The following is a 144,179-nucleotide window of genomic DNA, read 5'->3' as shown; positions in this document are numbered from 1 at the left end:
ACAGGGCTGGTGCAGCTCATGGTGCAATATGGCTGGTGATGCTGCATTTTCATCAGGTTACCTTTCCTGCCAGCTATTATTTTCTACAGCTACAGAAGGACTTCTCTAACTTACCTTTATTATTCATTCTTATATATCCCTAAAACACATCATGCATGCTTCTGCTAATAATGCTTCCCTGGGGTATAATAGTAGCTAATTAATCCATTAACTAATTAATCCAAATCTTTGAAAAAGTTCATTTGAGGTGCCCCATTAAGACTGTCAGTCATATTAGTTACTCTAACCCTATGACTCCCAGGCCTGTTGCTAGTATTTCTGGAAGAAGTAGCATATTTAATTTTTTGAACATGAGTCTCACAATGTTGAGTGGACTGAACCAGGAAAACCTGCTAAGCTTGGACCAGCACTCCAAATGATGTATGTGTTTGTTATGATTCTTAACCTCCTGACCTAAAATAAACAATGAGCCTCACCACAGTTTTTCTGACAATTCCACAGACTTTACTGAATACTTTGAAACATAACTAAATTGCTGTACCTTTATCTAAATTGGTGTAATCAAATCCTGAGGTGATCTAACAATTTTTATAAGCCCAGCCAAACAGTCCCAGTATGTCAGTATGCTCATACTGTATCTGCTACACAACAGTATCTAAGCAAGCTCTAATAAATTATATTATATGCTAGATAGCTGAAAGTTTCTGTCTTCTAGGCTAACCTGTTTTTTTTTTTTGAAAATTAATGAATTTACATTAATTCTTTGATTTGTAGATAAAGTATAGTGCAATCAGTGTCGGTGACCTAATCTCTGTTATGGTCCATATCTGTGCTCATAATAAACACTAAATCTATGAGAGTAAGGAATGTCTGTCTGTAAAAAGAATCATTTGCATTTTGCAATTATTGAAATGTACACAGAAAACCATAATTGCATCTCTTCATATTCTATTATATACTGTTATCCCTCAGTGGATTAGCACTAATATAATTCACAAAGTGTTTCCAGAACTGAAACGTACTAGAAAAGTCAGAAAGCTTGTATTAGGTCTTGAATTCATGAGGGAATCTTAGTGTGTTATGATACCTGGCACTTCATAAGCTTTTGTTTCTTAAGACTAGAACTGCAAATCATTTTGTGAAACAGAAAGATGTTAAGATTTTATAGGTGTTAAAATTTATTTAATAGTGCTCTGAAATATCTTTATGTCTTAACTAGATCTTTATGAATAACCTATTTTTAGCTGAACATAAAGGTCCAGACAAAAGCATAAGACAATCCTCTCTGTTCTTTGCAGCATTAAAAATTTGAAAAAAAAGATGTCTCTCTGAACAGGGGATTTCTGATGGCTTAAGTAATTTTTATTTTTCTTAGAATTGTCCTTTTATTTAAAAAGATATACTAAGCAACATTTCTAGATGAATAATTATAAGTAAAAAATAGGAAAAATGTGATGGAATTTAATGATTTTTCTTTGCAAAAAGGTGTTTTTACATTTTCAAGATTAAAAGTATTCATCAAATATAATTTAAATTCATGAAAGATTTCTAAATTCTTCCTGGATACAACTCTATTCACACAAAACATCCCTACAATTAGATGTTGTTATAAAATGCTTATAATTACAACCAAATCTACTTATTTATTAAATACTATTCATAAAATTAAGCCCTTAGCTTCAGGAAGGTTTTCGCTAGATGAAATGCACAACTTCTTTTTAATAGAATCAGTGAAAAACCATGAAAAGTCTTGTTTTGTCTGCAGTGATTTTTTTCAACAATGAGCTGTCATAGACATTACTCTACAAGTCCTCTGCATTGCTTTTATTTTCTCTAGCTCCATGCATGCTCTTGAAACTTACTCTGACACAAAAACCTGCTTCCATCCTTAGAATCCTTATAACCTTCATTTGGTCCTAACCCATTACATTTAAGTGTAAGACATAATGGTTTTTTTTCCAAAAGATATTTAAAAGGAAGGCTCCTAGGCAGTCGTGATATCGTGCAGCTCTGACCTTGAGTCACAATGTTGGGAAAAGGGCTGAGTCCTGGCTTCTCTTTGCTCAGGAGGGGTCTTAAACCTCAGTCTCTCCATGAGTTTTTGTACCTGCCACACACATCACTGATCCTAGCCCTGACCTGCTGACTTGAACTCCTGCCCTCACCCTGTAATCATCTCATCACTGTGGACGTGCCTGGCTCCTAGATGCTGGCTAAACTGGCTTTCTGTCATGGGACTTGCTCTGCTCACCTCATCCAGCCAGGTCCCTGCCCTGCTATCCTTGCTGCAGGCTCCTGGCTCCTAGCTCTCCATCCATGGCAGAGCACAGCCCCACTCCTGTCTCTCCCTGACAGTAGGGCTCACCTGACAACACCCTGCTTCTCTGTTGCTGCTCTCTATCAATTAACATGACTGTATCAAAAGACATATACTTTGCAGAAATAAGTAGCAATAAAGAAAATGACAAAGAAATTTCTGTTGAGGAGTGGAGCAGCAAAGAGAGCTCTAGACAGTTACTTTGGTTTGTTCAAATGGCTAACCCTCCTGTGGTCAAGATGCCCTTTGCAAGAGTGAGAGATGGTTGCTGTAAAGAGCCTATAGGTTACAACCCTCACAGATACATGTTGCTAAGGGGAATTGAAATACTGGCAGAAAATTACTTGGCATAATGAAAACATTACTTGATTATCATTCATTCAGTAATATTATTTTCATTAAGTAAATGGAGATTTCAAGAGCTTTCATGCCTCAGTCTCTCAGAAAAGAACACTGAAAATCTGACCCTCAGCATGAATGTGAGCTAATAAAAGCTTTCCCAAATTGGAGGTAGGCAGTGGTGCCTACCAAGGTGATGTTTGTCACTGTTTGAATCGACCTTTCTGTGAAGCTTGAAAACCAATTCACATGTAATTGCGAAAACTGCCTTTTGGTAATATCCTATTTTATTGACAAAAGGGGAGGAGGTCAACTCATTTTCATAACAATCTGCTTGAAGAAATCCTTAAGCACTCTATCATCTATAGTTGTTTTGCAATACAGCCTATGAAAGTATTACTGAGCTTAGAACAGACAATAAGAAGGCAGAAATTACAAGTTTTGTATTAGTTTTGCTGTGTTTTTTTAATAACTCTTTTAAGAAGCTGCCTAAAAGCCTAACATTAATGAGCAAAAAAAAAGAAAAGCAGCATAATTTTTTTTTCTGTTCATTGATCTAGTCTAGCTTTGAAATATTGTTTCCTTTAAAATCAAATAGTTCTTCTTGAATCCTTTCACAAATGAAACAAATGGAAAAAGAAAGAAAAATATACAATGCAAAGGAAGGAAGCAGTTTTCAAAATCAGACACTTTTGAAAAGTTCCTCTCTTTTGCAGCAATAGCTACAAACATCAGCAATGGCTAGTGACAATAGGTGATAAGTGGTTGTCAGGAGACTTGGCTTTGGTTCACTACTTACAAATATGGATTCAGTGAATTTATTCTTTTAGCTGATTTTGGATTACCCTAGTTTGAGGCATAGTTTTCACTGATTAGTTAATGCTTGTGAATGAATAATTATCTTGGAAGAATTGCTGCTTATCAATTGTTCCTAAACAGTTCACTGCAAGTTACTTGTAATTTTCTCCCTCAGTTGCATGGATGGCTGTCTATGTCAGATAACAATTTTTTTTGGTCGCTGTTGGAATGCAACAAGCTTTCTGAACTAATGTGCCTGAAAACAGAACCCCACAGCTTTGATTCTGGTTATTGAGGCTGGTTACAGTAGATAGTTCTTTGAGCATACAGAACAGATAAAGGTAAGATAAAGACATAGAATACGCTAGGATATTTGAAATATTTTGGTGACTTCCCTTAGCCCAACACAGAACATCCTTTTTATGGATCTATTTTTAGGAAAATATACTATGAAATTCATAAACATTTATCGGTGGCTATATAATATTTCATTCTCCTTTATCATATTGAAATACCCAGCAAGAATATTTCTCACACAAAAGCTAAACTAGATGTGCATTTTCTTCACCTGCTTTTTTCTGTACCTGAACTGAAAAAACATGCTATTTAGGAAGCTGTTGTGTGATTTCTCCCTCTTATAAGCAGTAAATTACTTTTGAATAGCAGCCAAAGAAGGGCATGGATTGAATACTCTGCTCTTTACATAGTTCCATGCTGTCACCAATTACTCTCTGTTCTTAGCAGCATGAATGTGTACAGTGGCCTTTGTCTCTTATCAAATGTGTTATTGCCAGGTCTCTTCTTTAGGCTTTTAGAGAACATCTTACTGTGCTGTGAAGTATTCCAAGTTAAATATAACCAAAAAAATCACCTATTCTGCCTGTACTGAGTTGTGTTCAGGCAATTGGCAGAACTATCAGACGCATCCTTAGTCCTTAGGGCCTTCCAGGATACTGGGCCCTCTTGAAATCTTGCAGTGGAATTACTTCAACCCATGACTTGTGCCTTCTGCTACTGCTGCTCATTGTTTACTTTGTCCTCCTTTTCTTAGATAGGAGCCTTTCCCTTTCCCTTTCCCTTTCCCTTTCCCTTTCCCTTTCCCTTTCCCTTTCCCTTTCCCTTTCCCTTTCCCTTTCTTTCCTCAGTTTTTGAAAGCACAGTACCTATTTTCATATACTCACTTGCAGATTTGTGCCTGCCTAATTCTTGTCTATATTTTTGGGTTTTGAATTTTGAATGAAATCGTACCCTCTTCAGCACTTCCAAGAACAAGCCCAGCAACTACAAGCAAAATCAACAGTGAAAGAGTTGTTATTTGCAAACATGATTTGCAAGTTTTCTTTTGCTGTATGTCTCTGGTCCAGTGTAACTCCCTCAATAAACGGGTCATGAAGACTCCAGGGACAGTGCTGCAGAAAAGAAATCTGTCTCTGCTCCAAAGTTGAAAAGTTCTTTATTCCTGCTGAGGATCTTGGCATCTATTTTTAATTGCCAGTTTTGTGATTACTCCTTCAATAATTCTACTACCAAAGAGAGTTTTTTTCATTAAAACAGTGTTAACCAATTCAGCTATTTAAAAAATAACCAACACCTCCAAAAATGTTTGTTTTCTTTAATTATAAAGGGCAAAACTCAGAAAACAAGTAAATATTAATAAAAGATGGCAGTCTTGAAAAGGGCAAAAGGGAGATGAATACGTGTGTACTATTGTATAGGGAGAAGCACTTTAAATAGAACTGTTTGCAGACACAGACACAACAGAATATGCATTCTTGCAAATTGTTCTTAGTAAATCCATCTAATCTATTTATTTATCCTCAGATCATGCACATTTAGATCTGAGTTCTGCCAGCTGAGTTAATAATTCTTATCTGAAAGCAATTATGTTGGTCCATAAGTTTTCACCACTGTGTTGTTCCACATCATATCAAACTGCGTGACATCTCATCACATTAGCATAAAATGCATTGTGGTGGTGCGCAGCATGGTGCAGTGGCAGACTAGAAATGATGCAGCATTCCTAGCAGTAGTGAACGAGGAAGTGTCACTGGTATTTAGAAACTTGAGCCTACTGCAGTTTGATTACTCGCTGGAGGATTTGGGTTTTTTGTCTTTCCTTTCTATTTGAAGGGCTTGAACTGGATATTAACTTTTATGACCCAGATTTGGTGCTCAGAAGAAGCACTGTTAGAACCCCAAAAGCCTTCAAACCTACCTTTCAGTTACAAAAATGTGTCAGTTTTGAATTTATTGACCATCTGTCAGACTTCACTCACTATGAGCTAGCCGTCAATGTTTGTTATTTGATGCACTTCTATAATGACTCACTGCAGGAAGCTACCAGCATCTCCATCACAGCAATTAATGAGGTCACTGTCTATCTGCAAACATCTCAGCCTATAATTATTTTAGTTGCTATTAGCTAGTGTGCCAGATCAGATGAAAGCAATGAGTCTATAAATAATATTTGGCACTATTAATAATATTTACGTGTTGCGGAGATATTTGGCTGATTGTATCTATTAGTATTTTTCTTTACTTTTATATAAGATGTCACTTAATCTATCCCCATTTAAAATCACGAGCGGTAAAACAACTGTTTTCATGTAGGTTTTTATGTCCTAGAAAATATGATGAAATTTCCCTAACAATATTTTTAGAACAGTAGTTCCCCAGGAACCCCATGAATATTTCCACTCCATTGTGCAATAGATTTAGTGTACAAGAAGATATAATTCCTGTCCTGAAGAGCTTAAAATCAAAAGAGGCAAAGTTAATTTTGTATGGGGCTGAAAAGAAGGATAAATTTTTCAGCAGAATTGAAGAAGAAGGATTTTTCTATCGTTCAAGTATCATAGCAAGAGGAACCTACTTCAGGGCTTATCTCCAGAAAATTATTTCAAACTGTGCAAAATGTCCCTTCTGAACTCATAGATTTATTTTGGGTCCCTTTTTTTTTTTTGTGGAAGCTAAGACAAAAATGGTCCAGATTCAGAAAGGAGAAAAAACAGTATGGATTCCTGGGTTTTTCCCTACCTAGTGCACTCTTCCTGTGGTAACACAGCAAAGAGGGGATTTATCTAATACACAGGAACTGTCAGGTTCAACTCTCTTCTATTCCAAAGTGATTCAACGCAACCCTACAAAAGTAGAATGATAAAAAGTATTTGTAAGACACATCAGACCACCTTTTTGTCATGATAGATTTGTGTAAATTATCAAAAAAAAAAAATTGAGTAAAACCACAAATAATTTTGCCTGTCCTAAATTCCACACTTGTTGGGCTCACACAAGACTTGCCAATTTACAGTCTTAATTGAATTATTGAGCCTCTATTCAGTATTCAGAAAATAATTTCTGAGGATAACTTTGGCAATATTGTGACCCAGTAAAATACTACAATGGCATAGATGATGTACATAAAAGGAGGCAAAAAAATCTTAAAGATGAAACAAAGGAATGTTTTCATGTTTTGTGTCAAACTGACAGTTTTTTTCATGAATAATCTGATTATTATTTCGCTTATTATTATTAGCATGAAATGCTATCAAACAGAAGTAAATAGATACAAATTATATGTTTTACCACTTTTTTTTTTATGTCATGAAAATAAAATTCCTCTTCAACTCCTTCCTTTAATGATGACCACTATCTTCTGCTCTAATTTATTCTTTTTACCAGAATACTTTGCTGTAACTGTTATTTATTATTAAATTAATTGTCTTTTCTATTAAGATATGATAATCAAATTCCTTTCTTTTCTAAAGACCAGTACAGGTCCACACTAAAACCCAGACCATTTTACTGGGGTTATAATTTCTTTTCTCACCACCATTTCTGTCAATTTACCCTTTCTGTAGTGAAAAACCTTCACTGCGCTGAGTAAACTGTTTGCCCAAGGAGCCTAGTGAGGCCTGGAGTGAAATCCCTGCTAAGATACAGGATACAGCAAGATTTTTGGGCAGAACTGAAAATACGAGCAGAGGTGCTTGCCTATAGACATAGCAGAGATAAAGATGGTGATAGCTGGGCAAACAGCACACTTCCCATGATGTGTGGTAGGAGATTAGGAATAGGAAAAGGGGTGGGGGTAGGAGAGCAGCAGAAACCTTTCAGAGTTTAATGAGAAGAAAAGGAGTGAAAGCTAAGACAACAGTCTTTTGTGCTGGTTACTCAGCGCTGGAGAGACAAGGGTGGAGACCCCAAAAAGATATCACGAAGTTTTTCAAATGACAAGAAAGTGAGGGGGTACTGGCAGTTAGCAAGACTGATGAAAGCAGGAGATGATGATTGTGAAAAGCATCTGAGCAAGTCTTGCTCAAAGATCTCCAGAGGAAGGCCTGGGAAGTTAAATTAATTAATCACAGATTAACTATATTGTCTTTGTAATGTTGTACCTGAGACTTCTAAAATTTGATCCCTCACTTGACAGAAAGTTTTTATGTTGATATTTTGAAGGGCATTTCTTGTACTGCTTGAGGAAATTCTCCATATAGAAGTCATTCTAAGGCTGCAAAGAGCAGTTTATTCTCAGGAATCACTATTTTCAGGTAAGTACTGTACTTACTGATTACTTGGTTGCTTCCACACCTTGATGGGAAGAGTAGTCAAGATTTTCCTTTCTTCCTTATCTTTTGAGATGTAACTTTGGAAAATGGAAGGGAGATATAAATTACTTTTCCTTCAAAAAGGAAAAAATGGAACTGAGAAAACCTGATGGAGATAATGTGTTCTCTTTGTCCTCTTTCTCTGAAATCCTACTTTGGGAGAGGTGGATGAATAACTTCCAGAGAAAAAGTTAAAAAAGAAAGAAGTTAAAATGGAAAAACTGGATGTACATATTTGATTGCTCAAGTGGGTAGAGCTGAGGATTTGAATGGATATTGGTGCTTCAGGATTATAATTCATATGGGTAAACTAGGCAGGATGTAATCTTGTGGTTACTTTTGATGGCTTGGTTGATGCTTCAAAATACAAAAATTCAATGAAACATACCTTGTCCAGAGAATGTTTAACTCTCTTTAACGATTTTTATGTCATTGTCCAAATTTGGGAGAGTGAGACAGATGATCTGGTTTCCAGATACTTTGAAGGTGGCTCAGGCTTATTTTGAAAAAGTCAGGGAAAGGTGTACTTAAGAAAAACCTTAAGGAAAACCTATTAACTGGGAGGGTGGCAGCACGTTTCATTCCACCTTTTTGTACTTAGAAAACCTCCAAACAGTTCTAGTAGATTTTGCATTCTCACTTAGCTAAAATAATTTTAGAAGGTAGCATATATAATACTGAATCAGTCAAAAGCATGTTACAATCTCAAATGCTACTCTTTTTCTTAATTATTTTTATTTAACAGTCTATTTGCTAGTTAAATGCCCTTTGTTTGGGTTCATAATACCATAGAATTTGTATTTTTATTGTAAAGAATAAAATTCTTGTTTCATCAAAATCTTTACTGAGTAGAGCTGTAGGAAAATTGTACAATCTTTTTCTCACATTTGCTATTTTTATTTTTCTTTCAGTTTGGTATTGTTTTCCACCACACAGCTTTGTCTCCTGCAGACTGTCAAATTTGTCAGAATTCCTTATTTGTTGGAAACTTTTCAAGCAGAAGGGTTATTCTTTTACTAGCAGCTCTAAAAATATATCCCCAGAAGGTATGACTTGTGTGATGATAACCTAGGCTGCAAGAAGGGACACAATTGAATAACAGAATACTAAATAAATAAAACTGACTTTTCTTTCATCTGCACAATTCAGCTGGGAGTACTTCCTTTATATGAGCTGTTGAATTTGAGTAGATCCAGTCATTTATTATGACAGGTTGCAATTAGTCAGCATGCTGCTTATGTTTGCTTCAGATTCTGCTTGCTGCAATACTGAAAATGTTTGAACAAAAGAAAGCCGTAAGATCTTTGAGTAACTAACTTAAACACTGGTCTGGCTGGAAATATTAGTTTGTTCAATGTTTACATGAACAACAATTTTCAGGCAAAATGCTCTAAAGCACAGCTTTGCTCTGAGTACTGTCCATTCCATTACTTTATTTATGTAATTTCTGAAGTCTAATTTTATAATAAAAGATTATTTGAGGTGTTTTTAAAAAAAATTATTATATAGCCTGCAATTTCTAGCACAAGGGGAGCCTGAAATGGAAGCTTGCATCTATCTCTACTATTACACAAATAATAACAACATTTAACAGCCTTTTGTCTCTGAGGCATTAAGACAGCAAATTAAGCTGCATTAATGACTAATTAGTGTTTTCAGCATCTTCCCTGTGCATGACTCAAGAAAAAGGTAATTTTCTTGACTTTAAAAAATGCATCCCGCCTAAATATGAATATTTTCTTAAACTCAATATCTTTATATTCTTAACGGGAAAATGTAAAATTTTATTTTAAAATTTGAGAACACATCACATTTAACTTGATAAATTTCCAGCTATGGAAAGTTGCAGTTTCTTTTCCCTGTATGTTAGAAAATCTGTTTTTATGAAAAATATGTTAATATAAATCATACAATGAAAAAAAGGGGGATAAACATTTTTTTTATCTTTGTCCATAGATGGAAACAGGAGATATTGCATTATCTATATCTAGTCTTTATAGGGTCCATGCAGTTTTAAACACCTAGTTTTTCAAGTGATTGTTCTGAACTCCAGCAGGTTAGCTTCTGAGGTTTGTAGCAGGAAGATAAAATTGAAAGAGAAGTTTGATTCAATTTGGTGAAGAAAATATAAAAGCAGAAAGGGGTCTGGAGGATATAATGAAGCCATCTGAATTGTTTGGAAGAGATGGGTGAATAACTTCCAGAGTAAAAAATCCCCATCGCACCATGGGTATTTTTACATGCTTGAATTTCTTAAAAATAATTTCAGTCCACTATCTTCTTGACCATTAAATGAAGGTTTTCCCCCCAGGTTTCAATCATATTAATGAACTTGGAACTAACAAACTACAGAATGCTCCTAATAGTTTTTTAAATTATTAAAAAAAAGAGTTATTATGATGTGAAAGAATCCTTTTTCTTCCTCAGATTCATTGCAGGTTTCTGCCTCTATCCTGCTTGCTCTGGAAATTTGTTCTCAAAGCTTTGTAGCTATTGTTAACAGCTATGGATCACATACAATCACCTAGAGTTTTAGAGATCAAATTTAGATTAAATTTTTCTCAAAAATAAAAAAGAAGCACCTATGGAGTTTATTTAAGCAGAGGGATAGCTCCTGTTGACAGATCAGAAGTCTTCTGAACATATTGCAGGCCAGCAATATTTTTAATAGTGTTTCCAGAAAAAGAATGCACTGCTTTTGCTTTCCTGTGTTGCAGATCAACTTAAGCCATTCATATACTGCAAACAAATGGATAGGAAGGATAGGAAAATATTGTTATATTTAAGCACTAATTTTTACCTAATTCTCAAACTCCTGACAGGAGAAAATGGAACTCTCTCCAGGCTGCAGGTCTGCTGTCATTTTAAAAGAACAAATATTTTTTGCCACTTATTTCCTACATGCCTTTTTAACTCTTGCATAAAGTTTGCATTTTTCTATCTTCCTGAGAGCTTGCTATCACTGTTCCTCAAATAAACAGACATTATAGTTAAAATTATTTTTTAAAACATTCAGTACTCCATCAAATATCAATGGTCAAACTCTGCTCAATTTCAGTGGATAAGTATTCTAACAAATTTCATTATAAATATGAACCTGTGTTTTTTATTTTCTTATTATATAATTTTTAACTTTTCCTCAGTTCCACAGATTCTTCTGTTCTTGCTCTGGGGAGACCATCAAACACTGGAGTTTAAATAAATAACATAATTTTGATGTGTCAGTCTCTAACATGGCTTCAAGAAGAACGGGAGATAAAACATCTGGTATGGCTCTTCTCCTGTTGATAAGGACACTTTGTATAGATGCTGGTTACATCCAGTTTGAATTGCCTAATGCTGAGCAGGATGATGAACCTGAATTTCCCACTTACTACAGAGTTCCATCTACTAGGCTATAAAAGAAAATATACATATAACTTGATCTTTCTAAATAAAATTGGCAACATTTCATGAGCTCTTTCTCCAAATATTTGTGAATGATGGGAATACAGATTGGGTTTGTTCTCTATTAGGAATGAGGCATTTGTAATGGGACTGGAGGGCAGAAAGGAGCAGTTCTGAGATGAGCAGAAGCAAAAACATGAGTTCAGATAGCTTTTCCTTCAAACTGAATTACTTTTAATTTAACATTCTGCAGTAGCAGGATAGGGGTGTTGAACTGAAGTCTTATACTTACCACAGTCTTGCTTATGTTCCACCTTGTGATATTCTCTCTCCTCTTTTTCTCTGCTTCTAAATCCATTGAGATAACAGTGATTTACTGCTGCTCTGACTCATAAAGATGCACTAAGAGTCTAATCCAGGAAGTCAGTAGGATTTTTGCCACAATGAATCAGTATAACCCATGTTGCATAAAATGAGCAGATATAAAGTGCATTTAAGGACATAATATGGGCTTGTACTGTCTCCTGTGATGGTGCATGGAATTCCTCTGAAGAAAGCAGCTACAGTCTTGTTTTTACACTATGTGGAAGAAACATTCCACCTGGAAACTTTATTTTTTCCTTCTGTTTCTACTGCTGATTCTCCATATCTGTTGGACTCTGTGAGGTCAGTATAAGCCACATCATTGCCAGAGTTAGTCTTTTTGAAACCATACAAACTAAGCCTGTGTCGTGGTTTGAGAGGAAATGAGTTTTTGGGAGGTGGTAGTAGTCAAACCAATAGGTGCCCAGATGTGGATATTGGCACCTGGTTTGACCATTGAGGATATGGATCCGCCTCTGAGAACACAGGGGGTTAAAAGCGAGAGCTCCCAACGGGAACGTTCTCTTGGTTCCGGTGAATGGAAGAGTTCAGACCTCCCCTGCCCAGCCTCGGGCTGGGTGGGGGAGGGGAAGGGCCACGCGGCCGGGGGAGGTAGGCCGGAGCCATGGGCCGAAGACGGGAGGTGATGGCTTGGATAAGAGCGAGTTCCCCACAGAGACGGAGGGGTGGAGGAACTCAGAGAAGCAGTGGGCAGCCCCCCCTCCTCGGGAGAGAGAGAGTGAGAGAGAGGTGCCAGTGCTATCTTGAACTTGATAGCACCGGCCGGGCCGAGGAAGAGAAGTGGGGGGGGCAATGGGAACCGTGCCCAATGAAGAGTGTGTAGCAGTGTGGGAGTTCAAGCTGAGCAGAAACTGTGATTTTAACCCTTCTGCGGAAGGTGGAAACCTGGCAAATGCTGATCCTCCGGGAGTCGAAGGAGAGAGAGACGGATGAGAGGAAATATAAAAGGTGAGAGAGCGGTGCAAGTAAAAAACGACGGAGAGAAGCTGAGGAAATCCTAAGTGGAGGAGATGATAGAGTGGCTTTTGGCTGGACTCTTTCTTGTATAGCCATGAGCAGAATCTTTCCTGTAATACAGAGACTGCATTTTAGGAGGAGGCGGCGCCAAAGAAGTGATGGTGAGACCCCTCGGCCCCAGGGGGTGAAATATTGGGGGGGACTGGTGTCCCGAACAGGAGGAGGCGGCGCCAAGGAGTGACGTGAGCGGAGACGACAGGTGATGAGTAATGGTGAGACCCCTCGGCCCCAGGGGGTGAAATATTGGGGGGGACTAGTGTCCCAAAACAATAAAGAGACTGTCGTTCTCTTCTGGAACTGGGCATTCTTGAAAGGGAAACCCTAAAAGCAGCTCTAGTCCATGTGCAGTGGTGAGAGCACTGAACATGGAAGGAAGAAGTCACGACATGCAGTTGTTGAGTGACGGGGATTGGCCTGTGGCACAAGGGGGGGCTCTTCTCTCCTTGATGAAATGAGAGGTGATTGTCGGAAGGGTGGAGATGGACTGTGTTGATTATTTGAAGAGTGTGATGGACTGGATAAAGAACTGAGGTTTTGTGTCATTCTGTGAGAATTGAGTGGGGGGAGGAGGAATGTTTGACAGGTTTCCATTCTGCTCTGTGTGTCCATTTTATAATTGTGTGCTAATAAAGTTTTTTTTTTCCTTTTGTTTGCAAGTGGAGGCCTGCTTTGCTCTGTCTCTGATCACATCTCACAGCAGACACCAGGGGAGGATGGGTTTTCATGGGGGCACTGGCATTGGGCCAGGGTCAAACCATGACAGCCTGTAAATCTGTCTGCCTTTTAAATGTCTGTCTTTTGAGAAGTACCAAATCCCACACAGCTTGCAGAATTTTAGATTGCTGATTTCTTAGGTGTACCATCCTAGATAACTGCACTCCAAAAGACATAGAGAAAGGAAAAACGAAGAGACAACTCAATACAATATAAGGATAGATAATCAGTCAGAACTTGCAAAATGAGGAGCAGATGTAACCCAATTAAACTCAACAGTTTCACAGGTGTTCATAGAAATGACTTTAACATAAACCACACTTCTCTTCAGTGCTCCTTAATTTTTTTTCCTAGAGCTCTTTAAATTTTATATACTTCACCAAACTAAACTAGAAAATGTATACGGCAAAGACAATAGGAGCTTAGTTGGATATAATTGACTTCAAATTCAACATGCTGTTTGATTTTGGAATCATGATGAGTCACATTTATTGAGGGGATGAGGGTTAGGTGATATCGCATATTCATTTGGTTTTGAACTCCTGGCAAAAGGCATCCCCAATTAAAATTGTCATATGCAAGATCTGAAGGTTGCTAGAAAATGCTAGAACTCTACCCCTAATTGGCTTCAACATGTACAATTCATTCTCAGCAGCATGTTCTGGAATTTGTCATTGTCTCACTACCTGAACATTGTGCTATCAGCCAGAAACACAGCATATATGCCATTCATTCTCTTCAAGCTGGTACTTCTCTGACTGCAGTTTTAGGAATTTATTGAAGGGAATAGGCAGAGTGACAATGCAAATATTTTTCATGCATATCTGTTGTTATGGTATTAACTTTAATCCTTTGACTTCCTATCATGTGGCAGAATGAAAAGGTTTTCTTCTGATCAGGTGCTATAACATCTGGAAGACAGAATCCACCTTTTATATTTTATATAATATTTGGATTAATTTCTTTTTCCAGGATATTCTATAACCCATATTCTTCTGTGGCATAGCTCCTTAGATGATGTGTACTTTCTTGGTAAGTTAGACGTTACTAAAGTCCTCCCTTGCATTCAGGGGGAGCTGCACCTGCAAGTTCAGAGAACAGACTGGAAAGTATGCATGATATTACCATCTTGAACTGCCAAATAGAAAAGTTTCGGTAGTTCTTTTATATTATAAAAGAATTTATATGATTTGGCTTTATTTAACCTGCTCTTCAGTATTTTTTCTTTTACCAGTGCAAAATTTACTTCTTAAGAAAATGAGTTCTACCTGCCAGAATTTTTCAAAATACTCAGGAGAGTTTGGTGGCTTGACCTTGGCCGGCAGCCACACACCTGCCCAGTTGCCTTCTCACTCCCCTTCTTCAATAAGGCAGGGAAGAACAAATGGTGAAAGAGCTCATGGGTGTGGTGTGGGCTCCTCCATGGACTGCAAAAGGACATGTGCTTCACCAAGGTCTGCACCACAGGCTGCAGAGGAGTCTCTGCTCGAGTGTCTAGAACATCTTCTCTTTCTTCATTATCACCAGTCTGGGTGTCTGCAGGGCTGAAGCTCTCACATGTTCTCAATTCCAAGAATCAGAGGATCAATTAGGTTGGAAAAGACCTCTGACATCACCAAGTCCTACTTATGACCCAGCACCACCTTGTCAACTACACCATGGCACCATCTGCCATGTTAATCTTTTCTTAAACACCTGCAGGACTCCACCACCTCCCCAAGTAGCCCATTCCAGTGCCTAATCACACTTTCTGTGAAAAAATTCTGCCTAATGTCCAACCTAAACCTCCCTTGGCATAGCTTAAGACTATGTCTATTTGTCTTGTTGCCTGGGAGAAGAGACCAGCCCTCACTGTGCTGCCACCTATTTTCAGGTCCCTGAGCCTCCTTCTCTCTGGGCTAAACAGCCCCAGCTCTGTCAGCTTGTTACTCACAAGACTTACTCTCTAACTTCTCCCTCTCTCGCTGTGCTGCAGTTTTCACCGTTTTATGTTTAACCCAAGGCTCCAGCCCTTGGCTGTGGGACCCTGATGTGGGAGACAGTTGAAACCAGCTGTGCCCGGCATGGGACAGCCCAAACAGTGCTCCTCACAGAGGTCCCTGCAGCTCTCCCCACCCCTTCAGTATTCACGTCCTCCATGCCCTCTGTGATTGTATCCCTCATTAACATTTATATCCTCCTTAATTAATCTGTCTTCCAAGATGAAAAAACCTATTTACCTCATTTTGTCCCAAGAAGAAAGAGGATGATGTTGATAATCCTTGTTTCCTTTCACTGCAGATTTCCCAGGACCCTGCTTTTGCAGTGGGAGCTCAGCAGTGAGCATGGAGAGGTTGGCTGAATGCAGGCTGGGGCTGGTGTGTTCTCCAAATGACATTCAAGGAACCAACCTTTCCCATGAAAAGAAGATGAAGTTTTTAGGTTTTTACTTTGTTCTTGCCAGTAGTCAACCTTCAGTCCTGGGTGTTCTTAGGGCTGATGTTCTCCCATATTCTCACTTCACAGAATCACGGAATCAATTAGCTTGGAAAAGACCTCTGAGATCATTGAGTTCAACTTATAAAGAGTTGGGCTGAATACAAAGTTAAGAGTTCTATTCCCTGTTTTTCTAGGGTAAGGATATCTATCCAAGGTAACTTGACATCTCCATGTTAGTTTTTATCATCTGCAGTAAAAAAACCTGTAATTTAAACATAAGGATACTGTACAAAATAATATTTGATTATTATTTGACTTGAACAATGATTGAAATTTGAGGTTTATGGAGTAATATGCATTTTTATGCATACATTATCACTCTCTGCTTTGAGGAGTTCATGACAGCTGACTTTAAGGTTTAACATTTAACGTTTAAACATCTCCGAATCATGGATGGTTTATAAAAAAAGTTAAAAGCTATTTCACAGCGTGAAACAACAGTGAGTTTCTTATACTTTTTGAAATGTAAAGTAAAACAATTACTCAGTTAAGGAATTAAATTATTTAAGTAGCAAGTCGAATCTGTTACTCTTTCAAGTAATTTTTTAAAATTAATAAAACATTACTTAAGTAAATTTAGTGCTTATGTCTCAAATACAATGTAATAAATTTCACATAAATGAATAAGTCATTATTTAATTTAAGTGTTAATGCTAGATCTTTTGAGAATGAGATAATTTTTGCCCTGAGAGTCTGTGGCTCCTCATGCAGTAGATGTTGAGTCTAGGATGAAAGCAGCCTTATCAGTTGGCTTCCTGAAGTAGTCTGTGTGGCAAGAGAGCAGGGGTTGGTACCATTAATACTTGTAGGGCTTAGTGAAGAAGGAAGAGTTGATGGAAATGATGGATGTCATCAGTCTGCTTCACTGTACTTCCAGTTTTAGGCACAGCACTGTCCTTGCCAGAGCTACGCATCTTGCAGAATTGCCTTTGGGCTCTGTTGTTTAAAATGGGTTCTGTTAGAAAAGTGGTCACACTGCAGTGTAGAAGCACACTGCAGATCACATCCGGAAACTATTATGCTCTTTGACAGTCCCCTGCAATCCATCCACATCCCAGCTGGATCCCAGAAACCTGAGCTTGGGCCAACCTGGGAGGACGTAGATGAGATTCCAGAACTGAAAATGCTTCTGAGATTAGCAGCCTCTTTAATGTATGAGCTGCCTGATGCAAGCCTGGAGAGCTCTGCAAGCCAAAAGAGCAATGTGATATATCATGAACTCCAAGGCAGAATTTTGACTACCTGCTTTTTAAAAAATTCCCTTTCATGCAGCTTTTGATACATCAACTTCCACTTCCAAGTAGGTGATTTTCCAAATTGCTTTTCTACTCCATTGTCCCTCTGTGTTCTACTCCTCTAATGTACTGGCTTCATGCATGGTTACAAATACTTTTTTCTTTCCTCCTACTCTGTAGCTCTAGACATTTCCTCTGGAAGCTCCAGCTTGAGCCGTCAATCTTTGCTCTTTAGCTCTTTCAGAGCAGGCAAGGAGTCTAATCATTATAGAATTTTTTTAAATTCAAAGGCTTCTGTACATGGAGACTGAAGAACAACTACCTTAATTCTAAATACTCTTAATCAAAGCGCTGCAATTAATGTAAAAACCTTTATTTTTATTTTTTTTTTCCTAGTGCCCTGTGTGCAGTCAGTTAATAGCTGAGTTTTACAAGGGATGCTTAAATTATATTTATTACAGTAGGTTTTTAAATTAGATTAATAAATACAATTTAGTAGGATATGATGTGCTAATAATCTCTATGAAAGGCAATTGAGAATTTCCAAAAATTGGTAATTAAACTCAACTTAAATTCACTCTGACTGCTGACATACAAACTGACTATCACAAACCATTGGCACCTCCACTCTGGTTTTGTGTTCCTGTCTACATTTAATTACATAAATGATTGCATTTTATTTCACCTTTCAAAACTCCGTATGTAACAAGGCTACGCTGTATTATGCATGACAAGTGATACAGGGTATTTTCATCTAATCCAACAATACTCATTCATAATTGCTTTTTAATTGTGTAAATGACTTAATAGCATTAGATGACAGTAAAGTTATATTTTCCTGCTGAAAAATACATTATGGGTAAGAAAACGTTCAAGTGAGTGAGAACTTGAGGATCTCTTGACTCTTACTTCTCCTAGGGCTCATAGTGTTGCAATTCTGGTAAAGCAGCAGTGTCAAAGCTCATCAGTTCCTTGGAGACAGAAAGCCAGAAGGAAATTAAATTATTAATTTGTGACTAGTACACTAGGTCTAACAAAAGCCTTCAGCTGTGCTACTTGCTCATTTCCATCTATCTCTAAGTAAGCCAAGTCATGACTGATTCTCACCTTCAGGTGGGTAATTGACAGAGTTTGGTCTTTCCTTTATATGGATTTTATTAGAACTGGGCAGTCCACCAAATCTGGAATATTTACTAAAACTCTTATATCTTACCTTTCAGCACCAAAATAGGCACATTTCCATTGGAAGCTTTAATTTTAGGGCTTCTTTGGAGACCTCAGGCCATGAATGATCCCTTGCTGTGGGCCAGTGTTGCTGTGCAGTGTGCCCTACAGCGTAGAAGCTGCTGAATTTGGGGACCTATAGCTTGACATAGTTCTTTGTGCTTTCATTTTTAAGCTCCTTTGATAAGGAACTTTTCTTGAATGTTATGGACTCCTAGGTGCATAAGGAGACCTTCCTCCAGACCTCAGGAGTTTTATTGTTTTATTAGATAATTGGAATAACTATTTCATCTTACAACCAAATTTTTTTACAGAGCTGTTATATTTTTCCATGCCTGTGTTTAAGATGATGATGTTTGTACTTAACCTTGAAATCAATACATTCTCTTCCCAATTTTTAAATTTCAGCCAGCAAAAATGTCCAGGATTTTTATTATTGATGATTAGAGGCTTGGAGCATCTCTTCTATGAAGACAGGCTGGGAGAATTGGGGTTATTCAAACTGGAGAAGAGAAGGCTCCTGGGAGATCTTGCAGCACCTTTCAGTACCTAAAGAGACTACAAAAGAGCAAAGACTTTTGACAAGATCACATAGTGCTAAGACAAGGGGGAATGGCTTTAGACTGAAAGACAGTGGGTTTAGATTAGAAATTAGGAAGAAATTCAGAATACTGTGAGGGTGATGAGGCACTGGAACAGGTTACCCAGGGAAGTTGTGGATGCCCCACCCCTGTGTTCAAGGCCAGGTTGGATGTGGCTTTGAGTAACTTGGTCTAGTAGAGGGTGTCCCTGACTGTTGGAAAAAGATGATCTTTAAAATTTCTTCCAAAACAAGCCATTCTGTGATTCTATGATTAACTTCAGATATCTTTGCATACGGCAGCATACAGAGGCCTTGATCCAGTGTGCATTTCTTGAATTACTTGAATTAAAAACTCAACAATTCATGTAAACACATTTTGATTTTTGAAAGAATTTCATTAAGGTGTAAAAGTGCTTCATTTCAATGAAATTAAGAATTGTATTTCAAAAAGAAAATTATTTTTCTAAAAATGACTTTGATTCCATTTTTTTTCCTTCCTATGTCATATGTCAATAAATCCCACCTTGAGAACATTATGAATTATGACTAGGGAAAAGATCTCAAAAAATAAACACTTCTTCTGAGTTAGCAACCTCTAGTGCCAATGAGTATTTTTGCATTGAATTTTCTGAAGCAAAAGAACTGAGAACAGTACCAAAAAAGTGAGCAGCCATGGGATAATAATAAAACAGTGCAATATTGCTGGAAATTCCAGCAGAGATTGTGGACAAAAGGAGTCATTTCGAAGGTCAATTGTTGGATAAGGAATGATGTCAGCTTATAGTTTTTCATAATGCAGAGACTTCACATTACCTAAAGAGAATTAAGGATAGAATTGAAATGAAAGTTTAAAAACATAATTATATTTGACCACTAACTCCCAAGATGTTTCAATATTTTGTCCTCATTTTGGCTGTGACTTTATTTAGGAATCTCAAAAATTTTTACTGAATGGAAGTTCCATTTTTAAAAAGGAAGTTTTTATTTCCGACTGCTTTTCATAGTCTGCTGTGTCTTAGATCTGTGACTTGAATGTCCTTTAAATCAGCACAGCATATTGTGGCCAAACACTCACTGTTTTATTATGAATGTATAGCAATTCCTTTGACAAGTTATTGTTATAAATATTATAACATTATTGATATAAATAGATGACATAGATATAGATATAGATATAGATATAGATATAGATATAGATATAGATATGCACATAACATTTTTCTACTCTCTTACTTCCTGAATATGAAAAAAAAGTATGAAGCCTAAATGCTCAACATTCCCTCCCTGAAAACAGCTACCTAATTTTCTGGCAGATGAAGCTTTGGAAAGAAATCCTACCTAGAAGAGAAAAAATAATGAATTCTCTTCCTCCTTACTGTGAATCATTATAAAAACTCATTATCCTATGGGGAAAAAAACCCATAAAATAGTTGGGTGGGCTAATGTTATTGATAAAACTGAATCTGAATGGAAAACAGGTAGAAGAAAGTAGAAGAGCATATGAAGAAAAAATCAGGCAGAGAGAGAACAGAATGGACAGAGGTGAAGTGGAAGTAATCTTAGAATGAGTTGCCATGAACAATTGTACTCCTTACTTCATTCACAGAATCATAAAATGGCTTGGGTTGGAAGGGGCCTTGAAGACTATCGTGTTTCATCTGCCTCAACCTGACAGCAACATCTAGGGCCTGACACTCAGAAGATTGTCTACATTTTGCTTGTCAGCTGCTAAGTAGTATGGCATAGGCCATTATACTCAATCTCATTTTTCTAATGATGGCTCAGGAGATGAAGGAAGTAGGTTAGCATCAGACATGTAAAGGGGTGTTTGGAGACAGGAATTGTTTCATGGTTTAGAGGCACTACTTCTAAGTAAAGTCCTAAAGTAACTTCTTTTCTTGGATAGTAATTTGTGTTAAATCTGTGCTATCAGAAAGCCAGTGGCATGTGGAAAGCGTTATTAACCTTTGTAAAACAAGCCAGAGGAGCTGCTAAAACTGGAAGTATAATGATTATTTTGCACTGACTTATGAAATCAAGGTTAGCACAGTCTTAAGAGAAGTCACAGATCTCATGGTTTCAATTTTGTTAAGTGTATGCTTATCCTTGTACCAGTGAGAAGTTACCATGGACACATTTGTCATGACTTTTTGACCACTTCTCCAGATAATGTGAGGATTTTCTCAATTGTTCTTTGCCATCATGAGAAACTCTAAAGCTTAGCTGTATGAAACACATTAAATCATCTTTTTTGGTACCACTTAGTGAGATCCTTTCTAGAATGAATGGAATCTTTCTGGCTCTACTTTTTCTTCCAGGGTCAAAACCACTCATGCTCTGCTGTCAATTGGTTTGGGTCCAAGCCCTGAGGCACAAAAGCTGGCCATTTCGGAGGCTTGGAAGATACTTGAGGTTAGCACCTTTGGCAATACATTTTTTTAGGAATAACCTGTATTACACTATTAAAAGAAATTTCCAATTTTTTTAATACACTGCTTTTGCAGCTACCAATTTCTTCTCTGGATAGACAAGAGATTACTTATTATGTAATGAATTGTGGGCAAATTTTATCTTCTTTTCTCCTGTGGTAGTGGATAAATACCAACACCAGTGTTGACTGAAATTTTGAAGGACATGTACTCTTTTCCAAATTGGCTGTGAAACCAGAGGCACCACAGAAGATTAGCCAGGGCTCTATCACTGATCCTGCCTCCAGGCAGGATTTACATGTCAGTGTTAAAGCTATAGAAAATATTTCTGAGTAGTAATGTATTACAAAATGGTTTCCTTTGCTGAAGATCTGTACCTATTGAGAAGTTTCAGAAGATTCTAAGAAGAGCAGTGGAATTTTTTTCCTTACTAGTGAAGGAGATCAGCATAGGCAGGCATAAATCAGGAGAAGCTTTAACATAATACATTTTAGAGTAATCAGAGTTTTTCCCTTACTAGGGAATAATCATTTATGATTGGTGGAACCTAAAATTTCTAGGCTATTGTATTCTTTGTCCTGCTTCTATGTTTAAGTATCAAATGCAAAAACTATTTTTAAGAAGAAAATGCATGTTCAAAAGATGTGGTAGAACTACAAAATACCAAGAAGAAGTATGAAATACATACTAGTGAGACCTATAATATGCTCCTATACTCCAGATGCAGCATGGAATATGGATTTTGCTGCATCATCATCTACTATGCCAAGGTATTTTGTTAAGTATTCTGACACATTGAAAGAGTCATTTTATTACTTGCCTTTTTCCATATTTCATGCGTATCATGAAAGTAAAATATGTACTCATAGTAGGTAAGACAACAGTCTGGCATAAAACTTTCTGAATTGTAGTCTGATTTAGAAGTCTTATTTAATATTTTGGTTTAAAAACATTCATTGCTACAATTTGCCTTTAAAAGTGCTCTAAAAGCAGAAGTCACAAATTTGATGTTACATTTCTGGAGTTCTTTAACCTGGCAGAAATCATGTCAAATGAAGATCAGCTCAGATATTTGGCTTCATTTTTTTTGTTTCACCTGTAAAGCTGAAATCTTCTTCTAACACAAGTGTCTTTTTTTCCTGTTGATTGCTGCTTTTATAAAAATTAATGAAATCATTAACTGCAATCTACATAATTTTGATTAAATATTGTCCATTAGTCTTACAAGTGCTCACGTTTTCCTTGTAACAATACTTTGATTTAATAGATCACAATAGCACTATGATGATTACCTAAACATGAGCTTTCATAAGCATACCAATTTATGCTTCAAGACAAACCATGTTGACATGAAAAAGGCAGATGTGTGTTTTATCACCTTTAAAATGTATGTTCCTTGATTTGAAATGGAAAGTATTTCAAAGTATTGTGAAGTTGGAGAAATAATGCATTAGTTCAACTCTGGAGGCTTAAGATTTTTTATTTTTTACCCCACTGCACTTTGTGTAATAAGTAATGGAAAATGCCTTTTAATTTGTGCAGTTGACAAAGTTAAAACTTCTTGATTAATACTCTTTTGCAGAAATCAGGTACTGCTATGAATATGTCTTGGTGTTTGTAATTTCTTTTGCAATAACAATACAGCTGATAAGAATTTTATTTAATAAAGTTAATTGCAGTTGAAGAGTCTGGCTGTTTAATATTCCTTAGGTATCTGTACTGACAAATCTAAAAAATGTGAGAATGTCTGATACTTGACAATGACTTTCAGTGTCAGAATTTATGCAAGCCTTATTCAGGTAAATGGTGCAAGGAATGTATGTATTCATTGTTCTCCAGTTGACATAACATATATATATATATATATATGTTATATATGAATAAGGCCTGTTGGTGGTGGGTACAATAGGCAACTGAATCTCAGTTTTCTTTTTGGCTCTGCTAATAGTTACCAAAATTTTGAAATTACACCCTTTAAAATCCATATAAATCTTACTTCAAAGTATACTGGAAGCATTTCAATATTCTGATTGTATCCCAAGTCAAATTGGAATAATCAGTTAATTGTCCTACCACCTTGATGTAACAGTAATAAGCACTGCACATGCATCAGCTGCAGGATGTACTGACCATATCAATACAAGTTAAACATAACTGTGAACTTTCCTGGGCACACTGAGATCGGCTGGTAAGAAATGGCACCACCAGTCTTAGCTTGCAGAAGAGAAAATGAATGCAGCCTGTCTGCTGAGAACAGTGCTCAGAACACATTAAATGTCATTCTACTTAGTCAGTCAGAATTTATTTGGGAGAGTCATACCAGGATCTAAGTCTAGAATTGTGACAGAGTCTTATTAAAAAAAAAAAAAAAAAAAAAAAAAAAAAAAAAAAAAAAAAAAAAGATAAACTATAGTCTCCCAGTAGCAGGAGATGTTCCACAATACTGTCTATAATTTTTCAAACTATGTGGCCTTGCTTTTCCAATTGTCTTGGACAGATTGCTGGTTGCAGTGGGACTTTATGATTATTAGTGAGAGAAGAAGCATGCAAGTTGTTCTAAAAAGGAAAAGAAAACAGAGAGAGTTGGTCTCTTCTCCCAGGTAATGAGCCATATGACAAGAGGAAATGGCCACAAGTTGCTCCAGGAGAGATTTAGATTTTATTAGGAAAAATTTTTTACTCAGAAGTGTTATCAAGCACTGGAACAGGCTACCCAGGGAAGGGGTGGAGTTGCTATCACTGGAGGTATTTATTTAAAAGACATGTAGATTCAGGGGACGTGGCTTTGTGGTAGACTTGACAGTGTTTGTTTTAAGGTTGGACTTGATGTTAGAGGTCTTTTCCAACCTAAACAATTCTGTTCTTCTATGATTGATGAAATTCAAGAAATCAGGAGGAGAGACTAGGAGAAAGAGGAGAAAAAGGTTAGTCAGAGGATATATATCTGCACTTACACAAGTACATAAATATTTGTATGTGCTAACACACTGCTTCTGAGTACTGGAGGACAGCAGTACTGGTGATGCAAAGGAGATCTCCAACTCAGAAGTTCCCTTGTCTTTAAGCATTTCAGTAGCTTCATTAGCTTCAGAATGTGGGATCTAAAGACCAGATGTTCTCTGTTGAGGATTGACTCCTTCACTGGAGGAGATGACAAATTATTCACAAGTGCATGGAATATTTAAAAAATGGGAAGACATTTTAATGCTCACAGAGACCCTATGCATTCTGTTGAGTTTACATGCTACAGAAAAAGCCAGCTGTGTCTTGTGTACTGGCTTTCTCATACAAGGCAGGAAGAAGGAATCCTTGTGCATGAACCATCAGTGACAAAGTTAATGGAAAATACACATTTCCTCTGAAATTTTTTCTTATCTATTTTATCAAATGGATATGAAATGTCCACTGGGCTCAGCCACTGTAAGATGTTGAAAAACAATTAAAATCAAGGGGAGATTTAAAGCCTGAGGAACTAGCTGAAGGTCTTTGTGCTATCTCCACAAGAAAGTGTAAGACACTTACAGGACTTTAAAGGTTGGCACTTAAAACTATAAATATTCATTAGACTGTTTGTTCCTCTCCCCTCCCTCCACTCTTCTCACTGTCCTTCCCATGGATATCTGAACTCTTTAGGTACTGTTTTGTTTTGTATTCAAGAACTCTTATTTTGTTTTAATCCTACAGTGGTCATGTCCTCCACTAAGTTTATGTTTAGCTTTTTTCTTTCTCTGAGTGTCATTTCATTGATGAGTAAAATTTAGTTAATGGTAGCAGTGAGATACCTTAGCTGATTCAGGGACATATTTCTATTTTGCTAACAATTTTTTTTAAGAGTTTCTTTCTAATATTTAATACAGAGTAATCCACTGTGGGCTGATCAGAACTTTGATCCTGGTCTCATCCCTGATCACTTTGGCATTGATTTAACATTATTTTTGCCTTACTAGGCCAACTAGGATAAAACCTGTCATGTGCATTCATCTTTGTTAAAAGATGAATGAGTAAGACAGGCTTTAAAAGCATTTTAAAGAGCAAGGTGCTGGAACTGCATTCTTAATCTGCATTCCTTCCTGCTGTCTTGTGGGATGTTCTGAAAATGTGCTTTTTAGAGGTCAGATCACTTTTCCTCAGGTTTGTAAAAGGGATGAAAGCCATAAATTAAATGGCCTATGGGATAAGTTCAAGAGCTAGTACATTTCAGGTACAAACACTGTATTCCCTTGAAAAATTATGACTCATCAAAAACAAGAATTATATCTCCTTTCTAGAACTCCACCTACTTTAGCTCTTATCCATTTTTGTATTGGACTTTGCCATTTCTAATAAAATAAAAAAATACCAAAAAACCAACAAACAACAAACCCCAACAGAAATTTTCAACCCTCCCCCTCAAACCCTTTTTTGTTGCATTAGTTCAGGACAGACAAGTACAATCTGCTGAAATAGAAAATTCTTAAAGGAGGTCTTGATTGTGTTATCTACAGGGCCTTTGTGATATACCGTCATCTTTTATTCTACTCTAAATTAGGAGTCGAAGGATCGTTGACATAGTGTGACATATTGTAATTAGCTGTCCAGAGTCATCTCTAAGTGAGAAAAAAAAGAGGAAAGTAATGAATTCCTTTGAAGTGCTGTGAAAAATACACAATAACAGGGAAGAATTCTCAACATGGTCAAGGAAGCTTGTCCAGCATAACAAAAATAGAAGTGCTCATTGAAATACTAGGTCTGAAAATTGCCTGGCTTTGTGGAGAAACTACCTCTTTGTCAGTACTCTTGTTCTCAGGTGAAGAAAAGAGATCCAAAGATATGTGCGTCACACTCCATTTTCTTTATAAGTGTCAGTCGGAGTATCTTTTTCTAAATACATTAAAAATGATCCTGAGTTTTGTTGTCAAAATTAAATTAAGAGAAACAGATATGTAATGTTTTAAATCACTTCTTTGTGGACATTAAGTAATGCTAGACAAACAGTGAGATTATGCTGAATAACATTGTCTTAGCAGCCTGTCACTGCTTTTCCTTCTGCTACACAAGCTGTTTTTCCAGCAGACAGTCTTGTACAATAGATGTACGATGGGGATTTGAGTTACAGTGTAATGTAAGATTGCATTTGGCACTTGGATTAGGGCCCTTACTTCCAATTCTCCTCTGGTTTGCTGTAAAAAACTAATAAGTATGTGTCAGATCCTTTTCTCTTTTGCAGAGGCTTGTGACAGGGATAAACCATAGTCTCCTGTTATTCTTGTTAGCTGAAGGCTCAGCGATCGGATGCTGTAGTGTTTCGCTCATTTATTCAGCACTGCGTACCTTCAGTTGTGAGTTGATTTGAAGTTACTTTAACATTTGTACTCCACAGAGAAGATTAGAACATTTCCATCCTTTGAAGACTTTCTCTTAAGATTTTGAGTATGGCAGGATAGTCATGGCGTTCCAGATCTGGAAGAAAAGAGACTGACTCATTAAACAGAACTTCGTCCAAAAACAGAACCCAGAAACCAGAATCAGGAAACTCATGGTCAGTTATTGCCTGGGATTTGTAACATGTAGATTTTATATTTACATGGTTTTATATTTACATCTTTGATACTGAGCAGACACTGAGTCCATGCCTCTGCATCCCTCTGAATGGGATTTAGAAAACATAAAAATGTTTGGGTTGAATTAGTTTTAGTTATCTCTAGTGCAGAGTCAGCTAGTCTCCTCATCTAGATGAATAGAATAAACTAGGCATTTCTAGGGTGGGATTAATCTCTTCCTAACCTAAACTGAACCAAAATAGAACACATGAATCATGCTACTGAAGTGTTTCTTGTTTCTTTCTCTTCATTAACTGTAGAGGGAATCTAAGCAAATATGTCAGATGATGACATCAAAAGTTTATTGTTGTTCTTCCTTCTAGCTCTCTGGGGGGTTAAACATTGGGTGCCTTCTCAAAGCATGTATAACAGACTGAAGAGGTTGGCCATTGCATAAATGTGACTTCATTTAGAAGAAAAATCTTTTCAGTGTCTTTGTGTCACATTTCATATTAAAGTAATAGCCATGATAACCAACAGTGGACAGTCAGTTGGTTTACATGACTGCAGTGATGGTCATGGTTGGTGACACCAACGTGCCTCCTCCTAATGTGCTTCTGTGCAGCATCATGAAGCAAGAAAGAAATGGACAGAGAAGACAGCAAGACAGTCTCATACCAGGGGAACAGGGATACTTGCAACATGCCTGTGGTATAAGACCTCTTTTCCTCTGCTGACACTTGATATAGGATATACTCAGTTGTGAATGACTTATGATTGTCATGGCTGATGAATTTGAAATCCATCATTGGTTATTTTAATGAATGTTTGCAATTCATCAGCTCCAGATATGCTGATAGAATTCTTTTGCACAACTGAAAACTGGAATTGTTTCATTTCTATTATTTATATTAAGCTTAAAATTGTGTTTCTAACTACTTATGGCATACAGTGAATCAAATTTTCTCCTTGTTGTGTTATGAAAAACTCTTACTTCCTACGAGAAGCAGGTAATGTTTTTAGTGTGAAAATGTGAATAATTAATGTTTGAATGGCATGATGCTAACTGCTTTGGGGTGTCCCACTTGCAGTTAAGAAAGAACTGTTGAGCTAGTTTAACTTCATTGTTTGTGCTATCATCACACACGTCTTTGTTTGCTCTTCTGCTATTATATGTCAGTGGAACATTGCTCTGCTCTCTTTTCCCTGAGTAACTACATACTGAAAGTGCGATAGCATATAACAGTTAGTTTCATGGTGCCAGTACAGCCTCCTGAAGTATTGTTTATTATTTTGTTATTTTTAGGGAACTTAACAGTTTTGACAAAGAAGTCCCTTATGGTATTATCCTTTCCATACCAAGTTTTTTATCAACAGATTTTCAGAGACAGTGGAGAGGATTGCTGATCCATGGTTTTACCTGAAGAAATCTCATGCAAAATAAAGGAAGAAGCATCAGAGATCTTTTAGGAAAAAAATAAAGGACAGAAACCCCTTTCATCCATTGGTTTTGATTTGCTGTTTTGTGTAAGAGTAGCAGCAGTTTGCAGTGATGTGCTCAGCAGTATAAGGTACCTATTGGTAGGTCAGCACTAATGGGTGTAACCCGGTGTCAATCTTTACATCTCCCAGGTTGCAAAGTGACATCTCCCGCTTTATGGCCTGTCTTTGAATATTCTGTTGCTGGTAATGTTTTCTGCTTTTTCAGCCCTGATTCTGGGTTTGGCTAAACTCAGCTGTGGTGACAAGTAGATCAATATCACAAACCGTTACTCATTCTCAGGAGTAATAGTAATCTAAGACTATTCTTACTTAATTTTACAGACACATACCTTTGAGCCTATCACTATTTGACACCAAGCTCTGTTGTAGGGTCAACACAGGCTTGAGAGGTGGGCCTGTGCAAACCTCATAAATTTCAAGGAGTCCAAGTACAGAGTCCTGCACCTGGGTCAGGGAAATCCCAACTACAAGTGTAGGTGGGTTGGGGAACGGATTAAGAGCAGCCCTGAGAAGGACTTGTGAGTGTTGGTTGAAGACAAGATCAACATGAGATGGCAATGAGCACTTGCAATCCTGAAAGCCAACAGTGTCCTGCATGGCATCAAAAAGAAATGAGACCAACAGGCCATGCTATGATTCTATGATTCTGAAGCTTTCCAGAAATTTATCTCCTGCTTTTCTGTACTGTAGAAGCATTCTGTATTCATTGAAATTAGAATTATTTGATTATTCTTCATAATTGTCTGTCCTTTCGCTGATATCCAAACTGCTAATAGTTTTTCCTGTGCACATTGAGGAGAAAGACAAATACATATCAAAATTAAGACTGATTTGTGATGAACACACTGATCATAGGAAAAACTGCACGAACAGAAAGCAGTTGTGTTGCTCTGGCTAGAGGGGGTTTCTTCTTTGTCATACCATGAGCTACTGTTTCTGCTACTCCCCATTGTTTTGCACAGGCTGGTTTCTGAGCCTCTCATGCCATAGAGTCTCCCTTTAACAAAAAGGGAATCTGAGTTCTTTGCATTCACAAATCTGTCAAAATTCATTACCACTGACCCTATGAAACTGCAGCATCTGGGATATTATTTTAAAAAATTGAGAAAGAAGTTTCATAGCAGTTGGCAGTATCCAATCACAAATAAGATTCCATGTCATGCTGCACATTTACATAACATAGAAATCTCTCAGGTAATGCTCATTCATGAGAAATAGGGCTTCTAATGATTGAGCAATTATTGGTGACCCTTTCTTGAATACACCATTCAGATTAGCCTTTCTCAGGACAAAAAAGTACAGTTTTTTAAAATTAAAAAGAAAAAGAAAGTAGTCTCAGAATGGAAAACCATAATGAGTGTCTGTAATTCTTCCAGTGGGAATTATTCATGATTATGTCAACATTTCTTAGACAAATTCTAGTTCTGAGAGAGAAGAATGAGACCCACAGAGCTAGGATTCTAATTCTGATTCTAATTCTAATTCTGTGAGAGAGAGAGAGAGGAGAGTTGCAGAACTAGGAGCAGAAATTTTCCAGCCTATTTTTAAAAAATAAATGTATTGTATTGGTCTGACAATAAAGTTGTGAGATTTGGCCTAGAAGTGATAGACAGATCTTTCTAATATCTAATTATATACAATGACAAATCTACCAGGATAAAACCCAAAAGGAGGTGAGTGAAGCATTAAACACCTAATGTTGAAAATGATGAACCCATTACCTTTCTAAAATACATTGGTTTTATTCTGCTTCAGAATTTAGTGGATGCTTATAATTTTTAGGCTCTTTCTTTGTTAGTCTTCACCCATTTAAATGACAGAGTAAGGAGAGCAGAACTTAATCCTTGTTGGAGTCTCGCTGCCATTCAGAAGTCTTCTTATAATTAAGGATAGTTTTTTAAGAGATGTCATACTCTCAGTGTGAATACTACAAATTCCAGCACTGGCTGCAGTTGTACCTCCTGCGTTAAATACACATAGGTTAAAATACATACCCAGTTCAGGGAGCAAGGATTAGAACCCATAACTCTCCTCCCAGCTTAGTGCACTAATAATAGGCTGAAGTCTGTTACTCCCTCTTTGTAGAACAGCTTCAATAATCAGAGCATAAAATTAATTTCCTCACCACAAGCAATCTGTGAACTTGTGGAAAGGTAAAAGATACCAGTGTGTACTCTACCAAGCCAAAAAGGGTACACCACCAGTCTCACATTTTTAAAAAATCTTTTATGTAGAAAAGAGCTGTGTACTGTGGCTGCCTCTTTCATTTGTATTTTGCTTGTCTTTTGCTTGCATCTGTCTACTTGGTTTTAAATAGCATGACCAAAGCAAGTATTCCAAAATGCAAATTATGAGTAGACAGAAGTGCTCTCCAGACCCTTTCTTGGTTACTGACACTCCAGAAAATGGATTTGATTTGCATATACACTTCTCATGTTTTTTTAAAACCAGATTTTTTTCTGTGCTTACAGGTTATAGTTTTCATATATTCATAAATTGGTTTGAGTAGGAAGGGATCTTAAAGGTCACCTATCCCAACCCTCCTGTCATGGTCAGGGACACCTTCCCCTGGACCAGGTTTCTCATAGCTTCATCCAGCCTGTGTCCCTAAACAATTCCAGGCGTGGGCCATCCACAGCTTCTCTGGGCAACCTGTTCCAGTGACTCATCACCCTCACAGTAAAGAATTTATTCCTAACATCTAAGTCTCTCCTCTTAGTTTATAAATCTTTAACCTTGTTGTATACCTTCATGCTCTTGTAAAAAGATGCCCTCCCTATTTTCTATAAACTCCTTTTAAGTACCAAAAGGTCTCAATGAGGTCTCCCTTGAGTCTTCTCCAGGCTGCATAACCCTAGCTCTCTCAGTATATCTTCACAGGAGACATCCTCTGATCATCTTTGTAGCCCTCCTGTGAAAGGTATGGCATGGCACATCTTTCTTGTGCTGAGGATGCTAGGTCTGGAAAAAGTACTCCAGGTGGGGTCCCATGAGGGTTTGCTGTCTCAGAGTAGAGCAACACAATCACCTCCCTCACCCTGCTGGCCATGGTCTCATGTTCTCTGGGCTGCAAATGCACAATGTTGGCTCATGTCCAGCTTTTCATCCACGAGAATGCTTAAGTCCTTCCCTTCAGGTCTGCTATAAATGACTCCTCAGTACTTCTGTCTGGGCATGCCCTGTCCCACATGCACTTGTTGAACCTCATGAGATTCCCATGGGCATCCTTCTCATCCAGTCCCCCCTGGATGGCAACCCTTCCTTCTGTTGTGTCAACTGCACTGCACAGCTTGATGCCATCTGCAAACCTGCTGAAGGTGCACTAGATCCCACTGTGTGTGTCATTGATGAAGAAATTGAAGAGCACCAATCTGAAGACAGAACCCTGAGGGACGCCACTCATCATCTACCTCCACCTGGACAGAGAGGCATTGACCACAACTGTCTGAATCCATCCATCCATCCATCCATCCATCCATCCATCCATCCATCCATCCATCCAATCTCTTATCCACTTCATAGTCTGCCCCTGTTTGTAACTGTGTTGAAGGCCTTAAAGATGTCTATGTGGATGATATCAGTTGATCTTCCCTTGTCACTCCATCGTAAAAGGCCACCTGCTTGGTCAGGCACAATTTTCCCTTAGCAAAGCCATGCTAGCTTTCTTGGATCATCTTCTTGTCCTGCATATGTTTGCCTTAACCTTGCTTCCATAGGAATCTGTTCCATGATCTTCCCAAGCACAGAGGTAAGGCTTGTAGTTTCCTGGATCTTCCTTTCTCCCCTTCTCACCAATAAGGTGCCTAATTTGTATTTTGAATTTGATTAGCAGGCAACATGAGGAGATGTTCATTATCAAGTTGCCTGCCACTTGCTTTGTGTCATGATGAACCCTTTTTCTCTAATAAGAACAATCCTAGAGGTAGAAGACTCAGAGTATTGATGTTTCAATATGATTCTGTATTTGTTTTTAACACTAAAAAGGTGGTCCTCATTTTGATATTTTTTAAAATTTCACATGAATTTAATTTTTCATTGACTGAAGTTGTAATGATGTTGAGGTTTGTTACATTAATCAGCATAATTGTGATCCTTTTTCTGTTAGCAAAAATCAAATTGTGATAGCTATAATCCCTCCTTCCTGCTATTTCTGTAGGCAAGGGAGGGCTTGTAGTTAGAAGAGAACCAGTGTAACAGTTCTGAGCTTTGTCTCAGTATGGAGTCACTGCTGACATGGTGAAGATAATAAGATTACAGGATGTGATCACTAGTGTGACAGCAACTCATTCAGACAAGATCAGCCTTTTTTACAGCCTAGCTCTCACCCATGCTGCCAGTGGGATAACTGTGATAATGCAGAACTCAGAAAAGGGATGCAGAACACAGATGATGCATGGGACAAGTGATTGGGTGTCCCTTGAACTGTCTGGCCACAGTTGGACATTAATATTGAATGTAGAAAATGTAAACAAAAATTAAATGCATCTATGTAATGTACAGCCACATTTGTACTCGAAGACAGTTTCTAATCAGAACATGAATACTTATTGCACATTATTCATGTTCAGTTCTCAGTCTTAACACCCAGCACTGTAATATGACTGCCTACCTCTGTCATTAGTTTTTCCAAGTTTTATGGCAACCTCATTGCCCTAAGCCTGGCCCTCAATCTTAAAGAAATCAAATAACATGGTGATGTTGATTAGGATCATTCAAGAGAGAGAGGAAAGAAATGTGTGGCTATCAGGAACTTGAAGGACGATGAAAACAGTATTCTGTTCTGAGTCTTACCTCTGTGCCTCTCTAGGTCTGCAGCAGTACTTCACAGAGATAATGTGTGATACAGTTTGATAGTGCCTTTAGTATTTAGTATAGTGCACCCAAGGAGACACAGAAAGAGTCATACAAACAGACACAAGGGCAAGTGCCATAAATCTTAATACGAACTTTTTAAAAATGTCTAGATAAAACTTTTTTAGTGTGTATTAATGATTTTTATTATTTTTTCCACAGGTATTCTTATCAGTAGTGCTAAAACTGATTTTTGGTTTCCAAGTAGTTTAGCACTGTATGAATTGTGTTGGTTTTGTCCATCTCTTCTGGCTCTTCACTCGTCTCAGTTCTTTTAATCTCAGTTTTCCAAAACTGGCAAAAGTACCATCCATCATAATGAAGCTTGAAGGGACTGTGCAAGGGACTAAGCGCTTGATTGGACAAATTTATTTAACACACTTGAAGTGCATTATTATGGTCTGAAAGCAAAGGGATTCCTTCCTCTCAGTTTGCTGATATTTCTTTTTCTCTTTGTGGGCAGAACCAAAAGCCTCTGAATGATGCGCCAATTAAAAAAAAAAAACAAAAAAACAAACCAACAAAGTAACAACCTAAGCAAAGGCTACAGATACTGAGTTCCAAGTCAGTTTGAATAAAACCTTTTCCTTTGTTCTGACCTGTTTCTCAGGAGAATTGAACAGATGGATATCTCCCAAAATAGAGACAAGTACAGAAAGCTCTTATGCAAAGAAAATGATGCAAAGCACATTCTAAGAATTTAAAATGTCTGATAGTGCTGAGAATAGACAATGAAGGGTACAAAGCTAGGCAGAGAAGAAATCACAAATGTAATACAGAAAGATAAACTATAGACAATTCATCAATTAACAGGGTGAAAAGGGATGTGTAAAAAGGCAGGAAAAGAAAAGCAAAAATATTGAGGGACAGGAGCCCTTCTTGATGTGAAAGGAAATGTTTTTTGGGCGACTCATACAGTCTCTGAAAGGCAGAAATCACATAGGTGGTAGACACTGAACAAGGAATGTGAATGGGAGAGTGCAAACCTTGTCTGCAATGACTTGGGACAATGGACACAAGACAAGTAATTCCTGTTATGTATCACAGAAGGGCATGGAGTTTCACTGCCTGGAAGAAGACTGCTCACCAGTGGGACCAGTTGTAGCATGGAGACCAACAAGTGATTAGCTCAATTCATTTTTTTGCTAGTTTAAAATATAATTAAGAGTTTGTTCTTTCATTGTTTTAACTTCTGTTCTAGGATAGTTTTTAGAAGGAAGCACATGGCTGTAAAGAGCAGTGACTGGCCTATAAGATAAAGTTTAAGTAGGATACAGATGCAAATGGGGGTCTTTACTAATCCATTTTGCTGTGGGTCTTTGCTAATCCATTTTAGCACTTCAGCTGAAGCAGAGGTTGTTTTAATCCTCCACAGGCTTCCTTCCACCATAATACCTGATTTTTCCCAAGGTTATGTTTTTATCTCCAAGTTCCTCTGTGAACAGGAGAACTTCATCAAGAGCTTTCAAGTCTCTGGATTCTCATGTTCATGTCTGAGCAACCACATGTTTGTAGTATCCCTTAATTAAATTTTGAATATACATGTATATACACATACATACATACAAACACATTTTGTGCTCTTACAAAAGGCTGGATAAATGCTTTTATATTACCTTGGGTACCTTGATATTATCTTGACATTTACTATTTTCTGTAGTGTCTAACACAGTCTATAAATGCTATCCATACTTCTTTTTCCCTTGAAAATCTTAAGCATGCTTTCTTGGATTCATGAGACAGAGAAGAATGAGAAGAATTTCTTTTTCCTGTGTTTCCTAATTGAACCTTGCGGGATCAATCTTTTTGCATGAGGGAAGGGGGAGGAATGAAGTGATAGGACAAGAGGATAGTATCCATTTTGTTCTAAAACCTTATGAGTCTCTTGGCCTGTTTTGGACAGATTTTAGGAGAACAAAAGGCAACATTTTCACAAACAGCAGAATTTAAGAAAGAGTCTTTGATTAGGCTGTTCCTGAATGAAGCAATACAAGATTTCATCTTCCCTTAAAACACATTTAGCCCAAGGAGAGAGACACTATAACTGTCCTAATCTATAGGAAACTAGTTAATCAAAGATCGTGCATCAATAAGCATCAAAAATACAACTTTTTGATCAAAGTTTCTCTAGCAAAGAAATCTGGTAAGACTGACAAAGATCAGGTTTAGGCCCTATAGATGTAGTAGAAGTTAAAAATTTAAAAGGAAATCAAGACACAAATTCATTAAAGGCCAGGGTTCCTTAGGAAACTACTTGTTGTCTCAATAAAGCAGCTGGTGATGGTTAGATCCTACCACATCACATTCTGCTCTATATTAGGGAAGCTGTGAGAAATTCTATTCTCAAAACTTTGATTATGGGTCATAATCTTTCTGACAGTATTTTAAAAATATCCAACACTGATCTAACTCTCTGCTTACTGAAACTGAAAATTAATATCAGTTTCATGAACTTATTTATTCTTGGTGCTTGTCACTTAGCAATTCACGGCAGGACCGTAGTTTGAATTTTGTCTAGTAGTGAATAATACTAATTTTCATCTTACACACAATTTTTAGATTGCTTTGATAAACTAAGATTTATTCTCAGAAAAAAGGGGGCAGAAGTCTACCTGCTGCCAGGAATCCTATCTCACTGACAGCAGGAAGCCCAAGAAGGGACAGGTCCTACAATGACAGTATTAAATCCATTAGTCTTAGGGAGTGAGACTCCTTCACTAAATGTTGCTCAGTGATACATCCACTCCGCTCACACCTCAGCGTTTCTTGAGCAGACTGATGTGCTTTTTCTATTAAGCACTTGGTCCTTGACTTCTTTGAACATCTGATAAAAATTTCTTGTGTATCTGTGTGTGTGCATGTGTGTGTGTACAGGTGAGTAGGAGGCATAGTGGCGATGCTTCAGCTTGCAGAAAGTGTTTTAATGTCATGAAATTCATGCAAGTTTTCATAACCTATCATATGGCACATGAATGATGAGATTATTTAAGGGTATAAACCTTCTGGCATCGTGACAGATGACTCTTTGGTGGGGAGCAATTCAAAGCTTTCAGGAAGATGGTCCTGGAAGTCTCTCAGATCCCTTCCCAATCCTGCTCCAAAGGGAGCTAGATGATTTGGTAAGTAGTGACTGGATGAATTAACATTTGTGTATTGGAGATGACAGGAGAGCAGGGGATCAGTATCTTCTTTAAGCAGTGCAAGAGCATTTATTGCCTCTTCATAAGTAAAGCAGGGATTGAATGACAAGGCATTGCTTATGCTAATTAGATCCACAAGGCAAAACAGAGATCCTATCCAGATCCATAAAGAAACCCACTACAGACAAAAGCTGTTCCTTTTCTTTGCCTGAACAGTGACTGGGGAGAGTCAGCATAGCCAGGAGGATGCTTAAAGACTAAAAAGATTTGAAGGTCACTGTTTGATCTAATGCACTGACACAGTTTTTCTTACTAAAAGGGATACAACCAACAATCCCATGTTTTTTACAACTGCTTATTCATCATTTCTAGTAAGGGAGGGGTTTTGTTGTTTTTTTAAGGAATAAGTATTTAGGAAATACATAATTTTAATCTAAATAAATAGGTGCACCAAAATCCATTACATGGGTATATTTCTCCTAATTGCTTTAAACTGTAGTTATTGACTAAAAACATTTGTCTTTGGTAACCATTTCAAAATTAAAATAACTTCAATTTCCTTTCAAATGCCTTTCCATTTAATTATCCTCATGAAAAACAGTAAGTAGACTGCCCATACCAAATAGTTTTTTGGAGATAAAAAGAATAAAGCTTTACCTCAAAGGCCAAGTGTAGGATGCATGGAATAATACAAGACCACAGTTTTAAACCCCTTTTAATTTAAGTTAATTAAAATAAAGAAAAAGGAATAAGAAAAAGAATGGAAAGGAAGGTCTCACACATTCAATTCATCACAAAGATTCTGGATACACAAATATTTTCTATTAAAACAATTTTCTTGTGGTTATTTCCAGCAGGTTTATATGTATCCAAGCACTTAAGGAGTTAATCTCTTTCAGCATGTCAAGTTGTTGCTTCCTCATTTATTGTTTGAACAGAAAAATTCCTAGTCTCTCATGAGGCTGGTCTTAGTTATGCTAGATGCTCTCTGAACACAGAACAGTGTCTTCAGTCTCCCTGGTACTGGGAGGAATGGTAGGAATTAATGCTGCCTGGAATAAAAGCTGTTAGTTTCATATGTCAAGACAGTTGTTCTGAAAAAGAAAAAAAAGTGCATCAGAAAGGGGATATTATGGGATAATCCCAACTCTTATGTCAAGTCATAGCCTCATTCAAAAACACACGACCAACAAGTTGCCTCAGGTTAAATATCCAGCTGAGTGGAAGCTAATAAATCCTTAGATTTGGTTTATTATTTTTCTCCCTGAAGTTACTGTTAGTACTTGTCAGAGACAAAAAAAAAAAAAAAAAAAAACCAACCCAAAACCCCCCCAAAAAACCCCCAAAACAACCTGTGCTTTTCAGCCTTGTTGGTAGCCTGCTGATTTTCCATACTCTGCTGTGTTCTCTGGGTTATCTTCTATCCGACTTCAGCAGTTTTGACAGTAGTGTGTGGATCATAGTGTTGACTGCTTTCCATGTGTTTGGTCCTGCTTAAGAACCTGCTGTGCTATCTACAACATTTTGTTTTCTACAGCAGAAATAGAATTACACTTTCCATTAAAATTCTTTGGCTTTAGAAAGATGCGCCTAGAAAGCAACATCAAAAGAACTCTATGGCTGGCCTTCAATTACCAAAGTATGAAAATTCACAGTTAGGGTAAAACCTGTGGAACTCAGTTCATCAGTACTCTCTGTGGGTAGTCTTAAGGCAATGACAAAGTTTAAGTAGGCAACACAGCTTTGATTTTTAGCTGTGCTGTCTACTTTGTTTCAGTCAGCAAAGTAATATTACTTTCATTAAATATTTAATTTGAATTTTCCATGTTTAACTGCAATTTTTTTCAACTTGATAAAAAATCTTGTTCGCTTTGGGCCATTATAGTTGCACTATCATTTTGTGCTAAGTCTGCCTGTTTTTTTTTCTTTTCTCTCTCCCTTCTGCTCCATTTTTTTCTTCTCTGTTATTTTCTATTTTTTCTTATTTGTCTTTTTTCTTCTATGTCTTCCTTTTTTTGTGCTTCTTTTCCTTTCCCTTCCTCCCTTCTTTCCTTTCTGACTTGCCTTCTTTTTTGACTCAGCACTTCTTCTCTCTTTCTCATTCTGTCCCTCATCCTTCATTTGCTGCCCATTCCTCTTAATAGGCCACTGTATGTCCAAACATGGATTGAAATAAAGTATTAAAGAAGTAAATTTCTTAGGAAGGCATGCTCCCTTTTCTGTTCTTCTCTATTTTACATTCTTCTTTACATTCTTCTTACCTCCAATGTCACATGGCTCAGACCTTATTGATAAAGGATGTTTGAAGAAAAAAGAGGTAAAGGAAAGAATACTCAAGAAAACACTTGATGTGAAGTCTGTTGATGCCAACAGTTCTTTTTACGCAAGAAAAATAGATGAGACTGGAGCCCAGCAGCATATTAGGACTAATCTAATTTACTTTTTGGAGCTTGACTTTCTTTCCTCATAACCTGCTAATTTTTTGTCTCCAGCAACATCAGTAATTCACAGAGGAAAGCAGATACAGAGGTGATTTTTATTAGTCATTTCATAAATCTGTGAATGACTGTGCCTGTCAAAGGCTTCTTTTCATTCAGACTAGCAATAATTTCTTCTGCATTAAGTAGTCCATTTGTGTAAGTGGAGGTCATTAAAGCTCCTATGAGAGCCTCATGGATTAGATTTGGATGAGTTTCAGTTGGATATGTTGCTATTCCCCATGTCAGATGTGTAATATTATTTCTAAAAAATGTTTACAGCACTGAAGATAAGCGAAGAAGGATGTTATTGTCATACTTTCTCCAAGGTTTTACATAACTCTGATAAGGATTTACTTTATACACTGTATTTCATATGAATAAGAAAAAAATCCTGCTTATATTTATCTTCACACAGTTTTCAGATAAAATTCTGTGCAATGTTTGCTCAAAGTTCCTTAAAATACTCGGCCTAAGGCTGAAAGAAGAAACAAAAATATTTGGGGTTATTGTATTTTTTTGTACTTCAGGACTGAAAAAACCTCCAGTACCATTTATGTATTTTCAAAGTACCTAGCTTATCACCAATTCTTCAGTTTTTGAGGAATGATATCTTAGATTCTTGGAGATCTTTCCCAGATGGATATTGAGAATTTTGCATGGTAAAAAAAGATCCTAGCTACCTCTCCTGGCATAAGGAAGCTTTGAAGCAACACCAGCCATGATAATCCATTTTTTTTGGGTGTAAATGACAGTAAATTTAACTGACACACAACTGGGAACTAAAATTTTCTTTTTCCTGTGTCTGTAAGCCTCCCAGGAAATTATGGATGGAAAATCTAGAATAAAAACATGTATTCAGATTACTCTAGAGAAAAAGTCATTAGTCTTAAATATTTAATCATACCAATGCTGTTTCATTGTCCTAGAAAGATCATGTATGAAAACATTGTTCATGTTCCTCATAGTTTTGCCTAAAGACAATGTCAGCTCCAAAGATCTTGCCACCTAAGTAAATAAGAGATACACAGAATAGGTAATAAATACTAGCCCAGCCATCTCCTACTCCTATAAAACTGTTCTTTATGGGCTGCTGCAGATGACTTGCTAATTAAGGCTCTCTACACTTCATAGACAGACTCTAGCATAATAATAAACCTTCAAATCTCATAACTTCATTTCATCTACACCCACTGATTTCTCCTTCCCTTTTCTACATTCTCTTCCTCAAAGAGGTGTGGGGATAAAATCCACTTTTATCTGTTCTATTGGAAAATTGAATAACTTAGCAGTCTAAGACCAATTGACTTTCAGTATATCTTAAGCTCATAAACATATTTTAACAAGTCCTTCTTGGCTATTCTTCAGTCTCATTCTGACTGATAAGTGTGCCTTAATATTCTCTTTGGGGCTGAGTCAAATGATTTTAAAATCTACATTTACTGGTGAAACCTGAAGATTTTTTTCAAATTATGGAAGAAACAGTTTGGTGTCCAAGAAAGTGATTCAAAGAGTCCACTTTTAAATGCAAAAGAACAGCTCATAAACCTGCTTTTAAGAGCAACTGACTTACATAAAAGCCCATGCTTCATTTTACAACAAAGATTTCCCTTGGGTTGTGTTGATAATAGTATATGAGCACAACATATTTGTTTAAATTACTTAGTAATATTTAATTATTATTGTTTAAAAGAAATGGTGTCTCAATTGTATTAAAATATCACTCTCCCATACAACTCACAGGCTTGTTTAGGAGTTAAGAGAGGCTGGGTGCCTTTCACAGAAGGAAGGCTGGAGTCAAGCATCCTCTTTCAGGAGAGTAAGGATATTATCTAATGTTCCCATGCTAGTTGCGCCCAGTGTCAGAGAACAGTTCTGGCCTCATTTAGTTGGCTAATGTAAGTATGGCCCATGTGAACTAATCTCTGGTGTCCATGCATACAGAGGTGCATTGTTAGGTGCTGTTATACATTGTTTTTGTTAAAGAAGATACCTAAACTTGCTAAATTCCAAACAATGGAAAAAAACAAGACAATTGTCCTATTCCAAAAGGGACAAACAAGACTTGCATACAAAGACATCACAGTTGTCCAGTTTCTCAAAACAAAACTGGCAGTGGAGCAACTTCTTACTTCTGCCTAATTTCTGCATATCAGTCTGGGGCAGTCACCACCGAGCAAGAAACATGAGTTCTAAATGTCCTCAAGATTGTGTTTCCACTCCATTAAAGATTTATAATTGTGTGTATGGCAAATCTCTGAAGAAATCTGCTGAAGATGAACTATTACAAATGTAGAAATTTTTGTTTGAGTCTGGGAAAAATCCTTAGAGTCTACAGCTTGAAGAAAAGTATAACCCAAGTCTAATAATGGTTGCTAGAATGAGGTTTTTGAATCCCTCGAAAGGGCAGGTGTCCAAACATGACTTGTTCATACCTGATTGTTCCTTACAGTTGTCCTGATCAGCATAACTGTGAGATCTATCTTTGTCTTAGCATGCACTGCAAGCCTAAGTACCTAATTCTATGATCCTGTGGAGATGAATCTTTTAGTTTTCAGTGCATTGTGGTGCTCCCCTCACCTTGGCCAATCTCCTTAGGATCTCCGTAGTCAATGGAGAGAATTAGTTTCAAGGTGCATTATCTTAGTTTGTCTGTATTTGGTAAGAACATTTACACTTCAGAAATGACAATTCTCTTTACTACTTCTAAGGAAAAATCTAGCTTAGATTTAACTATTTAAATTCTGGATATTTTTAGTAATTCCAGTCCCTTTTCCTGAATATGGCTACAGATACCTAAAAATGTGACCTTAAAATGTGAAGAATAAAATCTATTTCCTAAATGTTTTGTGGCTCTTTCGAAGATATAGGCTCTGACCATGCTGGATGAGCTGACACATTGATTTTCTGCAAATATGGTATGCCTTCAGCCTTCAAGAATGGTTTCTTATTTGCTCATAATTACATAACTAAAAGTAGGATTTCCTCTTAGATTTAGTCGCTAAAGTTTAGAAGATCTGAGGTTGTTTTGTGATATGAAAGTTGGCTTTCTAAAACTGTGAAACACTGTACCTTAACTCAGTAATAGTTTGTTGGAAAACACCTGTGATCCTATAATTTTCATCGTATTCTGTGGGGTTTCACCCCCGGATTGGGATGACCCCGAAAGATGGAAAAGTCCCTCCTCCAACCCGTGCCTTCGAAGAAAGACTCAGTAGTCTTCTGTTGTCCGGTCTCAAGGTTGTTTATTGTTGGTTATCTACAAGATTCTTCTCCTGAACTGCTGTGGCCCGTTCAGCAGCTCAGACAAAGGCACACTGCCCTCCCAGGGGTCTGGTGCCATCTTTTATATCATATATTACGTACTACATGTTTATACTTTTTCCCCAATACCTACTATCTATATTGAATGGTGACTTTCTACTCTAGACCAATCTGTGAGTGCCAACATCACCAAAGACATGGAGGTTAGGAAGGAGAAAGAAAGAGGACAGGGCACACCCAAGTCCCTCCATCTTAGATCTCCTGACCCCCATGTACAAAACTTGGACCCCTGCGTACAAGGCTTAAAACCCCCCTGTACAGCACTCAGAAATCCTACCCTTTACTTCGTGACTACTTCTACTACAATATCTAAACTTTTGTGACTTCTTGTTCTTCCTGCAAAGTTGGTAAACTGTTCCATGGGTCAGATTCAAAGCCATAGGGGTCTCTGGCTGCATGCCAGGGTCTCAGATGCTTTTGACCTGGGTCTGGAACGTCCGAGAATGTCTGTGGGACATTCTGAGTTCCGACAGTATTCATTAATGGAGCCTCTGTTGCTTAAATGCACCCTTAATTTACAAAAAGCACATTCTTGTATTTTCTTAACTACCAGATGAGAGAGAAAAAGTTTCTAACTTCCCCATTCCTATTGCCATATACTTTCATGACATTAAAAGCTGCAGATCATGGCAACAGAATAACTTTTAAGGAAAAAAAAAAGAAAAAGAAGGACAGTGACAATATATTTGCAGAGGAGGCTCTTAAAAGCCATCAGTTTAATTTATCACAGCTTAGGACTGTAAACACAAATGTCCTGGTTCTGGCCAGGAAAGGAAAGGGTTGATTTTTGCAGTAGTTGGAATGGGCAAGGCTGCAGCCCTGAGGTTATTCTATACCATCACACATCATTGCTGGGGATGGGGAAAAGGGACTCCCAGGGAAAAAGGAAGTTCCTTTGAGCATGGCCTGAGCCAGAGGAAGTGGTTGGGCATGGTTGGCCATAGTCAGGTCTTGGGCTCTTCAGTGAGAATTTTTGCATGATGTGAATCACACTCTTTTTTTATATAATTCTGTTTTTCTTTTCTGTACAATTCTGTCATTGCTGTTACTGTTTATTTTCTTCTTTCCAGTAAATTGTTCTTATGTCCACCTGTGATCTCTGCCTTTTGTGTCTCCAATTCTCCTGCCACCCATAAGTGGGGAGAGGGGAGCGAGGGAGTGGAAATGTGGTTTCAGCAGGAGCACTAAACTGGAGAATACCATTCCTAAAGCTGGACAACAACGTTTACTTCAAAATCTTGTAATATGAATATTTAGTATAATAACCAAGAGAGGACAAGTATAGCACTAATTAAATGATTAACTGAAATTTCTTATCATTGGTTTTGCCTTCTACTAGTTGAGCTACAGAAAATTGCCTGTAGAAGTATGGAAAAGTGGCAGAAGCACAGCAGGAGTCCCAAAGGTGGAAGCTTTTCCTCTCATTACTACTTTGCCCCATTCCTTACAATTACACTTTGTCCAAGGAGTTGGCATGTAAGCCTATCTGTTTTGATAGCCTTATTTCAAACTTGAGTTACTGGTGATTTTACTAGCCAATTCTCTAAAGCCCTACAGAGTGATAAGACTAATAGGAGAGGATGATGAATGAGTGTAGAGGCAAGACTCCAGTCTAATTATAATTTTTTAAAAAAGACTGTGAAAGGAAAGTAGTTCTTTGCCATCAGGGAAGGAAAGAAATATGAACATCTTTGGATCATGCAGTTCAGATGACTTAAGGCAATTCATAACCACCTACTAAAATAGAATATACTGTCAGCAAACAGAAGAAGTACAAGGTATGGTAACTGAAAACAGGTTTGTCAATGTATCATCCACAATTTAGTAAAATAATAAAATGAATGTGTTAAACTGTATAGTATTCAGAAATATGAGTAAAGCAAAGTTGAGAGCATGCTACTACTGTAAAGTAATCCTGCAAAGAAACTCAGGTCTCCCAAGTGAAGCTGTGTTTACCAGGTTAACTCCCTGCCCTTTAGTTTTTTAAAGAAAGAGATCTGAGAACAAATGCATCTGGGCTGGACACTGTATGCCACAAAGGAAGGGCCTGACATGTCTCTCTCTTTATGGAATCACAGCATTTTCACTGCCTACTGTTACTCCAGTCCTGTCATAATGTTCAATCATCAAATGTCCACGGATCAAGTCATCCCTTCTGAATTAGTTAGATTTGATATAGGTCTTCTGTAGATATAGCTGTTTGTACAGTGAGGGACATCATCAGTTTGACTGTATCAGTGGTTTTTCAAGGGTCGTCCAGAAAATAAACTGATCCCGTTTACCAAGAAGAGACTGTATTCCAATTCAGTTTTAATTAAGACTCTTGGTGCCAGGAAACACTGTGTAGTCAGTTATCTTCTAAATGCAATGAAGCACAAATGAGATATGGTGTTGAACCAAGTAAAAAGACATAAAATATGGGGAGATGCAAGGTCAAATTACCCTTTATAAGAGAAGATGTATTATATTTAAAGAATTATTTTATTTCTAGCACTAAAAATAATATTTATCCACTTAAAGATGCTTCACAATACTGCTTGGGCAAAGAGTACTTAATTTCTCTTGCAAATCTCAGTCTGCAGCATTGCTGTGAGCTTGTAGAGATTTCCCTTTTTCCAAAAAGTCACACACCAGCCCAAGAGACTAGTTCTGTATAGGTTTTTCAAAACACCTGAAACATGAAATAACTAGTCCTGCCTTGGTGATAGACTTAAGGATACCTAATTTAAGTCTAACAGGTTTACAGCTACAATACCTAAGGATAGAAAAAGGTTGTGTATATGTGGGATGCACACATACTAGGAAGGCATCTATCTTGAATACAGTGTCTCTGTAGGTTTTGAATATTAATAGTATGATGTCGATGTCAGCAGCTTAGACTTTGTCTGTATTTTAATATTAGCACTTTATGGTCTGGGCTCGGAGAAAGGAATAGTCCTTGGTAAGTTGCCATGGTAATAAGTAGAGTAGACATGTCTCAGGCAGAGAAATGAAAACAGAGCCAGGGCGTGATTCACCTGACTCACTAGAATAATCTAGAGCCATCCTGGGTACTCCTCCCAGTCTCCAGCTATTGCATCAGAAAGGTATGGGATTCTTATGCATTGTGGCTCTCAGCTCCACATTTAGACCTCAGGTACATTAGACCAACTCAGATAATTTTAAATAACCTATATTTAGGTAAATCATTAATTCTATCAGACTCCTTCACTACTTTTGTCCTACAGATTTAGGTGTGCCTGCTTCTGTATAGCTCAGCTTCTCTTTTCACATGCCTTTCTAAAATGTTGTGTGTCCTCCAGCATTTCCTCTTGCTTTTCAGTTAAAACGCTTGCATTTCTGTGCAGACTGTGAAGATTCTGAACTCTTTTGCACCCACATTAATATGCTGTGACATTATTACTACCAGGCAATGTCTCAGAATTCTGCTATCGATGTAGAAATCAGCCCACCAATTTGGTGCCATTAGGGCAAATCTAGAAAATAAAATAGTATTCCATATAAACATTGCATAACAATGCCTTCATACAGCTGATGAACTTTAAACATGTTTCATGTATGCTTTCTTGGTGATCTTTGGAATTAGGTATAATGTACATGAATTCCTTTTCTCCCTCTTTCAATTCTTGCTACCACCCCTCCTGTTCTATCAGCTGTCAGCATAATTTGTGGAATGTTTCACTGGTTAAGCACACTAACATGAACCCCACACATTTTCATGTCTTTGATAGGAGGAAAGTAAAACATGAGCATTGCTGTACTGAAGAGACCACAGGGAAGAAGAAATCCCCACAACATTTTTATCGTTGTGAATCAAAAAGCAAAAACAGTTATGGATTCTTGTCTTCTTTAATTGCACCTGTAATTCTATTGAGTTTTTCTCATGATTTACAGATGAAATTCAGCCTCTGATGTAGTTACTTAACACATGAGATCTCAGGGAGCTGCTCTAACTGTTTTGATAATGTATGAATGACAGGATTCTATCACTGGCAGCTGCTCTACATGGGCCTTGTTATACATGGATGTGGCATTACATCCATGTCTAACAATTTGTCCTGACAGTCAAAAGTCTTGTCAGATATTGATCTGACATCAGATTCATGTATAACAAGATTTTTGATTGACAGATGAGCAAATGTCCAGAATGAAACCAAAACCTCACTGTTTTTAAAAGCTAACACTGCTAGTCAGTAATCTGGCTTTTCTGTAGTGTTTACCTATGTCTACAATGTCTTGTATCATTAATTTTATATGTAAACCCCCCTTCAAATTAGTAATATTACAAAGAATGGGTTTAGCTTTTTAATGAAATTTTAAATATAAGAACTGATATAAGCTTGTTAACAAATGCTTTAGAAAACCATCCTTGGCAGCTTCAATTTCAGTGCAGACATATGCTATACCGAAACAGCAGGGAGAAAGTGAAAAGGCTGAGGTGATGTGTGTGAGAGAAACGTGTTAGACATGAGGTTTTAGAGCCTGGGTATTATCAATAAAAATCCCCAGCAGAAACCACCAAGGGGATTTTTGAAGTTTATGGAAACTTGACCAGAAGCATCTCATAATTTCTTCTTTTTTATCTCTTACAATATTTATGCTATTCTGAAGAAGCTTTCTGGATTCTAATGATTGGTAAGAGAAAAAGGAGAGAAGAGCAGTGTCAGCTTCACTAAGCTTTTGGCAGGCCTGTTCAAAGGACGTTTTTACAGCCACGAGACAGAGAGGGAATAAGAAAGAACATAAACTAGAGTGAAGAGATTAAGAATTCATCATGGAAACTACCACAACACCCAAATCATTCAAGGTGTATCATCAGTAATAGAGAACTATTCAGGCATTGAAAGCAACCAAAAATAAGGCTTCGATTTTTTTTTGCAGAAATGCTATCTACAGCACAAACATAATTTTGTAGTCACCTTAAAAACTCACTATAGCTAATGCTGTGTGTTTTAGCCACGCTGAAGTCCCTGGTTGTTATTTAGAAAAAAGGGCTAACAAACACTTTTTCAGGTCAACACTAGAGTGCAGGGGAAATGGCTGATGCAATCCATTAAATTAGACTAATTATGATCAGCAGTTTAAGACAAATGGGAGTCTTACTACTGATGTCAATTGGCTGGGGATCAAGCTCTAAGGGATCTCACCTACTTCAAAGGTTGCCTTCCCTCCTTTATTCCAACTGCTTTGAATTAATCTGATGACCCAAGGCATCCACTCCAAGGATACAAAGTACCCGTTAATGTAGCTTAACTCGCTGGTTAAGTCAGCTTTATGGCTCCTTGGTGTTACTCAACTAGTGCAACACATCCAGAACACATAAAGCCTAAAAGCTATAGAGACTGATTTTAAACACATATAAACACATATGCAACATTTCTCCTGTGCTTATCTTCATTTTATTCAGTGTACTAAGCCACTTAAAAAATATTAATTGAACCTTACCATAGTTCTGCATGCATTTTACTTGGAAGGGCTTTATGTCTGCTTTCTGCTTCAATGAGCAATTGTACAAGGACCCAGACAGTTTGCTTGGTTAATTCTGTATTTGCAGTTTTAGTTCTATGACATTGGTTTCCAATTACTGCCACTACTCTAATAAATGGCTAAGTAGACAGAACGACTGGTAAAGACAGATGTCCACAAACACCGGCAAATAGAAATGGATTTGCTTTTGTATGCACGCATTTCCCTTTAAAAATACCAGATTCAGTGTTGGAATCTGAGGAAGTCCAAAGTCAGAATATTATAGAGCTGCAGAGCTTGGAGCAAAACCGAGTTTAAACTACTGAAAGCCACCTTTCAGCTTTACTGACGAGATATGATGCTGTTATGAAACACTAATTTGTTGGTGGTGATATGCATTACATTTGTCTGCCTTAGCTGCATGTGCCCCAGGATAGGGAAAAAGTAGGAAAAAACTCTTTGTCAGTGTGAGGATTTTTATGTGCTGTTTGTGTTTTATTCAGCACAATCCATTATTAATTTCTATATTCCTAAAACCTCCAGCAATGTTGAAACCAACACTTTCAACTGCAGCCTGAGCTGTGGTATCTATTAAGAGAGATCCTTGAAATTCCTACATTTGAAACCACTCTCAAATCAGAGAATCTGCTAAATCTCCAGCCTCTGCATATATATGTGAAAAGGAATATTTTCAAATAAATGCCTTTTTTTTTCCCACTAGGATGAGGGTGGCTTCAGCCTGAGAGCTGGCACTTCAGAAGTTTCCAACTACCATCTAATGTGACTGAGGCTGAATTTCAGATCATAGTTTCAACAAAGAATGAAGCTTTCAGTGTCTGAGAACTTTAGTTACTTGAAATTATTACTTTTAATTAACCATCAAATTTTAATTTATATCATAATATGTTATCAATGCAGTATGTGGAAAAGTATATGTTTTTGTTTTGGATGTGGAGTGTAACTAAAACACATACTAAGCTACCTCAAAAACAAAAATCAGAATTAAAAAAAAAAAAAAAACACAAAAAAACCCCCAAAACCTAAAATGTAAGCCACATTAAAATGAACAGATTTATACAGACCTGTTGAATTACAAATAGAAAAAAAAAAACTTGTATTGCACATCCCAAGCAAGTGTTTTGGAATCTTTCTGCTGCTCCTTGCAGTACTCTGATCTAGCAAGGACAGCAATTGTAGTAACATTTTTTATGTACCTTTTATGCTTTCCAAATCCTGAAATACAAGTAGGTGTATTCCAGAAGGTTGTCACCATCTTACTTTATTTAGAATTTCTTTAGTTCTTCTGTATTGTGGGTTTTTCTCTTTCATTTTCTTGGGTTATAACATCTGTCAGTTCTGTTTTATGGGTTTGTTTGTCTACAGAAAATGGAAAAAGTAATGATTGTGCCAAGGGACCTCTGTATCATTTTATATGACCATGAAGAATGGCCATTCATGACTTGCTTACAATGGAGACAGTGGGTCTGATGCTGATATCAGTTACACTGATGTGAACCAAAAGAAGTTCCTCTGTATTTCACCAGTGTAAAATTAAAATAAGATTAGATGATAAAACTTTTCCAAATCAGAGATGATATAAAAGAAGAGTTTGTGAAAGGTCAAATATTGCTTTTAATAAACATTTTTATATTAGTTCTGAATCTCTATTTTCTCCACTTAAAGTATTCTAGTTTGCCGTAAGGGGAATAACACACTCTCAGCCTTTCACTTTCTTTGGCAATACCAGATTTCTCATGCCTCACTATCTATCTAAGATGCGTAGTTTTCTCACAACAGCTGCACATGCTGTCTTGAGTTATTAACCCCAGTAGGAAGCCTGAGGAGCTGCTGAGTAGCTTCCTCTCCTACAGGGTTTCTACACGGGTTTGTTGGGTTCCTGCATGGAAAGTGGATGGTTTACGAGAAGCCATCCTCTTAATAAGGACTCTTGTAAAGCTTGGTTCAGATACCAAAAAATATCTATGCTTCTCATACTGTTCCAGGCTGTGTTTGGGAAAAGGAAAGAAAATAAAGTTGAGGGCAAAAAATAATGTTAATCAAAATGTCTTCTGTTCTGTCCAGCACAGAGTGGGTTTTCTGTGAAATTTCTCTCTGTGTACTGTATGTCAGTATAACTTCTGTGGCAGTATTACTTCTTTAAATTGGGTCAAAACTTCAGAGAATAAATAATTACTTTTGGGGTATTTAGATCCTATAGTGATAGGTGTTTGCATGAACTGATATGCATGTACAGTATGCAAAATTTGCTAATTGAACTGTACATCTGGCCAGCAAGTTGTGCAGTATATTACCTGTTTTTCAGTAGTTTGAAGCAGAGTACAATGAAAGCATGGGAGTGATAAATTGTCTAATGAGACAATGAAAAATCTTTAAATTGATAAAGAAGCCAAGGAATTAATCTATAAGGTAGCTTAATTTCCTCACTACCTCTACACAAAAAAAAAAAATTTACATTCTTCAGTTTTACAAAGGATCTGGGTTCTTTCCCATTGATGGAAAAGAAAAAAAGAATACTATAGAAATAATGGCTTCCTTGAGTATTTTGCAAGCAGCTGGTGGATGCCAAATTGCTAAAATTTGTTAAATCTATTGCCAAGGTGCTTTATTTTTAACTTTTTAGTCTAGATAGAGGTCAAATAGACCCACAATCAGTCCATAACCAGGTATTGCCAAAACCATAGGTATTTTCCAACATGAATTATATCCCACATTCCAGTGGTATATATAATTAGCATCTTCCTCCAGTGTGTGTGAACCATGTATTTTTCAAATACCTATTCTCCTTAATGAAAGACCCTCCTTTTTTGTATTCCAAGATGCCTTTCCCTCTCCTTCACTCACTATTGCTCATGCAAGGTGCTCAGTTAATGGAATTTATAGGAAAAATTAAAAAAAAAACAAAACAATTTTCTTTCTCAATCCTCTTTTGTCTTTCTATATCAAATCACTTCTAACATATGGATGTTTTTGGAGATGCAAACAAAGTTGTTGAGTGAACACTTCTGGCCATTATCTTCATCCAGATTAAAGAAACCCCAACACCTTTTCTCAGAAATATTTGTGCTGGAATTAATGCTCTTGGCAGTTTAATTCCAAAAAGATAAATATAAGGATCCTGGAATAAAATATATGCAGATATACACCTGTGTATTAAAGTGAGATGTGATAACTTAAAAAAAAAAAAAAAAAAAAAAGATAATAGTCAAATATCTGAAGAAATTTGACCTGCATATTTAATGGATTTTCATTAATCCTTTGCTGTTAAACGATGGCAAAATGTAATTGACAAAATTATGGTCTCATGAAATTCAGTGACTGGCCCATCATTGATTTCAGTGACTTACAATTTTCAAACTGCATGTGTATAGTGACCCTCTGTTCATTTGAATTTAGAAATAGTTTGCTATTTACTTAGTGTTATAATATCTAAATTGGAAATTTCCGTTATTAAAAATAAGAAGCAAAAGTACCTGTTCTATTTTGTTCTTCCCCAAAGCAATGGAGAGACGTCTGGCTTTATTGACTTTTTGATTCTATTTTATGGATTTGTAAGAAGAACAGAAAGAGCCTCTACCTGTCTATTCAGCACTAAAAATTCTTTACTAACTGGCTTGGCTTGGGACATGAGAAGAGTTGGAGAGCCCATAGAAATGACTGGAACTCAATGCAAAAGTCAGCAACTACTACAGATGCAGATGAATCTGCTTTTAACTCCTGAGAAGGGAAGATTCTTTCATATTCGGAATCATCACAAATTAGTTTTAGGTACCCATTCCTATATTGTTTGGTTGTTCCTTATTTAATTCTTTCACTAAAAAACGTATGTATAGGAGTGAAATTTTGCTATATAACACAGGTACTGTACTATTGAAATCTGGGTAAGCATTTGGTAAAAAACTATAATGGGTTAAAGTGATGAGGAATGTCTGATGTTAAGTAAATGTAATGAATTTTTTGATAGAACATATGTATCTAAGTTCCAGTTATATATTATATAATGTCCTGGTCAATCCTTTTCAGGCTTTTAGAATTCTTATAACTCACTGCTGAGATATAAATGTTGCTGACATTAATATATCAATCAGGCTCTGTACCAAATGGAATGATGTTGCTTAATAAAATTATGTCAATTATTATACCTTCCTCTATTTCATGTAAGTCCACTTTAAAAACAGTAGAGAAAGGTCAGCAATAACAGAGGTAGAAAGTAGCATTAATTTTATCAGATTTCTGAAGGAAAATTAGAAAGTTTTGATGGTATACTTTAAGGATTATTACAAATCAATTATTCCTTTGTCTGGAAGGAAATAATGCCTGAAATGTGATTGCTATGTCAATACTAGTCATGAATTAGGTTTGGAAGCATGGAGAAATGCAAATTACTACTACATGCTGAGTATTCATCCTGTAACTAATGAATATTCACTTGACTCTTGTAACCTAGCCTAATTACCCATAAAGCCACAGATAGATTTCACTTGACCCTAAACTTTAAACTGTTAGCTGCTCCTTTGCCTGATAACAAAGTGATAATGCAATTATTTGTGTACCAAAGCAGAAAGAGGTTGACCCCCAGTAAGATGTCTGTGAAGTACATAACGTGGAAAAAAAGTAAGAGTTTTGGAAAAAATCTATTGCATTTTTAAATTATCTGCCTATGGGTTGTAGGAGTCTCTTAAGAATGACACGAAAGTATCAGTTCTAAGGGAAAGGAACAAAAAATTAAATAAAATAACCATAAGGGAAATAGAATAAAAGACCACATTTACTTAGGCTTAAACCAAGATATTGCAGTTTTACTTTCATTCTCTGTGTAAAATAAAATTGCCAAATCAGTGGATATGGCCTGCATAATAAAGGAGTCAAAGTTTATTAAAGGTGGTGTCTTAATTTGATTTTCTGTTTTAACAGTGAGGCAAAAGTCTCACAAGTAAAATGACCAAATGCTGCCAGCCCTAGCTGAGAGATATGCATGATAAATAGAGCCTGTATCATAGGAACCCTTAGGAAAACTGGAAATTGCATCAGTACTTTTTGTATTTTCATATCACATCTGTATTTTCTAAGGAAGGATTTTTTTTCATCTCACTTGAAAAACTAGAATTTGTTTCAGTATCAATACAAGTTCTCTATCTGGCCATATTCCCAGCGACAGTAGACAACAAAAGAATTGCTTCAATCTAGTGTTAAGTTGGTCTTGAAGATATACAATTATACACCTGTTTTTCACTTTGACTTGATTGGAAGAAGTTTTGGGGTTTTTTAAGCTGCAGCTTTGTGTTCTTCAGTAGTAATGCTTGTGGAAATTTTTCCCAACCCCGCCTTCAGTCTATCCCAGCTTGATCTTTTTGTAGGGCTATTTTTCTACACAGGTAATTCCTATGACATGGTCTGAGTCCTAGATTGACTGGGAAGAAAGGTGTCTTACAGCATAAGGAATAAGTGAAACAGCCTGTAAACTCTATGAGGAGATCGTATAACTCCTTTCCTGCTCTAACACAAAAATGTGGGAGAGATCCAGACAGACTTATCTTTTTCTTGTGTATTAAACGTTCTGAAAACTGAAAAAAGTGCACTTTAATACCATGGTAAAAATGAAAAGATCTGTCTTTTTTCCATATGCCATAAATCTTCATCTTGTTTTTATAAGTTGTCCTTGTTTCTATTTGATCTAATGACAGTGATGTGTAATGCAGAGAGTACAAGGCATCTGAAATACATTTGTGGATTCTTACCCCAGTGAGCAAACCTGCTATTTTGTGAGGAGTATGAGTGTAAATAATCATTTTTTGGCTATTTGCACTGTGAGGAATTGAAACAATAAAGCTGGGGCTTAAAAAAAAATTAGTATGACACTGTCAACTTCTCTGTCATGATTAGTATTGCTGGAGCAGGGGGCTGTACACTTGTTCTCTAGAGGAAGGCTAAGGATTCCTGTCTTTCCCATTTTCAAATTTGGAGATGGAGATAAGGTTACAAAGCAAGTATTTATGCTTTCTCTTTTAAAGCTGTGGCTCACAAATTTCATGATTCCAGGCACTGTGGTGAAACTGCAGTATAGACTGCATGAAGTATCAGAAAGCAAAACCTAGTAAAGCTTCTGGATTTGTACCAGAAGCTTCTCATGAACAGTAAGAGGAAGATAAAATAAACCCCAATGTGGCAAAGCGGAGAGAGTGGTCACCCATATTTGGGAGGCGTGTATCAGTTCTTACCTCACAGAAAGACTGGCTTGTCCAGGAAACCCTTGATTTCACAACAGCTCTGTACAAACCTTGGCTATAGACCAGGGTTAATTAGAACTGACAGGAGATGACTTCATTACAAAATAAAGTATTTCCCTTTCTGCCCAATTTAAGACCTCTTCTACATATGAAAAAGTGGTTTAATTTTGACTTTTTTTCCGGAAAGCACATATAAATGGTCATGCTGGAAAACATAAAACATAAGAGAATTCACTTAAACCAATAAATTTAAATAATACTGCATCTGTTCCTTAAAAAAAAGAAAAAAACAAATATAGAAATATAAGAGTCAGGATTAAAGGACATCTGGTTCCTGATAGGAATATTTTAGGAAACAATGGTACTAAATACTATGGGTCACTTTCAATGTCTGAGCCTTCAAGGAAAATTGCATTAATGTAAAAGTAATTGTTATCATTTATGTCACTCTCCTTTAAAATTGAGTATATGGGAAATTATTTTAAAAGCAGAAAAGTTTTCAGACTAACTGCTGCTGACGTTGAAGAGATGCTTGTAGAGAGAGGTACTTTTGTGTTTAGTAGATTAGTTTGGTTTCAAAAAAGACACTCTGACCTGCGGCTAAAATATCTGTGAATCCTTCTTGTAGATGACAAGATGACTCCTGAAATTATTTCTTTTGTAGTGTCTTCACAAAGTGATACTATTCTCTCTGCAGACAAACAAGAAAAAGGAAAGAAAAAAAGAAAAAAAAAAACAAGTAATGCTTCAAGGCCAAAGAATTCACCTTTTTCCCGAAGTAACAAAATCCTCTCTGGTTAGTCTATATAGACTTATGAGCTTAAAGACAGAATTTTTAGGGAAGGGTACTAGGAAGACTTATTTTTTCTTATTCCAAATAGAAGAGAAAAGATACCTTTTTCATGATTGATGATGCCAACAGGCTGTTTGATATTCAATTTGGAGAACATAACCTATCAAAGATGACAGAGGACTCTGTGTCTCTCTAGATTGCTTTGCACACCATGTGAATAAATACTACTGGTTACTTCTGGACACTGTTGTAAGACAGAAGAAAGGTAAGGATTCTATAATTTCACCAGCCTCTCTTTAATCAGAATTCTATAGGGTTACCCTAATAAAACCCACAAGATGATGAGTTATGAATTAAGATAGAAATTAGCTAATATAACCTGCTATTATGCTGCAGTAATTTCCTAGTATGTGTGACCTCAGTCTGGATGGGACATTATAAAAAAGAAAAATGGTGAGACTGGGAATAAAAATGATTTACATTGACTCTATTCCATTCTTATGCAAGTCTGCTTAGAATTATTTCAGAACTGTGGAGCATCTGGATAGGTCAACATACTGCATGGCCAATTTGTATGGGTAGGAAATAGTGAAAGCAGCATATATTGTGTCATTTTTTGCCCTTTAGCACATTTGCAAAGCATTAGAGTTACTAACACCTGCAATTTCCTTCTTTTTATGAAAATCAAAGTAACTTAAATATATAAAATTAAAACAGGAGATAAATTTTAAAATTGGAAGGTGATTGTATGTTTTGGCCAAGAACATTGTATACTAGGTATAGTATAAAAAGCTTTCTACTCTGATGATCCATCACTGTTTTATTAACACACAAATTTTCTCCAAAATGTCATAAATATCATGTCACATATAAATCACAAGTAGGTAAAGAATTTTTCTGAAATAAAAGAAAAAAGAAAAATTTGCTGAAAATATTTTGCTTTTTTTTTTCTTGTTTGAAAAATCAAAGTAAAACATTTAATTTCATGTTGTATTCATACTATTTTGTTTGTGTCTAAGATCATAGGGGCGTGGATGTGTTTTGGGTAGATGAAACTTACTTGGCTTCTGGGTTGAGCTGTCACTGAAATTCATCTACTTGAAATGTACAAAGCACAAGGTGCTCTGTGTTTCACTGCCCTGTCTTTCAATATATTCAGTCCTAAATCTCATGATCTGCCAAAAGTCAGTTTTAAATGATTTTATTTGGTTTTAATCTGTTCTCATTATGAAGAATTCTTTCCGTCTTATTAAATATTTGGCAGAAGTTACTGGATTAAATGACTGGTTGATTTTTGGGGCAGTGGGGGGGCATGACAACTGCTATTAGAAAAGCATAAATTCTTTTTTTTTAAGTTCAAGTGAAGACACAGATTTAGCAATGAAGAACATCTGGGTAGGATTCTTTTTATTTCTGTAAGCACATTAAATGTTTTAATATTGACCATATTTTTTTTAATACTTATAAGAAAGATTAGATCTAAATGTGAGTTCTGTAGGTACAGGGAAGGCATCCAGAGAAACCTTTGCAGGTTGCCAAGTAGGCCCATGAGAAGCTCATGAAAGTTGGTAAGGCCAAGTGCAAGGTCCTGCACCTGGGCTGGGGCAATCCCCAGTGCCCGTAAATGGTGGGAGATGCATGTATGGAAAGCAGCCCTGAAAAAAAGGACATGGAGATACTGGTGGGTGAAAAGCTGTCCATGAGCTGGCCATGCAGCGCAGAAAGCCAAACATATCTTGGTCTGCATCAAAAGAGTGACCAGTAAGTGATTCTTCCCCTTTAATTCCATGAGACCCTACGTGAAGCACTGCTTCCAGCTCAGGGGTCCTCAGCACAGGAAAGATGTGGATCTGCTGCAACCAGTCAAGAGAGAGAGAGCGTGAAAATGATTGTGGGCTTGAGCACCTCTTCTATGAAGACATGCTGAGAGAGTTGGGGTTGTTCAGCCTGGAGAAGAGCAGGTTCCAGGGAGACTTTCCAGTACTTAAAAGGTCTTACAATAAAGCTTGAGAGAGACCTTTTTTACCAGGACCTGTAGTGACAGGACAGTGGCCAATGGTTTCAACTGAAAGAGAGCAGATTCAGAGTAGGTGTGAAAAAGAAATATTTGATGATGAAGGTGGTGAGATACTGGAAGAGGTCTCTCAGAGAATTTGTAGATGTCCAATCCCTGGAAGTGTTCAAGGTCAGGATGATATAGGAAAAATTTAATTGTTGCAGCCATTATTTTTATTCCCTATACTGTATGGATGTGTCTGTGATGCTGTATTGAGCATAGTTCTAGAATTCAGGATCTAGCTCCTGATCTTTAATTTCTGAAGTCAACCAAACTACTTGTTAGACACCCAATCACTTTGTCACCTCAACTCAAATGGCTACCCTTTTATTTCCAGAACTTCTTTTGAGGTAAAAAACCCAGTTTTATTCAGTTAATGCATATATACTCTGGAATACCTCTTCCTCTACCTGTAGCAGTTTCGTTGAGTAGTGCTTTCTGCATTTTATCTATACTATACACTTCAATTTCATTATTTATTTACTTCTGCAGCCTTTCACATCTTTTACCAAAATCTAAAGAAAAAGTCTGTCCTCCTCATCTACTTCTAACTGCTGTCTTTTGGCCCAGCTATCTGACTTTTGTTGGTGCACTAAAAATAATTGAGTACATTTGGCAATTCTAAAATCCCATATTCCATCTCCCTCCTTACAAACTCTTCAACAGGCATTCACTGCATTATCTAATTTTAAGAAGACCTGACTAAACAGCAATAAAGGCAGTTTCTGACTGGACTGCCAAATCAGCCAGATATTCTCACATGATGAAACTAAGTGTTTACTTGGCTCAGCCACTGTTGCCAATTATTTTCTTCTGTCGAGGCTATTGGAGGGAATAATTTGCGGAGTACTGAGCCACAGAAAGAAAAAGAATGAGCCAGATCAAAAATAAGGATTTGATAAATTTCCGCTTTAACTTGTCTTCCTTGGGACAAAGTGGGATTCAGAGTTTAGAGTTAGATATAGGAATTCTTCCCTCATAGGATCTAGAGTGAGTTGAGCAACTCAGCATTGAATCCAGGAAACCTCTAGGCTGCCTGAGGAGCTACCTTGATATAAGCATAGGAATCAGTGATGACAGGTGTATCTCTAACAACCTGACCACCTCTGAAGTTTGCTGGCTGACTGAAAGCTCACTGGAAGATGCCTCCAGCCACTTATGATCCCTGACACTGTACCCTGCCTAGAAGGTAAGTTGCTTACTTAGAGCTCCTCTTCAAAGAATGAGACAAGATTCTCTCTGGTAGCAATGAAAAAGGTGCTACAATTGCCTAATTTGGTGGGATTGTCTAACAGACATTTATAAACTGGGAATTCTCAGGGTACAGAGAGTGGATTTTTGAGCCGGAAGGAGGCAGATTCACATCTCTCTGCCTTCCCTAAAGACTTTTATATAGAGTTAATGTAAAAAGATCCCCTCCCTGTCATATAGAACTGGTTTCAAGATGTATAGAGGTAGAAATAGAAATGTATGGTGAAAAATCCCAACCTGCTGGGTTCTTGTCTGGTGGGTTAAAATGTCTTCTAGTTGTACCATGTAAATATAAACATAGAGACTACATTTGGGGTGGCCGAAACCAAAAACAAGTTATCACAAAGTTCTAAAATTCTCAGTGAACAAAATATTCTTAGCCTAGTCATATCTAGTTTCACCTAACCATTAGCTTAATGCTGATAAAATTATGGGCAAATTGCTTGCTACTGTACTACTTGGGAGAAAGGCAACTATTCTGGGGACGTCTGCCTTACAGTTAATGGCTGCTTTGCTTTGGAGACACTGCTTGAGGAATGCCTGGCAGTGAAATTCAATGGGTTACATTCAGAAATGTGCAATATACAGGGAATCATCCAGGAAAAATAAGTGCTTCTAAGGAGAAGTTCAAAGAGCTCTCCTGAGTTAGATGTCTAAATCAGGTCTGTTGTACTGTATGCTAAACGACTGTTTCTCTCTCATCATCTATAAAAGGAAATAGGCATAAATTCCTAAACTGCAGCATGCTTAATGTAATAGGAAGATCCAGGTCATCATATTTATTCAAACAGTTATTAATTTATCATATCACTGTTCAGTCAAGATATGTATATTTCTTTGTAATACTAACTGCAATTAACATATACTATCCATGTCACATACCTGGTTACTTGAAATTCATTGAGGTGATGAAAGGTACATTTAAAATTTTTTAAAAAATGATAAATAGTAGAAAATATTTAAAATTTAAAAAAAAAGTTGGAAAATAATAGGTTAAAATTCACTAGATTACTGGAATTTGCAAAGGTGCTTACTAAGTCCTGTTTACCATGTCCTTAAGGAAGGGATAATATGCGCTGAAAGAAAAAGCAAAAATAATTTTATACTTTTTCTTTCTATTCCAAACCAACTTTTTTTGATAGTACAAGATATTCTTGTTGACTTTGATATAAACTTTGAAACTCTTAAATAACTGCAACATCAGTAGTAGATTAGTGAAAAGTCCAAAACGAGTCTTTTTAATTTCTTTTTTTTCTGTTTATCTACATTTGCATCCAGCAACAACTGAGAAAGCCATCTAATCTAACAGGAAACAAGCCACAACAAGGACAGAAGCTATTCCTAGCAGAACAGTATCTCCTCTTCTCACTACAGTTTAAAAATTCTCCTCAATATATAGCAGAGAAAACAGGGCTCCTGAATTGGTACATACAGAGGGAGGCAACCTGAATTTGACACAACTAAGAAGAATATCCAAAGGTGAATATCAGCAATACGCAAGTGCTCTTTGCTCCTAGGGTTTCTAAGCTGCTGGTTTTGGGTAATAGCAAACAGACTAATGGGTGTTTTACAAGTGACAGCTTGCTTGTAGTCTCAGATGGGTTTGATCAGCTGAGTTGACTACAAGGCAAGGACACTGCTGCTAATCTGACCCCAGTAACTGAAGTGCATTGGGATGAAAGGCAATGGGTTACTTAGGCTCCACATTATGCAGCTGTTCAGATATTGTCACAGGTCCCATTTCTCCATTCACTTTTATTTCACGTCCTGTGAAAATTAGAGCTTGAGGTTCCCAGGCCAGTGAAGGGTAGTATATTGAAAGTGGGGATCTGTAGGGTTTTTTGAGCCATCAAAGTACTGGGAACAGCTCAGATGAACATCCAGACCAGGGAATTCAGAACTGTCATGTCCCCGTATACACATAGACTACACCTTATCCTGATCACCAGTGTGGTTTGTGGTCTGTTTCACTCACAAGTCAAAAACTGGGCAACCTAAGCCTAGAGTGTAGATTTTTCCAGGCAGGTTTTCAAAGCTTTGGTTTTATAGGTTGTCTTAGAACTTCATTACTTATTTGATGTTATATGGAAGGCAGTAGAAGGGAAACTTCTACAGCTTGGTCAAGCCTGTGAGATTGTAACTCTTGAAGTCCAAGGCCTACAGGCACTCACTTATCTGTAGGTGCTGCTGCTAATAGACCAGACTCATAAACAAGGCTTGGTAGGGTTCCCAAGTCAAAACCCATGGCTTATTTGGACAAGTGGCACCCACACAGTATAATCTGAATGAGCATTGAGTGCATTCTTTCAACATTTCCACTGAAAAATGCCAGTGTAACGCTTCATAGAACAGATGTTGAAAAATGTAAAATATTCTATGTAATATATCTTTATCTCCTTGTAATAAATTTAGTTGATATTATCAGAACTGCGCTGCGTAAAACACAGTAGCTGTGGAAATAAAAGCATGACTTTGAAAATCTCCAGTGCAAGTTTTTTCAGGGAAATAAAGTGATTACCAAACAGAAATATGTGCTCATTATTCTAATCCAATTACCTTTCAACAGTTGGAACAATGATTCTTTCTGTCACTGATTTCCAGATTTTAACTTTATTTTAAATTCAGTAAAATCCATAAGACTTCCTTCATCACTGGTGCTTTTGGCTTTGGGACAGATGATAACAAAAATTATAATAGAAGTTTTTGAAAGTCTTACAGGATATGAACAGTGTTGGCTGTGTCATTGGTCGAATAGTGAGATATGCTTTCTTCTTCTAAAGCACCAAAATGCCCCTAACTTATATCAATGTTACAAAAAATTACCTGCAGCAGGCTAGCTTTTCCTAACAAGAATAGATAACCCTTTTCCATTTTGAATAGTCTTTTTAATGTTATATACTTACTCCAGGAGGAACTTATATAGGTGGTTGTATAAATGCACATATATTTAAATTAAACATCACAATAAAAAGTCACATCATTACCACAGGAGAAAAAAATTTCAGATATGTAATACTGCAATAGCATTATGCAGTTTTAAAGCAGAAAGCAAACAAATATATATATATATAAATATGTATATGTATGCATATATTACAAATATAATGCAATATATTATAATACAACCTGCAGGTATGTAGTGTAATAGTTTCTATAAAATATCACTTGAGTTCTTTTGAATCTCAAAACTGTTGAAAATTGCAAACTTAAATGAACATTACTTCTACTGAGCTCTTCATAGGAAGCAGAAGACCCTGATTAATTTACTTATTGATACATCTTACATTCTAATATCTCTCGATGCATTTTGTGAAATAAGGGATATTTTGGAATAGCTACATTTCTTGACTGAAAAACGTCCTCTTCTAGCTTTTATGACTTCAGCCATAACTAGAAAGTCATCAGCCAAATAAACAATACAATCAACCTTTATGTTGTTATAAATAGCTTCAGCAATTTTGCTCCACTTTGAGTAGGAGCAAATGTTTGTTATCTCAGGACATGGAAATGGAATTACTCAGTGTGTGTTACTAAGTATTTTGAATTACATATATTGAATTGTAGCCTAAAGTCTGTTAACTGAAGATGTGAAACTCTTAAGAGGGTTTTCCCTGGGGAGAAATGTATCCCTAGGTGAATCAGATATACATTTATCATAAATATTAATATTCATCTTCAGATGCAGATTCAAAATTTTTCTCGATATCTCAAACTGCCTTCCCATGAGTATGATACTGTCACTGAGTTTATTTCTTGAATTTTCTTCTCTCTTGATGTATTCGTTGTTTTATTCCAAAATAGTTTTCTTATGGAAATGCAAATAAAGGGTTTATTTGAACAAAGCAAACCTTCTTCTCCACTAAAAACAATCCTTAACATAGAAATTAGAAAGAAATGGATTTTTTCCCATATTACCCAAAAGTTTAATCAAGTATAAAAATTACATGCCTTGCAAATGAAAGTGGAGTGTTTCCTGTAGGTTGTGTGTTAATTGAACAGTGCAGTAGACAAAAGAAAACATCACTAATTACAGCAGCAATTATAAAGTTATGCTATTGTATAGAGTTATCTGGCAGATAGTGACATAAATTTAGGTCCAAGGCTAATGAATTAGCACTTTTGTTTTATTTTGAGGAAACAGTGCAAAGAATCTCTTATTTTTAATTTGGTGCTTGTGGGGTGAAGTTTATGACAGAGTTACTCTGCTTGAAGCCAAAGTGCTAATAGAGTGCTCAAAGTCTAGGGTTTTTGTAAGCTTGTGCAGGACATCAGCAGAAAAGGAGAATTTTAGCCCAAATGCTATTTGTCTAGAGAGCCACAGTCTAGAAACACCACTAAATGAGATGGCTGGTTGGTGTTATGGTAAAGTTTTTGGTACTATGAAGTCAGTGGAGAGCTACAATTCACAAACTACTTCAGGTGTTCATGTTCATTAATTGTTAGTTATTTATTATTAAATGAGTAATTGCCAAGGAGTACAATGGTTTGTCATTCAAAACACATTCCAGAAGATCCTTGCAGGATATAGTGCCTATATTTCATTCATTCTTTATTTTGAAAAATGTGCTTCTGTGTTCTCCAGACATTTTAGCAGTCTTTTATAAGTAATTTCTTCTCTAGTCCAGACAGATCTACTGCTTTTATTACCAGTTAAAATTTACAGCAATGGCTTTGCAATATTTTTCTACTTGAACTCAGCAGACCACATCATGTCTTCGTTACATTTTTCTGACCCTGAGATTTTTGTTTCTTTAACTCCGTGGGAGATGTGATGTGAAAATCTGCAGAGCTGTGTGCAATTTGGTTCTATTTGTCATGACTTACAGTATTATCTTTATTGAAATGATATCTTGGCTTCTTCATCAAGAAGCACAATTTTTCTTCATTGACTTCAAGTCCTTCATTCAGATTTACATCTGTTATGTTTTTTCTTCTAGTTGTCTGCATGCAATTCAGCCAGTCAAAAATTCTACTACTGTTAGATCCATTCAAAAATTCTGCAGAGCATTAGTCAGCTTTTGGTCTTCTATTTTTACACAAGCAAAATCCTTATACTGAAGGAATCCATAAATCAGCAAACATTTGAGAAAGATGGCAAGATGGTTCATTGGGAAATTTTCAGTTGGAAAAAAAGCATTGTTTTTAATGCTCAGGTGTTTTGGAGAGAGTGAATAGCCTAGAAATATCTGCTTTAAAATAATATTTAAAACCATTGTTAATTTTTACCTTCTTAATTTTTAACCACTGTCTTTTCAGATTTTGAATTGGCTATGAATGATTCACCATAAACTATTGCTACTTTCAACTCTGGTGTTCTGTAAATAATCACTCTTGTGATCAGCATTATGCTACTTTGGATCTGAAAGGTGTTATGGGGCTTTGTATACATAGTGCTTCAAATATGGAAATATGTAAGCAGACATACTGTGCTTAGTAATATTAAGAGGATTTTCATTATATTGTATATGGATTTGGGACATTATTCCTCTCAAATGACAAGCTATTCTAGCTCTCTGTTTGCACTCAGTTTCTGTCTGTGACCAGAGGATAATGTTTACTGTGTTCTACACACAATTCAGTAGCCTGTTCTCACAAATAATTATGTACATAGATTTAGAGCTTTACTAAGAAAATGGCTCACAAAAAGTTACTCACATGTAAGTGTTTGTAGGAATAATTTATAGGAGAGACTGAGGCAGTGTAAAAATGGTCTTTTGATAATGGAAACAATACTAGAAGAAACTATAAGCTGGCTTTAGCATTTTGGATTCAACTGTCTAAAAACTAATCATGGGGAAGATTGCTTCTTAGCATTTGCCATGTTCTATCTGCTCTACTGAGACAGCTAGTAGGTGTTATTTTGCTTCTCCATGCTAGCCAACAAATCTAACTGCTTATGATTCTTTTTCTATTATGTGGTGTTAACCATATTTCTATAAAGTTTTCACAGTACCAAAAGTGATTTTGCACACCTTTTGCCATTTGCACCATGCTAGAAAACAAGTGTTCACTTGGAGACAGAAGGAGATGTTGTGTTGTAACTTTGCTATATATTTCCCCGGTTTCTCAATTTTTTCTTTCTTGCTTTTTTTTTTTAATTAAAATTCAGATGAAAGTCTTTTCAACTAAAATATAACCTTTTGAAGTCATTCATTATTCCCCAGCAAAGTAGGAAAGTGTGAATATGATAAAAGCTCTCCAAAATGAAAGATAAAAAAGTATTCAGTTTGAAATTATAGAGCAGAATGTCTCTTTTGCATAGAGAATGTAGTTTCCTCATACACTGTATATTTGGTATGTATAACCATTATGACATATTTACTTTTCTTATATGGTCTAGTCTGGTAATGTCTTTCTCTTTTGCAGAAGTCAGTGAGCATCAAGGTTAAGCAGTCTTTAAATGCTGCTTCTTTCTCAAAATATTACTGTGAAAGAGTAAGCTTGAAAAATGAATTTGGGATCATGGCAAATAACATCACACTTATATCAAAGTATACCAATAATATCAGAGACAAACACATTGAATATGTGAGTTTATTCAGCTTAATAATGTTTATAATGCTGTGTGTGTCTCATAATGGCCTTTATACTGGTTCTGAGAGTGCCTCATTTGCTACATGATATTCTTCATCACACCATATAAATTTTGACACATCTCAAGCTTCAGGAAAACATAGACACTTTAAAGAATGTCTTTAAAACTTCTACGTTTAAGTTTACTTAGGTACTTACTTCTTTTCAAAGATACTTTCTGATGATGTCTTTTAAAGCCTACTTAGAGAACTCAGCTGTGGAAAAAAGAAGAAAACGCATGCTCTGAAGATACGGCCTTTTCAACCATCAAAGATGCCTTTCACCAAATTACTTCTTAAGAAAAGTGTTCTCCTTTTGAAATGAGGAATGGACGCAGTCCTCCTGGACTATCTAAAGGAATTTTTGTCAGTGCGTGTGTTGCCTGTTCTTTCACAACTTATCTGGTGTCTGTCAAGCTCTTTTGCAGATCAAAGTACTCCTTAACTGTCAGATGCTGATATCTGTGAGAATGATACACTCAATCTGTTGCTGTCTTATCTCTTGGTGTGTGCCCACATTCCACCTTTCTACACACAACCTAGCTTAACCAAAAAGTACAGGTCTCAGAAACAAATGAAGATGTCTGGAACAAGGTCTTAAAGACAGAACTTTCCTCAGATTATAAGTACTAGTTTAGTCTAGTCATCTGCATCTGTAGTAATTTAACTGAATAAGGCCAGTATGTGGGTCAAGCATTTCCTCTCAGAGCTAAGCAGTTAAAACTGGAACCGTCAGTGTGTAAGCTGTAACTGCTTAACCTTCTGCACATTTAGATTATATTTACATCTAGTTTTAAATAGCTTGTATCAGGATTACTTAAAGACAAGTTCTCCTTTTATCTTTATTTCTAGCTGAACTCAACAACAGCAGCTCAGCAGTTAACATATACTGTAGCATAATGCAAAATTTAAAATCTCCATGACCCAGTTGCTAAGTACAACTAAGTAGGAAGGTGTGATTTAATCTCAGATATGCCCTGCATGCAGTCCTAGGACAATGTAGGAGTGGGGACAGTGCTTCCTGTGAGAAATATGGATGACTACTGTCAGAGAGCAGTAAGTCTATTAGTTCTGGTTTTGCCATATCCTGGGGCTCAGTTGTTTCAGCTGACTCCAGCTGTTTACCCCAGCATGTGGAACATCATGTTCTGGCTTCAATAGATTCATACTTTGACCTCTGAATACATTTCTGCCTCAGGTGCTCTTTCTTGCAGAATTCTGGATTCTCTATCATGTCTGCAAGTCTCAGAGGACTGTCTGCAGACCATGGCTTTGTCTGGTCTTTGTAGCTCTCTTGCGAGACGTATTCTGATAACTGATCAAGAGTTAAACCTCAGTCTTACATTAATTTCTCCTTTAGGCTGTTTTGTTCCAGATTGCAATCATGATCTAATATTATCAAGGATTCAGTTTATCCCTGGATTGCTACATTAGCTCTTCACACACGAGCACTTCTATGTTTTCAGGTTTTTTGTGCTCTCTGCTTGTAAATGCATTGCTGATGTGTTTCATTTTTATGTAATGAGCAGCACTTCTCAAATCTCTGTATTAAATCTCTGCAGTTTGTCTACTCTGCCTGAGCCTCATCTACCTGAATTAACTGCAAAATACTATGAAGTTAAGTGATTCAAGACCAGCTGTTGCCAGCATTTTCCTCTGTCTTCTTTTCTCAGGGTAACCATGGCTTGCAGAAACCAAATGATTTGGTACCTTTTAAATCTTTCTGTTTCATCGCCCCTTTCAGAAATGTCAATTTTAACCCAGCTTTTAACTACTCCATCAGAGACCAAGTGATCTTAGAAAGATCTATTGTTTCTATGCCACAAGTAAATTGATCTTTGTAGCACTATTGTTTTATCATTGCAGGGTCCTGGTTCTCTAAGATCACCATGATATTTTATGAAATTTTTTTCATTAGGATTTTCTCCTGAGAAGCTGAGGAGACTCAGGAAAGAAATGTAAACAATAACCATGTGCTGCTATGGAATGCAATAGGTGGATCTTTGATTAGTCCATGTTAGGTGTTTCTACTTAATAACCAATCAAAGATCCAGCTGTGTCAGACTCTCTGGTCAGTCACGAGCCTTTGCTATTCATTCCATTCTATTCCTTTCCAGCCTTCTGATGAATCCTTTCTCTCTATTCTTTTAGTATAGTTTTAGTATAGCATTTTTAATATAATATATATCATAATATAATAAATCAGCCTTCTGAAAAATCGAGTCCATATTATCATCTCTTCCCTCGTCCTGAGACCTCTCAAACACAGTCACACCCTAACAATCCAAAACTGAAACTTTGTGCCCCTGCAATGTTTCACAAACACAACCCCCCCCTTTATTTGTATGAAAAATGGATAGGGAGAGAGGAGGATGTGTTAGGATATTTCAATGGCTCCCAGCTGAATGTGCTCTCAGGGCAGGCTTGGATGGCACCATTATTCCTGGGCATCACTGACACCCAAGGTCTTGCTGTGAGCCTCTGTGAAACATAACAACAGCACTTTCTAGTGATGATTTTATTCTGGTTTTGCTGTGACTTTGAGCATCAGAAATACTCTATTAAAATGCAAGGATGATGCTTTTATAATACCGTATCTGTGACAAACCTATAACTTCTACAACACTCAGCTTCCTGCATTCTGTATAATTTCTTCTTTTCCATATGAGATTTACCTTTCATAAGATTTTTTTCTCTGGGGATGCTTTCGTGACTGATTTGGTCAGGGTCATGCTGTAGCAGCTCTTCGGCAATTCTTTTAACAGTTGGCAGTGATTTGCTTTGTTCTTTTTTATCCCATGAGGTAAATACTTGTTTCATTTGAGTTCCTCCTTTCTTAGAATAATGACAGATTCATATATCTTTCATCTTCTAATTTTATAATTCTTCTTTATATGACTCTTTTCTTTCTCTGGACATGAGACTTGCCTAGTGTGAAGCAAAATATTATTTGACCTGAGCTTTATTTTTCTCCATTCTCAAACCATCCCACGCTGCCAGTGAACTGCAGATGGAAGAGGTCATCCTTTCAAGCTTGAGTTTGTATTCTGTGTGTTATGAAGCTGTCTTTCAGACAATGGAGTTCTTTTTCCCTCCTCTATTTCGCGTTACCTAAGTAATTAAACTTATCTGTTACTCTACCATTCAGCAGTCTCAAGAGTTCTTCTGGTAATGGCATGTACTTGTCAAATTCCTCTTTAAGTGGCAGATAGCCATTGCTGTTCCAGGATTAGATGATCTTGTCAAAGTTTTTCTTCCTCAATTAGTCTGGAATTTAAAAGTTTTTAGAAGTTTCAGGTAATAGGTTTTTAGGTGGCAACAATTATAACTGTTCTGTTGGGATATGTAGGCTAGAGAATAGGGTAAAAACTGATGAATTTGCAGACTCTGATCTACTCCCCATAAAATGGTAGCTTCTGCTAGCACACCCATGTTGTTCACTGTGAATGACATACAAAGGAAAACTGAAAACAGACTTTCCATTCAGAATTTGTTTCCAATGGAAGAAAACATTGCCTCTAAAAAAAAACCAAAAAAAACACCAAACCTGAATGTCTCAATTGTTTTTTCTGCTGGAAAGAGAGTGAAAAATGAATATGTTTTGTCTACATTTTGCATGCATCTTTTGTCACAATGTCCCATTGTAACATAAGGTTGTGTCCTTTTATTGTTACTATGCTGTAATTGCTATGAATAAACCAGTCCTGAAGAGTGCCTACTGAATTGGTCTGTGGAGGTACGAGAGATACGAAAATGCCTAATCTGTGCATGGGTACTTGTATTGATATCTGAACTAATTGCTGCTTCACATGTGGCACTAGAACAGTATTAAACTCCTTTTTTTCTCTTTTTGATGAACCTGTAATCCATTTTTATTTGATGCCTTAAAAGTGATCAAGGGGTGAGTAACTGACAGAGACTTGACCACTGGTGGGCCTGCACACTACTATTGAGTCTTGTGCTTTATTGTGGAATGTTTTGAATCAAAGTTTTGGACATAGATTCCTAAAATGGTTCTGAACATTATTATCAACACCATAAATGAGGAGAACACAAAGGTTTTTAAAAGACAGCCAGCTAATTTTTATCTCCAGCAACATCTACAAATATTAGCTAAGTCTGATACTTTTCTGCTTGTGGTGCTTTTTTGTTATGTTGAACTTGATGATATTATTTTGGATTGAAAATTAACATGAAGATCTAAAGATGAGAAAACCTACTTGGTGTAGCTGTGTCACTGAAATGATGATTATTTGATAATATAGACAAAAAAAGACTTCCATTCATTGGGTTAACAAAATCCACACAGCCTGTGTGACTGGAGGATGATGACAAGGAAATAATTGCATCTAATATTTACACCATAGGACACAAGCTGCTAGGTGTCATTCATATAGCAATAGTAACTTAAATGATTTTGAGTAGATGAATAAGATAATCAGCTGAATAAAAATGCATGATAGATGCTTGAAAATGAATTGTTAAGTGACTGGAAACCATTATTTTGATTTAAGCCATTGCAGAAATTACTGTATTGCCTGAGGCTTGTCACTACCATAAAGAGTTATATATATGATGCATTATGCCATGGACCTAATATTAAATGAAGTTTGTGGTTAAAAGTTTTTGAGTATGTTGGGATATTTCATCTTAAAGGAGGTAGTATTTCAAACAGTCAACATAAATGATAGCTGAGCAGTCTACCTGAAACAGTAGAGAGAAGGTTTTGGGTCCCAGAAGCAAGAGACAATAATCAGACCTTTTCTAATTACTATAATTACAAAACCAGCACCACTTTGAGGAGGAAGTTGGACTAGGGGATGTACAAAGGTCCCTTCCAGCCACTTCCTATGAATAATAGGCTGGTAGATCTATAACTAGTTTTGTAATCCACTAATTGTGAACATGAGATCCACCTGTAAAGTGTATTTCTGTGATAGATACCCTAACTAAACTGTTTCTGTAGTGTATGTAAAGATGGATTCAATTTTTCTCATTCTAATCTAGGTTTAAATTAGTTGTGATGAACTGCCTCCTAAAAGTATTATATTCATAATGTCCCAATGAAGAGGTGTAAATAGATAAGTGTCTTTTGTCAGGAGAAACCATTCTGCCACATTTGTGATTAATAAACAAAGACAAGATATTTGTCATAATTTTCCAGTGGATGGAATTTATTTCACAAATAAGCAAAGAGAGCTGTCATGCCTGTTACTGTAAGCCAGTGCAGGATAGGCAGAGCTATGACTTCCTTCATCAAAAAAGCCAGTTGGTAGAAGGGCAGGAGAAAGGAAAACATGGTCCTGTGATTAAATCACTGAGAACATTCTCAATAAATATGTTTGGCTCCAAAATGTGACCTGCAAAATGTGACACAATGTCTCATGTCCTTTAGTAACAGTCTCAGACACATTTTTGTTCATAGAGTTTTACTTTACTTTTCATAAATTTTGCCTGGCCTCTCTCCTGTGACTTTTAACTTGTTAAGGATGGGACAGGTGATCCCAAGGGTGTGTGTTCAGACAGAGCCTTGCATCACAGAGCCTCAAGCTGCAGGTGTAATGCAAATGTAAATTAATAACTAATGGGACACAAATACCTCTTGTGAGCATGGAGATCCAGGAAGTACAGGCTCAGCTGTGGGACTGTGCATAAACTGCATAACTGAGAACTTAATTAATAAAAAATAATAAGGGACAATTCATGCTGTGTTTTGTAGATCATCATGCTATTTTCAAAACTAACTGATGAAGCTGGAGAAAAGCTTTAATCTAGATCTGGAAAATTTTTGCAGTATGGAAGTTCATTGTGAAAAAATTAGAGATCTGTGCAACTGAATCATTAGGTAATACAGCTGAAGGAACAATACATTTTGATGTGAATGCTAGCAAAATAACCATTTTGGGTGTTCATAATGTTGATCCTCATACTTCATGGATGCACAGAATATTTTAGTTTTGAAGGGACCTTTGTACATCCTCTAGTCCAACTTCCTCCTCAAAGTGGTGCTGGTTTTGTAATTATATCAGGTTGCTCAGGACCTGCTCAAGAGCCCTAGATGAACATTAAAAAACATCCCACAGCATCTTGTTTCATTCCTGTGCTTAAGCATTCTTAAAATGAAATTTGTTTATCTTGTATTTAGTGAGAACTCTTTTGCTTCCATGTAGGATCATGGTCTCTTTTCTTTCATGATGCATGTCTGTGAAGGGTGTGCCACAACCTCTTCTGTAGCTCACCATTATGTAGTTAAAGAGAGCAATTAGATCTTCCCTAAGTCTTTTCTATTTAAGTCTAGACAAACTCAGATTTCTCAGCTTTTGCTGACATATCATGTGCTCCTGTTCCCCAGGCATTCTAGTGCTGCTTTGTTGTATTGTCTTCATTTGGTCAATACCTCTTTTAAAACAAAAGGCTTGACAAAAGATAAAGCCAGATGTGGACTACAGGTGCTAAATAGATAGCAACAATTACTTCCCTTGACCTTCTGACAACTCAACCTACTATTAGGTGGCATTTAATCCCTATAAAGATGTTTTTCATGACTTGTTTAATCCTAAATAATAGCCTTCATTTTTAAAAATTATTAATAAGTATAAATAATCATGATAATGAAAAATACAAGAGGAATACAAGAGGAAGAATATGTATAACAAAAGTCCTTTGACTGACATTTCAGAAATCACAGTATTCTCCAATGATTAGAGTATAACTCTTAATGAGGTGAAGAGTAGGACATTCTTGCTGGTATAGACCAAATATTTTGTTCTTCCTTGCCTTCCAGGAGAGAAGGGGTTCCTGATTTCTTACTGTAATGTTTCCTTGATAATTATTATTTCCTGAGGAATTTATACTGATTCGTGGAAAGGTCAAACTAGAAAATTCCCTTTCCCTGCAAAGGTCTAAAATAATACAGAGCCACATGGTAGACTTTGTCCTGAAAGAAAAGTAGTATATATGAATGATTCATGCCTTCCAGCAAAAGAAGTTATAAATATCCTGTAATTCTTTGCAAAATAATAAAAACATGGGTCCATTATAAATAGACAATTAGACATTACTTTAGACCTTCTTTCTCTTTTTCTTTAGTACCGTGTAGAGGGACACAGATCGTGCCCTCCAAAATAGCCATTCATTTTTCAAAGAATGTAGATTTGATCTGACACATTTTTTTTCCCTTATATTTCACCTTAATACATAACATATGTCGTTTGGTGCTTTTGGCTGGCACAATCTCTTATGAAAAACATATAAAAGTGAGAAAGCTTATGTGTCGCAAAACAGTATTTGAAAGAATACAATGAAGACCAGAATACCCAGTGAGAGCACCTTACTGTGGAGGATTTATCAAGATATCTCTTGATGATACAAGTGATCAGGCGGAGGAAGGATTATTACTGAACCTTTGTCTGATCATTTCCTCCTCCTCTGGGATCTTTTGTATGTGTCCCTTGCTTTGCTGAGCTATGTTTTTCTTGATTCCTCTTGATGCAGTGCTCTCTTCTCTTCCTTTTGGAAAAGAATGGGAAAAAAGAGCTCACAGAGCACGAAAGACATGGCTGGCAAGGGTTCAAAGCCAACATAGAACAATAAAAAAGGGTTGAGGAAGCATTGCTTCATAGACCTAGAATTTCATCTTGTCTGGCTGGATTTTAAAGAACTCGCCCAAAAAGGTACAATTGTAGTGAAACCTGCTCATTCTCAGCAGAAATGGAAATACTGTAATAAAAGTTTCTCATTTTTAGTTTAAAAATATAGCTTGTTTTATAATCCTGGTGATTGTGGTCCTATTATATAGGCTTTTTGGCAAATAATTCCTTGGTTATTTTCAAAGGTGTTCAAGATGATATTTTTGGTCAAATATGGATTAGAGAAGAACAAAGCTGAACTATTTGAATATAATCCACATACACACCATTTACTCATTTTATTTTTTACAAAGAAAGAAGTAAGGACACTTTACATGCAAAATTACCATGGGATTTGTAGATTTACCACATAACAACTATGCACCACAGAAAATATGATTAGTCAATAGAATGTGATTACATTTCATGTAACTCAGAAAAAGAGTCTCATACAGGATCAGATGAGCTTTGAGATCGAGAACAAGAAGTTCTTGTTCTTTTAATCCAACAAGTGTCTCAGAGTTAAAGTGACAATTAAGTATTGAGAAAAACACACAGGGCTAAATTCAGCATAATCACTCCTGGAATTATTTTCATCTAAAGTATCTTGTAAAGGATAAAAAGATGATGAAAAATATCAACAATACATGTAATTGTACATAGATATTTTATAAAGGAAGTCTCTTTGGGCCCATCACCTACATTCAGATAGTACTCATTTTTGTTTTTGCTGCATAGAGCTCATGACAGAAAAAAATTGTCAAAAATAAAAAAAGAATCCTTTGCCAAATGAGATCAGAAGAGAGAATTAGCGAAGTAACAGGATAAACTTAGCCTGGTATGCTATATAAATTGGGCTATTAACGTAAATGGTACTTCATTAATTACTCCATTTTCATCATGACATCTCTATTTGTCTGGGCAGTGTGAGGCTGGATTTTTCATGACAGTCAGTAGACGTCACCTGATATAATGACTTGTCTGAATAGAACATAGTAGAATATAAATTAAATTGTCTTTTAAGTTCTGGATTATCCATCTAAGACCAGTGCCAATTACCAAATCGTGAACATACATGCAGACCTGTGGGTAAAAAAGCATAATGCAGCCATATGTAATAGAAAACAGAAATATGACTGCTGTAGAAACGGTGCACATTTGGGCAGATCGCACTATAATTCTGATCTCTCAGATTCTATAACTGGAAAATGTTGTGGGAGTAAAATATTTTGAAAACTAGCCTTTTTTCCCCAAAATTGATAATAAAATTATAATCCTTTGTCTGTCAAAGAGAAGACATCATCACTATGATTATGACAAAAGTGAAGTGGATATCTTCTTTTCTTCAGCCTTCCAATACTACTACTCTTTTAGAACATTCTTGGAAATTTCACCTGTAAGAATTTTAGTAACATCATTGAGCAAACCTGAGCACTTCTCACAAGTAAGATCATCAGAAAGAATTTTTTTTTTTTCGTTTAAAACATCACACCCCTGAACTGGGTTCTTTCTTCTTGGATTGTGAAAGCAATGTTATGGGTATCATTACCTTATTTGATATGGCATCAATAAGTGAACCTATCCATTTAGGGGTATGTGCCTTTCCCCAAGTCAACCAGCATTGTGGAATGCCATAGTGAGAAGATTCAACATCTCTGCCTTTTAGTAGCAAAATGTTGCCCTTTATGTGCTAAGGTTTTGAAGGGTTTTTTGGACTCTATTTCCTTCCTTCAGATTTAGTTTTAAATCCTGATTACCTGATAATTCATACTTTGTTCCTATACTTCCAAACTCACACAAACTTAGCATCTGTGACCATAATTTCATCACCCTTTATATGCCAAGGCTGTGAGATATGATTAAACCCTTGATTTTTTTTTTCATTTAAAGAATGAAAAATAGAAATAAGTGAGAACATTGACACAAGTCAAACAATATTACTTGCCCTGCCAGATTCCTGTCTAACAGATTTTAACCAAAGATTTACTCTTGGAACACTAGGAACTCTTGGCTACACACCGTTTCTTTGTGAAATAGATGAAACCTTGGGGATTTACAGGCATTTTTGTAGGTACCTATAATTTGTCTGAATAATTACTAAGATCCTACAAATCACAGTGAACCAAGCATAGTACTTCTTTAAATCACATTCTGTCATTATTGTCCTTGATTTACCTTTTCTATTCCATTCCTTTCAGTGGTAGATGAAGGCAATGCAAAATGGACTGTGTAGTCTTTGTTTTTCAGAAATAATAAATAATGTGAAGCAGACTGCTATATGTTCATGGTATTTGGCTTTTTTTTCCTTTTATTTTGTTGGTTTTGGTTGTTTGTATTTTCTTTTAAAAGAAGAAAATTGTAGTCACAAATTCAGATTTCAATTCACATGTCTTTGTTAATGAACTGAAATGTAGCAGGTTTGTCCTTTCTATAATTTCCTCAGGAATTTCATACAATAAACTGTTCAAGAGTAAAAAAAAGACAAATCAGGTGTTTTCCACAAGAAAATGAGTTCACTGGGAAAATGATACGTGTATGTTCAGGGGATCCTATACATCATCTCCTTTCTTACATTCTTCCCTATGCACTAAAGAGGCATTCAACAAACAACAGACGTGTCTCATTGACAAGATACTGGGAAAGATGAATTTTTGGCCTGACCTAAACTGACTCCTTCTATTTTCCTTACATTTTGGGATGTCATAAATTTTAAATATGGGCACTATAACAACTTTTGGCCACCATAACAATTTTCCTTTTTTTTTTTTATGGCTGGGTTGACAAAGTAGTAGATTGAAATGCAGCACAGGAAAATGGTGGTTGCCTTTCCAGTATGGAAGGATAGTGCATGGAGTAGTATCATGGAGAAATACCACTGAGCAGCTTGTTCAATTGCGAAACTAACTCTTTAATTTCTTATAAATGATATAATCTTGGTCATTTTAAGAAGTTTTTCAAGACTTTTAAGAATCTTACCACTGAATTTTGCCATGTGCCTTGTACCTTGACCCGACAAGACCTATCACTGTGTCAGCAGGATTGAAGTACTGCTACTGTCTTGGAAGGCTGGTGTGCCCTGTTGTACAAATGAATGGATGAACACAGCCTCTCCCTCCTTCCTAAGGCAAGAATAAATTCCTGATTTATTTTTCTTCTCTCCAGAATAATTAAGAAAGAGCTTCACTTATGCTTCATAAAGTACCTATTGCATGTCTTCGTGTCATGTGCAGCTTGTGATGTTTGCTGCAGCACTCACATCACATTCTGACATTGCTTTGGAAGGAGGGAGTATAGCTGGTCTGAAGTAGTTCTTGAGAAATGAAAGCATCACAGCTGAAATTGTCCCTTCTGGGTTAGGCCTAGTTGAAAAATGTCACCCGTTTTTGCAATCTCTGTAATCACTTGAGATTGGTGAAGTCTTTGAAATATTTTGGTGAATTCACATCTTAAATGGTCTGAATTGTTTCCTGGAAGTGTCAGTTTCTTCACTGACTGATGAGGAGGGTAGAGTAAGCACACTCGGTACCTACAGCACACAAAAATTTTGGTTTTCTAGGTGGATATTAGGAAGGTGTTTGCAACTCAAATCTAGAGGGAAATGTCTACTGCATTCCAGCTAATTGATTATTCTCACGTAATAACTTGTCAATGAATAAGCATTAAAAAACTTCTACAACTTTGGTCAAGACCAGGTTGGGTGGGGCTCTGAACAATCTGGTCTAGTAGAAGGTGCTCCTGACCATGTCAGGGGGCTTGGACCTAGATGATCTTTAAGGTTCCTCCTATCTGAAATCATTCTATAATTCTATGATGGAAATAATGATCTTTCTTTGAATCAGTTCAAAACACTTGTACAAGAATAGATTTCTCCTTGTCTGGGTGAACTTCAATTCTGTTGAAGTCTTCATTTAAATCTATTTTATTTGAACCCTATAATCAATACAAAAGATGTACATTACTCCTAAATAAGTTGTATTTTCCTGAAAAGTAGGACATTCTAGGGCAGCTATGGCAAGCACAAAAGCATATTTGAAGTAGGTAAAAAAGGCAGAGCATTTATTTCTGATACACTCATGCCAAATTATAGTTTGGAATACCTTGTTGAAATATAGCTTTGATTATTTGTCTCTGTGTATCTTCTGGTTACACTTGTTACTTTTCTAATGTGAAGAAAATATACCTCTGTCCCTATATATAATTTTTTTCGAATTTCATAAGGACTAGTCATCTTTAAATCTGAAATTTGATGGAGTGGTACTTACAAACAAATATTCCTTCTTCACAGAGTTCCAATTCAGACAGAAGATGGCAGCTTTCCCTTTTCAGTCTTTTAACCCTGGGTATTTTCTCCAGAAACAAATCAGACTTCCTGGCTGTGTTTCTTGTTTACAAATTGCTGTATACATTGACATTTCAGAATTTCTGTGTACTTATGACTATCATACATCACATCATAAAATTAAAGGCATTTATGTTCCACAGAATCCTGGGTGAGATCTAAATTGTTGTGCACTCTACTGGATGTTGTACAGTATTTCAAAATATGCATCGTCTAAAAATTATCCTTCTGATTCCCTCACTGCTTTGCTACCTGTACGTCTGGTAATAATGATGGACTTTCTTGACTTTAGAGCAGCAATCCTGATTAAAATATAATTTAGCCATTTTATTTTACATTTTTATGTTCTGTACCTAAAAGTACAGGGTGATCTAATATGCTTTGAAGGTGAACTCTATATTCTATAGATTAGATATCTTTTGGGAGATACCTTCTAAAATCCTGTTTAACAATGTTAAAAAAATTAAATAACTAACAATGAAGAATTTAAAAACAGATAAGGAAATATAAAATTACTTTGAAGCCAGAAGTACTGAATGTATAAGACAGATGAAATCTTTGAAGATAAACTGAAAGAAAATATGATTAACACTGATGAAGCAGCATAGTGCCAAGTATAAGTCTTTTCTGAGCCAAATACATTATACAAGGTAGAAATTGAACTTTCAAGAGTCATGCTAACCTTTTACTTTTATGCTTTATCAAGGTTAGTGAGAAAATTAAAAGAAAAGCAAAAACTGAGTATTGGTATGTCTATTTTATATTGGTAAGTCTATTTTAAATATGGTCATGTCAACACTGATGAATGACACTTCAGGTAAAGTGGTTACAGGACTACATAATGACTCATTTCTAAAGACTGGCAAATACTGATGTGAGACACCTTTTGTGGTTTCAAGCCTCAAATATTTTAAAGTATATTTTTAACCTCCATTTTTTGGGTAACTTTCATAGAGATCTGCACTTTACATTTGTAGAGATATTTTATGTTCTTGCACAATGCAAATTCTTTTCATTATACATTGCTAACTGAAAAATTCTCCATGGAGCCATCCTTGATCTTACTTCAAAATGATAAATCTGTTTTCTTGTCATTGTTCTTTGTTTCAAGAGCAACAAATTTCCCTTCAGTCCATATGGTATAACCTCGTCACAGAATCTTTACAGCTATTCCTGCTAAAGAATATTGTTCTTGCTTGAGATATAAGCTATCATAAAATAAAGATTTGACTTTTTCTGTTTATGTTCTGTCCAGCACATGATAAAAAGAATTCGTGGTCTTATGCTGTAAATAGCAAAAGTCAACAATGTAAAGTGTGTAGATAAATTGTCAGTAAAGAAGTAATATTATCAAATAGATGCAATTCTCACTGACCTTTGAAACTTTATACAAAGGTAGCTGATCAGATCAACTTAGATTATGCATATGTATAATAATTAAAAGTCCGACTATTTTAAGTGCTGTATAAATGTTTCCCTCTCTCATAAGTTCACAACTCATACAATTAAAAAAGAGAAAACAGATCTAATGTTTAAACTTCTTGAAGTGCCTTGAGTCTTCTGAGTTGGTACATTCGAAATACTCACCCTAACTTCAATGGCAAGTGATTGTTGTTGGCTGATGAAATATAAATAGTCTGTTAAAATATACATAATTTGTCCAACATATATCTGTAATCACTTATTATAAATTAAGGATATATCTGATAATAAAAGCAGTAATCTTAGTCATGTGCTTGACAAAGTGCAAATTACAGCATTAACTAAAGAGTGAGTTCTCTCCTAAGAAAAAAAAGCCAGTAGCTGATAATGAGGCTTTTGAAAAGTTTCTAAGCCACTTTTAGGTATTTAACTTAGGTGACATACAGTGTAGAACAGATAGAATACAGAAGAAGAAATCTGTAGATTCTGAAGAAGAAGTCTGTATCTCCTAAGAATCTGGAATTTCTTCTTTCCATTTCCTTTCCAGGATAATCTAAATTTGATGGTCATCCAAAAATATTGCAAGATCTATTCATCTAATTTTTTCTTGGGAAAAGGATCAAATTTTGTCCATTGCTAAGATGGATAAGAAGTAGAAACTTTCTTTGAACAATTCTTCTTTTTTCCATTTGGTAAGATGAGGAAAACTGTTTTGTGATTTGAGCATTGCTATTGGTCAGTAGAGTTTGTGTATTCTGAACAGTAACGGTGTGTACTGTTACTAATAAGAGCACAGTTATTGTCAAACACCCAAAAATGTTTATGGGTGCTCTTTAGTGCTAACTCTGAAGAAAAATAGAATTAAAATATTTCAACTTTATAAATAGACACATATCCACATATGGCTCTTGCTCTTTTTACTCATTTGTTTTTGTTTTGATTGTATTTAAAGTGATTACATTAGAACTATTTCCAAAACAGAATAACTATGGTCCTGATATATATGTGATCTATAAGTCAGAGATTTATTGGAGATATTTGGTTTATTAATTTAAAGGATGAGAATTTTGCTCAGAAGAAGAGAAAGATTTTTTTCCCTTAGAAGAGCATGTAGGGAAAAAACCACTATAGACAGCATCTCCCCCGTTCTATTGCCGTATCCCCCATGTGCTGCTGTGCCCAAAAAAGACAAAAAGAAAATAATTTCCTGAAGATAATCAAATATACAGACTCCTTTGCTGCCTCTGGAAGTTTGTTCCACTGCCAAATATCTTCAGCAGAGACTGCTTTGTTTCCTAAATTCTGTCGTTGATATTTTTCTGGAGAGATGTGATTGCTTGATAGTTTATTTTTCCCTATACAAAATCTAAACTTACACCAGGGCAGAGACTGAAACCTAAGTGCCTCATTACCTAATATCTTACCAATTATCTTACTAACTGGCTTGCAAGGACCACATCTATCATCCTTGAGAACTGAAAATATTTATATTTTCGTCTTATTCTTTAATTAGAAAATATTCAAAGAATGTGAGCAATAACATATTAACAAATCTTTTCATTCCTCAAATATAAACATCCTAAAGTATTTAAATATTCCTTGTTGAATGCCTTACGTTTTGGCCTGTAGGATATTTAAAGCAGAGTTATTTTCAGCTCAGTGCTTGGAGTTGTTGTTCCTCACCTAAAAGCACTCAGTGCTCTTTGAAATACAAAGTGGGAGAACCAGTCTTTATGCAAGTAGCTAAGATGTTCACAGAAATTCTTGCCCCTTCTCTCCTGACTTTGCTTATCAGAATTGACCTGTGTCAAGAAGATATTCTGAAAGCTTGTTTCAACATTTCCAAATATTCCATAGCTTGATGGTTCTGACACTGAACTTAGAGGTGACTGTCAGGTCTTCAAAGGCTTCTTTAAGAAGAGTAGAAACTGAGTCTTGGTCTCCTATTGCTTGTGTAAGTCTGTAGTAACAAAGATAAGGAACCAAAGACAGCTTAGTGAAAGTTTTTTGCTCAATTTCTCATTTATAGAACATACTCCATTCTCTATTTGAAATGATGAATGAACTTGTGTAAAAATATTATCTCATCACATAATTATGAACTGCACCAAAAAGTACAGTGTGAAGATAGATGAATGAAGATTCCAGCACTTCGTAACTTCTGAATGTTTGATTCTGCTGCTTGACCAGTGTATTTCTTAGCTAGTTTTTTTTGCTTGCAACATTGCAAATTCAAGGATAGGTGGGGATAATTGATTGCTGGGCCACATCCTGCTTCTCCAGGTACAGTATTAGATACACTGCATGTTAGGGTGTTACAGAATGTCAAGAATTCCCTAGGTTTTAGGTAAATCATATCTCTGTGCTGAAATCCAGAGAGTTTTCATTTGTGATAACAAATATCAGACTCTGATGGGAAAAATTACCAAGCATTACCTCCTATTGATCACTGTTGTGGTGTTTTAAAACCCTAACAAACCAAAGATAATAAGGAACACTTATTTTTCTGGTTTCTTGTGGAAAGACTCTCTTGCTGCATCTTTTTATAGATATATATCAGTACGCCAATGTGGTTTCCAAAGAGATTCTGGGGGTATATCTCTGTATATTCAGCTGAATTGTGAATTATTAACCATAAAGACAATTTCCTCCCTGCATTTACTAAGGCAGTATTATTAGGAATATGCCATAGTCCCTGAAAAATCAAACATAATGTAATAATTGCCTCAGTTACTGACATTGCAAAGATGAACACTTAATAGCCCAAAACAAAGCAAGTTAAAACCAATGATTTTGTTTGTTGCAAGATGCAAAACACCATCAGCTTCTGTAAATCTCAGGTAAATCTTCAGGATGAGGAATCTTGAAAGCACTTTCTGATTGTAGTGGTTTTTTATTTTACTATTACTTTTTTTTCTTATTTTATTTCATTTTATTTTAGATTTAACTAACCTTTGATAAGAGGTAAAGGCAAAATTGCCACTGTATCTTAATGAGTATGAATCCAGAAAGAATTTTAGAAATCAGATTGATAGTGTGGACAGAAGATAAGAACAATCATAAGAACCTGAGACTTGTGTTTACAGGCCTGGGACACTCCATCACTATAAAAAATGCAGATTATCCTTTTTATTTTATTCATAAAACAACAGTGATATAATAAATTATTATGTTTAACAAGTATTTAATTAACTTCTCTAAAAAGCTACAAGTCACATTTTGTTAAAAGTTCTTTCATATTCTTAAATGCAATTATCTAAAAACTATCAATCACTTTTATTAGTTAATACTTGAAACTGCATGCATATCCAATATCATTATTAACGCAAATCCATTTACTGGTTCATTTGAGTCTGGCTATGCACAATTATGTGTGACATTTTGAAAGGAAGCACAATTTTCATAATGATACAATCATTATATTTTTTCTGAAGATCAACAAAAGATTTATTCCTTTTCATTCTATTGCTTGTCTGTCTGCTATATAACTTATAAGAATAAGAGAATCCAGTGGGTAATAGAAAATATAGCTGTTTCTGTCTAAGTAATTGCCACTCATAAATTGTTTTTCCTTTTTGTACTTTTGCTACAGTACAAAATTAGGACAAAATAAAACCACCTAAGGAAAGATATGAAAGAGAGCTACTTCCCAGAGGTGAGAAAGTTGATTTCATGAAGCCTAGAGCAAATAGACTGGGTTTTGCAAAGTATCTGTTGATCAAAGAGCAATGTCCTTTGTTCCTTTTACAAAAATCATGTTGCGGAACAAAAGTTCATTAAAGAAATAGTTCCACAAGTATTTGGAACTTGGAAGAGGGTTTGATGACTTGATTACTTACCCAGAACTTTGAGCAGAAGAAATTTTTTCCCCATTTAGCCTCAGACTTGGTTTAGATGTTGAAAGGTCACTTAGGCCAGATTAAAAAACCCATCGTAATTAGGTTCCTAGCGTGCTGTAGAAGTCCTCATATGGCTTAGATCTATTAGGACATATAGACATAAAAATAGTCAATATAAATGAGTGGATAGTCCAAATTTATTTTTTGTCTAGTGCTGGCAAAATATATTTGTCCTATGGTGTTGTAGATTTTGTTAGATACATCCAACACACTTTATAATCCAAAATGCAGAGAATCAGACATTATAGTCTCTATTCCACTTCCATACTTATTTATGATGTGGTGAAAAATAATCTAGCTTATTCTGTTCTCTTTTTGTCGCTTCATCACTGCTCAATATATTGGACATCTTCTCTTTATTAATGTGAGTGAACAGGACTGGAAAGGAACAAGAACTGCAGAAAGGATTAAGCTGAAATATGAGCATGAGGGGTAGACTTAGGAAGAAACTTATGAGTTAGAACTTTTGTTAATCCTACACTCTCCTCATGGTGAATAGAAAGCAAAATGGTTTCTTCTTTTGATTTGATTTTGAAAATAGATCATATATTTTGAAAGTTGCTTTTAATGTTTTTCATAGAATCATGGAACGGTTTGGGTTGGAAGGCACCTTAAGGATCATGTAATACCAACCCCTCTGGCATGGGAAGGGATGGGAACTCGCTAGATGAGGTTTCCCAGGGCCTGATCCACCCTGGCGCTGAACTGTCCCACACATGGGGCATTTGCAGCTCCTCTGGGCAGCTTGTTCTAGTGCCTCACTACCCTCAGAGTAATGAACTTCTCCCTACCATCTAATCTAAATTTCTCCGCTTTTAGTTTAAAATCATTACCATTGTACTAACATTATCTGCCTACTCTTCATCATTTTTATAAACTCCCTTTAAGTGCTGAAAGGCTGCAATGAGGCTTTCCGAAAGTCTTCTCTTCTCTAGACTAAAACAACCCCAACTGACCCAGCCTGACTTCACAGGAGATGTGCTCCAGCTGTCTGATAATCTTTGTGGCCCTCCTCTGGACCCAAGCCAACAGTCCTTGTCTTTCTTGTGCTGAGGACCCCAGAGCTGGATGCAGCACTACGGGTGGGTTCTAACGAGGTCTAAGAACCACTTCTCTTGACCTGCTGGCCATGCTCCTTTAATGCAGCCCAGATGGTGGCTAAAAAGGCCAACCTTCTGGGCTGTGAGTATATATTGTTGGCTCATGTCCAGCTTTTCATCCTCTAGAACCTCCAAGTCCTTCTCTGCAGGATTGGTCTCAGTGAATTCTTTCCTCTCCTGTACTCATGCCCTGACTCAGGTGCAGAACTTTGCACTTAGCCTTGCTTTTCTGACCAATGTACTTAGAGAATCCCTTCTTCTTATTCTTTTTTATCTTTTATTTATTTTTGGTTGAGTTAAAGATTTTGGCTAGTAGTTCAGACACTGATGCCAAACAGTTCCCTTCAGGGAAGTGAGATCATTGCTACCTTTGGGATCTGAAAGAGTCTTCACTGTATACAAGTCTATTTGCTTCAGGGGGTCATCTATAAGGAGATGAGTGGGATGGTGCCTTTACAGCACTTCTTTATATGTTATGCTTAAAACCAACCATGATTTTCTTACATGGCTTTCTCTTTGCAGAAATAAATAAAATTTAAATACAACCTCAATATGATTATCACGATTTGGGGAATAAAGAACCTCCCTATGAATTTCAGTGCTTTCAAACTCCCATCTCTATTAAACTTCCTTTCTTTATAAAATATATAAATTATTTTTTCCCCTAAAGCATTTCCTCTCATTGTATCAAATTTAGTTGCTATTTATTTATTTCAAATTACTGTCATATCATATTTTTTCTGCTTTTCAAAATAAGTGTTGTCTGTGTTCAACTACGTAATTCACAGGCAGTAGTAATTGAGAAAAAAGACATTTTGAGTAGGTTCTTTGCTTCTTTTTAATTTCAGATTTTAGCAAGGTTTTTTGTTTGATTTTTTTGCTTGTTTTTGTATTTTTAGTGTAATCTTCTGTTAAGGATTTTTAAAAGTAATACAAATATGCAGTAAATGTATTATAAAGAGAAACATCGGAGTGCGGTGAGCTCCACAATGTCAGATCAGAGACTTGGACAGATGACTTCTATTTTGTATTGCTAACTGCAGGTACAGTAATAAATCTAACCATGGGTATGACCAGTTATTATGCTTTTTCAAAAATTATTTAGTTATAAATTAGTATAACACTGTGTGTGTATATAGCTAGAAGGCTGCAGAAATTAACTAAGTCATTCTATTTTTCCATACCTGTAAAAAGGAAAAATACCTACTGTTTCAGGTCTAAGCCAGAGAAGAAAAGTTAGTGAGAGCTCTTGGGGACATCTGTTTTTTATTTCTGAATTCAATCCCTGTGAAACATAAATGCAGAGGGTTCAGTGCCTATGCTTAACGGCAGCTAGAAGTTTTTCCATGTCTTATCTCTCTTCTCCCGCAAGTCATGCATTAGCCTTTGGAATAAAGGTTTGTTCTGGCTCATTTTGAGGGCAAATAAGTGTTGTACCCGACATGTCCATAAGAACTGCACTGCTACTGTTTTGCCTTGGGGCTCAGTGCTTGCCTTCCTCTTGTGTTTTAATGTTTCATTTTGAATTTAATGGTTCTATGCTGCAACAGATGGACAGCTCTGCAGATGGGAGCTCACTTTTTAAATTATAGAAGTAGCACAGGTAGAGAATGAGCAATAGCCAACAACCTTCCCTCATGTAGCCTTTCCTACATGCTAGTACAAAGGCACATTTTAGCAAGGTGACAGTTCTGTATTCATACTCCCTCCATCCTTGGCTTTTGTGGTAAATGCGCCAAAATGACAAGAAATTAGCTTGTTCGGGGAATGTCAGTCCTGCTGGGACTGGCTTGAGAACTGCAACTAGAGGAAAGAACTTGAAGCAACTCTAATAGCTCCCCATATATTTTTCCTGGAATCAATTCTTTTCTTTTTTCTTTATTTTTTACCATACTCTGACATCCCATTTGCATTTGACATCCACTTGGGATCTTATTCTTAGTAGTATGGTGTGATGATTGCTTAAATCTATCATCATATGATAAATTTCGAAACTGGTAACTGCTCTGTTCTGCATCATGTTCAAATTTAAACACTGAAAATATTATGTAGCGATGTCACTGACAGCTTATTAGAGGCTAATGAGTCTTTTATCAAAACTATCTTGAATTTTCTGGCCTTGCAATGAAATATTCAGTTTCCTGTTCCCAAACACCTCAGATATCCAACCCCAATTTACCAAGATATTAACTAAACATCTCCCTTAATTTTAACTGAACAGTTATTGCCTGCAAGGGATCCTGACCAGGTTACCCTCTGACTTAATGAGGAAATTATTCTAAAGCTGTTAACAACCAAACAGGGCTCCCCTAGGGAGAAGACATGAATTCTTTCCTTAAGAAGAGATCGAGCAACCAGATGGACACCTTCAAGGCATACACAGCTTCAAGGGGGATGCTTCAAGCGCCTCAGCTTGCCAGCAGCAGTGGTGCTTGTTTACCATGAAAGGATTTTCTACGTTAGCTTGTTTAAATATTTTATTTGAGAATCATCAAATAGCAGAATAAAAACATTCTAATTGAGGTGAATTGTGTTAAACTCTTTAGAGCACATACACATGAATATTTGACCAAAAATAAATCAGTGAGAAAAGTCAAAACAAATTCAGGGCTATGGGTCTCCTTTTGCCTAAAAAAAAAAAAAAAAAAAAACCAAACCAAAACAAAACAAAAAAAAACCAACCCAACAAAAAAACCAAAAACCAACCATGTTCCAGCAGTAGTTGTGTATACAAGATACATTTTTTCATTGCTATGGTTGTATTAAACTGATGGATTGACTCTAAAATATGTATTTTTAATGTTGGGATTTCCTAGTATTAGAGAAATCTGTGACTAATGAAGATATTAGATTTCTAATCAGAATGCATATAGAAAAAGATAACACTCCTCTTACAAAATTTTATTTTTTAACATTTGGCTCTCAGCACTATCTAAGAATTATTCAGCTTTGATATTGCTGCATCAGTCATGTAAAATTCTGTCATATTTTAGAGCCAGTACCTAGGAAACTAATATTCACTCTGCTTTAATATGTTGATATTTTAATTATAAGTCTCAGAACATTAACTGCTTTTGTATGTGTATGTACTTTCAGACAGTGCTGCATAATCTGCATTTTAACTCCTTACAGACTGTAAGTGAATCTCTTCCCTGAGAAGCCTGTTCCAAAAATAACCCTTTTGCGGATAATCCTTTCAAGGAAGACATTTTTTTCTTATACCCTATCTAATACTCCCTTGGCACAACTTAAGGGCATTTCTTCTTGTCCTATCACTTTTTGCTTCAGAGCGGGGACCACATATGTCCTCCTTTTAGGTGGTTGTGGAGAGCAGTGAGGTCTCCCCCCAGCCTTTTTTTTTCTGCAAGCTAAATGATCTCAGGTCCCTCAGCCATTCCTCATAAAAAAATGTGCTCTAAATCCTTCACTAGTTTCATAGTTTTTTGTTGGATGCAGACAATACTTTGACTATTTCTCTTCAGTGATTTCATGGTTTTCATGTGGGGTATCACTGCAAGAAAAAGGCTTAAGAATATTACCAGAAAATGCCATGTAAAGTTTATATGGCTCTAAGAAGTTCATTATGTAAAGCATTTAAGGTGAGGCAATGTCCATAAGCAGTCCTAAGCAAGGTGAAACAGCATCAGACCTGGTTCTCAGGATGAAAACAAGGTATCACACTGCTGAGTTATGCTCACAGCAACCTTAGATGAAAGGTCTATAAGCACCAGGCCTGAGAAGATCTACTAACTGCTGCTACTCTTCTACCATTTCTGAAGGGAAATGATTTTTAGGAAGTCCAGACTTGATCCTCACTGCTTGAAAGGTCTGAACTAGTTCTAAATCCTGTTAACATTTCATAACAACCGTCCTTACTAGTTCTAAGACTGGACTGTAAAATTTGATAAGCTCGAAGCCAGATGCTTACAAAACTATATGCTACAATAGTTAGAAAATTCTGGTAAAGGAAATAACTTTAGTTTTTATGAATTGCTTGTATTTCTTTTTACCTAATGCAGCTATCAGTTTTAATTCATCAAGTTCAAAGCCAATGCTGGGAAACCATTATTGACTAGTGTCACCTCCATAGTGAAGGCCGTAGAATTCCAACATTAAAGTTTTTACCACAAATCCAGAGGAGCTGGTTTCCTCATTCTTCAAGCCTTTAAATGAACAAAGGTTGACACAACGTAAAAGACCTGTGCACAATATCAGCACTTTAATTATTTAACATGTTGTAGTTATAATGTTCCAGATGTTCATCAACCTGATATTTTTTGGAATTGACAATGAAATGCATATTTCCTTTTGAGGTGAGATTTTTTTTAACAAAAAAAAGCCCCTTTCTTTTTTTTTATCACACTGCAGACCATAATATTTTAATTTGATTTTCTGCTCTTGGCCTGGTTTAGATTTTCCTTCTGAAAAGTCACTTTGTTGCTTTAAAGAATAACTTTTTCAACTAATCTCTACTAATTTTTTTAATTGTGGAGTTCCTGTTCTTCCCCCCTGACTCTCACCATCTCCTCAGGATTCTCTTTTGCTTTATATTTGCTTGTTCTGCTTCCATTCGCTGTCATGGCCTGGTGTGTCATATGGGTGCTGATAGCTTGCTGGAACATCTGTTCCAGTCTTTACAGTCATGGGAGGCTGCTTGATGACTTGTTCAATTTTTAGTGCTATTCAAGCACGCATGTCAACAAAATTTCATGAACTTAGGAAAGATAAAACTGAGTTGCTATTGATTGGTTCTTCAACACAGATATCTCAGGTATAATCCATGCTCATATCACTGAGTGGCAGGTCTTTTAACTTCCTCAGGTAATGACTATGACCTTGGTGATATTGAACTTCTATTAGAAGTCTTGATTGTACAATTTTAAGCATGTTTTTACTGTCACTGCTGTGAAAAAAAAAATCAGGATTGAAGTAAAGCTGTTTTTTTTTCTGATCAGGTCTAAAGAAAGAAATAAGAAATTTTAAATTGCAATCTGATAAATTGTTTCCATGTTCCTTTCCTGTTTGATAAGAATGTTATCTAAGTGCACCTGTCTAGCAGTCCACCTGCCCAATTTAAAGAGAATGGCATTAAGAGGGATCCTGTCAAAGGCTTTACAGAACACCAGATAAATGACAATTGTAGCCCTTCCCTTGTCTACTGAGGCAGTCACACATCATAGAAGGTCACTGGGTTGGTCAGGAATGACTTGCCCTTGGTGAAGCTGTGCTGGTTATCTTGAATCACCTCCTTCTCCTCCATATGCCTTAGCAAAGCTTCTAGGAGGATCTGTTCCATGATCTTCCCAGGCACAGAGGTGAAGCTGACAGATTGATAGCTCCCGGGGTCCTCATTTCTAACTCTAAAAAAGATGGTACAATGTTTTCCTTTCATAAGTGAACAGGAACATCTTCTGTCTGCCATGAATTCTCAAATATCATGGAGAGTGACTTGGTAACTACATCAACCAATTTCCTCAGGACTTGGGGATGTATCTCATTTAGTCCCACCCAGAGGGTCAATGGCTTAAAGTACCAGTAGATATCAGTGACTGCTGTACCTTACAGATCTATACCGGGATCAGTGCTATTTAACATCTTCATTCATTACATAGATAAAGAGATTAAGTATATGCTCAGCAAATTTTTGCATGACACCGAGAGGAGTAGCACTGTTGACATACCTGAAGGATGGGATACTATCCAGAGGGACCTGGACAAGTTCAAGAAGTGGGTGCATGAGAATTTCATTAAGTGTGACAAGACCAAATGCAAGGTGCTGTGTCTGGGTTGGGTGTCTATAAGGGCTGGGGGATGAATAGAACAAGAGCAGCCCTTCTGAGAAGGACTTGGGGATGCTGCTAGATGAGAGGCTGGACATGACCCAGCCATGTGCACTCACAGCCCAGAAAGCCAAATGTGTCCTGGAGCAAAACAAGAGTGGGCAGCAGGGCCAGGGAGGGATTGTGCCCCTCTGCTCCCCTCTGGTGATACTTCCCCTGCAGCCATCCAGCTCTGGGGTCTGTAGAAAAGGAAGGACATGGACTTGCTGGAGTGAGTCCAGATGATGGACACCAAGATGATCAGAGGGATGGAACAGCTGTCCTGTGAGGAAAGGCTGAGACAAATGGGATTGTTCAACCTGGAAAAGAGACGGTTTAAGGGTGATCTAACTGTGGCCTTGTGGTACTTGAAGGGAGCCTACCAGAAACATGGAGAGAGGTTACTTACAACAGCATGTAGTGAAAGGACAATGGGGGATGGCGTCACATGGAAAAAAGAATAGATTAGATTAGATTAGGCATTAGGAAGAAATTTTTTGCTGTAAGGGTGGTGAAGCACTGTAACAGGTTGCACAGAAAAGCTGTGGATGTCCAATTCCTGGAGGCCTGATTAAAACTAGTAAAAATTGTTTCTGCCCCTGGCAGGAGGGTTGTAACTAGATGATCTTTAGGGCTGGTCCCAGACCAAGCCATTCTATGATTCTATGATTCTATAGTTTTTGATTCTATGAAAATCACTATCCAGTTGTAAGGCAGATTTAATACTGTGTTTTATTTTTCCTTTTAAATATTGACTGAATTTGGTTTTATTTGTAATGTGTTTAGGATTTTCCCATGAAGGACACTTTATGAAAGTAAGTTGCATTTTTTGGTAGACTGTGTGAAATATTTTCAGGAAGTACTATTTTATGTTGTGAAAAGACATTTGGGAAGCCTGTGTGTTTCTGAGTTCTGAATAAAAGCTGTGCAGATGTTGTACCAGACGAACAAACAGCACAGATTTCCGACAGAATGTGTAGTAATTGGAGAAGAACAAAACTGTTCAGAAAACTGCATGGTTTGAGAGATAAATATTAGAAATATTTACATTCTGAAAAAATTTAGGCTAGTAGCTTGTATTGTAAAATAACAATTCCTTATAAAATGTAAAAATGTTTAGTCTGGTATTCACAGCATAGATAAATGTACTTTATTGGTTACATAACTTGCATGATTCTGACAAGGAAAGCTTAGAAAATCTCAACTACTTTGATGGCAAGCAGCAATAAAATTCTGTTTATTAAAAAGTCAAAGAATTACAAACAATAAAAGATAACTGAAAACTGCAATAAAAAGAAGACCAGATTATTTGCATGCTTTTTATACAATTTAAATACTGAGATATATTTTTGGTTGATGTTTCAAGCCTTAGAACATATTATATATTACTGTCAATTGTTTTATATACATTCTAAAATGTAATTGAAAACAAATTAAACTGCTTTCTTTGGCATAGCAGTACATATATCAAGACAATGTACAATCATGTTATTTTGAATTTAAGGATGTTATATTTTTCTTTTTTTATTTGGATGCCCAGGGGGATGCAGAGTTATACAACATTGAGCCATAACAGGCATAGACAAAAATGTTGGTATAATCATGCCATGCCTGTATAGTCTTGTCAGTGTATTATATCACAATAGCTTTATTTCTTACATACATTTTAGAAAGAAGAATTATGTAATGAAACTTCACTTAATCTTTTCAATATTTCTGAGTCTATCATGGTTAAGTTCTTTGACTTGTTTTGTCAGAAGGGGAAGTTTGTAACTGAAGGGTATGTTAGTACCAATTCCAATTCCATCTACATGACTAAAAAGTCTGTACCACAAGACAAAGATAAGGAGAGCAAAACACTTAGTCTGAAGACATGATGCTTATTCAATACACATTTTACAAAGTTTCCAACTCAGACTAGCCTGATGCATGAATATTTGAAGGCTCATTTGTGGAGTCCATTGAAAGCCTCAGTTTATTTTCAGTGTAAAAGAAACTTGGTTTTTGTGTGCTGAGACTGCTGCATGCTGTGATACAAAGTGTGATTAATGAGAACAATTGGAAATTTGTTTAAACATTACTCTTGATTCAAACTGAAACACCAATACAGGAACATGAATGTTTACTGCAGGATTAACTATATATTAATTCCAGCATTTAGCTTTCTGAAGAGTGGCAGATTTAAAAGCCAGGAAAGACTTGCATAGTTTGTTTTTAAAATTGGTGAAAAAAAAGAGATGTACATCAAAAGGATGCAAAGCTAAAAATCAAAGTGATGAATGGAAAGCAAACTAAGGCCATTTCACTTAATTGACACTGCTCTCCATGGGAAAAGCAAATGACAGCCTTTTGTTCTAGAGATGTCCCTGTCTCTAATTTTATATTTGGGTTAAAACCGCGGCCTGCCCTGTCCTTACAGAATTTGTGTTGCATGTTGAGATTTAATGCTGCTCAGTCTGCACTCTCTCCACAGTGGGATGGGACGAGCAACAATGGTAAAACTTGTAGGTTGAGGGAAAAGACAGTTTATTAAGTAAAGCAAAAGCTGCCCACAGAAGCAAAGCAAAACAAGGAGTTAATTCACTGCTTCCCAAGGCAGACAGGTGTTCAGACATCTCCTGGAAACCAGGGCCACATTATCAAGCAGGGAGCCTATCGGTGACCTGGAAAGACAAATGCCATCACTCCAAACACCCTCTTTTTCTCATTCTTTCCTCAGCTTATATTGATGGACATGTTGTTATACAGAATTAAAAATACATTTTGACTTTTGGAATCAGCTGTCTTATCTGTGCCCTCTCCCAGCTCCTTGTGCACCTCCAGAATCCTTGATGGTGGGGTGGAGTAAGAAGCAGGAAAAGCCTTGAGGCTGTGTGAGCCCTGCTCAACAACAGCTAAAACATTCCAGTGTTATCAACACCGTTTTAGTCACAAATCCAAAACACAGCAGGATACAAACTTCTATGAAGAGTATTATCCCAGAAAAAAAACTGAAATGTGAGTTTTGAGCAAAGTCTCAGGCTCTGTCTCAGTTAAGTCCCTCTGCCAGAAATCAGTAATTGTCCCAGACATTTGTGAAATACAGAGGTGATGGTCACCTTGCTAAGTCATTTGGCCATATAGAAAATAGAAGGCTAGGAAGCCAGCCCTGCCCTCCCCTTGGTGAGGATAACCTGAGGTCCTAGATTCTGCTTCTGTCAGGGTGTATGCATTTTACAATAGATCATCATAAGACAAAAGCAGAGCACTTCTCAAATAAGAGGTCAGAAGCTCACATTCTACCCTTTCTGCTCAGCTATGTTCAAGCGCCTCTTGTCTGTTTGGTTCCCGGTCCTGTGACTTTTGCATTCCTCACTGCCAATTGATTTTGTTTCAAGAAGGCTGAAGACGTCATTAAAATTGAAAAGCCAAAACTATGTCTGAAAGATGAAAGGAGGCAGTCCAGACTTTGGCAACATAAACTTAAGTACACAATAAAACAGACCAAAAAAGATCTTGTGGAGCAATTCACTAACAGCATAAAAATTAATAATTTTTTTCAATATATCAGAAGCAGAAATCATGCCCAAAAAATTCATATAGCCAGCAAAATATTGATGTGTAAAAGGAATATCAGAAGATGATAAGGTCCTGCATAAAAGATAAAAGAATTCTCTGCATTGGTATTAACAGCCATGGCCATTAAAGAAACTTGTTCTTTATGGGTTCCAAGTCTAAGGAACTGTCCCAAAGATGTTTTATGACAAATTAATGCTTATGTATTTTCAAGACAAAATTACTTTAGACCTAGAGTTTTAAAAAAAATCAAATATGAGATTGCTGATCTTGTTTGTAATTGATAGCCTACTGCTTAAAGTTGCTTTAGTATCAGATGAACGAATGAATGTAATAATTATTTTCAAAAGGACAGCGAAAGCATCTGGGAAATTAAAGATTTTTATGTCTGTCTGCTATTTCAGGCAAATGTTGAAGGAAATATGTTAAATAATATCATCCACAGACATATACTTACTCTAAAGGATTAGACTATGAGTAAACATAGGACATTTGCATAAGCCTGTGATTCACAATTGGAATAGATGTATGGTTTCTATTTAAATGTTAACAAACGTATGTGTTGTCTGCTTGAAACCCCTACAAGTATTTCAAGAAGCTATCAACTAGATCCTTCACCACTGGCTTATAAAGAAACAAAACTATCAATAAGATGCAACTTCATGACCAATAATAGGTAAAAGAAATGAAAAGGTATACTTAAGCAGTTACTTGCTAAAATAGGAAAGGTAATGTAGATATCCAGCAAGTTTTGTTTTTTGAAGTTGCTCAAATATTCTTGTGGAACTCAGGACTGGGGGTGAATAGTGAGATCCTAAAATTTGGTGCTGTTGTATTCAGCTTGAATTCAAGCTTCAGCTTGAAAAAAACTGAAATTGACTGAATCTGCGATACGATTTCACAATACAGAGTAGCCAGTAAGAAGGCAGATGAAATTCAAGATTCAGAAATGCCAAATTACGCACATGAAGGGAAAAGTCAACTCTGAGTTTAGAAATAAGAGCAGATACTAAATCAGGCGTAAAGTCCCAGAAATGAAGTTTTAAAGCAGATTATTTTATGTATCTGATTGTCAAATGCAGAACAAAAATAAAATTGGAAATTGCCAAAAGGGGGTAAACAGTGAAATAGAAAATCAAATTATAATGCTGGTTAGTTCAACAGTACATCTCTCTTTTGAATGCTCCCACAGTTCTGATTTCCTCTTCCTAGAAAAGATGTCAAAAATGGCAGCAAAAGATGGCCTTAAATGTTCAGAGTACAAAATGGTTGACTGAAATTAGAGAAGATACACACACACAAGTTCAGGAAAATCATAATTAAGTGAAAGGTTTTCATACAACTTAAATTCAAAATATAGATTTAATTTTCCTAGGATGTTTGGCTTTCCAGAATATGAGTAAGTAAAGAAAACTGGGGAAAATTCTGCAGGAGCAATTAGATCCGCAAAGCAGATGAAACATTTTGCTTAGGAACTTCCTCAACATCAGGCTACTGACATTTTTGACCATTTATGGGAGACAAGTATTGCCTAATTCTTGCCCCATTTCCTTATAGTTTCCTATAGGCATCTTTCCTGGCCACAGGACACATTAGATGGACTATTGTTATGATCTCAGGAAGACTGATTCTTATGCAGCCCATTTATATATAGTTACTATTTTTTTTTCTTACTATACTTACTTTTTCTCCCATCTATCTAACCTGAAAATCTATTCTGATGATGTAATTTTTTTTTTTTTTTTTGTGTATTGCCTAATAGCTGGACTATACTTGAAAACAGCCATCATAAAAATGGTGAAGACACAAATGTATAGAAATTTTTGTGTCGATGATCAAGAACCTAATCCTGCATTAGGTGGAGAATTAGGGGAAATACCATAAATATCCATATAATAATTAAAATTCACATGTCTCTAAGAGACCTGAAGAATTGGATTAATTGTCTTTGAGACAATTACCTTTGCATATAAAACATGTAACCTATATGTGTTACTTATTACATCCCATATAGATACTTTTTTCTTCATATGTTGAATACTGAATACAACCTCTGAACTGACAAGTATCTGAAGTTACTATAATATAATAATTGCAGTATTTTGACTAAGGGTTTATGTCTTAAGGTACTCATCAGTGTTTCAAAATCAAGAAGAATCTTCACTGCATTGCAGCTAATGGAGTGTTGAGCTATTTTCTATTTGGGGGCAAATGCAGAAGAAAAAAAGGGTGTCTAAAATGGAATGTAGATAAAACCAAAAGTCCACATTTGTAGTCCATAAACCTGCTTCTCAACCTTTGGCCTAGAATTACAGATACTTAACTGCTCTAGGACAGGTCTTGTAGTTAGCATGTGTGATTTACACACCTTATTTACAAACTTTTATGTACCTCAGCTCTGTATGTGGGTTTGACTTTGGAAACATTTTCTATAGGCTCTTGATTGAATTAATTCATTTTTAAAAAGCTGAAAAACATTTATTTTAATGTATATAAAGCATACCTTTTAATTTCTATGAAGAAAAGCAGATTATTTCTCTAACTTTGTAAATAGCAAAGACGTTATTTGATATAAGAAGTGATTGAAAAAAAGAATTATCTCTGGCTCCACACTTGGATGCTGTGAGCAAAATTAAGAGATTCTCAACGCTAGCACATGCTGGTAGATTTACAGCTCTGCTGTAATTGGCGAAACAGTTAACAAAACATGTTTATATAAAACTCATGAAAAAAGACATCTTTTTCTTCATGTACTCAGTCTTCACAGGATTTCTTTTCCTCTTTCATTTTCACTACAGCAAGAGATGGAAATTGACAAGTTTTGCAAACACATTTTGACAAAGGAACAAAATTGTTTACCTTATTGATAGGAAGTGGAAATGACTCAGTTTTAGTGAGATCTTTTCAAGACCCCTCTGTGAAATTAAGTACTATCCAATCAGCTAAATGAGTTACATAGGAATATACAGTCTTTGTCCCAGAAATTTTTTCATCAATGCAATTGTCACTGGAACCATTGAGTTACTGTTAATACATATTTTCAAAATATTTTCCAAACTATTCCCTATGGTTCATAAAAAGTTGTGGCTTTTTGAAAACTCCTTACAAAAGGAAAGAAAAGTTAATTTTACATAGGTCTAGTTTATATCTTCTTGTTTTCTTTTCTGTTGTGTTTTGCATGGTAGAAAAATCTCATCAGAAATGTCATATTCTTCTGACCCCGCTCCCTTTGAAAACTATTTTGTCATCCTTCAGCTCCGTAAAGGAAAAGATGAAAGCAAAAATATGGATGTGTTTCTAATGAGGATAATGAAAGTTGAAAGGCAAGTAGAAGCATTGGAGGAAGAGTGAAATGTGGCTACTGATAGATGCTCAGCAGAGAGAGATGGAAATGATGAGTCTGTAATGTGACAATGACACTTTAGTGAAGAACAAAGATTGTGACAAACAATGCTGAAAGCAAACACTTCAGATTTCAGTGAGAATCTGAAGTCCATATGAAGGGATTAGATTGATTACAGGCAATAGTATATAAACTTCTTGTGACTTTCTTTTGACATAGTGTTTAATCTACTACTGAGAGCTGAATAAAAATATTTTGATACAAAAGTATTTCTGACACCAGCCTCAAAATATAGGTCTAAAGGGCAGCAGAGATGAGCACAGAACTTTCTTAACAGTTTAAGTTGGTTACATTCTTAATTGAACTGGCCAAAAGTAATTTTTTAGTGGAGTTTTGTTTTTCTTAATATAGTATGGATTATATATATATTTTTTTATTTCTGATTTTTTAATCTCATTTGGTTATTTTGCAGTATGTTTTCTCTAACAAAGATATTTATCTGGTAAATGATGATGACACAAAGCTGTTCCTGAAGCTAATTCCTCAGCTTCTCAGACTGAGTTTGATAAAGAGGCTGACAGTTTATTGGCTGGAGATGATTCGTATGATTGTTGCTTCCTGCATTGCTTTTGCTTTGTTTTGTTTTACCCTCCTCTCTTCATGTACTTAATCTTTAGAACTCCATCTACTATCTATGCTGATATTTTATTTTAATCTGACATAAATCTTTTGACAGATGATCGTACTGAATATTAAATATTTGGACTATGTCATGAAATCATTTGAATAAAATGGAGTTTTTACTGTCCTGAGTGTAACATAAGCTATTAATTAGGTACTGTCTTTCTTATTTTATCAAGCTGTGGACACTGTATATATAGTAAAATTATCTCTTGTTGTCTTACACTAGAAAATATACAATGAATTAGATGAAAGAAAACACATTTTATAACCATGGTAACTGTCAGTAACATCTGTAGGTTCCCCTCTCTCTAATTTCTCTACGAGGATTGAAAAATGTCATTAATTTTTGTTGATTTCTATTTTTCTACAAAAGGAGAAAAGAGAAAATCAATGATAGGCATAATTTTACATCACATATGGCAAAGTATTTAGGAATCACTGGCACAATGAGTATGGCAGGCAATAAAAAATATTTAGTTTCAAATAAAATTGTCAGAGATAGAATTAGTCTTTCCATAAAATTGGTTTGTCTCTGTAGTATCCCTGCAAACATTTAAATGATACTGCTAATGATACTTTGTGAAAAATGTTGATGTATAAAGTTATTTTCAAATGTTTTTTGAAGAGAATCTGATACTTCTTTGTCAAACTGCATCCATCTGCCCAAAAACCTTAGAGGATTTATACAAGAAAAAAGTATTTGTGAGACGATTCTGACAGATTACTGTGGAATTTAGCAAGAGTGTGGTTTGAGGAAGGGAAGATTGCTGATTTTTACTTTGAGACTGCTAAATGCATTTCGGTGATACTTTAGAACGACCAGTCATTAACATGAAATTCAGTAAACAACATTCTTGTGCTACTGTATTTAGGGTTGTAATAGTCTCCTGTACTGAAATTCAAACACAGGCAGAGTGTCTCAGATCAAAGGCCATGAATGTTCAAAAGACAAATCTTTCAGACACCCTGCATCTCTTTTGTAGGTTGCCTGGAGTTATAATCCTGTTACAAATCTGTTGCTAGGGCATGTTCTCCTGACTTCCTGCCTGCAGTGGAGAACTCCAGGAGGAAGGAAGGCAAACTGCCCACATTGTGTCACTGCTCAGAAGTCAGAGGAATGGTTCCACCCCTCCACTCCTTTTCTTGGAGTGAGAACTAATAGATGGATGGTTTATGTTAACTGATTACAGATTCTGTAGGCCTATCTGCCCTTTCTTCTGGATGATTTAAATCTGTGTGTACAGCAGCTCCCCTGTGATTTTTTGTAGGGAGTCACAAAGGCTTCTCCTAATTCTTCTTGGAAATGCTGCAGAAACACTTCTTGCCTCTCAAAGGAATTTGGAAAAACAAACCTACAGGGTATAAAGATGCAGTCAGTTGAGGAGAGGGGTACAAGAAACTAAATTCGTGTTTGGACTTCCAGAACATTACAGAAAATTTTTAAAATGTAGAATATCCCACTAAAAAAGCTGTTTCAAAGCCTTTTAAATTAATACTTTCATTCTGAAAGAGAAGTCATACCAGAGATAATATTTAGCTGCCTTCTTCGTCTGGATTTGACTGTGCATCTAGATAGACAGTTTTAGATTGAAACTGGCTTCAGTTTTTAAGAGAGTTTCAGTGTAACCTAAATTGCATGCTATAAGGTGAGGTTTTTTATTCTTAAGAGTCAGATTTCCATAGATACTATGTTTTGTGAGAAAGTTCTTCAAAAGATTGAGTGTGTGAAAGTGTAATTTAGTAAATTGGTAAAACAATAGATTAAATGTTACTATCTCTGGGCATTCAAAGGTTAAAATGAGTTCAAAATAGTATTAATTTCAAGATTATCTTTCTTTTCTGTTTTGATTTTAAACTCAGAATCTATACATCTACTGTTTTTTCTTTACAAACCCAAACATAACAAACTTTTCAAGACATTTGGGATTCCTTTATAAACTGCTGTCTGACAAGAAGGAATTTAAGCTTAACAAACAACAACATATACTGTTATGAGAGCTAGAAAAAATTCATGAGTTGACAATCCTGAGACATTACAGAAGACTATATATTAAAGCATTCTTCATAGGTTTTGTTGGATCAACAGAAGATGTCCTCATGCATTGTTAGTGATTGTCTCTGTACAGCTCTTTACATGCAGCTCTTCATGATGCATTTAGATGTCCCTGTCACAGTTAATCTGTGTGCTGGTAGCAAAGTGTGTTTCATATTTTAAATGCCATTTTCTCCTTTTCCTTCCTCTTTTCTTATACATATTTCTTCCATATATCTTAAAAATATCTGAGCTTATTCTTTTCTATAAAACATTAACTTTAAAATAAAAGACCTTTTTCAAATGTAGCAATGATCTTATGTTGATTTTAATATGTACAACCTTTTCATATTTTTTTTAAAATCCATGGCTATTTTCTGATTTAAAGTGGCATTTTGTCCATGTGGGTATGAAAGTTATTATTAAGGAAAAAAAATAGAAAATATGACTTTTCCATGTTACAGTTTAAAATATTTCAGAATGTATAAAAAATACATGTCTAGAAAAGTCTGAAAAAAATCTCAGTATTGAGTCATTCAAAGAATAGAAAAACAGTATGCCTAAACCTAGGATGTAAGAAGGTTTATTAAGTATGTGGAGAAATTACAAAGAAAAAGAAAGGCATAAATGCAAACTCATCTAAGCTTTGGAAATTTATATTCGTAAATATAATTGTCAAATCATTGTTTGTAAAGTAGACTGTTATATATTCACATTAGATTAACTTTGAGAATAATTATTTTCAAAAAAAGAGAGAAATCTGGAGAAAACATTTTAAATTCATGACCATTTGAGCATTGAACACTTCCATTTGGAAGCTATTATCATATTGCATTTCTACAGTTTAGTTATACACAGTCTCCTCAAATTACTCAAGCACATTCTTGATATTTTTCAGGAAAAAAAATCAAAACCAAGCATTGCAGCTTGATTATAGCCTATGAAGCTTAAAGGCAGAAGACTTTCAAACATCTAATTAAAGTAGAAAACATCTAATAGAAAACTAGCAAACACTTAATACAAGAAAGAAATGCACAACATCACAGAAAAGACAGAAGAATAAAGTGCTTTTTACAGTAGATTTCATAAAGCTGACAATGTAACACAATTAGACACATCAGGGAGTCACAATGCATAATAGAACATTTTAAGTAGTGACAGTAAAGTCCATACAAATTGTGTGGAGTATTGAAGCACAGCTTCACTTGAATGGAAGTGAAACAGATGACTGCTGGGATTAGGCATTTTAGAATTTGTCTTGTAGACTGTGGTTTGCTTTTGGGAAACTTTTACTGAAACTGGAGACATTAACACTCATTTTTCATTATTTTAAAAAATAATAGGAGCTCCTAAAGAAAAGACCTGGGTATGATGATGCCCAAAAGAAAAGCATGTCTGAAATTTCTCAAGATTTAAAACTGTGTTTTGGAAGGATTTGCTGAGCAGATTTTGCTGAGCTTGTTTTAAGAAAGAGTGCTGTTGTGATTTAACCCCAGCTGGCAACAAAACACCACACAGACACTTGCTCTCTTCCCTACCAACAGGATCAGGGAGAGAACTAGAATGGTAAAATCTAGAAAATTTGTGGGTTGCGATACAGACAGTTTTATGGGCAAAGCAAAGGCCACGCACACAGGCAAAACAAAGCAAGACAAAGAATTAGTCCACCACCTCCCATGGGCAGGCAGGTGTTCAGCCATCTCCAGAAGAGCAGGGCCCCATAATAGATAAAAGTTACTTGGGAAGTCAAAGGTAATCACTGTAGATGTCCCCCTTTCTTCCTTCTTCCCCCTACTTTATATATTGAGCATGATGTCATACAATCTGGAATGTCCCTTTGGTCAGTTTGGGTCACCTGTCCTGGCTGTGTCTCTTCTCATGCTCCTGTACACCCTTAACTTCCTTGCCAGCATAGTAGTATGAAAAGCAGAAAAGGACTTGGCTCTGTAAGCCACGCTCAACAATAGCAAAAATGTGTCTGTATTATCAACCCTATGTTCAACACAAATCTGAAACACAGCCCCATCCCAGCCACCGTGAAGAAAATTAACCCTACCCCAGCCAATCAGGAATTAACATGAATGCAATCATGTGCATAAGTTCAGGCATTTCCAAAAAGTCAAGCTGTGGTGTTTGGGACAAGTGCTGCTGGATAGAATTCCGGCTATAGTACACAGAAAATTAAAATTAAATTATTTAAAGGTTTCGTTTTCATTGGTTGGTCCTGTGATCAGAAACCAAGATTCTAAAATGATTTCTCAGAAATCAGCAAGGCCATGTGATTAATAATAATTTCCATTACCAGCTTTCTGTCTGAAAGAGTATGCAACCTGCTGAATACTGTGCTAGCAGCTTGATTTAAAACAGAGAATTCTTTTACTGCTTAAGTGACTTTATTCATAACTATCTTTTTCTATTATACACCCACTCACAGGCAAACAAACATCCAGGATGCAGAGTTAGCTTTAGTGCTTTATAGTTGAATGTTTTATGGCCATTGTTATTAAAATCAGAAATCTCACTGTTTGTTCCATGAGCTGAAATGAACTATGATGCAGATACTACCAGAGAAAGCTCCCTTAGAGCACATATATTAGACAGAGAGGGTACAGATAAAGTATGATACAACTTACATCTATTTCAACCATTGTGGGTACTGGTAGAAGATGCTCCTAGACATGGAAAAAGTGGGCATAAGATATCTAAAAGTTTTAACTATGTACTTCCTAGATATGGCCTGATCTATAAGCCATAATCTTTTGGTTAATTTAAAAACTCAATTCAAGTATGAATTTTCTTGATCTGTCTCTTGCTTGGTGCCTGATTGCAATTAAATATTCTGCTCCCACCAGAATAGAGCTACGGTTACTGCAGTAATGTATTCAGGTTTTTATGTCGCATTCATCTTGAGCTTTTCCAATAAGAAATGTGATGATGAATTCAAATGTGGTCTATGCTTCCCCTCATCTTCTCCCAGAGGAAAAGAATCATATGTGTAGTGAAGTGGTTTTTGCTGATTTATTTATGTTTAATATGTGTACTGTGCTACTTGGATTTATAGTAAAGAAGAAGTGTACTTTACCTTTCATCTGAAAGAGGTTACATGGTGATATTATCTATGCATTTCTGATTTATCTTGGAGTTGTTATTGTGAAAAGAAAATTTTCTGTGGAAAAACAAAAATCTTGCAATTTGCAATCCCTCTTTCTTTTTTTTTTTTTTAACAGAGGAATGTATAGTATATATTGAATTATATACAAGTCCTTAAAAATATATTTCTAGTTTAAGATAACTGAAAGCTTGAGTGATTAAGTCATGCCTAAGGAACAAGGGTTTTGAAACTCTTCTGAAATATATTAAGTAACGTACCATGGAAGACAGTTCTTCCAGGAACAAACTAATGCAGTGCCAGAAAATCAGCTTTTATAGCATTGTCAAAATATTTCCAGCTATAACACAGTTTTACAAGCAGATGCTGGCATGAACATCTGAATACACCTGAACTTCAAGATTTTTTTATTATTATCTATTTTTTCTGTCTGTGAGAGGAGGAACATTTCACTATGTATGTAGTACTTAACATTATTTTTAATAAGGCAAACCCTCCAGGATCCTGTCATAGAATGTTTCTGCTAATAAATGCAAGCTTTAAGTTGTGCTGCTTTTGAACCCTCTTGTAAGATGGAACTAGTGTAGAGACCCTGGAACTAGCCAAAATGATGGAAAGTGATACAGCTATATTGGCACAGTGGTGTTTCTGAGGTTGTTTTTGTTGACTGGCAGGTCCCACAACATCACAATTGCTGCACCACTCTCAGACAAATGCTGGTAGCTCTTTCTAGCACTTTCTGGCACATTCCTGTCCATGTGACTGGCTGACAGGTGGTTCAGGCAATTCCTTTTCGTAAAGGAAATGAAGGCCCAGAATCTAGAATCATGTGAACCTCTCTTCCATTGAAATCAATGTAGGTAGGTCTAAATGCTCTGAGCTTCTTACACTAAGCCATTTGATCAACACAAAAAAAACCAAAAACTTGTGGAAGCATGGGAAACTGAAACTGGAAAGACTGTGCAAGGATAAGATTTTTAAGCCTTATTAATTCTGACGAAAAGAGATTATTTTTATGATCATCACCTCTCTATATACATAATTTCTTTCTAAGATACTCAAACTGTTAAGCACAGGCATATCACAGTCATTTTGGGAGCAGGCTTTATCCATTTACTAGGTGCAGATTCTTCCTCAGTAGTTTTTGAGCTGCAACCACAGGCACTTGCACATTCATTAGGGAATCTTTATCTCCTCAAAGGAAAAGAATATTAGCTTATTTTACCTTAGTCTTAAATGGTTTCTTTTGGCTCAGTCATTGAAGGGTACTTTCTGATGAACAAATTTTAAGATGACAAATAGCGCTGATGGGGGAAATATGCTTATTTGCAAAATACTGATGTTATTAACATAGAGACTTTGCTAAAAACCTGATGCAAAATCCAAGCTGTTAGAAAACACTAGTGAAGTTATTGCAAAAGCAATAATCTTCAAAACCTACTTTTTCCCCATCTGCAGAGTGATGAGTTGCATGTCACATTGTGAGTTCTAGCTGATGGTCTCTAAATTCTGGAACACTGTTCAAATATCTGGATTAGAATTACACTTAGTTGTGGCACAATGATTGGAAACTCAGTCAAGCTGTTCTGCTGCAGCAGCATGCTGAGGCTGTGATGTTTAAGTAACTGAAATAGAGGGTGAAAAGAAGCTATGCAAAATAAACATAAACAGTGCCAAACTACTACTCTGTGAGCTGCTCTTCCGGGAAACAGGCTTAGTGGTGGTGATATTTCTTTCAGGGAAATGAGTGTGTGGAGGGTTAATGATAAAACTGGATGCAGCTGGATGCTATTGCCAGTAACATCACACACCTCTGCATTATATAGTACTCTGACAGAGAAGTACTCTTTTCTGTGGGATTTTTTTTTTTGTGGTTTTTTGTTTGTTTGTTTGTTTGTTTTGTTTTGTTTTGATTTTTTTTTTTAAATTTGGCTGTAGGCAAAAACCATGAAAGCAGCCACAGCATACACAGAAATGAGCCACAGGCCACAGGGAGTCCTCTACACAGTAAGTTGCCCAAATAATACTTTCTGAGCTTTTTTAAAACCTCACTTTGTTTAAGAATAAATGTCAGCTTTCTCACCAACTTGAAGCTGACACTCAGAGACCTTGTCTAATTACTATCATTGAGTTATTTCTGCTTATATAACAGAGGAAAATAAATCTAAGTGTCAAATAAACAACAGACTCTTTCAGCACAACAGATTTAATTAAAACAATCTATTTTGTGATAACTATTAATAGCTGACCTTCAACTAGTTCTCAACAGAAAATAGAAAGATGCTTTTGCCTGATATAACTGTGCTCTTGAGAAATTTTAAGTCCTTTATAAATGAACAATGCCTGTTTATTTAACCTTTATAACCATGCTATTTTCTGTAACCATACCTATATATGAATTCATGCATGTACATTTATGTGCCTGATGTTATTTAGAACTCCTCCTTGTCTCAGAAGTAACTCTGTAACAGTCTGCCCACACAGATTTTCTCGAAAAGATATCTCCTGTAGTCATGCAGAACCTCTGTGGACCAAAGCTTTACATTTCCATAATTATATTATTATTATTATTATTTATTAAAAATACAAGTAATTTGGCAAATTTTCTGAATGTATTAAACTCAAATTGATTTATACAGAGAGAAGCCTGTGCAACAAACTGACAAAACCAGTGTAATGTATAAAGAACAATCCTTCATCTACCAAAATGTGACTACTACCTGTTTATGATTTGAAATCCAATTCAAATTAGACATCTAAGAAAAAGGCAGAGACTGGGTTTCTAATGTACTTCTGAGAACCTATAGAAATTAACCTAAAAACTTGGAAGATAGAGCTGCAGGTTTTTGCAAGCTTTTAAGGAATGTGTATATAATATATTTTTATGGATCTGGCCTTGCAATTGTGATGTGCTTGTTATTTTAGATTGTTTTTGCAGGCTGAATTGTTTAGAAGATTAAAAAACCAAAACAACAGAAGAACCCCAAACCTAAACTACCACTTTCTTTTAGGTGTAAAATTTGTTCATCTTTTCATTTCTTCTGGTATGTTTGATATATGGTAGTAATTTTCAGGTAAAGTGATCCACAGAATCACAGAATACTCTGAGCTGGAAGGCACCCACCAAGATCATCAATTCTAACTCTTAAGTGAATGGCCCATACATGGACCAAACCCGCAACCTTGGCATTACAAGCACCATTGTCAAACCAGATGAGATAATGTCAAGGTTTATTCATAATGTGAAAAATAAATGATTTTCCTATCTTGAAAGATGTTTGGAATTGTAAAAGTCCACTCACACAAATGCAAAAGTCGAAATCCCTAATAAATAGGACTGATCCCTATTACAGTGAATTACTTCCAAGGCGGAAAAATATAATGGTATTAAAACAAGGGTGTTTAAATACTGCTCTAGCACCTGATATCTATTCTTGTCCTTCTGACACCATCCATGTAATTTTGGGCAATTTAGCCACACATGCCCAAGGATTGGAATCTTGTAGTATTTCTCTGTGGTTGAGTTTTGAAGGCTGAAGGACACCAATGCTTTGTATTCTGAGTTTCGTCACCAGTTAGTGCATGGATTTGACTTCTGCACCTAAGTTCCCTGTCCTCAAAACAGGGGTAATATCACCATATTCCCCACTAAAATAGCTGTAGTAAGTGCTTCCACATTAATGAAGCACTGGGATACCCTCATCATGAACTTAGAGAAGCCACTAAGAGATTAATCATAGCTCTATTCAGAAATTAGGTTTGATTTGCATGAAGTAAGTAAAGCCTGGGGTCACACACTGAATAATGAGGGTAAAAGAAAATATTGATCATCATATTGATCACTAAGTGAGTATCATACATTCATGGCCTATAGAGAGGCTCAGGTCCTGTGGAAAACATGTTGTGTAATGGTGTAATTAAAGATTATACCATATTGCATATGTATGAGGGATAAAATTAACATTGCAATAGGAATCTGAAATCCAACATTTTTTAGCAATTGAGCACTCAAACTCATAAATTCTTTTAATGTATATTTGTGGGTATGTATAATATATATATATATATAGGCAGTATTTAATTGTGCATATAAATTATGGACTTCAGAGAAGGAAATTTTAAGAAAGAGTCTTTTAAAATTTTCTTTGTTATATGTGTAGCCATAAATGGGTCCTTTCCAACAGAACAACACAATGAGGTTGAAATGAATGGAACTAAAGTACTATATCATTGAATCACAGAGTGATGAGACAGATTCCCTAGGATTTTTTTGGCAATGGGTGGTCTGATATATCAATATTGAAAAGAATCATGTCTTGTCACTAAAAAAATTTTTCTCACCTTCAAACTATAGATTTGGTCAAAAAGAAAGAGTAAGTGTGAATGACATGCAAATTCTGCAGCCTACACATCAGAATTTTACTCCATCTATCTCATGCGCCCACATAGATTGACATCACAAGAGTCCTTCGGGGACAAAGGCTATTGCAATAAACAGGATGAAGACATTTTGATTAAATCTACTCAAGATACTCTTCTTGACTTCCATGCCATTGATAAATATGCAGGACTTGAATTGATGCTTTTAATACTATACAAAAATTCATTATTTCATATGACCAGATACAGACCCTTAGCTACTAACTATTTTGTTGTATCACCATGGAGGGAGGAGGAAAAGAGAGAAAGAACACATGCTAATTATTGGCAGCTGTTGCTGCTCTTTTACTAATTGAATAAAATCACAGTAACACAAAAGTGAGCAGAGAAATGAAAATGAAAGCTTTAGAAGTTGTGCTTACCTTTAGTTATACAAAACCTGGATGGATTTTCTTTGCACTTTTTAATTTTCTTTCTATGAAAAAAATTAAAAAGAAAAATTAAATGTAGATCTAGATTTTTAAAATACCCTTTTCCCTCATCTCCTTCTTCTCTTTACATATTTATGTATGTTCTGCTATATATTCGTTTGTTTCTGTAGATATTTCTTTATGCATTATATAGTATATTTTTATGCTTGCTGGATCTAAATGATTAAAGTTGCAATTGCATCAAATTACCTTGGTGGAGCATGTGGTTGCTATCATGGAATGCCACACTCCTCCCACAGAGATAATTGTGTTCCAGTAGTGGGTGGATTGTTCTTGTTCCTGTGCATAAAATATAAAGCACATTGGGATCATCTGTGGGTGACAGAAGCTGCTGCTAATGTCACTGACTTTTAATCTAAGATGGTCAAAACTCTTTATGTACTTTTGTCTCATCCATTTAGCCAGTGTTACTTTCAAACACAACAGCAGCTCTTGGGTGGCACTCTGTGCTTTTCAAATCATTCAGTGTTAAGGAAACTTCCCAGTCTGACCATTCATGAGACTCCCAGGCAGTCACATCCCAAGGCCAGAGACTGCCACTGCTGGCTCAAAGCCCCTTCACAGTGGGTGGCTCTCATGACTGCTGTGTCCCCCCTGGCTCCCCACACACCCATCCACAGTCAGACCAGGTTTCCTTGCCCGTTCAGCCCTGGGTTTCCCACAGCAGCCTCAGATGCCTCGTTCCATAAAGCCATTTATTCACAGCACAGTAACACAGGAACAGCCTGAGATGGTGCCCCCAAGGAGGACCCCAGCTGAGGAACCCCCGGACTTTTATAGCTTCAGAGTTCATCTGCAGGCAGGTCTCCCTCCTCCACTCCATGTCCATCCACCTCACCGGCAGTCAAGGGTCTTCCCCTTTGTTATGCAAAATGTCGGCAATTCCTGGCTCCTGTCTCTCAGTGTCCATTCCCCTGCCTGATGTCACCCAGCTTTATCCGTTTTTTTGTACCAAAGGTTGGCAGTTCACAGCCTCTTGCCCAGGGCTCAATCTGCATCTAAATCTGCAGCTTGCCAGAAGACCTACCCAAACCACATATATTCCTCAACATCAGTTGCACAAGCCCATATATGAAATGTATTTTTCTGGGTAGAACAAAAATATTGTAAAACTTGTGTCGAAAAAATCCATAAACAGATATAATCCCCTTTTCGATGATTATAGAAAGTATTTGAACACTGTACAGATTTCAATATTGTAGATAATCATTATCCAAGTACAAAATCAAAGTAATGCAGTAACTCTATAAGAACTTAATGCACACAATCATATTGTGTATAAATATATTTCAAAGCACAAGATTTGACTAAGGATTTCTTTTCTCATTAGCAGGTTCTATTAGGTCCCAATTGAGTTAAGAAAGCCCTTGGTTAATTAGCATAATTTTAAGCATGCACTTAAGTCACATTGATGTGAATAGAATATAGGTACGTGCTTATAATCAAACATTTATGGACATGTTTCCTTAAATGAATGCAATTACTGGTTTGTGGGTCTTCAATACTAAGAATCAGATTCTACTCAATAAACTCATCATGAAGCCTTATTATAGGCAGAAAGTCAATAAAAAATAGGTTACTCCTATATTGCTCTCTAAGCCAAGAATATGCAACAATCTGTTTGTTTGCTTTACAGAAAACTCAATCTTTTTCACTTATGTTGGTCTATTATATTAAATCAAAGTGGGTGTACCTTGCCAATAGATATTGAAATGGATGACAAAGCTCACAGCAAATAGAAACTGAAATAGCGGTTAAATAACTGGGGAGACCCTTCATTTTAGCTCTGCTACATGATGCAGAATGAATGTAAAGTCTGTGGATGTTAAACATGATAAATAGTATCTTTGTGAAGAACTGTACCATTATTTGCATTTTATTGACAATTAACTAATGTACTGATACACCATGGATAACCTTGGACTTCATCAGCTGGTATGAAAAGAAAACTTCCTGCTGCAAATGTCTTTTCTGCTGTCCTTACCTGTTCTGCTAAGTATTGAACTGGCACCAAATTGCAAGTAGTGTCACTGACAAATACTGCATTTAGAAGGGCTGATTTAACAAAGTAGCAGAGCAGCAGGCTGGTTATGGCAGTGACAGAAGCACTAAGAGGATTTCAAAGCATTGTTAGACTTTCTAAATCTTTCCCTTATCATCTTTCCAATTTCTAATTTGCTCACTCATTCAATGCAATCTCTTTTCAGAAGTCATTCTGTTTCCCTTTCTGGAAGTCAAGTTGTAAACTGGAGTTATTCCCTGCTGCACTACCTTGGTTCCTCATTTTTTTGGCACATATACATTAATGACTTATTCAAGCAATTCTAGCACTTGACTTTCTGTATCCTGGGCAGAGTGAAAAGCTGCAATAGGCTGTAGAAATATGTAATTGGCCTTTATATGCTGTCAGTCCTCCTGCTAGATATGACTATGCCAAATACGAAGATGGAAGTGGAAGAGAGGAAAACTAATCTGCAGAAAGCATCCCAAATTCAATTAGAAATGCTTGGTATGATTGAAATTAGCATTGAACCAAATAAATTCAAAGCTTTGGAAGACTGAAGGTATGAATGCCAGACGCAAAGCGATAATGTGTGCAGAGGTTGATTCATCATAGGAAGTAGCAGCCAAGATATTGGTGAGATAACCAAGAAACCAAAGAGGTGGTTTAATGTACTGAAATATGAAAAGCATTTGGGAAGGTGGTTGCAGAAGACATCAGCAAATACATCATTGGTGGAATACAGGAGGGTCTGGAGAGAAATAGTTGCTGGAGTAAGACTGGAAACAGGTGAAAGGGCAAAACTAGATGTATCCCTCACTGATAATATTGTATATCCCATTCCATTTCATTGGGAACATAGAACATCAGGGAAGTCTGCTCACATAATACACTACGCTGAATTGAAAAAGAGTCTGCTAAAAATCCCAAACAAAACAGTGATTGGCTTGCACGTGAGAAGTCTGTAGAAATGACAATTTGAGAAAACAAGTTATGTGAATACTCAAATTCCACAGCAGCAGTTTTTGGCAAAAGATTGTTGAAGCTCTATTTAATCGTATAAACCTGATTAAATTACTTTCTTGAAAGTCAATGCATTATTCTGGTATAAGAGCCTTTGAATAATCCATGTAATATATACAAACTTTATAGCAGAATTCAGTCTGGCAAGGGTGGAAAACACATTTTGGAGGTCAAAAATGAGGATTTGAGAAGAGATATTCCTTGAATTTCATGTGATTGATTTTAGACAGGTACAAAGCATTGAACTTAGAAAGGAGAAATAAGATACATACATTCGAAAAAGGTATTAGCTGTGCAGTTGGATGAAAAAGATAAAAGGCTTAACATAGACCTCAAAAGGAATAGAAGCCACTGGTGTGATCTTGTTGCAAACCAGGAAAATCTCATTCTTGAATGAATTAAGATGACTGTTGCATGTAAGGCATAGGAAGATTTTTTTTTAGCTCTTCCTGGATTTAGTGGATCCTTGACCAGAATGGAGTCCAAAACCATGGTTTAGAGAAGATTGTGATAAGTTGCAGTAGTAAGACTAATAAAGCATCTAGAAAAAGAGAATATGAAGAAAAAGAAAGGTTGAAATAAAGGCATTTATTCAGTCTATCAGACAGAACAAAACCAATTTTTATTTTGCCTGTGTACAGGTAGGGCTAGGTGAAGCCTTCAGCTCTGTGATTTCTAAGATCCTGTGCTTAAATGACTGGGAAATTAACCAAATACTACAGAAATTTTCTACTCAACCAAAAAACAGAGAGGCTATAAATCAGGATGTTTTATGGGGAACTCCAGTGACTAATGAATTCTTGGTAAAGATGAATGAAAATAACCTGCCAATGTGAATGACATTCATTGGTTATAAGTTACTGACTAGCATCAAAGAAAGAAAAATGCTGTTCTGAAAGCGACCCAAGCATAACAAAACACTTTCTGCACTTTCTGAGAAACAAGTGGGCTGGACTGTGGCTGACACAGATGGGAAAGAAGAAAAAAGAGAGGCCAGAGCAGTGATTTTTGTCTGCAGTGTACTAGTGGTACATTTGTGTGAAGTACCAAAAGGATCCAGCGCAGTCTGAGGACACTGTGTGAACTTGGATGAGTCAAAATATCACTCTTATCCCATGTGTGCTGCAAAGATGGGGTAAAACATCCCACATACAAGGTAATGAAAGTCCAGGTTCAAACAGACTGAAAAGGGAGTTTGGGAAGGAATTTGATTGGGGAGAGGGAAGGGAGAATGCTGGTGTTCTGCCAAGACACATTTAGTTCTGACTTGAAAAAACAAAGCCCCTACAACACTGGATGGCTATTGCAAATAAAGTTAAAAGAATTTGTACTCCTTTAACTAAGGGTTTAACTTTGGCCAAATTCCTTTAGAAAAGGTGGAGAGTGAAGGGCTACCAAGATGTCTTTATTCCCAAATACAATTTCTTTTCTTTTTGAAAAAAACTTATTGTCTTGAGGACAACAAGAAAAATGTTAGGCACTTTTTTTTTTTTTTTTTTTTTAGAGAGTACAGACACCATTTCCTCATGGGTTTTCACAACCCCAGCCACCAGGATACGTGTTCTGTCTTGGTCTGTGGATGTTTCTACTTTATAAATCAATGCATCTACAGCTGTACTGAGCAGGAGAAAAAGTAAGATAAAACAAAAAAAAATCCAGCATTTTTTGAATAGAAGAAAAAAAGAAAAAATATGTGGAAAATGGCAAGGCTGAAATGTTCAAAAATCACAAGAAAAAAGTCAGCAAACTACCCCCACCTGCTGCATTACTCTGTATTAGCACTTCTACTTCTCTATTAGAGTACATTAAGAACAACATTGCAAAAGAATAGGGATTACTTACATGGAAAATGCAATAAAATGTGGTCAAACAAACTTTAGGGTGGGCTCATTGTGATTGCAGCAGTCAGGGATGAAACCTAAGAAATGGGAAGAATATTATTATTATTATGTCAATAAGTGTAATTAAGACTGAAATGATAATTTTATTCAGAATCTGTATTTCCAGCTTGCTAATGTCTCTCTCAGAAATTTACCTTTACAAATGATGCATCTCACATTAGTTCTCTTCTTGTTCATTCTGCAGTACATTTCCATTAGAGACAAGAAGAATAAAAAAGAAACTATATTACAAACAACATCAATTCCTAGCATTAAGAATGAATTAATTGAAGGAAAATATGTTATGAATGCTTTGTCCTGGTTATTCTGAACTCAAATTGAATTTTCATAAAATCTTTAAATTACCTGTGTGGAAGGAAAACATCTGCTTGCTTGTTCGATTTTGTTATAGGTCTATTTATACTCTGTTATTCTTCGCTAGCTCAAAAATTTGTGTATAAAACATTGCCTTTGATGTATGGTGTACAATCTTTCTCTGAAACATGTGAGTGGCAGAAAAATCCTGTGGAGGCAGGATGGAGAGGAGCATGTGCTGCACAGGAACCACTGTGGGTCCTGTGGACCTGCTGTTTTGAGCCTTGGCTGTTGCAGCCAGGGACAGTGGAGTGCAGTCCCTTCCCACTGTTGAACCTGGGGTCAGGCACCCAGGCACACAGTAGCATCCTGTGCTCCCATCCTGGGAGCTGTTGCCAGCTGCATTTCAGCCCAGCTTCAATTGCCCTGCTTCAATTGCCCTGCTTTCAATTGCCCTTTGGGTCCAGACCCTGTCCCCATGGTTCTCTGCAGCCATCCAAGGGCTGTGTCTGGCCCTTGTTCCCTTCACTGGGCCGGAGCCTGTCCCAGACCCAAGAACACTCTGACCTGTTGCTGAGCAGAAGAGACTGCTCAGAGCGGTGGGTGCCTCAGGTTCTACCAAACAGCAGTGTAGGGTTTAATGCCAAGAGTTCTGCTGAGGCTAGAGGAGCTGTGACTTCTTCTGAAGGTTATATGCAGGAGTACACCTTCAACTTCCCATCAGGAAGGACTTGGGCATGTCTGTTATCCCAGTTATCCTTGTTGGTGCAAATTCCATCCTGCACACTTGGCTGTGTGGAAGCTCCTGTGACCACTGATGGCAGCTGTACCAGCCATGGTCCTGCAGTAGCCATGGGACCAGGCAGAGACCTTCACACAGGAGTATGTCCTGGTGCTGGACACAACATGGTTGCAAAAAGTTGAACTTGTGTGATCACAGTAATGGAATAGCTGGGAGACCTGACACATGGCAGGTACTTGACAAAAGCCTCAAGGATGCCTTGAGTAGCTCAGAAGATTTAAAGGGCAATATATCCATTTCCCTTAATTCAGCGGTAATTTCTCTATCAACAACAAATATTGCAGCCACGGAGGAGGAGGTGTCAGAGAAGACAAATGGGCACCAAAAGTGTGCAGAACTGCGGTGAAATATACACAACCATAAGGAATTGTTGTGTAGGGTCTAGCTGTCTTCAAAGGATGATTTGTATTTCAGTGGCTTGGAGAAAAACTGAGTATGATAAATGTAAATGCATAACTTAAACTAGTTAATTTCTTAATCCATTACAATACTTCTTTACTATAATCAGCTTGGAAAATTATTGATTAAACAAACAAACAAATCCTTGGTTGATTTTTGGCTGGCAACTACTCTAGCCCTAAATCAAATGTTAAATCTGAGGCAGCAGTGTGCTTATCAGCCTCAGGTCATGTCCTTAATGCTCAATGAAAGGGAAACCTGTTTCTCATTCAGTGATTGCTCAGCTATAATAAACTGCTAACATTTTTTAATTTGATACTTTACATACTCATTATACTCTGGTATCACATAACAGTGCAGAAGGTTTGACTTTTTCCCCAGGAGCCATTTTCTCCTGAAGCCTGAACATTTCATTGCTGCACTGCAATTTAAAGGGTTATAAAGACTTGGTGGAATAAATTACAATATTTATGAAAATAGGCAAAACCAAAGACAAAGTTAAAAAAAAGACCCGCCCAACTTCAGCACATGTACTTTTCAGTGGCTTCAAATTGTACACAGGGGTCCAAGTTTTGGACAGAGTACTTGAAACTCTTTCAGTCTTTATCTCCACAGGAGGGGACAACAAATTGACAGCAGAACTACCTTAAAAGCTGATTCATTATGGTACTTCTCCCTCACATATTTTTATATATATATATATATATATATATATATATAAAAGATACAAAACAAAACAGAAAACCAACCCTCACAACCATGTTGAAATTATTTACCCAGTCAGAGAATACAGAGAAAATACTCATCAAAGCTCCTTACGTAACAGAACGGCTAATCTAATATCAAAAAATAATACAGGCTTTCAGACATCAAAGCTTAAGCTTTCAGCTTTCCTTCAGACTGTATTTCTACATCAGTCAGAGGGGAAGGGTATGAAAGCTGTGTTAAATAATCCACTGCAAAGGGAAAATAATAAAGAATTCAGGTTAATAATTAGAAAGAACTTTAAACTTAATTAAACAAAGCAACAAGACACAAGAGGTTATACTTTACTGAGCCAGGAATGCACATTGTGAAGCACAGTGTTGTACACCAAAGCATGTTCAGTCACCTGAGGTACCATTTAAGAGATGAGTTAGACATGGGCTGCTATTTAAAATAATTCCTTAGTCACAAAAGTCTTTAGGATTTGTTGACAATTCATACATACTCATTCATGGTGACAAGCAGTTTTTAGTGGGAATATAGTGGCAATACACTACCAAAAATAATTTTGTTTCCCCATTGTAATCTCCTTCTTATTTCAGCCTCTGCAGCATCTCCTTAAGGGCTTTGACATCAGGTGAAGGTCCATTCTCCACTACTTTGTGGACTGGTTTGGCACACTGATGTTTCTTCGAATACTCTCCGTCTCTGTCCTTTTTGCTATGATGTTCAAAACCAGAGCCTAAACTCTGCTGTTATTCAATTTACAAACATTTTGTTCAATTTCCTCCATCAGAAGTGAGCTAACTGATTTTCCAGGCAGGAAAGCACAGACAAAATGATGGGGGTTTTTTTGTGGTAGGAAAAGAGAATTCAAATTTGTGTTCCCTTCCAACACAGCATGGAAACTAGCCCCTGTCTTTTGCAGTTAAAAACCAATCACTGAACTTGAGCACTGCTGTCACAGGCAGTGTGCTTGTGCCTTTTTAGATAGAAAGGTTGAGTGTTTTTAAAAATTAGCTGAAAAAAAGTGTGACGCTAAAAAGGCAAACTGCCAAAACTACAGAAGAGTAGATGCTGTCTCATGGCTTCAAAAATAAGTGAGCATTCTGGACATGTGTCTCTTCTTCTTCACAAAATGTTATAATATAAACCACAGACTAGTCATAGATTGACAGTGTCTCTCAAGATTAGGAAAGGGTGGAAAGGAAATCTAGAATGAGGGAGGAAGGAGACTAAGGGAGAAAAGTGACAGAAAAATAGAGGCCTCAACAGGTGCTTATATAAATATGGGGCTGTAGAGGGAAACACAGGATTGTGGAGTCTGTAAGAATGTAAAAGCCAAGGTATGAAGCCAAAACACCAGAAGAGAGACAGAAGGAAACAAAGGGGATGGAGGGAATTTATTTTTTTTTTCTGATGGCAGGTTTTGATGCATAGCTGTGGTTGACATTCAGGCTGAGAATAATCTTTTACCTGTGAAGGGAAATAAATGACACATGTAGATTAGAATTTTGCTATGAGATCAGGTTCATGATCTCTTGTTATTCCAGAACCATCTCCATCACTGGATATATGTTTTTGACACAAAAATCCAAGAATCCTGTAGCAGCCAGTCCTTGTATAAGCTCTCCTATCCAAGTCCCATCTATTTCCCAAAAGTTAGGGATTGTTCCAAGATAAAAACTTGTCTTGCTTTATTCCACACATGTGCTCCAGATATTCATGTTGTTCTTATAAGCCTCTAATAATTCAAAATTTTTAAGTTCTTTACATCAAATAATACCATCAAATAATTACATCAAATTATTTACATCAATAAAACTTTTACCATGTTCTACTGGGCTCTGTACTGATTTCTCCTCTGGAAAGCTCTGTTTCTCTCAGCTGGGAAAAGATAAGGATTTCTGAAAATGACACTTGCAATGTTCTGATATTTCAGTTAGTGCTTGAAGTTAGCTGTGGTAATTTTGGTAATAAATTGTCAGGTTTGATATGTGTGCATTTAAATTACCATTTAATTCAGGTGAGGAAGACCTTCGCGGCAAATATCCCAACTGTAACCACTTTGGTTTGCATTGTGGAGTTATTTAAGGGTACATAAACTTAATTACTTTGGGATAGAATTAATCAAAATAATTCTAACTCCTATGTGGAAGCAAAAAAAAAGGTACAAGACTGGAGACAATCTGAAGTAAACCTCCAACTGACTGTGTATATCATGGACATATTTTCAGCAACAGCTGCTTCACTCAATAGATATGCTCCTATTGCCTAAAAAGAAAGTGTTAATGCAAAAATAACCATAATCATCTTTAATCAGTTTTACAGGAATAAAGCTTTTCACAGAAACTCCTTTCTAATTTTTTTGTATGCACTCCCCCAGTATATGTCCTATTCTTTATGCATAGAAAGTAACAAATTAGTAAGTTGAAGTAAAGGAAGTTAGGGACAAGTGAGTGTTATCTAAATTTGTGGGGAGCTAAAATTTGTGGTGGAAGAGAGGTGACGAAATTCAGTAACTGATTGAAAGAGGGAGCATGGGTAGGTGGAGATGTGGAAAGATTGAATCTCCCTTGAGAAGATGAAAGGACAGCTCAGTAATTGGGAACAGCAAGGACCCATTTGGAGGGCAGAGAGGAAAAGAGAAGTAGTTAAGATAGCATAGTTGTTTTCAGATCTTCAGTTCAGCTCGAATGCACTGAAGTAGTGATCTGAAAATAAAAGAGAATGGGGTGGAAAAATGTTGGGGTTTTTTGTTTGTTTTATTGAAACACACACCTTTTTTCATAATAAATGCACATTTGTGATTTATAATTTTTTTATAAAGAGAGTTTTTAAAACAATTATTTCTGTCCCTCTGGTTATACAGTAAAAATAACCAATGTTTTGGCAAAGAACCTGGACTTTTCCTACTCATATCAGGTATACCCAGACCTATTGTGCATGCATGGCATAGTACTAGGATTATACACTGTAGTATTATTTAAATATGCAAAGTCCCATTGACATAATAGTCAGGGGAGAGTATGGCTTAATGTATCTGTAATCCACGTATTAAAGCTCTCTAAGTATGATTTGACATGACAGTCCATAATGCCTCTAAGCTTTAACTTTCTATTGTGCCTGTGACTTATATTCCACAAATTACAGTATAGGAGTGTCATGTGAAACTCCATTTCTGATCCATATTTTCTGTTGCATTTATTATTTATTTATTTGCATGTCTCCAGATACATATATATGTCTACAGCTTCTAGATATCCACCCCGACAGGATGGGAATTCAGACATGATTTCCAGTCTTTAGTTCCCCCTGCTGTGCCTATGTTTTGAAGTTAAGTAACCTTGAAAGGCTTTAGAATGTGTCTGTGCCATCAGCAGGGGAGTAAAAAGGGAGGTGAATATGGGAGCACTAATACTTAAACTGCAAGCTGCCAACTCCACTGATATATCACAAACACTCAGGGAGCAACTGCATTCTCATCAAGCACTCACTAAATATGGCAAGTTCCTTCTTCCTAGCCCACCATTGCAGGAAGGATCCTGAAGGGTCTGAAAGCTGAACCTTTCCCAAAGATCATGGATATCAGTGCCATGGCGTTAATGGAGCTGGTCCTGGTGGCAGTTGTGTTCTCCCTTGTCACCTTGCTTTTATGAAAAGGTGAGAGGGGAGGCGCAGCTGCATGTTTCTTCTAAGCACTGAAGAACAGCTGAAATGATAGTGACCATAACATGACAGACCTGCTGCCAGGTGCATCTATGATGAACTTATGTGACTGCCCTGATAATTATGTTTGAGATAAAAATGCAAATTGGGACTGTCTGGTATCATCTGTGGGTGCTAGAACCTGTCTGCTTGCACAGTGGAGCAAGCTACTTAATGGTGTGTGCTTTGGATGTTTAACTAGGCATGTGATGATTTTTTATCAGTGTCAACAACAAAGCTGTATCAGTCAGAATTAGCAGGCAGCTCTAAAACCATCCCCAGCTAGGTGATATTTGTGTGCCCAACGACCTGCTCTTTGAGATTTCATGATGGGGAAAGGGGTGTATCATGGCAGGAAGCATATGTGAAGGAAGAGGAACCCTGAGTAACAAAATCCTTTTTGAATCATATTGAAAATTATCTTATAATCAGAGTTTATCTCATATATCTATATCTATATCTATATATATACACACACACACATACACACACATAAATATTCATACTGAGAGAGCTTTTAAAATATATTGAGTTTAGAGATCTCAACATTTTATGATTTTATGACAATGCAGCCCTAGTCACTACTTCAGGGTAGGAAGAGAGAAGACTCAGGCAAATGTTATTTTAATAACCTTAGCAGCCATGCATTTACATCTCTAAAGCCCTTCTCTGTTCACAGAGACATCCTATCATTAGCTCTATCTAATGCACCAAATTTAATATTCTTTGTCTTTTCCTTAAAGAATGAGAGTGCCTGTCTATATGATTAAACCACTATATAGAAAACATCTGTCAGTGTTCTTCCTATACAGCTGATCATGTTGAGAAATATGATAGTCCTCATTATGCAGCATTCTCCTCACTGGGCCTGATCAGGTTCCACAAATAGGAAATGTTCAAATTGCCAATATTCATTTGCATAGCTTGCCTGTGTGCCTGCTGCTTTTCCACTGGGACCTGTCCCAGGCTGCTTCAAAACCTTTCAGTGCACACTTATATCAGTTTGTTTTTTCCACTCTTGTACTCGTGAACTGACTGATGGTTTTTTATGGTATCTTTTAAACATTTATCTCCCTGTTTACTGCCACCAAAGCAACATGTTTCCTGAGTCTTGTCTATAGAAAAATGCACACCAGAGACTCTTCCTTTCAACAACTTCTAATTAGGCAGCTGAGGCTGAGGTCTGAGCAAAGCAATTTTAAGGGTAACTTCCTTGAGCTGGCTCCAGTGCTTCCTGCTTACCAGAGCTCACTGCCTAAGAAGCTTATCAGCTAACTTCCTGCTGGTGAGACACTTGCCAATCATCTGACATTGCTCCTTCACTGTATCAATGAGCTGGACTGCTGTTTTGAGAATAATAAGAAGTAGAAGGAGGAACTGACCTTGTACAAAGGAGTGTTATGGCTTGCATGCAGAACACTGCCACTGTTGCAAGCAATGATTCCCTTTCTAGGGCACACAAGGTATTAGGTGGAAATATTGCTGTTTCTGCCAGGAATCCATGCAAATCTGGCCTTTGCACAAACTGTCTCTTTTGGCTCTTGATATTGGTAGCCTTGAAATTTTTAAGGGATTTTTCAGTTTTCCCATAATGAAGGGATGGTTCCCTTCTGTTGTTTTCCCTCCCTTAACTTCACTGCCTGACAATGTTATTCTAAAAGCAAACAAGTTTTCTGTTATGCTGTTCTTAGTTCTGCTTTATCACAAAATGACAGTTTAATCACTACAAGTAGCCGTAAACTCAGAGAGGTATGCAGCATGTAGCATCAAAGTTGTTTCAGAGAACTTTGGATTGGACATGGGCCCATTTGTCTCATAGGTGAAATAACAGTGTCCCTCTTTTTATTGCAGCTTGGGTAGCAAAAGGGTTTTTTTTCTTTCTATTCTACTTAGGCAAAAACTCTACACATAGAAAGCATAAGTTTTTTATTTTTGCTGTTCCATTCCAAAATTTTCCCTCCTTACTAAACACTTACATCATTATTCCTACTAAACCTAGTATATTTCTGCCATTAATCAGTAAAGCAATGAGGGGGCAAAACCACAAAAAGGTACATTTGAGGTTATAGTTGACATAGAATAAAAATGTTCATCTCTCCAGACTGAGATTTTGTAATATAGATGTGGGGCGGGAAAAAAAAAAACAAACAACAAAACAAACAAAGAAATTATGGCTTCATTGCATTCTCTCGTTACAGAGCTGTCCTTGAAAGAGTGTCTGTATCTGTGAAGAATAGGTTTTGTATATAATTTTTAACCTTTTCTTTTTCTAGTTTCTATTTGAAACTACAGAATTTGTTGAAGAGTTAACCAGTATCAAATATCTTGAAGTTCTAAAATAAGGAAACATCTCAACTAAATTTAAATAGCTACTATAAACCAATAGAGGATGTTTACCACTCAGTCGGTTCCTCCATACATTTTGTATGACAATATATCTAAACCAGATACATTCTTACTACAAGCATTAACTGACTTGGAGCACTGTCCTCTCAGGATTACTCCAATGGAGAGATGAATGATTTCTGTGATAAGTATATTCTAAATGCTCAGGAACTTAGAGAAAGATGTGGATAGGGCATAACTTTATTCTTTGTGTAAGATTTTGAGACAGGGAAGGAATTCTTTTGATTTTTCTCTATCCCATATGTTAGGCCATGACACAACTCATTTCTGACCACACTGCCTTATGCTTTATTGGCTGCTTGCCCATTCCTTGGGGCAATTTCACAACATGTCTTGAGCTCTATTTGATTCACTCCTCCGAGGTTGATTTTGTCCCTTGGTGCCAATGTCTGTAATATAATTGCCTGTGTACAGGCTGCTTGCAGACAGAATTCTTCTGCTGGGTACATTTTGACACACCCCATGTGGTCCTCATGGTTTGCCAAAGCACTTGCTGCATAACAACCTGTTTTCTTATCAGCAACAAGTTCCTTCCATGATTTGTTCCCCCACATCTGTTGTCCAGGCATTATTTTTGCAAATATACCTGTATTTTGGGAGGATACTTCTCTGCACAAAAAGTAGTTAATAGCTAATGATAATAAAAGCAATCACAGAGCTCGTTGGATCTTTGTTGTTACTGAGTCACAATTAAAAAGTTAGAGTAGTTTAATGACATTTATTCGATCCATAAGAAAATTCCAGGCACAACAGCTCCCTGTTTTTCATACAATCAAGTTGTTCACCCAGAGAGAACAGAACTGGCTTAATTTCCCACTTTGGTATTACTAACTCCATAATATCTTTTAACTAAACCAAAAAGTTATTCAAGGCAAGGGCACATCTTAACCTTTCTCACTGAAACTGTGCGAATGCTCAATGGAAAGCTGAAGAATAATGTAAATATTAAAGTGAACACAAGGGAAGCCTCACCCTAACTCAGTGGTTTAGGCATTCACCTAAATGAAGCAGTATTTTGTCCAGGATTCTCTTCAAACAGCTGTTTATGCATTTTACTTTTAGTGGTCTTTGGATAAATGCATTAACACTACAGAATAACAGGGATGTCACTGCACAGTCAGTACCTCTGAGTCAGGCAAGAGCAGAGTTGGGTTTTTTTTTTTTTTTGTCAGGACTGTAATACTTTCATTTAAACATCTAAATTCCAAATTCCATCTTATCATGAAAGAATTTGTGATTAAGTCTTGTGGATATTAGTATTACCTTAAAGGTAATACTTTTGCTTATATGATATCATCAATGTGAGCAGGCACTGTTGATCTTAAATGAGTTCGCAAGTACTCGGGGACTCTAGGGATCAGTTTCTGGTACTTAGAGCTGTAGGTTAGTTTATTTCCAAATTGAAGGCATTAAAGTTACTGCGCATTTATTCAGAATGAATAAAATCAACTGCAATGATTTTTTTTTTTAATTAATATTTATGGAAAGGTACAAAATTTGCACTGATATCCCAGCTGTACATCTGTACTAGTTGCCTTTTTTGATGTTACTCAAAAGTTTTGAGTTGGGATGAGCCTGCTGAGACTAACACTGTTAGTGTAAACAAATTACATCAACATAATAATTCAATGCATCCTGCAGGCACTCTGTATGGACAAACTGTAAACTTATGGAATATGCATTTAAAGATCCAGTTTGTTGCTAATGTTTTCTTCTTTTTGAGCAGGATGCAGGAAGGAAATCCTATAGTATCATGAGATTTTAGAAACAAAGAAAGAAAAAATGACCGTGATCACATTGCATTTTCTTTTTCACTCTTTCTTTTTCTTGGACTGAATGTACAGACACACTTAGTGTAAATGAAGAATCAGGTAAACCCATTTTTTTAAAATCACAAACAGCTTTGAATGAATTTAACATTTTTAAGCTAGGTTGTCATTCTGTCTACCCAGTTTTCTATCTTTCATCTGTAAATATATTCCTATTTGTAAAGTAGTAATTTTTTTCTAGATATAAGTGTCTAAGTACCTGTTTAACTGAAGTGTACATTTATTTATGGCTAGAGAGAAATGCTAAATTACCTGAATTTAATCAGGTAATTAATATACCTCATTCTTCAGAAATGCCTTCTTATTTTTTTCAACTAAGTTTCATTCCCTTTGATAGGTAAAAAGCCAAGGATGTCCTTCCCTCCAGTCTCTTGTACTTCAAAAAAGAAAAGAAAATTCTTCATGAAAGGAAAACAGTTCTGATTTAATTTTAAAAGAAAATGAAGAGGAATTAAACTTTCATCTTAACATTAATATTATAACTGAAATGTTGATTAACTGATTAGTGGCTGATACAGCGAGCTAAGGTTCAGTTTCTCACCTGCTGCACTTTATTACATCTCTACAACAGTACCTCCACATCTCACCTCTGTGGCCAGCCAAGTGTGAACCTGTTGCCAGGCCCAAGGGCAAGCTGCACATGCCTAAAGTGCTAAGTGCTAAAGGGTCTTGTGCTGACATTCTGAATTATGCACTCTATGTGGTGCCCCTATACACATCTTCAGCCTTGGTTCTATCAAATTTGCACCAAAACAAACTCTTCTTGTGCCTTAAACCATGAAACCGTTATGCAGTCATAAAATATCCCCTTTTTTGGTCCTGATGGAAATGGCTCTAGTTCTTCCTGTGGAGGAAACATGAATCATGATAGGTCCTCCAATCTTCAACTCTTTCTTTCTCCTTTTAAAATTTCCCCCTAGAAATACTTTCTGAAGACAGGATTGCAGATATGGGGCTCCTCTTGGTAATGTGAAAAGAGCACTGTTAAGTCTATCTATAAGGCTCTGTTCACATCAAGAAAACTGCTTTCTTTGATAATGACGTTATCAAATGCAGTTATTTATTTCATGATATGGAGCGCACTGCCTGGGGGATCATGAATAATTTATTTTCTGAGATTGAAAAGATATTTTTATGCTTGGGCCTTGTATTGGGAAGATGAAAATAGCATTCTGTTCTTTAAAGAATTCAAGAAGTTCTGAAAAATCAAAAATTAAGTGAATTAGAGCAAGATTATATGTAGTTTTTTTTTCCTAGACAAATGTGGGTGGGAAGAAATCTGAAGACATAAAAACCTTAAGTTATATATACTTCATTTTGACAATAAGATATCGAAGGTTACCCTTTCCCTTTCTTTTTTGCAGTTGGATAAAGGGAATGAATGGGCTGTGCACGCTGATGCTGCCCACAAATTGGCAGCCTGCAGAGTTCATCCAACAACAATGAAGGAAGAGCCTTTACTTGTAGTTGAATAGCAAAAGATAATTTTCCCTGCAGAAACTGGAAGAACTATCCTCCCTCTGACTCCCTACTGAGGTGATATTGCTAGGACAAGATGTAAAGTCAAAAAGCTTCTCCCCTTAAGTTGTAAGCTCCTTCTCTGTTTTATTAGTCTATGAACACCATGTACATTTATAGTGCCGTATAAGTAATAAAGTAGACCATAATAGAAGATTCCCATTAGCCATTTCAAACATGGAAACATACAGGGAGAGTAGAGTCCTTAAAAAAAACCAAATTTCATGATTTGAAAATTTCCTTCAAGAAGCTGTTGTACACACTTATGGTTCTTTAAAACTTCAGAGAGGTTAGGAGAGGACCAGCAGCATTCAGTTTCTGAAAAAATTGTGAAATATTCTTTCTGGTAAATAGACTTTGTTCTTCTGCCTTGATATTGAACCTTTTTTGTGCTTTCCATTTCTGTATAGGTATTGTATTTGGCATTTCATCACCTTGCAGGAAATGCATGAAGCATGTTAAGAATATGGATCTGAGATGACCGTCAATGCAAAAATCCTAGTTTTAAATTTAAATAATTGAGTCTATCATGAAGTTGCTAAGTAGAACATATGGTAATGAGCTCTCATGCAAATGAACTGAGAGACTGGTTTAGAGAAAAGTAATGGAAATTGTTCATACTAGGGAGTCTCAAGCAGAAGGTATGGCATATCTTCTTCTGTTTGAAAACTAACCCTTAATGTCATGTTGGAGAACATATTTGCTTTAACTAAAATACTGTGCTGCAATATTTTAACTGCCCTTTAAAAAATTCTTTTTGAGTTTTTTAAATTCTAAGTGGTAGAAAGAAAGCATAGAAAAAATAATAGCATTTTTAAGATCTGTTAAACTACTTGAACCAAAGCATTAAAAAAAAGGGTTTCTAGCTGCAGGAAATATTCAAGTAGAAAAATATTAACATGTATAAGATATAATCATATGATTTTTTTTTAACTTAAATTACTTTGCCATACATTTACAGTTGGCACTAAGTGTTTCATCCCGGATTTCAGGTATTGAGAGAAACAAATGTCTGTATTTTCTTATGGGAATCAACAGGAAATTCACAAAATGTGCCACATCCTCTGTCAGGAAGCCTAGTATGAAGGAATTTTTTTTTTTTTTTAGCATAGTAGAGAAATTATCCTGTGTTCATTATTCTGCAACTTTGCATTCTTTATGGATCAATTTTTTTGTCATGTCCATGGCTGTTTTAGTGCAGAGTCAGTATTCCCAAATACCATTTTCCAAAGGGCTGCTCTCATCACAAGTTTTCTAGTGAAGTTAGGGTATTAAAACGTATTAAAAGCACATCTTTGTAGCTTTCTAGAAAACAATCCCCTGTTCATCACAGTCGAAAAAAAAGGGACATCTCTTTCTAGCTCAGTACTGTGGGTGTCCCTGAAAAAGAGACAGATAACCATGCTGGTTTCTGCTTCTTGGATTTTCTTGATGTGTCATTAGAAAACAAACAAACAGACAAATAAACAAACAAAAAACCCAGCACCAACAACAACAAAACAAAGAAAACAAAACTTTTTGGAGAAGAAATCAACACTGAGCTCTTTTCTACTAGTTAAATGCTCCTAGTGTAAGGAAAGTAGTAAACTCTGACCACCTTCCAGGACAAGAGCAGAGGGTGCAGAGAGAGCATGAAGTATGATCTCTCTCCTTTTTTTTCTCCTTTGTACTTTTGGTTGTTTTCCTCTGTTCTGAATGTATGTGTGTGACCAATGTGTACAGATCACGCCTGATGTGTGGTGTGCACGTTTTGTGCTAGCCTAGCAAGTTAAGCATTTCCTAGGACTTAAGCAAATGAACACATATTCTAAGGATCCATCAAGCTCAGGTAGGTGTAGAGGCCAGGATGAAAATTCCTGAATGCACAGAAGTTAATCTGGAAGTTGCCATATCTTGAAAGGTTCTGGGGAATCACATTTGTATTTGCAATTCTAAATTCTGCATCATCTTAATTTAAAAAAAAAAAACAACATACATGCCTCAGAGTGTTTTATAATTTTTTTTTTTTTTTTGTTTAGTTACCTACAGGACATCTAGCTGTTTGGGAAAAGTGAATTAGTGTTTTTATCATCTTATCATTATGCTGAATCTCTTGCAGCCTTCACTCTGTTATTCTCTATCTGTGTGTGTGCATTTGTTTTTCTGCACTCATCTGAAATCTGTGGCTTTTAACAGGAGGTTTTGTGACAATCCAGCACTCTCTTTCCTTTAAATGAAAGATAAAATTTGTCTAAAAGTGAAACCCTAAACTGTCTTTTACATTTGTTATCATATAAATTGTGTATAACATATTTTTCTGAGGTATTTTGTCTTGACTGTTGATGCCTCTTCTATTAAGTTACTGACTCTGCAGCAATGGTACTTCATTGAGAAATCACAAATGGACAAGGTTTGCAAGATATTTCTAGACTATGGCAATAGAATTATAAGATTAGATTCACCCTTGTAATCTCTGCTTTCTGACAGTTTTTGCAGAACTCAGATTTGTTGGATGTGTTGAATTTAGTATCAAATTTCAGCATACGCTAGGGATAAAAATGATGATTAAGCGAGAAAGGGAAGAATACTGAGCACAGACCAATGCACAGGATGTGGAGGAACTATGATAGTAAGAAATGGGTTCTTTGATGTAAAGACAATTAAAAACCCTCCAATGTAAATTGAGGTGGATTGACCCTGGTCAGCAGCTAGGCAGCACACAGCTTCCTGCTCACTCCTTATCCTGAGCAAAGTGAGGAAGAGAATAGGAGGAACAAAAGTGGGAAAATGTATGGGTTGAGATAAAGATACTTTAATAAGCAAAGGAAAGAGGAAGGAAGGGAGAGGAAAAAAAAAAAAAAAAAAAAAAAAAAGATGATGCAAAGCCAGTCATTTACCACCTCCCACAAATAGATCAGAACCCGTCCAGTCTCTGAGCAATGACTAGTACTCACAAAAAGAACTTCCCCAAGGTTTTTATTGTTAAGTATGATTCCATCTGGTGTGGAATATTCCTTTGGTCAATTTGCATCAGCTGTCCATATTGTGTCCATTCCTGAATTCTTGGCCACCCTCAGCCTAGTCACTGCAGGGACAGAGTGAGTGTGAATTGTGCAACTTTTGCTCAGCAATAGTCAAATCACTGGTGTGTTATGAACACTGCTTTAGTCAAAAATCCAAACCATCAGGATTGGATCAGCATCATCAGGGCTGCAACAAAGGAAATTAACTCTATCCAACAAGTCCCAACCAGGGCTAGGAAATAAGTTGAAAAATGAAGAGGGAATAAGGGCTCAAACCCACCTTTGTTTGTTTGCTGCTTTTCTGTATGTTTGGTAGAGTTTTCTAGTGTCAAAAGAGCATTTAAAAATATATATATTGACAATTATACATGGGGAAATGGGAACAAACCCACAAAAATAAGTCATAAAAGTGTGCTACGTCACTTTCTAGTATTTCCCGCAATATCTATTTCTATCCCAAATAAGATCAGGTTTGATTTCTGATGGTTGACCATTGCTTTAGTGTCAGAATTAGCAAAATTGTTGTTCTGTGAGGGTGACTCTGAGAATATCTGTGAATGCTCTGTGGATTTGTATCTGCTTCAAAGTGCTGGCTTTTTTTTTTTTTTAACAGGATTACTTCTACTGATCTCTACAGGAGATTATCCAGAAAGTTACAGGTGTAGCCAAAGGACCACTTGGTTTAGATCTTATTAGAGTTTGACTTATTTTAGATAAATCTATTAAAACATTAATCTGGCTTTAAATTCTCCAGAGATGTAATGTGTACAATATATTTTAAGGGCCAGGAGAAATCTACAGGAAATGTCTGCATAATCAGCAAAGACTTAGAACCTAGATGCATGTAAATTTATCTAAGCCTGATGTTAAATCTTAAGAAATATCCTTAGATTTTTTTTCTTCTTTCTTTTTTTAGTATCATAATGGTCAAGAGCAATGGAATATGAAAAATTTATGAAAATTTATGGGGCTTAATGTAATTGCTGTCATATTTTCAAAGTAAAAATACAAGAATCTCTGTAAAGATTTGAATTTAATTTATAAAGAGAAGAGAAGAAAATTTAGTTCATAAATTCAGGGAATTTTTTTCTTGTATTAATTATTTATTGCATGACTTTCTGTTCTATTCATGAAATTTAGGAAAGGTCATAATTCCTGGTGAGATTTGGATGAATGCAGGAAGAAGAAAAATACTATAAAACTCTGACTGAAATAAGCTGGAATATCAAAGAAAGCTTGTCTAACTTCGGTAAAAAAATTTGCTCAGTAACAAGTGCTTTTTCTACACCTCAGTGCTTCTACAGTGAAATTCTGTCCCTGACCATCTCTTACAAACCCTTCTGTTGAAGATTCTGCCCTCCTAGAGACCCAGCAAAAGAGAAATTTTGCCTTAATATCAGTACCTGTTAGTGCAAATCCAGCATTTTGGACCAAAAAACTGATCAGATTTTGTAGAGAGCTGGCCCTGCTGTGCCAGCTGCAGCCTCACAAGCCAAGAGCTGGAAGGTATTGATGTCTCAAACTGCCACAGGTCTAGGTAAGTAAAGCATATTGGCTCCAAAGACTAAAATTCCAATGCTGAAGATAGTGGCAAAATCTCTTTGAATTCTGCAGGTCAGAATTATGATTTACAGGACATCAACCTGGCAATTCCACCCCTACTCGTACCACAGAGTTAAAGGCAATTTTTAATAGATGTGTGCAGGAATAGGCATGCTGATTCTGTCAGGAAAGCTAAAAGAGAAAGGACTATTGTATTCGTCATCTTTCCCCACCATTTGTTCCCCACCAAGGTGTATTTACGATACCCACAAAATTTTTTCCCTTTTTAAAAATGATTTAATAACTGTTTTCCAATCTAGAAAAACAAAGCCAAAAGTTAAAACAGGTCTACAAATTAATCAAATAAAAATATAAGACTAATTTCAGACAGACATATTGTTGTACGCCTTTTTTTTAGCTGTTAATGAAAACTCAGAAGTGAGTAAACACTTCTAGCTTTTCCATTATATGCTTGTTTTTACACAGGAAAAATGCTTAATTTTTTTTCTGCAAAATATTTTCATGACACAAAAGAAGGATGATAGGGTTAATTAAAGTCAGTGAGTTGCTCTGAGATCTCATATCTGTGAGCTTACATCATAGCAACTTTTGAATTTTTTTAAATAAGTGAATTGAAGATTGGATATACTGGATATCAAGTAAGAACACACATTCTTTTAAGATTTTTTGACTGATTTCTTGTCCAGACAGGCCTGGATAAACCACAGGTAATCATCTGGATGCTTATCCAAAGTGAAAAGAACACAGTAAGTTTGAACTGTGTTCTTTAACCTTTGCATGAGATTTTTATGAATAGAACACAATACACAAGGACTTCAATGTTAGTCACTTAAAAAAGGTCAGAGAAAACTTGTTTCTTGATATAAATGGAAAAGGAGTTATCTGTCAAAATAATGAAACTACAGTGAATGATATCCACTGTACAAAACACTCTAAATCTGAAAAAAAATCTGATAGACTTTGAAAATAATCATCCAATCCCCTTTATCTAGATATAGTGAGTAGGTCCACTAGAGAACCATTGCCACTTTTCAATTAAATGTGGCTTCTACTTCTTACAATGAATTAAATCAAAAGTAGCCAAGGACAATAATTCAGTTTTAAATTTTTATATGAAATCAGAGCACTAAAAGACAATCTGGGGAAGGAGAATGAACACACTGCCTAATAACCTGACTTTTCTGTCCTCTCTTTTGAGTAGTGTGGCTAAAAACTCTATCATTTTTTTTACTGAGTCACTTTGTTTGACTTATTGACATGGGTGGGATGAATTTTCTGGTTATAGTCCAGCCATGTACATATAGCATACGTATACATACATTTATCTCTTTTAGTTAGACTACAAATTTTTGAGGGTGCAATTTTAAGAGTAACCATCTCAAAGCATGTATAATGTGCCATTTTATCTGTCAACATATGTTCATCTGGTGTTTAGACTACTTTCAATTGCTGGCAGTGTTTGACCTTGGGAAAAATGTTATAGATAGGTGAATTATTTAATACTGTAACTTGCTCATTGATGCTGTCTGTTGACATTTCTGGTAGGATGGTAATTTTAGAATCCACGATACTAATCTGAACTGAACTTGATTTTATTTAATGTTTCTCATTAACTGACCATTCAAAAGAAAATGTGAAAATTGCCTGTTTCAACATTTCCTTTAGTAAACCAAACATGAACTTTGGGTTGCTACGCTACATCCAACACTGTTCTTTGAAACTATGCTCTAGTTAATATCCGCACCTCTGAGGATTTGAAATACTTGCTACTGGAAAAACCTAGCAAATTTCTGTTGATTTCATACTGAAAGGTTGCATTCTGACTAGGACAGGGTGGAGGTGTACACAACAAATCTTTTCTGCTCTTTCGTCTCACAAAGTTGAATACATTTCCCATCAACGTCTGCTTGACTTTGTGTCATTCTGTCTGTCTGCCTCAGATATTCCTGGATGCCCTTTATAAAATAAGAATATAAGTTTGGGAGTTTTTATAAAGAGTTTTGACATCTTAAAAATGAAAAATAAGATATAAGTGCAAAGCACTGTTGTTTATCATCATGTATGAATATGAAATTCAGTCTGCTGCCTTATTTCTCCTTTTCACAATGCAAGAGGATTATAAATGCCAAATAGATTTTCTGTTAGTCATAATACAAGAATAACATGTTGTGTATAAAACTTTGTCAAATTAAAACATTATATGCTTCTTTTGGAAATACAATCTACATACACCCTAAACATAAAATGCTTCACTTGTTAGAGTCATTTTATAACAAATGTCTTTGTCTATAATGTTTGGTTTTCCTTGATGAATGGCTGAAAGTCTCATTATTAAAGTGTTAATAAATAACAATATTTATGTTAGGTAATTAAACCTGCCAGATAATATTAATAATTTAAAAAATCTTATACATTGGATTCTATCTTTTTCTACCTCTATTTTCTATCTATCTTAGGTAATTCAGGGAAAAGAATTTCAGAGTTAAAAAAGAAAATAAATGCAGATTTGTGTTTGTACTGAAAAAATTCTGAATGAGTAAATATTTTTTCTAATTTTGTGTATAATATGACAAATGCATTTTTGCCCCCAAACCATCACAATGAAGAAATCTTGTTAATTCTACTTTTTTCTTTGTAAAAAGCCTAAAATGTCCGATAACGTGCTAATTTTTTTTACTCTGATGTTGTGCCAAGCCATAATAGCCCTAAACAGCCCCACCTGGGATCCTGACTGATGCCTGGATTAAAGTTCAGGTATGGTGGAGGCACACCTGTCCTAAGCTCTGCCTTCAGGGTGGACCTTCAGATATCCTTCAGATATACTCTGTAACCTTGTTCTCATACCTGCTTTTGGCCCAAGCTCCTTGTGCTTCTGATGGAACAGAAAGGAGCTGTGAAATTTCTGTCTTTGCAAGTCTTTGAGAGGTGGCTGAACTGGGGTTGTTTAGTCTGGAGAAGAGAAGGCTCGAAGGAACCTTATAGTTCTCTACAACTACCTGAAAGAAGGCTGTAACAAGGTGAACATTGGTCATTTCTCCCAAGCAGAAAGAAAAAGAGAGGAAATAAGTGAGGAAATTACCTCAAGCTCCTCTAGAGGAGGTTTGGATTGCCTGTTAGGAAAAATTTCTTCACCAAAGTTGTTGTCAAGCCTTAGAGTAGGTTGCCCAGGGAAGTGGTTGAAACTCCATACTCAGAGGTTTTTAAAAGACATGGAGATGATGTGCTTAGGGGTGTGCATGGTTTAGTGGTGGGCCTTGCAGCGCTGGGTTAATGGTTGGACTTAATGATCTTAAAGGTCTTTACCTACCTAAACAATTCTATGATTCTAAGATCTTTTAGGTGAAGTCCCCATCAGAGCCTTCAGTGAATGTGAAGATTGACTGTCACATGGGTTTTAGATTTCAAGCTACTCTTCTAAGAGCTTTTATTTGTCTGCAAGCATGTGACTACACAGGATTAAGTGTGGTGTTCCAGCTCTTAAATTGCTGCCTCATATCAACCAGACATAGGCTGAAGGACTGTACTCAGTGAATGCTCAGTTCCTAGACTAGAAAAAGCTTCTATCTCAAAATCATGCTGATGGAAAAGAAATGTACCTTCCAGTTTTTTAATTCAAAATAGTACATATCAAGCATAGATTTATGATTTTAAAAGGCTGTAAACTATCTATGGCCTCTAAAAGGGACAGGATTCAGAGGAGCATGCAGCTGAGACAGACTCTACCTAAAACTACAGTTAGGTGTCCTTTTTTGACTGATTAAAATTTGGTTTTATTGTATTACACTAATGCAAGTAACCCAAAAGCATCTTAGTATCTGTGCTTTTGATTAAAATTTCAAATCTATCCTGAAATCTTTAAACCATCATCTTGCACATCATGGATTTTCCATCTTCAATAACTTTGGGGTTTCAGTTTTCCACAGTCTTTACATAATCTGTTTTCATTTCCAGTTTTACATTTCCATTTTTTCATACTCATTTTCATTACAGCCAATAGAATAGACTGATAAACCTAAGTAACTCACAAATCAAGTGAATCTCACCTCAAGAATCCATGACCCTTCACCAAGAGGTACTGAGAATAAATGAAACTTTTACCTTATTTCTTTCCACTTATCCAGTCACTCTCCCCCAAGCCTGTAGCTCTGCATGGGGTTGTTGTGACCGAAGTAAGGTTCCAGCACTTCACCGTGTTGAACTTCTTAAATTTGTTCTGCATAAGTATTTGGAGATCCTTATTTTGGATTTTTTTTTTCAGAATAGAATTCTGCAGTGGACACTGATGTTTGTTTTCCCATTTTATTGCGCAAGAAATTTACTGATTAAGTCAGAAATCTATCTCTTCACTCTGATTAAACCAATTCCAAGACTCCACGATGTTTTGGTCAAGTAGGATGAAAAATTTCCTTTTTGCTTAATGCATGCTGTTGAATTTTAGTTCCTACTGCATATATAGGAATTCATTCAAGCTACTTTCCGTTTCCAAAGGGATCCTAGGTATTTGCATATTTTGCATTTTTAGATCTTATTTTCTGTTTTTTCATCTGGGCACTCCAACTTGATTCTGGAACATCCTTAAAATAGGGAGACTGAAGATTTAACCGTTTAATTTGACAAGTGAGTGTTTCTTGCTGTGGAACAAGGCAGTTACTGTTTCTGCGTAAGAAGCACGGTGTTTGCAATGAGGTTGGAATGGAAGCAGTGTATGCAGATTGTCTCATGAATATGTATTTTTCTCAGCACTTTCACGGAGATGTGCAATGTTTTGGTCAGTGTTGTCTTTATAATCATCTACAAGGACTTAATGTTCTCTATTTCATAATGACAAAAAACTGCTCACAACTCCATAGATTCTTCTGTCATTCCTGTTTTCCAGAGATGTTGGCTGCTTTCTGAGACCCTGCTGCCCAGTTATATTTATTGTGGGCCTTATTGATACTTGCTTAAAGACCTGAGTAAAGATTTGTAGTTTTGTAAATTACTGTGTTTGGAGTGTCATCGCAGAATGTAGAACAGAACTGTAGTTTTAATATTAATTTTAACACAGGATCATCATGAGTCTTAGGGCGCATACTTACTTAGCTAGTCTTGTGTGAGGGAAGAACAAGGTGTGACCGTGTTTTGTGTGCAGTATCTGAAGACTCATTGTTATTGCAATATCTGTAACCACCTTTTTTATTTAGTAGAAAAATTCACATTTACTCCAATTGAAATGACAATTTTGTAATTTTTGCTAACTTTGTCTGTCTTGTGAGCCAAACAACTGCTCCTGTTGATTCCTGACCTCGTCCAAACAAAAAAAATTACGTGTATAGAAAAACCAATACTGCCATTCCATTTAAATGGCCTTTGCAATACCAGCTGCACTAAACAATGACTATGGAGCACGCTGTAATACACTACCATGAACTATAGTTCCATATTACTTTAAAGTAAGACTAATATTTTCAGAACAGTAATTAACAGAGTGCTATGTAATCTTCTTCCTTTCTGTGCTCTATGGACAAAAATATAGAACCTTGCCTCCTCCAGATGTCATCTTAGTTTTGAACCTGCAGAGTTATTTTAATACAAAGACTCTCTTCTTTTTCTGTTGAATATAATGCCACCAGAATGTAATGCTTGTGTATACTAGATATGGGAAAGCACTTAGTTGTGTGTCTTGTTTTCTTTGCTCATCCATTTCTATTTGTTATGTTACAGATGAATGTTCACTTTCATCTCTGTGGTAGAGTGACTTGGATACTTCTCTCAGCTTCAGGTGCCAGGATGTATTGAAGCCTATCCAAAAAACACGTTTGTACAAAGTAGGAGAGGGTGACTGATTGACATAAAGCCTATGTTGCCAAATTATAATGCTAGCAAATTATAGTGCTCCTATTGACTATACATTTTATTTATTTGCTATTTAAAACTGTGAACAAGTATGTTCTGAGAAATTCAACCAGTGGGTGATTAAAGAAAAATGTTTCTCTTGCTGTGAACAAAGGGAAAAACTACAGTTTGGGCTTTCCCCCCCCCCCCCTGCATTTTGATTTAAATATAAGTAGAGTGAGGAAAAACCTTCTTTGCAAATTGCATGTAAATATCTGCTTTTCTTGAGAGGTGATGAAAGGGAATGAGATGGTGAAGTTGATCGTTTTCAACATGCCAGTTCAGGAAACTTCTGTACTGAATTTCTGTGCTTTTTCTAGTCTCTTCAGATTACTTGGAAGGAAAGATTCAAAACAACTTGTAATACCCTCATTTGTGATAATTTTGTGGATGATTATATGCTCTGAGTGACAATTACTTTACACTTATAACTTTGTCTTTTCCTCAGGACAATGAAAACTGTATTGCTGCATTTTGTAAGTTTTTTTTTTGTTTTGTTTTGTTTTGTTTGGGGTGTTTTTTGGGGTTTTTGTCTCTTTTTTTGGTATGTGTTTTTTTGTGGGGTGTGTGTTTGGTTGGTATTTTGTTTTGGCTACATTTGATGTTGCCTAATTCCGAAGATCCTGTTTCCTTGCATTCTGCTTAAAGAAGAACAGGAAGGCTCTACCCACTCTACTTCACCCTATCTCACAGTTTTTATACCACCAGAAACAGACAGAAAATAAGGTTCTATACCCTCTGGAAATATTTAGAAATCTATCCATCGCATTCAGTGGGCTTTGGATAAAGGCCTAAAGCAACATAACACAATCATGCAGACATTTCCTTTTTCTTTAGAACCCTTTAAAGGCTCATCCCTTTGTTTTGTTTCTCAAGTATCTGATACCAGGAGGATAATATCTGTCTGCAAGTTAAAGACATATGAGCAGTAAGGAGGATCAAAACACAGCCAACCTTCCAGTGCTACATCTGTGATGCAGATTCCTGAGCACAGTTTAAAAATGAAATGACTGCAGTGTAACTCAGAGCTTCAGTGAGGGGAAAACTTTACATTTTCTTCCTAAATTAATGAAGTCTAAATTTAATGCAAACTCATTACAGTGCTTGTTCACAGTAGACAGTAAGATAGTCAAAGCTCAGCTCTGAGGTGCTGGTTTTTGTGTTCTGTAGCCTGATATAAAAGATGGATGCCATTTTTATTTGGGCAAGCCCATCAGGGAAAAATTAATAAAAGTTACCATTCTTGCATATATCCAGAGCTGAATTCTGAGGTCAATGGAATTTCCTAACTGAAGAATATTGTGGAATGAAAGATTTACTTCATGTCATTCAGTGGAATGAAGTAATTTTAAAAGGAGTCACTAATTTCTTTAGTTCCATTACTGTATGAAACAGAAGGGAAAGATAGTAATATTCTTCAAGACAAAGTGGTATTTTTTTTGAAACAGGAAATATTTTCCTCTTCAATAACCAGCTAAGTGCTGCATTTTCTACTCTTTTCAGGAATATTACAAATTCTGTGGGATATTAGTAGCCTAATTTAGTTTGGAAAATTCTGTGCTTTGACAATGCATTAATAACTCTACATTGAGGTTTTACAACTTCTAACACATTTTATCCATTCTTTTGCTACTAAGTATTTGCAAAGTATATAAGTAAATAAGCAAAGTCTTTGCAGTATATAATATATTCTCAAACTGTTCATATTTTTTGCTGTGTATTATTTCAGGTGTGAAATTCATCATGTAAGTCACTGCTAAGATTTCTAGTTTCTGCTTTGCTATGGTTATTGTTTTCTTCTTCATTGTTTGGTGAAGATGACAACATGGCCTCATTAATTCAATGGATGATTTCGGGGTAGGTTAGTTATATAATTAAAAGGGTAATCACACTCTTTCCAAGTTTATATCTCCTGCTTTTATTTCTAGTTGAATTTTTGCAGACTTTTTTTCACATCTGTGTTTAAAAGTGTGCTGTATGTCATTCTGAACACTGTCGTGTTTGATCAGTCATTATGATTTATAGTTAAGGTTTCATCAAAATGCTTGCCTGATCCAAATAAGCATATATCCCATTTCTTCTATTTTTGGTGGAGTTCAGTCTGGCTTCTCCAGATGCAGTTTAATTTTCTGGTTTATCAGATCAATTTGTCACAAAGAACAGAAACAGGTGAAAGAGCAGATCATCAATTCCTATTGTGTATGAGGCTGGATAATACTGAAATTGTGTTGAATTAGAACTCAATGCTTACTGCTAGGGAAGAGGGAGACCTGTAATATATAGCAATTTTCAGTCGCCATGTTATACTTGGAACACGCAGAAATACTAGCTCAACTGTACCTAGTTATTGATTGACAGTAGTGACTAAAGATGGAATAAATTGATGAAAACCTCAGGTTTCCTTCTACATTTACTGTTTGTTTTAGAGAATAAGCAACCATTAATCATTAGTACTTCCTTTTCATTCCTAAAACTTTTTTTTTTTTTTTTAGGGTCTGAACTTGAGTTTCTGAACTACTAAATAGTGGTATTTTTCAACTGAAGACAGAACTGTAAAAAGCTGATTCTCTGGTGCAGATATTATGTGCAAACTAAGAAGCCCTTATAGGCTGTGTCCCTAGCAAGCCTTTGGTCAGCTGAGGGAGAGAAAAAAAGTTAGATGATTTCCATCAAAATGCTATCTAAGTCCTACAATTATGGCCCAGAGGAAAGAGATTAATGTTTGAAATATAACTGTGAAATTTGGAGATGGATTTCTTGTAGCTGGATGGTACTTATTTTCACTTCATAACATAGTCATGAAATGAATAATTAATGAAAATTAATAACAGTTTTTATGAATATACTTCAGCTTTTGGAGTGAATTGCACTATGTCAAAATAGTGTATCCCTCTCAGAGCCTTTACAGAAGGATACAGGAGATAAATAGCTTACAGCTTTTTAACTTCAAGCTTATGCTTTTATTGATTCAGAGACTCACATAGTTCAGAATTACATCCCTGGAAATAAACAAGCCTGGAGTAGAATTTTTTTAATGGAATTCAGATAGAAAGGAAAAAAGCACTTTTGTTACTGACAGTTGTCTTGGTCAAAGACATGTATAACTAAGGTTAGTTTTGACATGAAATTTCATCTCATGATAATGAAAGAAAAAAAGTTGATTCTTGAACTCTGTACTCAAAATGAAAGAAACAACAGTTTGGTGCCTTCTGACAACTCCTTTCTTTCTGGTCACAGAAGGTGAGTGGAAGATAGAAAAAGAAAAAGGATTGTGGCTCCATTTATTATATTCTTCTGCAGATGAACACAACACTAACAACAGCTCTATGGATTTTCTGGAATTACAGGCTATCCTGTAACAGTCAAATAAGTGGATTCATCTTGCCTAACATAAAATATAAAAATATAAATAAATATTTAAAAAGTTCAGCAAAAAGCCACAAACATGGTGAATGTATCTGCACCTCTGATCTACAAGGAGAGGCTAAACACAAGCTCAGGGGTATCTTATGATTTGTTAACTGCATGGTAGGAAAGAATAATAGGGCTGCTTTAACACTGTCTTTGTTTCTCAATATCCAAATCCAATTAAATTAGCCTTATGTTAAATCTTTCCTTAGTCAAGTCTGTTTTGTCCATGATAGTATTGGATAGCAGAACTCCCTGACTTTATTTTAATGCTTAATGAGCTTTTTTACCTTATTTTCTCCCTCTTTCCTGTTCATAAGAGTGACTGGATAAGTGCTGGACAGCTGACTAAGGTCAACACACCACAGGTATAACTACAGAATCATAGAATGGCACCAGATGGAAGGGACCTTGAAAGAGTGCCTATTCCAACCTTTCAAGGGAAGGGGAGGATAGATGAGATTATTTCATAACCTGTCAGATTCCATCTTGAAAACCTTCAGTGATGGGGACTCTTTCATGTGCCTGGGGAGGTTCTTCCAGTGAACTGTTGTTCTCAGTGTAAATTTCTTTCTCATATCAAAATGAATTTACAGTAGAACATCTTAAATGGGATGGCCACATGATTCCTGCATCCACTGAGTGTGTGAGGACAGCAGGTAATACAAACTTAAGATATTTCTCCAAAAGGGGACTAAAATTTATTCCTGAAGCAGATCTTATTTTTTATAATTTGTTTAGGTGATTGTACAATATTGTTCAGCCTTGAACACATGAGTTTTAAGCTTCTGCCCACAGGCTGTGCAGACCTGGGACTTTTTGTTGATTTGGTAATTGTAATTGTTTGCATGGGATAAATAGAAGCTTTTTTTTTTTCATTTTCTTGTTCATGCTTAGGATGCCTCAGCATTAGCTGCTGTTAGATACAGAGTACTGAAACAAGGAGAGTACTGTATTGAAACATGAGTGCTTGCATTTGTCAGTGGAGAAGGATGTTGAGTTTGTCGGCCAAACTTTGTTAAGCATTTTATTTGAAACTTTCCTTCTCCTATTAGCACAATGCATTCTGCTTTCATTTAGTGCTTCTACTAGTGTACAGATGACCCTCCAGAAGGCAGAATGGAAACTTTCACTATTCCTATCACTGAGGATTAGAAAAAACATAACAATATTACTAAAAGTCAGAAAATCTGAACAGTATTATGTAGCTTCCTTTAAAGACCAAAAGGCTGGTTTAACAGCAACAGAAATCACAGCAAATGGAGTCCTCATTATTCATTTAAATTGTAATGACTTTATGAAGATTGCATATTCAATATGTGTTGAAACACCTTGGAATCTCACCAGGAGTAACTGATGGGCACCTTTCTGTTGTGATGTAACAATTATTTCTAGCAATAGCATAAAGATTTTAACTTCATTGTATCTAATTGTTGTAGGAAATACTGATAAATTTATTGCATTATTGGAGCCTAATTCTTCTTCTGCTGAATAACTACAACAATACGAAAATATTTAGCAAAATCTTCAGGTAATTTCAATAATTTAAAATCATCGAATTCATCACAAAAATTGCATAAAATAGCTCTAAGAATATGGCCAGAAGTCTCAAGTTGAGGACAAAACTATTCCTTGGTTTTGGAACTATTTTTGTCAATGCACTTCAGGAATTTCACTTCTTCTCTTATTTTCTCCTCTTTTTATTGCTTATTTTTTTACTTTTCACTGCTTTTCCTTCTTTGTAAACCTCCTTTGCTTATATGATCATGAAAAATACTGATACTATCTGTTGTTTCCAATAAATAATTGGGCTCTCCTCTACTACTGGGTAGCATCAGCTCAGGATTTACTTTCTTTTCTTCCCTTACTGTTGGATAACATCCTACCTGGGGTGACTGTCTTATAAACCAGATCACAAGCTTTGTGCAGTTTGCAAGCTTTGTGCAGTTCAAGCTTATTTTTCTTTTCTGTTCTTTTGTCTTACCTAGCACAGTCTGTAAAGTGTTATAATAACTAAGTTGCCATTTAAGTTTCCTTTTATTTTGCCTCTTGTGTTCCCTGCTCACCTTTGCAACTCTTAAAATACCTTTTGTTTCATTCAGTCTTTATTCAGCCACTTTGTTAATACGGCTAAACAACATCCTCAGAGACTGATTCTTGACTCTGAAACCAAGCAACTAAGAAGACTGACTTGCCACCAAACTGTTAGGGATTAGGTCTCCCTTTAAAAGATTTGTCTTTTAGAGAGCCAGTTGGAATGGTGTAGGACATAGCCAGGGAGCAAAATAAAAATTAAGCAAAGAGAATGAACAGGGATCCATTGTAAAAGCCTACTTCCTAGCAACATAGTGTGGCTCTTCATCAGTAATTTGATCTAATGTTCAGATTGGAAAAGGAGTGTTTTAATGTCCTGCTTCCCTTTTCTCTTCAGGAGTGAGGTTCCTCATATTATATTAAAGGTCATGAAAATACAAAAGGTAATGGAGTGCAGAAGAAACAAGCCTGACAGCTAATCCATTATGTTCTGTGTGGTGTCTTTGAAGAAATAACAATGAGATTGTGATTAATTTTAATAAAATGTGTGGGAAATGCAAACTTTCTGAGGTACAATCTGCAAAGCGGTGTAGCAATCTGATGCACTAGAAATATCTCTCCAAAGAGGAAAAAAAAAAAATCTCTTTATTTGCAATTAGCGAATCCTAAGAGCCTGCATTAAAGTATTTTTTTTGTATTAAAAGGGAAATTTTTAGCTATTGCAGCCATACTTATGAAAGGATTTCCATTACTCAAACTATCTTCCTAATGGATTACAAAACACCAAGGAAAGAGTAAAGATAGAATCAGAATAAATGGAAAAAGGAAAAAAAGGTACAGCCTATAGTGAATAGAGAGATGATCCAGCCCTATTATTTTCAAATTATCCAAATGCTAAGTTCAGTAATATTAAGAAACACCTAAAAGACAATTAGTATTGAGATTTATCCAAAGCATTGGGGGATGGTTTTGGTTGCTTTTTGTTTGTTTGTTTGTTTGCTTTGTTTTGGGGCTTTTTGTTATTGCTGTCAGGTTTTGGCTTTGTTTGGAGATTTTTTTTTTTTGTTTGCTTGCTTGCTGTTTTGTTTTATTTTTCTTGTTTTCTTTTTTGGGGGGTACTTGTGGAGTTTTTAAAATTATTTTTTGTCCTTCATCAAGAGAAAATTATGTCTCATTTTTTTATAAAGACCTTAACCCTTTCATTTTCTAGAGTAAAACTTGTTTCTCTTGATCTAGTGTTCACACAAAATGGGAGGGAATCCACAAAGGCAGATTGGGTGACAGTAACAAATAGACAATTAAAACTATTTTGTGCATTAACAGATTCAGAGAAAGGTTCAGTCACATCACAGGTTCAGTCCCAACACACATAAGGTGTGTTTCCTCACAAACTGCAAGGATCTGCAAGTGCCAGATATTGAGAGAATACATCTGGAAAGTGTAATCCAGTACATTAGTGGAAAGAAACAAATGCTGGTAATGAATGGTATTACTTTAACCAACATTCCTACAACTTGTTTCTTTGCCCTCACTTTGATTCTTGAATGTAATGTTTTAGGCATAAATCACTTTTATCTGTTTCTTTCATCCTTTCTTACATTTCCTATATATTTAACTAACCAGTTTTCTTCTGAGTCCTTCTGGTAGGCTGGGTGTATCCTTACCTAATTTTTTTTTTCTGAAAAGCCTTCCTTTAATACTCTCCTCCTCTGTGGTTTCTCATCTGACTCTTTTTTCTTTTTATTTTCAAGCTTCTGCATCCCCTGTCCTGCAACTGTGTTGGAATGCAAGCCTCTCTGAGTTCCTTGGAGAGGGAAATGAATGAAAAGGTTGAATTAAACCCTTTAGAGAAATTAAGATATATTAAGCTGCATAGACATAAAGTAAAAGTGTAGGTTTAAGTTTTAAGTTAGTAGAAGTGTGATTAATAATTTTAAGTAAGTTTAAGTTTAAAGCCTTAGGTTTTAAGTAGAAATACATTTGAAGTGCCTTAAGAAACTGTGCTAGCTAGTAAGGCCCTAAGGCCTAGTTTAAACTCCAGCAACTTAGTCCTAGACATAATAAAAACATAGCAGAACCTTGCCACTATAATAGAATTATTCACTTAAAACATAAAACTACATGTGTAAATAGATAGAATGATTCACATAGATAGATAAACTTATACATGTAAATTTAAGTAAGAAAACAGATAGTACATTTGTGTAAGAAGATAATATTATCTATGTAGTTCATGAGGTAAGAATTGATACTACTTTCATACTACTTCCACACTTTAGAATCAAGTTCAGATGATTCTAAAGTGAACGTTTAGAAATAATGTTTTAGAATCATGTTTTTAGCTGGTTGAATGTTTTGTAAATAAAAAACTCTGTAGTGGGGTGTAAGGATCATCATCTTCATCATCATCGACCACCACAGCATCAACACATCAGCAACCACAAGAAGAAGAAGACAACAGAGGAAGAAAGGAAGAAAGAGGGCTGTGGTCCCTGCTGCTGCTTGGGACATGGGAGTCGATGCCAGAGAACAACTGCTGCTTCTGCCGCTGTTCCTACACGGAACCTGGGACTCCATACCAGAGAGCAGCCCTGCTGCCGCAGCTCTTGCTTGGGACTCTATGCCAGAAGGCTTTTGCATGGACTTTAGCACCTTGAACTCTCTGCCTTCAAGACTGATGTATTCCTGCAATAAACAGCCTCACAGCAACCCACAACTCTTTGTGTCTCTTTGAAGACCCGAGGTCCAAGTAATATCTCGACAGCCAGGACTCTTCCTTTCCATTAATCTCAGCTAGTCCAGTTTTCATTTGAAATCCCCAGAAAGAATGCTTATGAGTCTAATTATCGGTATCTTCCTTTCTGGTACACTTTGGTTGCAGCTGTAAAATATTGCCCAAAGTGGGAAAAGTAGTTCTTGAAATTGTGTCATATACCCAGAAGCCTTTGTTTTAGGGCAGCAAATACAGGCACACGAGCTATTTTCACCTCAGGGTGGGTATTTTTAATTCAATTACCTCCCACTAGATGTACAGGAATATTTGGTGTAGCACATGCCTTTGTTTTATTTTTCATGGAAAGCAGGCTGATATCTCCTCTTTCATCCCTGCAGAGATTATTGTTTCAGAAAGGCCAAACTTTTTTTTTTTTTTTTTGTGAGTGTCTGCCTTTTTATCATCATTTCTTTTCTTCTTCTGTCGAAAGAGGATACACTCCTGCCAACAGCACAGTAGTCTAAAGAGAAGAGGGGATACTTCAGGCCAACTTGCTCCTTCTTTTATGTTGTACTCAAGGCAGATGGAATACATTTTTCTTTCTGCTTGGTGAACTGGTACTTTGAGCAGAAATGTCCAAAATATTGTTACTGAATATAGGCAGATGATCGCTAGTACTCAGATATTTTAATATATGAAAATTTGGGAAAATTTGGAGTACAACATAAGAATTTGGCATGTGTTGATAACAAAGTCTACTTGTAGCTTGCAAGCAGCCAGTTCCATTCTGGAACTTAGATCTTAATTTAGATCTTAATTTTTGTCTCTTATGTTGGGCTGTGATCCCAAAGTGATGGTAGCGCAGACTGAATAATTTGAATAAAGAGAGATTTCCCCCTTTTCAAATGAAATCAATCATTGCTGATTAAGAAGTTTTAAGCAGGAAAAATACTCTGAGAAGAAAAAAGATTGTAAAATATGTCATGTAACAGGCATCAGTGATTATTAGAATTGACCACAGGGTTGGTTGGCAGAGAAGCTCTAGATTACTAAAGAAGGGGCTCTAATTTACCAACCACCATTCAATCATTTGTAGTAGTTTTGGCTTGATATGTCCTTAGCAGTCTAATGGGATTATTTTACTCCCTTAACAGAGATCCACCTTCAAGGCAAACTTCCAAGGGAGAAGAGCAAGAGCAAAGGACAATGGATGTCAGAAATTCAGATTCTTCAAGCAAAGTTTTTTGTTTTGTTTCATTGGAGGTTTTTTTGTGTTTGTTTTGTTTTTTGTTTTTTTGTTTTTTTGGGGTTTTTTTTGTGGGTTTTTTTTTTGGTTTTTTTTGTTGGGTTTTTTTGGGTTTTTTTTTTGTTTTTGTTTTTGTTTTTTTTTTTTTTTTTGGTTAGTTGGATTTTTTTTGTTTGTTCTGTTAAATGAGACTAAAATGTGTTTAGGAAAATCTGTGAAAAAAATATATTAAGACCAGAAAGCAGAAATAATTAGTGAGATTCTGAGAAAGGCATTCACTTAAGCTATTTAGGAGTTTGAAGCAGAAATGCTTAATATGGATTTAGATAATGATCTTCATCCAGAGAGAGTGCCTTGAAAATACAAAATAAAGTCAGTACTAACCCTAGTAAAAACACCAACAAAATTCAAAACCATCAGACATTCAAAAAAGTTGAATATTTCAGAAACAGTCTGAGAGTTGAAGTATTGAAGTTTTGTTTCTTTGCATCAGAGAAACAAATCATAGACAGCTTTGAAGTGTGGATTGTCACAATGAATTGAGGAAAAAAAGAGACCATTTATGTTTTTTTAATCTGTCCTTCTGCAACCATGCAATGTTGGTTAATTTGCCTAATACAATATATATATATATATATATATATATATATATATATATATATATATATATGTTGCTTTTTTGGGAAATAACAGAACTGCTTGGGTTAAATATATGCAATAGTTTTGGACTTCTTTTAATTTTTTCTAAATATAATTTGAGAACAAATCAGTCATTTTAAGTCTGCATGAAGTAAATTACAATTGCAGTTAAAAACAGTGCGTACTCCATTTGATTTGGCATGTGTGACTATAAGAAATACGCCACTCACTGATAAAATGCTGAGGTGGATTGATAGACTAACATCCTATCTAATTCTAATGTCACTGAGAGCATGAACCGTGAATCAGTTCTAAAACTATGTGTACTCATTAAGTTCAGGGATTGTACAGTATATGCAAATTTTTTTAGACCCAATGCAACTCAGTATAATTATTTAATGTACAAACATTGCAATTACAAAGTATTGCAATTTCTTCAGAAGTTCATTTAGCTGTGCACAAGCTTTCAATATACTTACATATTAGTTACACAAGCATTTTAGATGTAATTAGCGTAATAAAATTTGAAGTGTTAGAGAACATTTATGACAGTTGTGAAGGAGAGAGTACAGACATAGGATGAAAATACAGTTAGCCTCCAAA

Source organism: Motacilla alba, chromosome 1 (assembly GCF_015832195.1).
Source record: "Motacilla alba alba isolate MOTALB_02 chromosome 1, Motacilla_alba_V1.0_pri, whole genome shotgun sequence".
NCBI classification, from domain to species: Eukaryota; Metazoa; Chordata; class Aves; order Passeriformes; family Motacillidae; genus Motacilla; species Motacilla alba.
The sequence above is the reverse complement of the archived record's forward strand: the minus strand, read 5'-3'. Positions refer to the sequence as shown.